This window comes from Esox lucius, chromosome 11 (genome assembly GCF_011004845.1).
Source record: "Esox lucius isolate fEsoLuc1 chromosome 11, fEsoLuc1.pri, whole genome shotgun sequence".
NCBI classification, from domain to species: Eukaryota; Metazoa; Chordata; class Actinopteri; order Esociformes; family Esocidae; genus Esox; species Esox lucius.
The window spans coordinates 41,956,385-42,078,280 of record NC_047579.1 but is presented as its reverse complement, the minus strand read 5'-3'; the positions used below and the strand labels follow the sequence as shown (position 1 = coordinate 42,078,280).

The 121,896-nt window shown below is 44.9% G+C and overlaps 9 protein-coding genes across 14 annotated transcripts; 6 read left to right on the top strand and 3 right to left on the bottom strand.

Annotated features, from left to right (window-relative positions):
- The first annotated feature begins 476 nt into the window (after positions 1 to 476).
- cnp (2',3'-cyclic nucleotide 3' phosphodiesterase) lies at positions 477 to 5,611 on the top strand. 2 transcript variants are annotated; one of them, XM_010874797.4, is made up of 4 exons: positions 477 to 597; positions 2,069 to 3,669; positions 3,781 to 3,908; positions 4,094 to 5,611. In XM_010874797.4, the coding sequence occupies exons 2-4, from the start codon at positions 2,088 to 2,090 to the stop codon at positions 4,553 to 4,555; spliced, it is 2,172 nt and encodes a 723-aa protein (XP_010873099.2). In that variant the 5' UTR covers positions 477 to 597; positions 2,069 to 2,087; the 3' UTR covers positions 4,556 to 5,611. The 2 variants fall into 2 exon arrangements, with proteins under 2 accessions (XP_010873099.2, XP_010873098.2); XM_010874796.4 differs by having other exon boundaries at positions 477 to 602.
- Positions 5,612 to 6,691: 1,080 nt separating this feature from the next.
- Positions 6,692 to 28,762, top strand: aclya (ATP citrate lyase a). Of its 2 annotated transcripts, XM_029123292.2 has the most exons (28): positions 6,692 to 6,884; positions 9,211 to 9,390; positions 10,568 to 10,690; positions 13,230 to 13,292; positions 13,496 to 13,686; positions 17,392 to 17,471; positions 18,197 to 18,327; positions 19,428 to 19,546; positions 20,104 to 20,302; positions 20,410 to 20,527; positions 20,680 to 20,834; positions 21,858 to 21,951; positions 22,842 to 22,871; positions 23,348 to 23,489; positions 23,641 to 23,809; positions 23,887 to 23,991; positions 24,091 to 24,287; positions 24,367 to 24,448; positions 24,660 to 24,770; positions 24,941 to 25,068; positions 25,145 to 25,238; positions 25,441 to 25,595; positions 25,744 to 25,894; positions 26,567 to 26,710; positions 26,790 to 26,903; positions 26,996 to 27,078; positions 27,364 to 27,440; positions 27,530 to 28,762. In XM_029123292.2, exons 2-28 carry the CDS (start codon positions 9,232 to 9,234, stop codon positions 27,622 to 27,624), a joined length of 3,309 nt encoding a protein of 1,102 aa, XP_028979125.2. In that variant the 5' UTR covers positions 6,692 to 6,884; positions 9,211 to 9,231; the 3' UTR covers positions 27,625 to 28,762. The 2 variants fall into 2 exon arrangements, with proteins under 2 accessions (XP_028979125.2, XP_012991519.2); XM_013136065.3 differs by lacking the exon at positions 22,842 to 22,871.
- Positions 28,763 to 29,150: 388 nt separating this feature from the next.
- Positions 29,151 to 34,402, top strand: LOC105013337 (kelch-like protein 11). Its single transcript, XM_010874792.5, has 2 exons — positions 29,151 to 29,706; positions 29,902 to 34,402. Exons 1-2 carry the CDS (start codon positions 29,249 to 29,251, stop codon positions 31,484 to 31,486), a joined length of 2,043 nt encoding a protein of 680 aa, XP_010873094.1. The 5' UTR covers positions 29,151 to 29,248; the 3' UTR covers positions 31,487 to 34,402.
- A 3,663-nt stretch (positions 34,403 to 38,065) lies between these two features.
- LOC105013367 (kelch-like protein 10) lies at positions 38,066 to 40,869 on the bottom strand. Its single transcript, XM_010874845.3, has 5 exons — positions 40,659 to 40,869; positions 39,699 to 40,188; positions 38,975 to 39,592; positions 38,687 to 38,836; positions 38,066 to 38,557 (listed from the first exon to the last, which is right to left on the bottom strand). Exons 1-5 carry the CDS (start codon positions 40,853 to 40,855, stop codon positions 38,189 to 38,191), a joined length of 1,824 nt encoding a protein of 607 aa, XP_010873147.2. The 5' UTR covers positions 40,856 to 40,869; the 3' UTR covers positions 38,066 to 38,188.
- A 919-nt stretch (positions 40,870 to 41,788) lies between these two features.
- LOC105013335 (7-methylguanosine phosphate-specific 5'-nucleotidase) lies at positions 41,789 to 47,290 on the top strand. Of its 2 annotated transcripts, none has more exons than XM_010874790.3 (9): positions 41,789 to 41,978; positions 42,666 to 42,764; positions 42,900 to 42,969; positions 43,100 to 43,146; positions 43,321 to 43,406; positions 44,110 to 44,199; positions 45,489 to 45,651; positions 45,958 to 46,158; positions 46,346 to 47,290. In XM_010874790.3, the coding sequence occupies exons 1-9, from the start codon at positions 41,976 to 41,978 to the stop codon at positions 46,454 to 46,456; spliced, it is 870 nt and encodes a 289-aa protein (XP_010873092.2). In that variant the 5' UTR covers positions 41,789 to 41,975; the 3' UTR covers positions 46,457 to 47,290. The 2 variants fall into 2 exon arrangements, with proteins under 2 accessions (XP_010873092.2, XP_010873093.2); XM_010874791.3 differs by lacking the exon at positions 41,789 to 41,978 and adding an exon at positions 42,094 to 42,208.
- A 977-nt stretch (positions 47,291 to 48,267) lies between these two features.
- Positions 48,268 to 54,058, bottom strand: fkbp10a (FKBP prolyl isomerase 10a). Its single transcript, XM_010874789.4, has 10 exons — positions 53,744 to 54,058; positions 51,824 to 51,969; positions 51,502 to 51,691; positions 50,597 to 50,742; positions 50,172 to 50,361; positions 49,911 to 50,056; positions 49,570 to 49,759; positions 49,117 to 49,259; positions 48,798 to 48,961; positions 48,268 to 48,644 (listed from the first exon to the last, which is right to left on the bottom strand). The coding sequence occupies exons 1-10, from the start codon at positions 53,935 to 53,937 to the stop codon at positions 48,456 to 48,458; spliced, it is 1,698 nt and encodes a 565-aa protein (XP_010873091.1). The 5' UTR covers positions 53,938 to 54,058; the 3' UTR covers positions 48,268 to 48,455.
- Positions 54,059 to 54,918: 860 nt separating this feature from the next.
- On the top strand, positions 54,919 to 60,980 carry p3h4 (prolyl 3-hydroxylase family member 4 (inactive)). Its single transcript, XM_010874788.4, has 7 exons — positions 54,919 to 55,563; positions 56,752 to 56,901; positions 57,230 to 57,401; positions 57,531 to 57,659; positions 57,789 to 57,934; positions 59,004 to 59,087; positions 60,122 to 60,980. The coding sequence occupies exons 1-7, from the start codon at positions 55,096 to 55,098 to the stop codon at positions 60,269 to 60,271; spliced, it is 1,299 nt and encodes a 432-aa protein (XP_010873090.1). The 5' UTR covers positions 54,919 to 55,095; the 3' UTR covers positions 60,272 to 60,980.
- Positions 60,981 to 65,430: 4,450 nt separating this feature from the next.
- LOC105013332 (disintegrin and metalloproteinase domain-containing protein 11) lies at positions 65,431 to 87,228 on the bottom strand. Of its 3 annotated transcripts, XM_020051294.3 has the most exons (26): positions 86,747 to 87,228; positions 86,113 to 86,330; positions 83,106 to 83,182; positions 80,965 to 81,031; positions 79,105 to 79,187; positions 78,941 to 79,004; positions 78,730 to 78,790; positions 78,391 to 78,560; positions 78,198 to 78,269; positions 77,847 to 78,013; positions 77,035 to 77,119; positions 76,720 to 76,810; positions 73,035 to 73,086; positions 72,726 to 72,825; positions 72,216 to 72,287; positions 71,942 to 72,034; positions 71,385 to 71,465; positions 71,252 to 71,302; positions 70,980 to 71,043; positions 70,681 to 70,786; positions 70,474 to 70,593; positions 70,091 to 70,259; positions 69,056 to 69,167; positions 68,072 to 68,162; positions 66,316 to 66,333; positions 65,431 to 65,950 (listed from the first exon to the last, which is right to left on the bottom strand). In XM_020051294.3, the coding sequence occupies exons 1-26, from the start codon at positions 86,802 to 86,804 to the stop codon at positions 65,935 to 65,937; spliced, it is 2,358 nt and encodes a 785-aa protein (XP_019906853.2). In that variant the 5' UTR covers positions 86,805 to 87,228; the 3' UTR covers positions 65,431 to 65,934. The 3 variants fall into 3 exon arrangements, with proteins under 3 accessions (XP_019906853.2, XP_028979635.1, XP_028979634.1); XM_029123802.2 differs by lacking the exon at positions 66,316 to 66,333 and having other exon boundaries at positions 65,431 to 65,566; XM_029123801.2 differs by lacking the exon at positions 65,431 to 65,950 and having other exon boundaries at positions 65,960 to 66,333.
- Positions 87,229 to 94,465: 7,237 nt separating this feature from the next.
- si:dkey-208k4.2 (C2H2-type zinc finger protein) lies at positions 94,466 to 97,741 on the top strand. Its single transcript, XM_013136015.3, has 9 exons — positions 94,466 to 94,665; positions 94,908 to 95,008; positions 95,096 to 95,192; positions 95,395 to 95,483; positions 95,584 to 95,657; positions 95,742 to 95,822; positions 96,092 to 96,321; positions 96,666 to 96,719; positions 96,865 to 97,741. Exons 1-9 carry the CDS (start codon positions 94,534 to 94,536, stop codon positions 97,120 to 97,122), a joined length of 1,116 nt encoding a protein of 371 aa, XP_012991469.2. The 5' UTR covers positions 94,466 to 94,533; the 3' UTR covers positions 97,123 to 97,741.
- The last annotated feature ends 24,155 nt before the right edge of the window (positions 97,742 to 121,896 follow it).

Genomic DNA, 121,896 nt, shown 5'->3' with positions numbered 1-121,896 from the left:
TGGTTGAACTCTGTGCTTGCCAACCTTCAACATATGTTCAACAACATGTGCTTTTCTATATCTCCAGCTACACAACTCCTAAGCACCTTACCCAATTGTATTCATGTCAACTCATATGGTGAGCAACGTTTACACCAGAGGCCTTTTGTGTTGTTAAGTATTACCTGATCCAGTGATCTGTGAACCTTTTGTAAATATATTAGACATAATTCACTGCAGCTTATTGACCACATGATTATTCATTGTACATAATGTATTTTTATTTTTTTTTCTCATGGGCATGTGTAAATGTGTGCTTTGTCTTCTTACTATGCCTTTGGCCCGGTCGTCACTGTAAATGAGAAGTGGTTCCCAGTCGGCTTGCCAGGTTAAATGAAGGTGAAATACAAATGTGAAAAAACGGGACTTTTATGTTGAAGGATTCTAGAACGCTGTAATCCGGAAGTCCTAACTTAATCTTGCCTACCTCACGGTAGTGATTTCATTTTATGAGTGTGCTGTGAACACGGAGATTGTCTGCTGGTCCGCTTTGAAAACGCCTCAATTGCAGAATCAGCAGCATAACTGTATGCGCTCCTGAATCGACTACAGCAAAAGGCACGGTAAGTCTCTTTTGCATTCTTTTAACATTAGTTCGTCTTAAATAATTTGCTTCCTGTACTTCAGCTCATCTGTCATGTACGATATGGAAATTTTACTTAAAGATTAAAAAATCTATTTTGATTAATGCAATTTATTTAGATTTTGAATGAGCTATTATTGTTGCATTGACGTGACATCTGCTCTCCGAGAGCCTTGCCACGCTGATTTGTTTTGTCAGTAGCGTGGTGGTTGAACTGCAGCCACTCCCCGTTTCAGCGTTTCATTGTTACATTGTTAGCTTAAATTGTTGTCTCAGTAGCCACGTTTTGCATTTGTACTAAAACCGTTACTTAAATCTGACATAGTGAACAGCACTTTCAAAAGAAATTGGATTTTGACGTGCGTTTTTGAATGTCGTGTGTCATTTGGTGAACTTGTCTAGGCTGCTGCGGGATGACCATGCTTTTTTTGTCATTTCGTTTAACAAACCTTTAGACTGTCGTGCCATTAACGTCATGCTCATTATACAATCATTTCTACATACTTGTATTGCGTTACTTGTGATTTTATTGAACTGCTTTTTAAAGTGGATACGTGCCCTTGCGCACACAAAAGGCTGATCTTCCAGTTCCAGGTGTTAATTTCTCACCCTGGCCTAGTCGTTGGAGCACGCCTTTACTTCATCTGCCTTTTCGGATATTACGGTTCAGAATCACGGTGTACAATTAGACAAAAGTTTGAGTCAATCCAGCTCAGTGCCATATTTAAATGGGTGGTGCATTTAAAAATATATATTTTCATGGAAGAATGAGCAGCAGGCTTTGCTGAGTCTTTTCTCTTTTAGTTATATTTTTCCCCCACCTACATTTAGAATACATGAAATAGCCTGGATAATTTGAGAATGTGTTATATTTGAGTAATTTAGCTGACAATCTCACCCAGAGCAACGTACAGTACTGACTGCATACGCTTTTGTATGTATTTGTTCCTGGCCTGTTGATGGCCTGGCTAACATCCATTCTCCTCCTCACCCACCAATCAAAGGATACCAGCTGTGGTTTAACTGTATCAGAAGCTCTTGGTAATCCGGTGGATCAGGCCCACCGCCCCATGTTTTTATCGATTTGACGAATTAGTCTGAACAGATCTGATATCAGCAGAAGGGGTTGGTCCAGGCATGCTGCAAATCGGTGGAGGACGTGGCCACTTAAGAGCTCTTAGGGTGGGCTGTACATGTAGAGGGGTGACACAGAAACCCCTGCACTACAGTAATGACATGGGTCTGCTGCCCCCTATTTTCCTTTTTATAAGATGTCCCAAAAGACATCATTTGAATCTCTCAGATGACGATGGTCGATTTGTCCTCCATCTTTGCCCAAGGGTAGACCCCACCCCTGCATTTGTGAGCTACATCTGTGACTACATCATGCTGTATGTATTTTAAGAATTCAAATGAGGTTGGTTCTTGTGTGTTTTTGCTTTTAAGGTCAAAGAAGAAGCCAAATATGGATCCTGAGCAGAACCAGGAGGTGTTGGACCACACCGCAGAGTCTCAAGAGCATCAGGGCGCAGACTCCCCAATGGAGTCTAAAGAGACTGAAGAATCACCAATCAATGGGCAAGAAACAAATACTGAAGAGCATTCACCAAAGATAATACCTGAACCTTTGGAATCTCCTCAGAAGATTCCAGAGACATCTACAGAAGTTGTGCCTATACCAGAGAATTCTCCAGTAAAACAACCAGAACCAGAGAGCACAACAGTGAAGGTCTCGGAGCCAGCTGCAGCATGGCATGCAGAACCAGAAAACATCCAGAACCCAGAGCCTGAAAAGCAGCCAATGCCGGAGAAAACACCAGAGCCTCTGACTTTACAGGACCCTCTGGCAGAGAAAAACATTGAAACTGAGCCAGAGAAAATGGCAGTACTAGTCCCAGAGGCTGTTCATTTGTCTGAGCAGGCAGAGTCAGAGCCTGTCAAACAGCTGGAGTCTGAGGGAGTGAAACTCTTCGAACAACAAGAGAAAAAGCCTGAAGCGCCTGAGATGCAGACAGAATCAGAAATTTTGGAGGAGGCGCCAAAGATGCAAGAAGAGCCTCAACCCATAAAAGTGGAGGCAGAAAAACAGGCCAAAGCTGAAACTGTACAAGAACCAGAGTCCGAAAAACCAGTTACAGCTGTGGGGGAAGTGGAACAAGAGAAACCAGTTGAAGTTGAGATTGTGAAGGTTGATGCAGAGAAACCAGCTGAAGCTGACATTGTGAAGAAGGTTGATGCAGAGAAACCAGCTGAAGCTGACATTGTGAAGAAGGTTGATGCAGAAGTGGAAACTCTAAAAGAACAAAAGCCAGAGATAATGGATGTTGAAGCTGTGCTGGAAAAGAAACTGGTAGATGCAGAAACTGTAAAGGAGGTAGAATCAAAGAAACATGCAGAAGAGGTGAAGCAACAGGAGAAGGCAGAAGATGTCAAGCCGGAGGAACAGGTTCCCGTTCCTGGCACCATGGCTTTCGCCATACTGGAGCATGAGCAAACCAAAGCCACCCTTCGAAACGCTCGCACTCTCGTCATCCTCCGAGGTCTTCCAGGCAGCGGCAAGAGCCTTTTGGCACGTACTATTGCAGATCACTACCAGGATATTTGCACTGTCTGCTGTGCTGATGACCATGGTGTGAAACCGGAGTGCTCCGGTGCATCTGCAGAAGGTTACAAGGCCTTTGATGACGCTCTGGTTGCCTGCTGCAGCGTTGGAACGTCTCAACTGATTGTCGTGGATGACACCAATCACACACACGATCGGCTGGCCCTCTTGGCGGACGTCGCAGAGCAGCACCGGCTGGTAGCCATGTTCCTAGAGCCCCGAACTGAGTGGAGCAGGGACTTGTCACAGCTGGCCAAGAAAACTCAGCGCGGTCTAGAGGAAGCCCAGATCCAAGCCATGAAAGTTCCACTTGAAGAAACATCAATTCCCCTTTTCTTTGGTTGGTTCCTTCTCTCCGGAGTCCAGGACAAGGTCAGGTGCACGTCCATGGATTTCCTGAAGACACTGGACACACTCGAGGCCTTCAAGAAACACTTGACTGACTGTGAGTACAGTACAATTGAACTACTCGAATTATACAATTCCAGAAGCACTGGTGTCTGTAAGGGGTTATTCTTACAGCTTGACTGTAAGACATGCGCTTTTTGTTTTCCAGTCACTGGTGAGGCTGAGAAGGAGGTGGACCTGGAGCAGTATTTCTCAGCCAACAGTGCTCTTCATTGTACGACCAAATACTGCGACTATGGCAAGGCTGAGGGAGCCAAGGAATACGCAGAACATGCAGTGCGTCTGAAAATATATTGGTTATACGTGTTTGATCTCAAATACAACTTCGCCCTATTAACACTGCAGTTGCTACACATCCCATCGTGTGTCTCATACCTTTTTTGAAATCTGATGGGCATCGTTTAACATATTTTCCTTGTATTCTGCCCATTAAAGTAATCCCTCTCCCTTTTCCACTCCAGGCTGTTAAAGAGCTGTACGGCTCTGTGTTCGAGCTGTCCCTCAGTGCCCTCTTCGTCACACCTCGCACTGTGGGTGCTCGTGTGTCACTCACTGAGGACCAGCTGACCCTGTGGCCTTCCGACGCTGAGAAAGAGGCCGAGTCTGTGGTCCCGGCAGCCGCCACCCTGCCCCCTGGCAGCCGCGCCCATGTGACCCTGGGCTGTGCTGACGGTGTTGAGATGGTGCAGACGGGCTTTGACCTGCTGGAGATCCTAGCCCTGAAGCAAGAGGGTCAGGAGGGAGAGTTGGTGGAGGAGATGGAGCTGGGTTCCCTGGCCTACTACGGTAAGGGGAGGTGGCTGCTCAGTCTGAGGGAGCCCATCTCTGCCCAAGCCTGCTTCTCTAGCCTCTACGGGCCCAAGAAGGTGGATGCCAAGAAAGATGGAGACAAGAAGAAGAAGCCAAAGTGTACCATTCTCTAAAGGAGATGTGGGGGATGGTGGTGTTTGTCTCTGGAGTAGTGGCATACTAGTGTTCTTATTTTTCTGTGGGGAGGTTTGTGTGTTTGTGCTACTTTTGGGGTTTGGAAGGTGTCTTGAATTTCTCACCCTGAAAATCCACAAACTGTGTGCCTTTCTCTATTGCTTTGCTGCACAACCCAAGAGGCCTTTAAACCACAGTTAGGTCAAGCTTAGCGTTTTGTTCAGTGTTTCAGGCATTTCGGTGTCATCGCTGCAACTAGATAGGTTTTTCCCTATAGACAGGGCCTGATGTCATGGCTTAGTTGCAGTTTAGACAAAGGTAGTACTGCTTTTCCCCATTTATGACCACTAATTTCCCTACTCAGTTCATTTCTAACACTATATACACAACCTGTCCATCATATGTCAGTGTTCTTGAGCATTTAGCTTAAGTATTCATTTCTTCATTCAGTGTGAGTGGCTCATAGTGTTTTCATTGCATGCAAGACTTAGTCATTAACATCTGCAAAATACAAAAAAAAAAACAGTTGCATATGTAGTTGTGATTTCTTGTGACACTGATCATTTCCTTAGTTACTGGTTGTTAACCAGCTATGTCGTGTTTGATCATCTGTCTGTGTGTGTATTCGGGACAAGATGTCAATGGGGGGGGGGATTATGTAGCTCATGGGCCAAAAAGTGTGTCTTTATGCTTGATTCGATGTTTGACTGTGAATGTCCTTTATGGAGGTCCTTCCTGGTGAACTCTTTTTGCAGTGCTGCAGAAATCAAAGGGAGAATGCTGATGAATGTGCAATTTGTTTCATTAGCTGGCACTTACTTGGTACTTATGAAATGCTGTGAAACCAAGGCCACAAATTTGCAATCTTCTGTAGTCTGAGAGACTGCAGCCTGGAACCTGGGATATCCTTTTTTCTGTCTCAAGCGCACGTAGTTTTTACATGTCAACTTGTATTCACTGTCATGACTGATGTGTAGATGTCTTAGGGCAGTGCCATACTCACTATTTTTGCACTTGTTTTGTACACTTATTAAATGAATTTGCTTCGCTCAAAATATTGACTTCTGCAATTATTTGTTTCAACCTGAAGACGCTCCCTTCTCGTCTTAATGTTGTGGTGAGATGGAGGAAGTGATAGCAGAGTTGAGGGAACTGTTGTTTCGTTTGTAGTGTAGGCATATTACCAGAAGATGGCAGTCAACTTCATGATGTAGTATTAGTACAATTGTTTGAAGGGAATGTGATCAAACGTTAATATTTTGCCTCAAGCCAGTCAGTGTTTGTCCAAATCTCCTAAAGCTTAAGTCTTGCAGCCTACGGGTTCTACACACTTTTGATGTTGACTGTATGTTTGGCCTCCCACCCAGAACAACAATGACACAATCCCACCTTTGCAATATTTAATACTAGAGTGGCTCCGAGTTCAATTACCCTTTTGTCTGACACCGCTAAAGCAACCATCGTTGCATCACAACTGCAAGATCAGGATAATTCGCACACGGGCGGTATGCAACACTTAACACAGTCTGTTTTCCAGATGCCTTATACAGCACACACAGGGCCTTAAGCATGCATTCACTCTGGCCGAGCAGTTCTAATAGTGTTTTCGTTAAATGTGCTTGACCAATCAAATCGTCTCTGAAAGTTGCTGAAACGATCTGATTGGTCACAAAACCAGTTTGTGGTGTAAATATCCGGGTTGTCTGGGTATATGCTGCTCTGGCTTGTCCCATCTATTGTGTGGAAGACGAATTCTAGTTTACATTTAAGACAGAAATAGTCTGAGATTTACTCGAACGAAAAAAATGCGGATCTGGGGTATAATACAAAACCTCAGTTTACTGCATTTTGTTTATTTGAAGGCCACAAATGTTAGTCATCTGCACGTATATTTTTCTTACGGTGAAGGCCAATCGGACTAACTGAAAAATATATACATTTTGATTAACTTGCCAGAATTCATATTATTAATTTCTAGTTAAAAAAAAAAAAAGTCAACGAACGTCCTGTGGGTGATCATATGATTCCATTGTGATTGGCTAAAATGTCGCACAAGAAAATGCCAGCCAATCAGTGTCCTTATAGTTGGGCGTGAGCATTATGATGCAACATGAGGTCTGGTGAGCCAATCAGAGACCAATATATCTGCTAAAGCTATCCACAGATTAGCTGAGTGAAGAAACTCAGGAGATAATACTGAATTGTATTCATTGGTCCACTCCGACAGCAAACCCGTCCCATACTCTAACTACCGGCTGAATATCGTTTCGCAGCTATCCAAACGATCCGACTCTTCACGCAGTATTTTGTCTTCTACTAGTTATCGAGGTAGGCCGAATGTATCATCTTCCTTTTTGTATTTGTTTTATAGTCATTTGAAAACCGAGTTAAAGTTTCATAAAGCCTAACGCAGTAAATAAAAGGAAAAAGGCATCATCTTTGTGTGTATGTATGTATGTATGTATGTATGTGTGTGTGTGTGAGCGAGTGAAAGAGATCCTGTTTTAACTAGAGCCGGAACGGGTTGAACTGGTCAGTCAGTTGTACCGGTCATGAATTCATTATGCATAGTGGCATGAATGAGTCACTGTTACCACGCTTACTATAGTTTATTTGTGTCAACATATTTACCGTGGCTGGTCTAAAGACATAAAAGCAAGTTGACTTTATTGGCCTGCTATCAATATGACCGGTGATGTGGTTGAAATCAGAATGAATGAATCATGCTATCTTTGACCAGGCTTGCTCTCCAGTCAGATTATTTTGTGATTATCATGCGTTTTATGAAACTTGGGATCTGACTGAGTTTATGTTTATTGACACACACTGTGCATTATCAGTCAGCTCTTTAAACCACTTTGTATACTCAAACCTTTTAGTCCCAAAATCTATTTTCTCTGGCAGTCAGGTGTTTCCTTTCATGTGAAGCACTGATGAATTTAAAGCACCCCCCAGGATGTTATATTTAGAACACGGCCATGTAAATTGCATTTTGACTTCAATGCCTTAAGATATAGTAAAGAGTGCTTTGCACTGTGGATCTCATACATACCTGACTGATCAGCTGTTGTGATAAAGAGAAGCCAGTGTTTCCTGTGTTTTTGCTAGGTCTGTGTGGTTTCCACTTTATCTGGTGCATCTCCATTAGTGTGTTGGTGGACCTCAAATAGTAGTTCACAGAATCTGGTGCCTCATCACTCTAGATTAAGTTTCATGTTGAATCTTTTGTGTTCGCAAATATGGTGTCTATTTCCAGTTTGACAAGCAGAGCAGAGAGGAAATAAAGTATAATTCATAGTTGCGAGTCCTGTTTTATACCGACTCCGGACCAGGGCTGTCGTGAGTCCTGTTTTATACTGACTCCGGACCAGGGCTGTCGTGAGTCCTGTTTTATACTGACTCCGGACCAGGGCTGTTGTGACTCTACTGTTGATGCCCCAACAACACCCCCATCCATTTATCTATTCACACACTGGCAGGGAAGCAGCTCAGAGCGACTCTTCTCCAAGACATCCCAGGATCCTTAGTATATGAAGCACATATAGAGAGCCAGTTCGTTGCCTGCACCATTATGGCAGGCTTACGCAGGAACCGTGCGTGTGTAATATTACAGACACTAGTCTCTGACTGGGTCCGTAGCAGCTCTAATAGGACGCATTTTTCATCAGCATTGATTTCCGTCTGGTCTTGTAAATGCCCCAGTGATTGAAACAGGAAACCAAGGACAGATCAATAACACAACCATTCCAACATGGTGTCTGATGAGGGACAGAGGGAGGCAGGCAGGTGGAGGTTGGAGCGTGGGGATTGGGAAAGTTTTGAACCGTAACAAATAATTTGTACATTAGATTTTTCATAAATAATGGGCACATCTAAAGGTGATGGAGGGTAATGGGTCACCCCGGAGTTACCCAACAGTCCGTTTGCCCAGGTTGCTTCTCACTTTTTACAGGTTGTGATGACATCATGGTAGTATGTTAATCAGACCACCCGGCTTATCTTCTTTGTGCGAGACTACACCTTAAATGGCGTAGGTCAGTCTAGAGTCCTCTCATTTAGGAACGATGTCCGCTGTGTATTATATATTATATCCTGGCTTTAGAGACAGTGGCAGGATGTTTTATCCATCTTTACAAGGTGAGTAGGCGGTTGACCTGGGAAGGGCACCGTTCATTTGTGTTCCTGTTTGAGAAATCAGTGCAACGGTCTCTGGAGGTTGTTTTGTGTTGGTGTGCATTGCTGTGTGTGTTGTCCTCCATGCCCTGATTGGATTTGTCTCTCAGGGCTCCATCTGATTGGACAGTTGTGTGTGTCTCTCAGGGCTCCGTCTGATTGGACAGTTGCGTGTGTTTCTCAGGGTCTGTCCGATTGGACAGGTGTCTGTCTGTCTCGGGGCTCTGTCTGGCCCAGGCAGGTTAGAGAGGGAGGCAGAATCTGTAGGTTAACACAATTTCTGATGAATGCCTGATAAATAGAACTGAAATGTTATAATAAATCACTTGGGAGCATGATGCGCAGTGTTCGGTTTTAACCATGTTGGTGTCAAATCTACTTCACCTGATCATTCTCCATCTCAGCTCTATCACTTTCTGTCTTGTCCCTCCATCTCTGACTCCATCTCTCTTTCTTGTCTCTCTTCTCTCCCCTCTACAAGGCCACTGTTTTCTTATCAGCCATGTCGGCCAAAGCCATTTCCGAGCAGACGGGAAAGGAGTTCCTCTATAAGTACATCTGTACTTCTGCAGCTGTCCAGAACCGTTTCCGCTATGCCAATGTGACAGCGGAGACGGACTTTGAGCGGCTGGCACAGGATCATCCCTGGCTCCTCACCGAGGTAAAGATCCTCCGACCCGACCAACCTGTAAGGTCCTCTGGCCTGGGGCAGTCCAGCAGGAGGGAAGGAACAATGACCCATGTTACAGATGTGCCTTTACAGGCATTCGCTATTTCTTCATAATGATTGCCAATGGCCACAAGCATACATGCCTTTGCTCTGAGGATTAGAGGATCAAGGATTGCATCTGAGATCCGGGAATTTTCTGTAAATCTAGCTTCCTAACCCATCACATTAGTCAACTTCTCCACCTGCAGCCTGTGTGGTGTAATCTCCATGTTGCGGATGCAAACACTTAGAGTGGCCTCCTGGCACTCGTTTGCATTTTCCCTCCCGCACACTCTCATGGCTGTGAAACAGATATGAAGCAAAGTCAATTTGGACGAGAATGAATGGCCGATTTCACCCCCCCCCCCCCCGCCCAATGCATCATGGGGAATAAAAGCTGACATCCACCGTGAATGGGAGCTTACTTTCTTAACGAGCAGATATAATTAACGAGCAGTCATAATTGCATCTTGTAGATGGTTTTGGGGGGGGGGCTGGTCAGGGACAGAGAAAGGTTTAATAAAATTACACTATGACTCATCTCTTAGTGCAAAGCCTTTCTGTTTCTCTCCCTCGGTCGCTCTCCCTCGATCGCGCTCCCTCTCTGTCTCTCCCTCTCTTGTTAAGTGCTACTAGGCAGTCTGGTGCAGTGAGGTATCAGCATGGAGGATGAAGAGGTTAGAGGAGGGCAGATGTGGGTCCAGATGCACGTGAAGCCATGTGACACAATTGATTAGTAAATTACATTAACATTCACCCTGGGTCTGCTCTGCCTGGTCACTCCAGATAATGGCTCCAGTCTCACAAGTCATTTCTCCCCCATCTTTGATTCACCTCTGAAAGGTAGCAGCGTGGGGGGGGTTGGGTTGGCGGGGGCAAAGACTGTGGTGGAAGTGAACCATGACACTAAAGCCTCCTGGATTTTCAGTTACCCAGATCCCAGACTTCAGGATAGGCTTAAAAAGCTGAGGGAAAAAAAGCCTGTAATCTTGCCTGAAGTGAGTGGCAGATTGTGCATGCCCATGACCTTCGAGATTAACTTTGTATGTCTTAGAAATAACACAAAAAAGAAACAATTTAGCAAGATATTCTTCATGTTGACGGTTGTGCCGTGTTGTCTGTTCCCCAGCGGCTGGTTGTGAAGCCTGATCAGCTGATCAAGCGGAGGGGGAAGCTGGGACTGGTGGGCGTGAACCTGGACCTCCCGGGAGTCCAGCAGTGGCTGAAGACCCGCCTCATGAGGGAGACTATGGTAAGTAATGGACCCACGCACTAACCCATCCTGTAGCTTATCTGCCATTATCAGCTGGCTGGTTTAAGACATGAATGCTGATTGCTCTTCAATGCTGATTTTTGTGTCTCAGAACAGCCCATATCTGTGGTATGTTGGCCATGTACCACACCGCTCTATTGCTGTAATACAGAGTACCGCATAAATATACAGTTCAGTTCAGGTCCATACCAGACCCCCCCCCCCCCCCCCCCCCGCTCTGTCATCTCTCCTCTTACTATATTTATCCCAGGTCTCTCTGGCCCACCAGTACCATCCATTCAAGTTAATTGAGTTTGTTCAGACATACGTTTTGTCTCTGCCTTCGGTCCAGAGCACACAGATTGTATATGAGCCTTGTCAGGTGTTGCTCTTCCGGACCTGTCTGTTGAACCAGTCCTGCTGGTGACTAGTGAGTGAACGGGTTTCATTGCCAGCCCTGATTGGAGCGTGGATTCATCACTCTGTGAGCCGCTGGGACGTATGCAGGCTTCATAAACCCCGGGCTCAGAGAATAAATGAGGTAGACTGTTAGCAGCTGTGTGTTACGGGACATATCACTAGCAAGATGTTTGAGATGGAGAATGGCAGACATCGGTGGAGACCATAAATAAGATTAAATGAATTCACTGCGCTAATGGTGTCTTTGTTCCTTTACATGATTACATATCTCAGTTTCCACTGTTAGTTGTTCAGCATAATCCACACACATTTGTTATTGGATTGAGTACACTGGCCCATTAGTGAGACATACTAATGGCAGTGGATGGACTCAATAAAAAGCTGTCTTTGTGGGATTGACACGTCAATATCCCAGAACTTGTCTGTTTCCGCTATTACAAGTATAAACATGAAGAACTCCAAAAAAATTGAACTAACTAAAAACAATGTAAAGGTAACTAGAAGTGTTCCCCCCACCCCCCAACACACACACACACACGCGCGCACGCGCAACACTGGTTAATTGTGTGTTGTTCTAAGAGACTGGTGGTGTCTGGAGACATGGGGGTTTTGCCAGAGGTCAGTCACCGTGAACAATTGAGTCTGTCAGCTGGGCTTGTTCTTCTCGCTGTGCTCCCACATCTCTCGCCACTCGGCTCCTCTCCTATTGTCTTTCACTCTAATTCTTGCCGACTTACTCACCCGCATATCTCAGTCAGGTTTTCTGAGTCCAGGGCTCACCACATCATTTTTCCCTAGAGGTTAAACTGACTCCGTTCTGCCTTTGTCGCTCGTTTCGTCCCTCGGAAATGTCAACTCCACGGCTCTTTCTGTCTGGCGCGATGCTCTCCGGCATCTCTGGTTGTTTTATGCCTGCTGGCTTCTGAGCACAGGCCAAATTAGCTGGCTGGATGTTGGAGTGGGACGTCGCCTGCAGTGGTACTCAGACAGCGTTCTTCCCCCATTAGTTTTCTTCATAACTGAGTTCCATTAGGTCCCCGCTTGCTTCTTACCAATGCCTTGGGATTTGGTCAGATTAAAATCTTTTAAAAACGTGGCAGTGAGTTGGCCGAATTGGTTTATTTTATTGGAATAAATCATGTCTGTATCATCAGCATAGATGAGATGTTGTGCAAGTGACTTATGTCACTACTAGATTATGGTGATATATATGCTTCAGCTTCTGTACTCAAATATCTGTATGTAATCTAGATATTTTATCTCTGGTGCAAACTCATCACTGTATGTTATATGCTTCAGCTGGCTGGGATTCACTGACATCTATAAGGGCCAGACATAGGTTGATGTTTATTTTTAATTTTTTGTAAGGCAGTTGTGAAAAACCTCCTGACTATCTAACAGCTGTCAAGTATTGGAGAAACCCACACTCAAGGAATGCCATTCTTAAGTATATCTTAAGTTAAATATTTCAATGCATATAGCACATTTTACATTTCTTATAAAAATGTATTTTAGTCAATTGTGATTGACTGTTTTTCTTAATGTATGTTTTATTTCCATTTTGTAAGTGTTTTATTGCTCTAACACATGGCTCAGCTGTAAAAGAGACATTGATTTCTCTCTATAAATAAAGGTAAATACATTTTCATTTTGAAGTCACCTAGATTGGACACCTGCTCTGTCTGCAGTTTTGGTTGGAGCACAACATCCCCTGTCAATTTGGTGTTTCGAGAATGACAATGCAGTTTCAACCTCAGACTATCTCCCCTATACATCATTCTCTGCCTGATGATTTAGTGTGTCTGTTTGGGGCCACATTCTCCACACGTTGTGTCCTTAAGAAGGGTGTTCATTCATTTGTTCTTTGATTTAAGCATTCTCCCTTCTCCCCGCTCAGTCAGTCGGAGCATACCTGTAAACAAGGGCATTGTTGCGTTTAGATGAATCCCCCAGACTCTCCACAGCTGGCTCAACTACTCTGATAAAGATTCAGTACATAATCTCCCCATGGGAATGCTAAGTTAAATATTGCCTCTTTGCTTCATGAGTTCTCTGTTTCCAACACAATGTGTTTGAGTTTCTCACTAAGAGGCTGTTTATTTATTTTCTTCTTTCTGAGGTGGGAAAAGCAAAGGGCATACTGAAGAACTTCCTCATCGAGCCATTCGTAGCCCACAAGCAGGTAAATCGTTTATGTAATGCTGTTTTTCTAGTTCAGGTAGTGCATCACAGAGTACTGCGAAACAACAGGTTTTTCCAACTCGCTTTAAGTGGAACCATGACCTGTTCAACCCCAGTGGCAAATGGATTACATTAATAACATTAATTAGCAGGAAAACTCTCTAGAATGAAACTCTGACTTGCGTCTGTCTCCCTGTCCCTCAGGAAGAGGAGTTCTATGTGTGTATCTACGCCACCCGGGAAGGAGACTACGTGTTGTTCCACCACGAAGGAGGGGTGGATGTTGGGGACGTGGATGCGAAGGCCAGTAAGCTGCTGGTAGGAGTGGATGAGAAGCTGACCGAAGAAGCGGTGAAGAAACAGCTCCTGACACACGTCACTGCAGACAAAACAGCGTGAGTGGCAGGAGACGTTCGTCCTCATCTGAGAACCCGTCTCTTCTGTCTCGGGGGCCATTTATGTGCTGACAGGATGAAGGATGGTGACAGATATTTTTGAAAGGGGTCATTTATTCACAGACACGTTTGACATGTAAGTCAGTTCCACGGTGACTTGAATCAGCGAGTTCCCTACATTCTCATACGTTTCCATATGGGCCCCTGTGGGATTTAAACCGACAACCCTGGGCTTGCAAGCGTGTGCCCCGCTACCTGAGGGACACAGGAGCTACAGAATAATGTTGTTTTGCAAAGCTAAATCTTACTGGCAAGCAAGGGCAGCATGACACATAAGTGGAAGAGATAATGCAGCAAACTGGAGGAGGAAAGGAAGGGGGGGAGGATGGGGGAGTTCCATTAGATAAATGACAAACTTCCCCCCGCTAGCTGGCCCTCATTCACCCCAACCCCCCCTCTCCCCAGCCTCAAATTCTGAGCACGTTCCTGGAGACTGCCAGTTATTTTGATGGGTCTGATACAGTCCTCTTTCACTGTGATGCCAACAAGCGGCTGGCCAGTCTTACTACTGTCTTGGCTGACATTGACGATGACGGTTTGGCGCCGCCCAACCCCCCCCCCCCCCGCCCCCGTCCCCCCGTCCCGTCCTCTGGAGCGGAGCAGCTCGGTCCGCCCTGGCCCTGTCAGAATCTGCCAGCAGGAGAGAAGCTGAGTCACTGTGTGTGTTTGGCCGTGATGGGACCTGGTCTGCTCCGCTCCCCGAGGCCAGCCAGAGTCGGCCAGCTGACAGGCAGGAGAACAAGGTGTTCATGACAGTGCATGTACAGCTGACAGACAGACTAACAGACAGGAATGAGAAAATACTCCGGTTTGTAATGGATATTGGGCTTGGCGAGGTCTGCACTGTCCCTTAGGTGTACTAAACAAATGCACTGCACTTGTATAAATGAAATCCATGTAACAACCCTGGAAATACAAGTCATGTAATACTATGGAGGTTTACAAAAAAGTCATGTAAAATCAGAACATGCCTGACATACCACTTTGGAGGATAACATACAGTGGATAAAAAAAGTCTACACACCCCTGTTAAAATGCCATGTTCTTGTGATGTAAAAGAATTAGACAAAGATAAATCATGTCAGAACTTTTTATGTGACCTATAATGTGAACAATTAAATTGAAAAACAAACTGAAATCTTCACACACAAAAAAATATATATACTTAAACTAATACTTTGTTGTAGCTCCTTTTATTACAGCACTCAGTCTTTTTGGGTAGGAGTCTATTAGCATGGCACATCTTGACGTGGCAATATTTGCCCACTCTTCTTTGAAAAAGCACTCCAAATCTGTCAGATTGGGAGGATGTCTCCTGTGCACAGCCCTCTTCAGATCACCCCACAGATGTTCAATTGGATTCAGGTCTGGGCTCTGCCTGGGCCATTCCAAAACGATAATCTTCTGGTGAAGCCATGATTTTGTGGATTTGGATGTGTGCTTTGGGTTGTTGTCGTGCTGAAAGGTGAACTTCATCTTCATCTTTCTAACGGACGTCTGAAGGTTTTGTGTAAAAATTGCCTGGTATTTGGAACTGTTCATAATTCCCTCCACCCTGACTAAGGCCCCGGTTCCAGCTGAAGAAAAACAGCCCCAAAGCATGATGCTGCCACCACCATGCTTCACTATGGGTATGGTGTTGTTTTTGCGCCAAACATACCTTTTGGAATTATGGCCAAAAGGTTCAACCTTGGTTTCATCAGAACATAATACATTTTCCCATGTGCTTTTGGGGGACTTGATGTTTGTTTTTGCAAACTTCAGCTGGGCTTGGATGTTTTTCTGTGTTAGAGAAGGCTTCCGTCTTGCCACCCTACCCCATTCATATGAAGAATATGGGAGATTGCTGTCACATGTTGCACCCAGCCAGTACTTGCCAGAAATGCCTGCAGTTCCTTTAATGTTGCTGTAGGCCTCTTGGAAGCCTCCCTGGCCAGTTTTCTTGACTATTCATCAATTTTGGAGGGACGTCCAGTTCTTGGTAATGTCTCTGTTGTGCCATATTTTCATCACTTGATGATGACTGTCTTCACTGTGTTCCATGGTATATCTAATGCTGTGGAAATCAGGTTGTACCCTTCTCCTGACTCATATCTTTCAACAATGAGATCCCTCTGATGCTTTGAAAGCTCTCTGTGGACCATGGCTTTTGCTCTGAGATGCAACTAAGAAAATGTAAGGAAAATCCTACTAGACCAGCTGAACTTTATTTTTGATTAATCAGAGTCACTTTAAATGATGGCATGCGTGTAATGACTTCTATTTAACATGAGTTTGAATGTGATTGGTTAATTCTGAACACAGCCACATCCCCAGTTATAAGAGGGGGTGCACACTTATGCAACCAGGTTATTGTAAGGTTTTTGTTTAATTTTTCCCCCTTGAAGATTTCAGTTTGTTTTTCAATTGAATTGTTCACATTATACGTCACATTAAAGGTGGAAAAAAGTTTTGACATGATTTATCTTGGTCTCGTTCTTTTATATAAAAAAAAAAACCTGTCCTTTTAACAGGGGTGTGTAGACTTCTTATAACCACTGTACATCAGGTACCCGGTTTTGGAACAGTTACATACGTGTGAGAAATTGTGTATGTCATTACGACAAAATGTACACTGCTCAGTGTATGGCGGTTGTGACCGTTTAACCCAGAGACCTACAGACCACACACCGGATCACAAACCGTTACAGGCTACAGAAAAATAAAAACCAGTCAAAGTGAAACGATCAAAGTAAACACAAAGACAGCAGCAGATTGTTAGGTTCACACAGAGTTTATTTCCCCATATAGCACAGAACCTGCAATACCCAAAGCAGGTACAAGCAACACAAAAACTAAAATCCTCCAATAAATGTTTAAAATTGGCAAGGGGGACACAAGTCCCCAGTTAAGTTTGGTCTGCAGATTATTCCATAAGCAAGAAGCAAAAACCGAAAAGGCAGTCATACCCAATTGTGTGGAGATTGCAGAGGTCTCCGGTTTAATCCAGGCTTGAGGTCTGGTTTTATGAGTTACATTTCTAATGTTGATAAGTGATGATAAATAAGAGGGTTGTTTATTTTGAATTGCTATATAAACAAACACGAGAGCATGTGGTTTTCGTCTCAAGGACAGGGAAGTCCAGCCCTGATATAAACTAGAGTGGCGTGTTCTGTAGCTTGCGCAATGCTAAGTCGTATCCAGTGGTTTAAGTGTGGATGCCATAGCATGCATGTAGATAATATCCCCATAATCTATAATTGACATAAAACTAGCTTGCACAATTTTTCTGTTTGGGTAGGACAAACATGTTCGGTTTATATAGAGGAAGCCTAGCTTGATCTTTTAGCCTTTTACAGAGTTCATCAACATGCATTATAAGACAGGGATTGACTAGATGATAAACTAAGTATTTATATGCAGAGACTTGATTAATTCAAGAGCCATCTAAGCATGTGAGAGCAAGTGTATTTACACCCAGCTTTTTGGACTGGTTGAGAAGTGCTGTCACACAGGGATATTCAGCGTGTCGTCAACTGACTCTTCTTTTTCCGAGCCACATTTATGTTCTTGCTCATAATGATGAGAGAATTCCTCGGTGGATTACAGGTGACATTTACTTGTTTTTAACTCTTAACAGTCTAACTTGGCTGTTTCATCCCACAGTGTCCTGGCCAGCTTCATCGTTGGACTCTTCAACCTGTACGAAGACCTGTACTTTACCTACCTGGAGATCAACCCCCTGGGTAGGACCTGTCAATCAATAACCACTTACCAAGGGCAGTCATGTTGTCATCATCAAAGTTATGAGGAAATCAAAGATCAAAAGAAAGTGATCGAAATCTGTTTTGCGGTTAAACATGCCCAGAAGCAGAAGTTGATCACAACATTTTTTATTCTGAAGGGGGAACCGGTTCAATAATTAATGTTCTGACTGTTTGAAGACGGTGGTGTGTTTAATGATGGGGCAACAGGCACTATGCCCAGTGGCAGCTGTTCCTCTGGAAGGGCGGGGTGGGGGCTGGGACCTCCCCTCCTGCTTTGAAGTCCCCCCTTCTTCGTCTGCAGTTGCAGTCTCCTCCTCCCACAGGCAGTGGAGAGGTTAGGACGCCCCCTGGTGGCTGACATGGTCCTCACTTTCCCTGGTGTTGTATTTCAGAGATCACTCCGGCCGTGGCACTGCTGGGACAAGCCAGTTTCTTTGGCAGCTACATGAATACACAAGCGTAGTACAAACAACCATACCTGGCCCTTGGAACAAATCCAATTAAGCAGGATAGCAGTGAACCACAGACAGGGAGCAGTCCACTTATTTTAATGACAGTGGAAGAAGCCAAGTGAATATCAATAAGTGGATGATTGCCGTCTGTATTTAATCTCTACGGGTTCCCAGGCTTACATGCTTCTGTTAGCCCTTAATGTTAGCCCTTAATGTTGTCTTTGTCCCTCTCTGTCTCCCTCTTTCTCCCAGTGGTTACAAAGGATGGTGTGTTTGTTTTGGACATGGCGGCTAAGATCGATGCCACGGCTGACTACCTCTGTAAGGCCAAGTGGGGTGACGTGGAGTTCCCTCCGCCCTTCGGCAGAGAGGCCTACCCAGAGGTGAGTCACGTGACTGAAGTCAGAGATGAATGGGATCAGATTTCCTTGTGTCAACACAAAGCCTGCTCCGTGGCACTGGAAGGATGACTGTACTTACCAGGAAGTCATAATAAATGATGGTATAGCTTTATAAGTCCCACACCCTTAGATACCTTCACTAGGTCAGTCACTCTTTCTTCACACAGCTTCTTCCCTATACGTATGTTGAAATGGGTTCATCTTCTACCTGCATAAATAGATGATAATGGTGTCACTTTCCTCCGGTTAATTCCTGACACTGTTATTTTGGTCTCTGGGCCATATGTCCTGGGGGGTCGTGATCAGGATAGAGTAACCTGGACAGAGATGACCCATACTGATTTAGAACCTGGTCTCCATGACGACCTATAGTTCCCCTTGGTAACAGCAATGGTCAATGTGGACAGCAACCGGTACGTGGGGGATGTGTTCATATTGTATAATCCATGTGGCTCTTTCCAGATTTAATGTATTTTTTAATTCTATTGATTTGATTGGCTTGTGTTTGGGTTTTCTGGTCTTTTCTGGACTTAAAGGTTCAGTGAGCATTCGTATCTCTGGCTGGGTTAAGCTGTTTCCAGACAGAGGCTGGGTGCTGTATAAGCCAGATGGGGCTATGTAATTGGGTGGCTGTCACTATAGGGTGGAGCTACTGAACCTGTGGGGGGCCTTTGATTGGGTGTGTCGCCAGCTGTGTCCCTCACTGTCACAAACTAAGTCATATGCGTCATGCTGTTTTTCCACTGCCTGGACATTTTGTCTGATTGTCACCACAGTACCAGAAATCAATGTTTGCCACCAGTAGAACGTGCACAAAAAACAACATTCCACAGAGAATTACTGATTATTTGGGAAGACCTCAAATCCTGCTCCTAATGAGGTATCTGGTATTTTAATGCCTGTTTATCTTCTGTTACTGAACGTGGACCAGATTAGTTACAACAGGACCAACGGGGCAGATCACTAGAGACTAATGAAGTGGTGCTCATTATAATATGTATTTCCCCTGATTACAACTGGGTTCAGGAAGCCCCGCCCCCCGTTACTGTGACCGCCCCCTAACCTTACCTCATGTCTTGCAGGAGGCCTATATTGCAGACCTGGATGCCAAGAGCGGAGCCAGTCTTAAACTAACACTGCTCAACCCCCGAGGCAGGATCTGGACCATGGTGGCAGGAGGCGGGGCCTCGGTCGTCTACAGGTAGTCACCGTCACCCAGTCCTCACCGTGCCTGGGTCCACATGACCCGTGATAGTATGCCAAAGCAGATTCCCCTTATTCTTCTATTGTGACATTGCTTCCGGCTTTATGTTGCCCAGACCAGGCTGCATGGTAAGGCTGGCATGTATATGCCAAATCACTAAAGTAGTTATTGGGTTGAACTTTAGGAGAGTTCACCAGCGATTCAGTCAGACTGATGTCGGCACTGCCGCCAAGCCCAGACCAGATTCTGCTGCTCTAATTGGATCCTCTAACGATGCCAATCTTAACGAGAGTCTGGAGTCTCTCCCTCTGTCAGGAGCATTTGGCATAAAACACATGCACACCCACACAGACCTGCTATGACTAATTAATGAAGGCTATGGACTGGAACAGTTCTTGACTCCCAGGTGCTGGAGAAGAGCCTGATGGGGCATACCTTCCGGATGAACACGAAACCTTCACAATGGCAACACACTGCCAGGGTGAAGGAACAGAGAGGTAGATTGATGCAATGTCATCTGTGCGAGTTTAACCAATGGGATCCCTCCTCCGCAGTGACACCATCTGTGACCTGGGCGGGGTGGACGAGCTGGCCAATTACGGGGAGTATTCCGGCGCGCCTAGCGAACAGCAGACCTATGACTACGCCAAGACCATCCTGTCCCTGATGACCCGTGAGAAACACCCGGAAGGGAAGGTCCTCATCATTGGAGGAAGCATTGCCAACTTCACTAATGTCGCAGCCACGTTTAAGGTAGGCGTCTGCAGACATGCACGCATAATTATGAAAACGTCAACATCAGGTGCTTTTAACTCAAATGCTTAACTCAAATGTTTTACATATTCATTGTTCTGTTCCAGGGAATTGTCAGGGCCATCAGAGACTATCAGGGCCCCATAAAGGAACATGAGATCACCATCTTTGTCCGCCGTGGAGGCCCCAACTACCAGGAGGGCCTCCGGGTGATGGGAGAAGTGGGTCAGTAGCTCCGCGATAGATACAATAGTGTTTTGCTAGAGACAAATATATATCTCCTCATTTTGTACTTAGTTAAAGGTCAAGCCAATGTTATTTTGGGCTTTAATTGACATGTCTGACCTTCAGGAAACGTGTGTGTGATGTCTCTACAGGAAAGACCACTGGCATTCCAATCCATGTCTTCGGCACGGAGACCCACATGACTGCAATTGTGGGCATGGCACTAGGCCACCGACCAATCCCCAAAGAGCCTCCTGCAGCCGCCCACACCGCCAACTTCCTGCTCAACTCCAATGCCGGTTCATTGGTAGGTTACCCTGGGCCTGAAGTCAGAACTCCAGGGTCGGTTCGTTGGTAGGTTACCCTGGGCCTGAAGTCAGAACTCCAGTGTCGGTTCGTTGGTAGGTTACCCTGGGCCTGAAGTCAGAACTCCAGTGTCGGTTCGTTGGTAGGTTACCCTGGGCCTGAAGTCAGAACTCCAGTGTCGGTTCGTTGGTAGGTTACCCTGGGCCTGAAGTCAGAACTCCAGTGCCGGTTCGTTGGTAGGTTACCCTGGGCCTGAAGTCAGAACTCCAGGGTCGGTTCGTTGGTAGGTTACCCTGGGCCTGAATTCAGAACTCCAGTGCCGGTTAGTTGGTAGGTTACCCTGGGCCTGAAGTCAGAACTCCAGTGTCGGTTCGTTGGTAGGTTACCCTGGGCCTGAATTCAGAACTCCAGTGCCGGTTAGTTGGTAGGTTACCCTGGGCCTGAATTCAGAACTCCAGTGCCGGTTAGTTGGTAGGTTACCCTGGGCCTGAAGTCAGAACTCCAATGTGGTAAACTGGGAAGACTCACCTCATCTGAATATGATCCCATATACACAGTCGTTGTGTGGTTCTGTAATTGGTGTGGATGGTTTGTTGACCTGACAACGTCTGCGTGTCGTTGTGATCTGTGTCTAGCCAGGCTTGTATATGGAGGTTATGAGCCCTGGTTGATTGTGTAGCAGCTTTGTGTGCTGTTCTTTTATTGCAGACTGCCCAGGACACAATACAGCAGATCTCTGTAGCAGCCTGGAGGGGCCTTTTAAAAATGTGCTGCGTTATGGCTTTCACAGCTGTGTGTGTGTGTGAGAGAATACTGCTCCACTGTACAACAACTGAATGTTGTTTTATAAATGTGAATATATTTGAATTAATTGAGTTTTCACAGGTCAGATATTGAATCATTTTCAAGCAAGTAATTGCAATCAAAGCTATTCTATCAAGGTCTGCATTTATCAGAGCTGGAGTTCACATGATTAACTGTTGATCAGAACATAACTTCCTAATCTCTCCTGTGTCCTCCACAGACCCCCGCCTCCAGCAGGACAGCATCCTTCTCTGAGAACAAGGCAGGCCAGGAAGTGTCTCCAGCCAAGAAGGCCAAGTCAGGGATCCCTCCAGGTGAGTTCTCTGATGACCCCCTGGGCCACTGCCTACAGGAATGTATGGTACCTAAAGGACTACAGAAACCACAAACAGTAAAAAAAAAAAAAAAAAAAAAAAAGAGAGTTGTGTAAGAGCCTTGCCATGTTTGCTGTAATGCAGTTTAGCGAGAGAGATCAGCTCCCATGTGGATACGGTACGGGTGTAATGTTACGCAGAGGTCACGGTTCGGTACGTACCGAAATATTTAAGTCACTGTTTGGTATGATTTCAGTACAGTGGAAAAAGACGTGCAAAAAATCACCTTATAATTTATTACGATATTACAAACTTTGGCAATTGCCATTGTAGTTAAAGCAGGCACTTTTTCTGATCAGCTGTTGCCCATCGCCGGCAAGCGAAGTTACATGTTCTAGGCTACTTCCGTTGCTAAGTTACGGCTCCAAGATCCGTCTCCGAGGAGAATGTCGTTGATAATTTAGTTTGTTTTGCCCACAAAAAAAGTAACGTGTGATTAAAACTAGACTATATTTATTCGGATCACAACGCGTACCGAACCGAATGTCCTGTACCGGTACGGTACGACTTACGGATACCTTTACGGTTACATCCCTAGTAGACGGTGTAGCTCTCATAGATTTGTGTCACAGCTCCTCCTGCTGGCCTTTAGGGTTCTCCCATCTCAAGCCAATCCATCCATGTGTATCCAGCAGATATCGATTTATAATCTCTTCAAGGTTGAGGAACGGCATAAAATCAGAATCAGACAGTAAACCAAGAAAGTAGTGTGCTTCTGAAGAATCTCCATGCTTTACTGCACAATGTGTCTGAATCCAAATCCTGAGAATTTAATTACATTTTATTCTTGTTGTTTTTTGTTGTTGTTTGTTATTGTTGTGGTGCCACAGGCCAACAGGCATCATCAGACAGTCCAGGAGGTAGGACCCCCCCCCCCCCCCCCCCCCCAGGCAGATCAGCCTGAGACATGACTGTCCTCCCCCCTGTCAAGGCCTCTGGCTGGCCCATTTGCTTCTGTCCTTCCCTCTCAAGTCCTCTCATAGGGGTGGCTTTTGTTGCTATGGTGTTCTAACAGTGTAGCGGTTGGGAACAGCTGTAACAGGGTGGATGTATATCCAGGCACATTTCCGATCACATACTTGGGGTCCTTTGGTGGGCGAGTACTAACATGTTGCTGTGGGTGGTTGATGTATGGGTTAAGCGTGTGTCATGGCTGCCCCTGCCATGCGTCTCTGTTCCGTGTTTCCTGGTCTGTTAGCTCTCCATTTAGGGAGTTCGAAGCCCCTTCCCTGCCGGTGCGACACATTAGGAGCTCTGCACTTGTCTGTCTCTGTATGTGCGTGCCAAACATCTCCTGTCGCCCCCACCCCCCCTTCTCTCCTGTGTGTCCCTGTAGTCAAGGCGACCACCCTCTTCACCAAGCAAACCAAGTCCATAGTGTGGGGCATGCAGACGCGGGCAGTGCAGGGCATGCTGGACTTTGACTACGTGTGCTCCAGGGATGAGCCCTCTGTGGCTGCCATGGTCTACCCATTCACGTAGGTGTCTCCACTTCCTGGTTTTAGGTCAACAAACAAATGGCATCACGCACTCAAAATGATCACATCGCTGTCTGTGGGAGGCGGTCACTTTTCGATATCTTTCGGGGGGGCGTTTCTTAAGAGTGCCTTCTCTGACTGCGTGTTTCAGCGGGGACCACAAGCAGAAGTTTTACTGGGGACATAAGGAGATCCTGCTGCCGGTTTATAAGAACATGTCGGACGCCATGAAGAAGCACCCGGATGTGGACGTGCTCATCAGCTTCGCCTCGCTCCGCTCCGCCTTCGACAGCACCATGGAGACCATGCAGTACCCTCAGGTTGGCAGCACCACCGTAATGTGGCGGGGGCAGAACAGGATGATGTGACTGACCGTACCTCTTCATGTCCCCTTCAGATCCACACCGTCGCCATCATTGCTGAGGGCATCCCTGAAGCCCAGACCAGGAAGATCATCAAGAGGGCGGATGAGAAAGGCGTCACGATCATCGGCCCGGCAACCGTAGGCCCCTCCTACATCTACATCTCTCACTCGTTTTACTGAACTTGTAGAGAAGTGTGCGATTTTTAAGTGTGTGCGTGCGTGGTTGTTTTCGGCCAGGTTGGAGGGATCAAGCCTGGTTGTTTTAAGATTGGGAACACAGGGGGCATGTTGGATAACATCCTGGCCTCCAAGCTGTACCGTCCAGGGAGTGTGGCCTATGTCTCCCGATCTGGAGGAATGTCCAACGAGCTCAACAACATCATCTCCCGCACCACAGATGGCGTCTACGAGGGAGTGGCCATTGGGGGGGATAGGTGTGTGTGTGCGCGTACAGTATGTCTAATGTGATGTTGTGTGACTGTATGGCGTTATTGCTGATTTTGGTCCTTTTAGATACCCAGGGTCAATCTACACAGACCATGTGCTGAGGTACCAGGACACTCCTGGGGTCCAGATGATCGTAATGCTGGGAGAGGTGAGGGTTCGACAAACGCATCAATCACAGTGTCTCCACGACTGTTAATAGGACCCTCGGTCGAGCTAACCAACCATAGAACAAAATGGTGTATCCAAACGTAGCTAATTGACAACGACATTTTGTGCTGAAAGTCCATGCCTAGATGCCCTCCTCGGCAAGTGGGTCCATGTGGACTTAGTATTTAAACCACGGTTGGTTTCCCTTCTAGATTGGCGGCACGGAGGAGTATAAGATCTGTCAGGCCATTAAGTCGGGCAGGATCACCAAGCCCATGGTAGCTTGGTGCATAGGGACCTGTGCCACCATGTTCTCCTCAGAGGTGAGTGTGAACGACCACGGGGCAGGGGGGGCGGGCACGAGGACAACCTCTTGGACAGCGGTTGGCTTGGTGTCACCGAGACCTTCAAAAAGGTCTGGTTTGGGATGGTGTGATTTTGGTGATTGAATGCCTAATTTTTTGACGCACCCGGTGAATTCCCCCCCTCCCAGGTCCAGTTCGGCCATGCTGGAGCTTGTGCCAACCAGGCCTCGGAGACCGCCGTGGCCAAGAACCAGGCCCTGAAGGAGGCAGGAGCCTTCGTACCCAAGAGCTTTGACGAGCTTGGAGACGTCATCGGGTCAGTGCAGATACTCTACATTAAACCCACCAGTTTACAAGAAAGCATTTTCATTACTTTTCATCGTCCTTTGTAGGTCAGTGTATGATGACCTTGTTGGCAAGGGAATCATTGTTCCAGCTAAGGAGGTCCCCCCTCCCACGGTCCCAATGGACTACTCCTGGGCCCGGGTGAGTACTGCCAAACACTCATGCCAGTGCCACGCTGGCAAACACCCGCATGACCTGAATCAGGATCTCGTGTTGGCGCCAGGCAATGTTATTGGATTTCATATAAGGAAGTGGATCAGACGGTGTTAAACAAAAACAGACGGGGGGAGCAATCGGAGGGTGTGGTAACAGTCCTCTCTCTTCTCCTCCATCCATGATGTAGGAGCTTGGTCTGATCCGTAAACCGGCTTCCTTCATGACCAGTATCTGTGATGAGAGGGGCCAGGAGCTGATCTACGCTGGTATGCCCATTACTGAGGTGTTTAAGTCTGAGATGGGCCTGGGAGGAACCCTGGGGCTACTCTGGTTCCAGAGAAGGTATGCTTCCATTGTCACATGATGAAACTGTCAAACATAAATACTGCCATACAGGCGTTCTTCCCACAAAACCTACACAGAATCGTAATTGGATTCCGTTAAATAACAGGGTTCATGCCAAGTCTGTGTTTGCCCCTGCTTGCCTCAGGCTTCCCAGTTATGCTGCCAAGTTCATTGAGATGTGCCTGATGGTGACTGCCGACCACGGCCCTGCCGTCTCTGGTGCCCACAACACCATCGTCTGTGCCCGCGCTGGCAAGGACCTCATCTCCAGCCTCACCTCTGGCCTCCTCACCATTGTAAGACCCTAGTCTTCCTGGGGGGGGGGCTCAGTCACAGCCTTGCATTACACCTGCATCCTCACAGACAGGAGCTAAATGCTTTCATCAAGGAATGATTACTTAGCATGTTGAAGTGAAATAAAGTGCATTTCAAATTTCCCTTCATATCATCGTATTTGATTTTACGGTGAAATGGAAGAAAATGGCGATCACAACATTTATTCACCAGAAGTCAGACGCGTACAAAAGCACATAGTAAAAAGACGGAATTTCTGTTGGTGAACAGACCAGACTGGCTTCTGTTTTAGAGTGGAAAAGCTGTAACATTTCCATCTGCATACAAGACGGCAATGTCTCACCTCAAGCCTGTAGACAAACAATGGCAAACGGGGGATAGCAAAATCCCTCATCTGTAACATTCTACACTGGTCACTCAACTTCTCTTCAAGCATTGAGTTGAGGGCAAATTACTTAGCCAAATAATTTGCTTTAACATTTTATTTATTTTATTTTTTAGACAAAGACATACTGTTTTTACAGCTTTTATAAGCTGGTCAACCAAAAGTGAAACTTTCTAGCTCTAGTGCCATAGAAGGGTACAGTTTGAATGCTAACTGTAATTCATCTTAATTCCACAAGGTGGGAGCAAATTAGGAACATCTCTCGTGTCTTTCTGTTTGTGTTTTGTAGGGGGACCGTTTCGGAGGGGCACTGGACGCTGCCGCCAAGCAGTTCAGCAAGGCGTTTGACAGCGGCATGCTGCCCATGGAGTTTGTCAACAAGATGAAGAAAGAGGGCAACCTGATCATGGGCATCGGTCACAGGGTCAAATCGGTGAGCATGGTTCGCCGGAGCTTTCTGGGTGCTTCAGGTGTGTCACTGTGCCACTACTAATGCATCTGTTTTCATTCAGATCAACAACCCAGACATGCGTGTGCAGATCCTCAAGGACTTTGTGAAGAAGAACTTCCCCTCCACCCAGCTGTTGGACTACGCCATGGATGTGGAGAAGATCACCACCGCCAAGGTAGCTTGCCGACCCACGCTCTTCCGCTCCAGTGTCTACTACACTGCCTGGATCCTGTGTTCTAAATCAGGTCTTCTCTGGCACTGTTTCAGAAACCCAACCTGATCCTGAACGTGGACGGATTCATTGGCGTTGCCTTCGTGGATCTGCTCAGGACCTGTGGTGGATTTACACGGTAGGCTGGCTACCTAATGCGATTTCCCTTCAGTCAGTGGCCCTCTAATGCAGCTGTTATATCTGGGTCATCTGGCCTTCCCATCCAAACAAGTCTTGGTGGTCCTACATTTATTCATGCTATTCACATGTATATTATTTGTATTTTCTTTTCCTGCTAGCATGGACCTTTTCTAATGGCTACAGTACTTAACTGAGTAGTGTAAACTCACTGCTAAAGAGTTGTGTGGTTGGCACCAAAAAATTATAAACCAAACTCAACATTGCCCCCTGTTGTCCCACCCAGGGATGAGGCCGATGAGTTTGTGGAGATCGGAGCACTGAACGGGATCTTTGTCCTGGGGCGGAGCATGGGCTTCATTGGTAAGTGTGGGGTTATGATCACTGGACCATGTTGGAGCTGAGGTTGTGGAGGATGGCATTGTTAAGCAGTGTCTCTCCTCTACCCCCAGGACATTACTTGGATCAGAAGAGACTGAAGCAGGGCCTGTACCGACACCCGTGGGATGACATCTCCTACGTTCTCCCGGAACACATGTCCATGTAACCATGGAAACCAGGCCACGGACACCCCCTCCATTTCCCACCACACCCCGACCTCCGGCCCCCAACCCACCTCTACTGTGTTCAGTCAGCGGAGAATTAAAAACAGGAGGGGATATCGTAATAGATGTGACTTTTCAACAATAATTAGGAAGCCTTTTCAAATTGAATCCAGGTTCAGTAAAAAAAAAAAAAATATTCTAAACAAAGTTTGCCAATCAGATGTGCTGCAACCTCGTTAACGTTTGGAAGACCTGCAAAACTGTGACGCCACACTCAGACATGTTGCTTGTGTCTGACACGGCTGCAGAGTAAAAGCAAGATGGCAGAGAAAGCGAAAGGCTCATTCATTAGTTAACCCTGCAGTGTTGGAAGACCTGTGCGGTCTTCTGGCCGTGAGTATCTGGGTTACAGATTGACTGGCCTTCTATTTACTGCGAACGCCTCTGCTATTACTGACTACTACTACTTGTGTCCTACTGTCATGACCGTGGTGAAGTGATTTGACGCTGTGTCTCAGAGTCTCATCTCACTGCAATCCAAGCATGTGTCAATTGATCAGACTGTTCCCGAGTGTCTCTGTGCGGTTATCTTTCTTGAATGTTTCAGTGCCATATTGAATTGATGCGCTTGCTATCAGGGGTGAGTTGTAGTGCAATAATACTAGCTATTGCTTTACTGATACATAGATTATAGCTTTATTTATTACTGTATGTATTAACAGGCAGAGTAAATCAGTGTGATGAGAATGTATTAGATAGTAATCGGCATTCTGGTGTACTGTTAATAACCATGAAATGGCTGTGTTGTCCAATGGAGATGTTGACGGAGAGACAAACTGACCAAGCACCTTAGTCTGCAGGAGGCTGCAGTTTAATGCTCTCCTTGGGTCCAAAACCGCACCCAGGGCAGCAAAGGGATTATACTCGTTATTATTTTTCTGATGTTACTAATCATTAGGTAATCTCTATTGTCACCTGCACTTGTTATGTGAGATTTACTGTGTAAGATTTGTCTGTTATACTTGTGTAGTTGGTATTTTTTAAACTTTGTTCAAATGTTATGTGAATTGAATGTGCCTCTGTAGAAATAATACGTATTTTTAGAACTATGTAACTCAGTATATTAAATACATCCTATTACTGAACAATATTGTCGTTTTGTTCCGGGTTTTGCAAATCATAGGAACATCCTCACGTAATAAGCATTTCATCGCTGAATGATTGTTTTTCTCCAGACGTAGGTCTCGAAAAAGATTATGATACCAGAGGCCGGTTTCGAGGATACAGATTGAGCCTAGATGTGTAAGAAAATGTTTGAACATTCATGGCAAAAAGTAAAAGGGAATAGAGTAGTTCGATTACCTGAAAATACTTTATAAGACGTCTACTCAAAGAATATTCCGTCAAAGAAAGGCTGCCTAGAAATAAATACGGAAGGCATTTTCTTTCAGTCACCGTTGTGGGGGGGGGGCTTTATGTCACGCATACGCACATGAAGCAGTAACGCCTTACATCGATTGCGCATGTCAGTAACTCCGTTTATGTTTTGAGTTTGTATGTGCGTTTGCGTGTGTACTTTCCCACACGAGTTTACTGCAATTCTGAATAGTCTCAGCCACCGTCAGAATGGCAGCTGCGGCCCCGAACTCAGACGATTCAAGCCGGGGTAGTAGCGGTAGCAGCACACCCAGCGTCCTTGCCGGGGACGGGGACACGGAAGAGGCCGAGGATTTCACCTCATCCTCCCACTGCTCAGAGCTGTCTAGGAGGCAGAACGAACAGAGGAAGCAAGGATTGTTTTGCGACGTGACGCTGGCCTTCAGCTGTGGGGCGGCAACCGTTAATGTTCAGAGCTTTGAGTTTTCCGCTCACCGTTCCGTGCTGGCTGCGGCTACGGATTATTTTACCCCATTACTAGGTGGTCAGTTCTCCGAGTCACAGTCAGGTCGGGTTGAGATGAAGGAATGGAGTTCTGCGTTGGGACCAGACCCCGAGACGGTGGAGAGTATTATTCAGTACATGTACACGGGAGAAATACGTGTGAGCACATGCAATGTGCATGAAGTACTGGAGCTTGCTGACAGGTTTGATTGTGTTACTGTTTATTCTGTTTCTTGTTCATGCTGACATGTTTTGTCACCCTAGTGTAGGCCCCTATGTGGCATTGTTGTCTAAATCCTGTTACCTGTCAAACCTGAACTTGAGTGTGTTCATGGGTGTGGTAAATGACCTCAGCACTGTTATTTTCTTCTGTTATTGGTTTTCTGTTTTGGCTGCAGGTTTCTCCTGCTGCAGCTTAAAGAGTTCTGTGGAGAGTTCCTGAAGAAGAAGCTGAACCTGGCCAATTGTGTGGCGGTGCACAGCCTGGCCCACATGTACACACTGGACCAGCTGGCACTGCGGGCCGCTGACATGATCAGACGCAACTTCCACAAGGTCATCCAGGACGAGGAGTTCTACGCGCTCCCGTTACACCTGGTGAGGGACTGGCTGTCGGACGCCGAGATCACGGTGGACGCGGAGGAAGTGCTGTTTGAGGCGGTGGTGAAGTGGGTCCAGAGGAATGCAGAAGAGCGGGGGAGGTACTTTGAGGAGTTGTTCCAACTCATCCGGCTGCCCCAGATTAAGCCCACCTACCTGACCCGAGTTGTGAAGACTGAGGCACTGGTGGCGGCCAATGAGGCCTGTCTTCGCCTGGTGTCCGATGCGGTTGAAGGCCACGCCATCCGCTGCGAGAACCTCAAGTCGGCTGACCTGGAGTTCTGGTCGTCCTACATGGCCTCCTTTCAGCCGCGCTTCGGCCAGAACATGGATGTGATCATGGTGGTGGGCGGGGTGTCAGAAGGGGGAGACTACCTGAGCGAATGTGTGGGCTACTTCATCTATGAGGACCGCTGGGTCAACCTGCCCCACATCCACAACCACCTGGACGGCCACGCCATCGCCACCACCGACACCCACGTCTACGTCGCAGGCTCCATGGAACCGGGCTTCGCCAAGACCGTGGAGCGCTACAACCCCAACCGCAACACCTGGGAGCAGGTGAGCAACCTGACCACGCGGAAGCACTCCTTCGGCCTCACCTGCATCAAGGACATCCTGTACAGCATCGGTGGCCACGGCAACTTCAGCCCGGGCTTCAAGGACGTGAGCGTGTACGAGCCGGAGCAGGACAAGTGGCACAACCTGGAGTCGGCGCCCAAGATCCTGCGCGACGTGAAGGCGGTGAGCGTGGAGGACCGCTACGTGTACGTGACGGCGCGGACGCCCGTGGACACGGACAACGAGGACGGGCTGAAGACGGTGACCACGCGCTACGACACGGAGAGCCGCCTGTGGCAGGACGTGGAATCCCTCCCCCTCGTTGACAACTACTGCCTGTTCCAGATGGCCGTGGCCTCCACCAACTTCTACCACACGGCGTCCTGCTGCCCCAAGAGCTACGCCGTCCGGGACGAGGCGGCCCGGCTGAAGATCAGCGCCCGGGTCCCCGACGACATCCTGGAGAGCCTGCCGCCGGAGGTGACCAGCGTGGAGGGCGCCGCCGTGTGCCACTTCGACGATGACGTCTTCGTGATCGGCGGCTGGAAGAACAGCGACGACGTGGACAAGCAGTACCGCAAGGAGGCCTACCGCTACTGCGCCGAGCGGAAGCGCTGGATGCTCCTGCCGCCCATGCCCCAGCCGCGCTGCCGCGCCACCGCGTGCCACGTGCGCATCCCCTACCGCTTCCTGTACGGCTGCCAGCGCTACCCCATGCCCCAGAACCTGGCCCGCCAGAGGGACCGCATGCAGCAGATGCAGCAGCTGCACCGCCGCACGCTAACCCTGCGCAGGCAGCTGCAGTCCCAGATCGAGTGCTGATCCGACCCGCAGTGTCCGACACATGCAGGCCTGCGCGGGAGGTGGGGGCTGCCCGGACCCCCCCGCCCCCCCCCCCCACGCCACGTCCATAACCTGCTGCTCACTCACTCTTTCGTTGCTCTCAAGTCAGTTGTTTTCCCTGGCGAGATCCGTGCCGGGTCATCGTGCCGGGTCATCGTGGTGTCCAGACGGGGGTTTGTGGCGAGTTGTACTGTGATCAGGACAGGGACCGGTTAAGGAGGTGCTGGCTGTGTGTGTGTGTGTGTGGACCAGGCTGGATGTGTCCATGTGTCAGTGGTGCTGGACTGTGACCAAGAGCCTAGTACTGGATATGTACAGGTGACATTTATCTTTTTGTACATGCATGTAGTATATAACTGTATATGTATACATATTATATATAGATATATTTTATTTCCTCATTCTATGCTTATTTTGCTAGTCAGAATCTACATTCCTCGTCACTAGATTTCTAAGACATTCCATCAGAACACTGTGACAATCACTCCATCCATTACCAAGGCCTGACTGGCTCGGTCGGGAACAGCTCTGCTTGTCTCTATTAGCACTTTGATACAGGAGCTTAACATGAATTCGTGGAAAAAGGTCTCATTTGTCTTTATCATGTCTGTGGTTCAATGGAGGACCACTTTGTATGTGGGGACTTACAATCACGGTCTGCTATGTGGACTAGCTTTTCCCGCTGATGATTTAATGGAGCGTGTTCTCTCTTCCGCGGTTCCTCCTAACAAGTTCTGTCTTCTTACTGACTCTCGATAGAGAATTTCATGCAGCAGTGCCCACAGTGAGGGGAGATGAGAGGAACTGCCTGTGGAGTTGCTTGGATAGGCGCATAGAGATGATAGGAGTTTAAGACAAATAGGCGGTTTATTAATTCATCACAAACCCTTTGTTTGGCCTTGAAAAAATAATGTTGGTCTATTCTTATGCACCTCCCATCTTTCTGTGAAAGTCATAATTCAGCTAATTAATTCTGTCATGTGGGAAATCCTGATTTTTCAGGGATTTTTTGACATGCGTCCTTATTAGTCTTAACGCTCTAACATTTCATGGAAATTAAGTCAACCATTCTATTTGAATAGTCTTCAGTTTTCAGAGGCTGCTTTTTCCTAAAGTTATCTTCTATGTTTTTGCCTATCCGATAGACTTAAATACAGAGAAATAGAGTGGATGAATCATTGGCATGATTAAAGGATAGAACTATTTTAGTCATTAGTTTCAGGTCCATTGAAAGTGGTACTTTCAATTCAACCCTTGACTGGAGATGTGTAGGGTGCTGACGTACTGTGAGACCATGGAGAAATCTTAACAAATTCTGGAGCTCAAGGACACAGTTACAGATTTATCCTTTAGCTGTAGAATTTGTGAGACTTTTTGCCAGGTGTACAATTTAATTCGTCAGGTGCAATATATATATTTTTTAACCTAATTTTGGCCGGTTTCTTTTTTGGCCTCCTTCATAGAACTGTGGTAATGCTAACATTTGAAGGGTTTACTCCTCAAAAGATTAGGACCAAATTCCAGATTCTCATGGACACTTTTATGTATCCCTTACAACAAAGCAAACATGAGTGGGTACTAAGTACTACATTGGAAAAGTTTCTTTATTACACTGTAACTGTCTAATGATCTTCATGTTATTCTGAACTTCTCAGTACATTTTTGATGCATATCAATATCTTTTGTTCTTTTAAAAATCAGCCTTTTTTCACTGACAGCGCCAATTAAAAAGTAAACCTGGTTTATCAATTACCTCTTTTTAATTGTATTATTGTGTGGTTGGGCTGTAAAATCACAATGAATTCTGCGACAATTTCAGAATTCATATTATAACAAATAAAACAAGATGTAATTGTTTAAAATAATAAATGTATTTTTATTTTGAAATGCAATTTAATTTAATGTCTTAATTTCCAATATATTTTGGCGCCCTGATAATCCTCTTTGTCAAAAATATTTTCTGTATGTAGTCCCCCAAATAGGGAATCTCGTTCTATTCTTTCTTTGTCTATATTTTTTTCTGTCCTCTTCAATGCACATGTTCCAGGTGGTTAACTTCAAAATAATGGCCCATGCTCATTACAGTCAATAGGAACATTGTGTTCCACAGCACAATGCAATTGTTATTATCCTGCTTATTTTTTGTACGGCAGGATCTCTGGTGGGGTTTTCTTGATTTGTTTGAAGAACGTGGTACAGATTGAGGACTCCAGCTTGTGCACGGTCAACTATTGACGTGCATGTGTGCCTGTATGCCTATGTGAATGGTGAAACATGCTTGGCAAATCTGGAAAAGGCACTTTTCTACCTTTAATCAAATCTAACTCCATAGCTTGAGTTCTGGACGCATTTAAGTCTGATTAGATTCCACTGATTTCTTCAGAGGCCATTATGTATACTTTTTTTTTTACCAATGTATTAAATACCTCAACCAATATTCCCTGTTGTTCCCATTCCAAAAGATTTACACTACAGTTATTTGTTGTAGTTTTTTTGTTACAAAATGAATGTGTTGTAAATGTGCGACAGACTTTTTGCTACACACCAGTCTTATTTGTATTCTGAGAGATCCCTTCCCAGATTGCTGTGTGGGTCTCCTCAATCCAGTGAGATGTATCGAGGGTTTCCTCATGAACGTGTTGCAGTGCAGTTATAGAGTTCATCTACTGTTATAAGCTCTATCCCCGTAGCTTACCTTTAACTAAAAGCACTATGATTCTGAGAATGCATTGAAAGTGTATTTTCTTAGCCTTGCATAGACATTGAAATGTTCACCTGTAACCTATACAGTATATTTTGCTTTGCATGTGGCAGGCTGACATTGGTTCAGTATATTAGAGGTGAAACAAATGCCAATGCTATCACTCACAATAAAAATGTTTTTTCATCTATCAATCAATTTGTATTTATAAAGCCCTTTTTACATCAACAGTTGTCACAAAGTGCTTTTACAAGACACCAGGCCTTAAACCCCAAGGAGCAAACAACAGTAGTGTTGAATTTTAGTGGCTAGGAAAAATTCCTTAAGAAGGCTGAAATTTAGGAAGAAACCTAGAGAGGACCCAGGCTCAGAGGGGTGGCCAGTCCTCTTCTACCTGTGCCGGTTGAACATATTAAGAGTACAAATTGTAATAATTAATAAATGCATGTGGGCTGAGTCCAGAGTCTGTTTAAACTTAGTCCAGGTCGAGAGCATGACCAGATGGACAAGGAAAGGGACAACACGGGGGAGGGGAGAGGTGTCAGCACAGTGGCAGCTGAAATCGTCAAGTATCGTCTTGATCTGCAACACAACCAGGAGGACTTTGGACAGGGACAGCAACGGGTCTTTCAAGCCTGGTACTCCTGAGGTGTGGGCCAAGACCTCATGTCCTCCTAAGTTTAAAACGGCAGGAAACAGGGAGAACTGACCGTACTCCCCTAGGTCTATAGGAATTTACAGTGGAGAAGGAGAACTGACCCTACTCCCCTAGCACAATAATATAGCTGCGTAAGACCTTGGGGCTGAGACAGGGGGTCCAGTGACACTGTGACCCTCTCCGGAAGAGGCCCTGGAGAGGGCCCAAAAGGCAGGAAATCAAAGGAACCCCCACTAACCGCAACCACCTTGAAAGAGGGCCGAGTATTGCCAGCGGAGTACAGCCCAATTGCACAAGTGCGCAACAGAGTGAGAACAACAAGCCATTGACTCGGCCCCCGAATGGCATTAGAGGGAGGGCATCCCAGTGGCGATGAGAGCTCACCTGGCAAGACAGCAAGGGTGGACAGTATCAAGCCTTTCTGGTCACCCTCACGCCCCTGGGCCAGACTACACTTAATCATAGACCATGCTGTAGAGATGAGTCTTAAGTTGACACTTGAAAGTTTGCACTGAGTTTGCATTTCTAACCTTAATTGGCAAATCATTCCACAGTAGTGGAGCTCTATTTGAGAAGGCCCTGCCTCCAGCTGTTTAGAAATTCTAGGTACAATTAAAAGGCCTGCATCTTGCGATCTAAGGTTACATGTAGGTATGTATGGCTGGATCATTTCAGCAAGGTAAGTATGAGCAAGTCCATGTATTGATTTATAGGTTAACAATAAAACAAGCATATATAGTGAGAACAATAATGGGCCCAGAACCAAGCCTTGAGGAACACCGAAACATACCTTTGATTTGTCAGAGGATATGCCATCCACACATACGAACTGATATCTTTCAGATAAATAAGATTTAAACCAGGCTAGAACATGTCCACGTAGCCCAATATGGGTTTCCAGTCTGTCTAAGAGAAGGGAGTGATCAATAGTGTCAAAACAGCACTAAGGCCATTAGAAGGTCATTTGTTACCTTCACAATTGCAGTCTCAGTACTATAATGGGGTCTGGACTGGAGCATTTCATAAATGTTATTTGTCTTCAGGAACAATTTAAGGAGGAGTCAGTTATTTGTTTTCTAATGGTGATGATCTTTTCATCAAAGTAGTTCATATACACTTACCTAAAGGATTATTAGGAACACCTTACTAATACTGTGTTTGACCCCCTTTTGCCTTCAGAACTGCCTTAATTTTACATTGCATTGATTCAACAAGGTGCTGAAAGCATTCTTTAGAAATGTTGGCCCATATTGATAGGATAGCATCTTGCAGTTGTTGGAGATATGTGGGATGCACATCCAGGGCACGAAGCTCCCGTTCCACCACATCCCAAATATGCTCTATTGGGTTGAGATCTGGTGACTGTGGGGGCCATTTCAGTACAGTGAACTCATTGTCATGTTCAAGAAACCAATTTGAAATGATTCGAGCTTTGTGACATGGTGCATTATCCTGCTGGAAGTAGCCATCAGAGGATGGGTACATGGTGGTCATAAAGGGATGGACATGGTCAGAAACAATGCTCAGGTAGGCCGTGGCATTTAAACGATGCCCAATTGGCACTAAGGGGCCTAAAGTGTGCCAAGAAAACACCCCCCACACCATTACACCACCACCACCAGCCTGCACAGTGGTAACAAGGCATGATGGATCCATGTTCTCATTCTGTTTACGCCAAATTCTGACTCTAAATGTCTCAACAGAAATCGAGGCTCATTAGACCAGGCAACATTCTTCCAGTCTTCAACTGTCCAATTTTGGTGAGCTCGTGCAAATGGTAGCCTCTTTTTCCTATTTGTAGTGGAGATGAGTGGTACCCGATGGGGTCTTCTGCTGTTGTAGCCCATCCACCTCAAGGTTGTGCGTGTTGTGGCTTCACAAATGCTTTGCTGCATACCTCGGTTGTAACAAGTGGTTATTTCAGTCAAAGTTGCTCTTCTATCAGCTTGAATCAGTCGGCCCATTCTCCTCTGACCTCTAGCATCAACAAGGCATTTTTGCCCACAGGACTGCCGCATACTGGATGTTTTTCCCTTTTCACACCATTCTTTGTAAACCCTAGAAATGGTTGTGCATGAAAATCCCAGTAACTGAGCAGATTGTGAAATACTCAGACCGGCCCGTCTGGCACCAACAACCATGCCACGCTCAAAATTGCTTAAATCACCTTTCTTTCCCATTCTGAGATTATCTTGACCAGGACCACACCCCTAAATGCATTGAAGCAACTGCCATGTGATTGGTTGATTAGATAATTGCATTAATGAGAAATTGAACAGGTGTTCCTAATAATCCTTTAGGTGAGTGTAGGCCTATTCATTACAGCTGCTTTTTTAACTTTGCAACTGTATGAAAGAGAAATGTTGGATTGATTTTGTTCACCTCAATCAGGTTGGAGAAATTAGCTGATCGAGCTGATGTGAGTGCTTTTCTGTATTGTAGTGTACAGTCTATCCTGTTTAGTCTGAATACTTCCAACTTTGTGGAGCGCCACTTTCGCTCCAGTTTTCTGGAGGCGTGCTTGAGTGCTCTAGTATTGTGGGTGTACCAAGGGAGCAAGTTTCCTGTTGCGTATTTCTTTTGTTTTTAGTGGTGCAACTATATCTTAAGTATTTTGCAGTGTTGAGTTCAGATCCTCGATTTGATCTTTTGCGAATTTATGTACTCTGTCGTTGATCAGCGAACTTTTATAGTACGGCTTTTGAAACTGATTGTTTGCGGAGCAAGTGGATTTCTTGTTTTAATGGTAAATGTAATAAGACAGTGATCCGATAATCCAGGATTTTGCGGGAAATTATTAGATTTTCAATCTATTCCATTTCTCGTGACAGGACTAAATCTAAGGTATGATTCTGGCTGTGCGTTGGACCTGAGATATGTTGGATAAAACCCCTTGAATCAATGATGGCTTCAAGGGCTTTTTAAAGAGGGTCATTGAACTTTTCCATATGAATATTGAAATCGCCAAATACTTGAATAATATCTTATATCTTGTCAGTGTTCTCAACATTTGTTTTTGTTTGTTAAAATAATATTAGTGGGCATTTCTCTAGAATATCTCTGAGCAACTCTCTGAATTATTCCGTACATGCGCACCTCAAGCAGAAGAGCAGTAGTACGTACCAGCTACATTAAGAAATACAGACATTCATATCAACCATATGAAGTTTTCTCTCTGAGCAGAGTAGTGGATTTATTTGTGTTCAGTGAATGGTTTTTCCTAACTGGAATACAGTGTTCAAGGTAATTTCAGGTGCCACGGAGGGGATGGTGGCAAGGGGGGAGGAATGGGGGGGTTTGGATGTAATTGGGACAGGCAGAGTTATGTGTGGAGGATGCTGTTGGAGGTGGAGAGCTTCAGCTCTTCGCGGGGGTTCTGCAGAGAGTCGCGGGGCGCAGCATACTGGGTGACGTTTGGCAGGCCGTGCACCACACAGCAGCTGAGGGCACTCCGGAAGATGCCCATGTCGTGTGCGTCGTACCACTCGTCGGTCTTCTCGTCGTAGCACTCCGCGTTGAAGGTAGTCGTGAAGCCGTTGAAGCCGCCCACCACGAAGAGGAGGTCGTCCACCACCTCGATACCGAAGTTGCTGCGCGGGTTGAACATGGTGGGCACTGTGTGCCACGAGTTGGTCAGCGGGTTGTAGGCCTCTCCGTTGCGAAGGCGGTTGGCCCCGTCGAAGCCTCCCACCTGGGCGAGGACAGGGGCAACACGAGTCAGTCATTCCTGGCCTTTCTGCTCGTTTGCTATTTGTTTCCGTTAAGATGTCGAAGGCGCTTAGTGGCCGAATTATTGTGTGAGTCGGCATGTTCTGCTCACCGCATAGACTTTCTCTGCGTATGTGATGACACCGACCCCACTGCGCCTGCTCCTCATCGGGGCGATCAGTGTCCACTGGTTGGTCTGGGGGCTGTAGGTCTCCGCCGTGAACAGACACTCGTTCCCGTTGAAGCCCCCGCAGATGTACACCTAGAGTGAAAACGCCACATCAGCACTGTCAGCGAAATGCCCGATAGTCATTGTCCGTTATGATAGTGAACCACCATTATCCATCGCGATAATGACGCGCAGGCCTGTCCTGTCAGGCCTGACCGCCGCTCGACTCACCTGGCCGTGTAATGTGGTGGCACTCGCGTCACTCCTCTGCTCGTGCATGGTTGCAATCAGGGTCCACTGGTTAGTTTCGGGCTTGTAGCGCTCGGCCGTGTTCAGGCGGAGGTACCCATCAAAGCCGCCCATGGCGTAGATGCAGCCGTCCAGCACCGCCACACTGACGTAGCAGCGCCGCGAGTGCATGGGGGCCACCTGGTGCCAGGTGCGCGTGACGGGGTCAAACTTGCGCACGCTGTTGAAGTAGTCGATGCTGTCGAAGCCACCCACGCAGTAGACAAAGCCGCTGAGGTAAGCGGCTCCGTGATAGGCTCGCGGGCTCTCCTCCTCACGGGTCACGTTCACCCACCGGTCAGCCCGCACGTCGTACGCCTCAATGGCATTGGTGGGGCTGCCTCCACTCCAGCCGCCGATGGCCAACAGGATGGCATAGGGCAAGCGGGGGCGGGTCAGGTGGTTGCGAAAGTCCGAGTTGGAGGGCCCGTTCATGTTCAGGTCGTACATGGCCTTCAGGGCTTTGATTATGATGGATTTGCAGTCGTCATTCTCTTTCACCAGGGGATTGTTCTTCACATTGTTCATGAAGTAGTCGGCTGTCATCAAAGCCAGGCGTACCTGAGTGGACAGAAAGGCAGGCAGATGAACACTGGCACACCCACATTTCCAAATGTCATCTGATCATAAAAAATGGCTGACACTTATGTCCATGTCCGGGTCTTACCTTGGGTAGCAGCACAGCGACGTGGGCCTTGCGGTCGTGGGGTGAGTGGTTGATCCAGCGGAGGATTGCCTCAAACACGACGTCCTCCTGCTTCACGTTCAGGTCGTCCTTCTCAATGATGTCACAGAACTGTGCCAGGGAGAGCTCCATGAACTCCTCTGAGGAACGCACCATCTCCTCGAAATGGTGTAGTATGAAGAGGTAGGCCCGGCGCCGCAGTTCAGGGCAGAAGTAGAAGTCGGCGAACTTGCAGATGCCGATGCAGTTCTGCAGACAGAGCTGGCCATCCAGGTAGTCACAGCAGGCTCTCACTATTCCTAGAACGCAGAACTGGTCGGCAGCGGCTAGCAGAGCCTCCACGTTTTCCGTACTGACCGGCACAGTGCGCGTATAGGCGTACTCAATGATCAGACGCATCATGTCAGGACTCACTCCTGGGATGGTGTAGATGCGTTTCTCAACGTTGTTCCAGCCACTTGTGAATAGAGCTCTGTCAACGGTTGCAGTAATAAAGGGATAGCATAGAAACATATTGAAAGACTCATATTGAAAGACCAAGATAGAGAATCAAACAACGTTCACTGAATCTTATTCAAAATGATGCCGGAATGGGGAAGCTCCCCAGCCTCCACACATCAACCTAACTCAACATCATGAAACCCCCCAGCCTCCACACATTAACCTAACAATAGGATGAAACCCCCAGGCCTCCACACATCAATCTAACTCAACACGGTGAACCCCCAGCCTCCACACATCAACCTAACTCAACACCGTGAACCTCCCAGCCTCCACACATTAACTCAACATCTCAACATGTTTTTTAAAAAACGGTTCCCCACACATCAGTCTATCTCAACATTATGAAATACCCCAGGCTCCAAACATCAACCTAACTCAACAAGGTGAACCCCCTGGCCTCAAAAGGTTGATTTATCTCAACAAGGTGAAGCCACTCACCGGAAGTATGAGCTGCATCCACAGAGGATGTTCTTATGGGCGTTGAACTCGATGCCATCAACTCTGATGACAACATCACAGAGTTTTCCCTCCAAGCGTAACTCATTAAATATTGTACAAGTCATGGCACTCATCTTCCTCTCCATGTGGCATCTTTGAGATTTGCTGGAGGTGGCCATCTCTTCTGATTCATTCATCTTTGTGTTTTGTGTAAGTAATCAATGCTAGAGCCTATTTAATCTGTTTGCTTTAGCCTAAATATTAAGATAGTTAGTACTACACTAACAGTGTTTTCTGAGGATTGTGGTTGTTGCATATGTTCCACAATGTTATGTTCCAGGATTCCTTACTGTGACATCACAGTGAGGAGCAAATAGAATCTTAACATCAGCCTTCTCTTGTCATGAAACGTTTGTAGTACATTCTCTGAATGTTGGCCTAATGTGTCTTGATGGGTTAGGCCATGTGTAACAGCTATTAAACACATATTTGATAGTACATAATAAATGTCCACATTTTAATAAATCCAGAATCACCATGTCACCTTTTATTACTAGGATTACATGTACACATAATTGCACTTGGTGTAATGGTACAGCTCGAAAACATGAAGGTACTGAATACACTCAATCAACATGGTTTCAATGTATTTATAGAATTGCTGGTGAGCATATAAGATAACACTATATGAGTGTTGGGTTTATAATTTTTTCCTAGCCACTGAAATTCAACACTACTGTCGTTTACTCCTTGGGGTTTAAGGCCGGGTGTCTCTGTAAAGCAGTTTGTGACAACTGCTTTTATAAAAAGGGCTTTATAAATAAATTTGATTTATTGATTGATAATATTTATGGTTGATACGCATAATTACAGTATGCACAGGACCAGCAAAGAAATTGCTTTTGAATGCAGTATTGCTTTTTAGTTTGCAGTTAGGTGGTGGCAAAATGTGGTGAGCATCTTATTAGTCTCTTTGGGACAGATGGTCATTTTCAGTTAGAGGAAAATATGAATTAATAATATATATAATCGGTAGCTAGCTGTACTATCTTTGGTAATACTTGTTTGATAAAAAAAAAAAAATATGATATAGGAACATACTACTGCAGTAAATTTGTGGTATTGGGGAAGGTGTTTACACGCACACACGTTCGTTCTCAGTGGATGCAAGCGGTTTGCCTATAGTGTAGCCTTGTGTCTGCAGGATCGTTAATTAAGCTACATGACGGCAGAAGTTATTGATTGCATTTTCAGCTAACTAAAGCCATAGTTCGGATCGTTGACCTATTCTAAAATTAAACTCGCACTTTGTATAAAATGGTAAGTTTGTTATTTAAATTTTTTGCCATTGCATGAATGACATTTCCATCCTTTTTTGGGGGTTGACAGCCGGAGGGAAACCCTATCCGGTCTAAAGCGGGGGGACATAAAATACAGTAACGTCGTTACTGCCCTGAGTTCTGGCCTGGTTTTTTAAATGGAACACACAACGTTGCTGGAGAGACAGCAGTTACGTTGTAAATGTTTGGTGTTGATGGTCCTGGCTAAAGGTTAGCAAGTTAGTGCTAGTTGACAAATATCTGTACTTTCTTTAATGTGAGACCTAACCTACACCTACATTAACTATGAAACATAGGCTTACAATCTAGTCGCCCAATTTCTTAGCAGAAATTTAGGCTGGACCTATTGTGTTAGTCTATAGCCTAATCTTAGATGGATAGTATTTTTCAATTTTTGTAATGGGTGCAATTGTGGTATTACCTAGTTTAAACATACATTTAAGTCCAATGACATTAGCTGCAACTGAGATGGCGTGCATAGATATGTGAAGAAGATGCAAACAACTCAGTACAATATTATAATCATGAATCATCTAGATGTATTGGCTGTTATCAACAGGACTGCTGTGATACCACTCTATATGGTTGCTAACACATCAGAGAAGTGGTCTTGTCTGCTTTTCATCTCATCTGTGTATCTCTTACTCACTTTACTCCTTCTCACCAGATCCCAGAGTTGTCCAACCCGTCAGTATGTATGAGAGATCCTCAAGGGGTGGAGGATATAATTAAGGCTATGCACAAGGCTGGCCCCAACACTATTCAGGTAGCCCTAAGGAGATATTCAGACATTAGGATATTGATAGAAGTACCACACCAGAGTGTTTTGTGCTATTGTACAGTAGTTACATATTGAAAGGTTTTGCTTGGTGTGAAGCTGACGTTGTCTCTTGCTTTTCAGGTCATTTCAGACTTTGACATGACCCTCACGCGTTTCGCCTACAACGGGAAACGGTGCCCCACCAGCCACAGTAAGTACAAATGCTAGGATAGGTTGTACTGTTTCGATACTAATGTGTATGCAGGGTTAAGGTGCTCTATCTTGTGGATCATCATTAGCCTGTTTAACTTGATTATATGCTTGTAAATATGTTTTTTCAGATATCCTGGACAATAGCAAGCTTATTAGCGATGACTGCAAACATCAGGTACAATTTAAATCTCACCGCAACTGGGACAGGAGCACAGCACACCAGGCTACTTCCTCTGATCTGTCAGTTAAGATTATAGAGTTTGCAGACACCGTGATGTAAGATTTACTCCTTAACTGCGTGAAATGTAAGTGTGTGTCTCTCTGTGTCGTCCATTGTCCCTCCTTTTAGCTAAAGGACCTGCTTGACGAATACTACCCCATAGAGATAGATTCCAATCGGACAGTGGAGGAGAAGCTGCCTCTCATGGTGGAGTGGTAAGTCGTGAAAATATTGACATAATAATAATAATAAAACATAAACCAAAGTTGTTGCTTAGGTTTTTGTTTAGGCAACCCCTAAATAGTTAATATTTCCAATTTGCCATAACCAACCACGTCATGACTTGCATGCACTCTCTCCGTGTGAAATGATAGGACTGCTAAGCCATCTGCTAAGCCATGATCCGCAGCACCTGACAGCACATTAAGAATATTGGACAATACCTGTGGGGTTGAATATTTATCCCTGTGGGGTTGAATATTTATGCAACCTGCTATAGTTTACACTTGGTGATAGTGATTGCATAAGAATGGGCTGCCTCCTGGTTGTGAGCTGGGTAACTGGATGTGAGCTGGGTAACTGGATGTGAGCTGGGTAACTGGATGTGAGCTGGGTAACCTGTTCTAGTTGCTGGCAAAATCGGTTCAAAACAAAAGGGGCTGAGCATGTGGAGTAATGAGAAAGATTCTGTATTCAAATGCGAAAGTTACTGCTTTTTGATCAAGATGCTTTTTTTGTTTTCCTAATGAAAACGAGTTAGAAAATGTTTATGTATGTTTTAAATGGGTGTGTACATTTTTATTTTATTTGACAAAGCAGTATATTTTTGTGTATGTTTCAGCAGCCACAGCATGGTACAGCCTGGGTCATCTGAATGGTCATTAACCAATCTCCTGGGCTCTCTCTTGCCTCCTACAGGTGGACTAAAGCCCATACACTTCTTGTGCAGCAGCGCATCAGGAAGGACCTGCTACAGGTTGTAGTAAAAGAGTCTGATGCTATGCTCAGGTGAGGAGACCCTGTTACTCTAGCATTAACCTGTACAGTATGGCACCAGATGAACAAAACTTTTTTTGACACAAATTATTTTGGACATAACATGGTTTCACATTTTCAAACCATATCAGCCTAAATTCACAGAACTAAATTATAAACGCAACACGTGTTTTTGCCCCCATTTATCATGAGCTGAACTCAAAGATCTAATACTTTCTCTATGTACACATAAGGCCTATTTCTCTCAAATATTGTTCACAAATCTGTCTAAATCTGTGTTAGTGAGCACTTCTCCTTTGCCGAGATAATCCATCCACCTCACAGGTGTGGCATATCAAGATGCTGATTAGACAGCATGATTATTGCACAGGTGTGCCTTAGGCTGACCAAATAAAAGGCCACTCTAAAATTGGCACTGTATTGATGCGGTCTGGGGGGGGGGTCTGAAAACCAGTGAGTATCTGGTGTGACCACCATTTGCATCATGCAGTGCAACACATCTCCTTCGCATAGAGTTGATCAGGTTGTTGATTGTGGGCTGTGGAATGTTGGTCCACTCCTCTTCAATGGCTGAGCGAACTTGCTGGATATTGACAGGACCTGGAACACGCTGTCATATACACCGATCCAGAGCATCCCAAACATGCTCAATGGGTGACATGTCCGGTGAGTATGCTGGCCATGCAAGAACTGGGAGGTTTTCAGCTTCCAGGAATTGTGTACAGATCCTTGCAACATGGGCCTGTGCATTATCATGCTGCAACGTGAGGTGATGGTCGTGGATGAATGGCACAACAATGGGCCTCAGGATCTCGCCACGTTATCCCTGTGCATTCAAAATGCCATCAATAAAATGCACCTTTGTTCGTTGTCCATAACACACGCGTGCCCATACCATAACCCCTCCGCCACCATGGGCCACTCGATCCACAATGTTGACAGCAAACCGCTCACCCACACGACGCCATACGTCTGCGATACCTGTGCGATAATCCTGCTGCCTAATCAGCATCTTGATATGCCACATCTGTGAGGTGGATGGATTATCTCTGCAAAGGAGCGGTGCTCACTAACACAGATTTAGACAGATTTGTGAACAATATTTCAGAGAAATGGGCCTTTTGTGTACATAGAGAAAGTCTTAGAGCTTTTAGTTCAGCACATGATAAATGGGGGCAAAAACAAAAGTGTTGCGTTTCTAATTTTGTTCAGTGTATTAATGATGATGGTGGTGGTGGTTGTGGTGATGATGATGAAACGTGATGATTGCCGGATTGGTGACCTTGGTGTTGTTCTCTAAGGGGGAACTACCAGCTGTTCTTTGACCACCTGCAGGAGCACCACATCCCACTGCTCATCTTCTCTGCCGGGATAGGAGACGTACTGGAGGAGGTGCTCCGCCAGGCCGAGGTCTTCCTCCCCAACATCAAGGTCTTCTCCAACTACATGGACTTTGACGAGGCTGTGAGTTTTCCCCCGGGGACAGACACTGGTTCACAGTAAACACACCTCCACTGACCACTGAAACTCCGGGAGGAGGGGGGTTTGTTTCCTTGGTCCAAATGTACAGGGTATGCACGTGTGTCTGTGAGTCACGCTGGATGCAGCCGTATGGGACCGGTGTGACTGACACAGCCAGAGTGTGGGCGGGGCCAGGTTTCCTGCTGTTTAACTGCAGATGGTCCGCCCTATGCAACCACAAGGTTTACCATTATTTATTATTTTACCATTAGACTGAGAATTGAACTGGCCAGTGTCCTTCATTACCAGGGTGTACTGAAGGCATTCAAAGGAGAGCTCATTCACACCTACAATAAGAGGGAGGGAGCTCTGCTCAACGCAGGCCACTTCGAGGAGATCAAGTTCCGCCACAACATCCTGCTTCTTGGTGACTCTCTGGGTGACCTGACCATGGCAGATGGCGTGCACAACCTGGAGAACATCCTCAGGATCGGCTTTCTCAACGACAAGGTGGGGCTACTACGGTGTGCTGGGTCCCAGGCAGCTCAACTGGTAGAGCGTGGAGGTTGTGGGTTCAATTCCCATGGGGGATTGGATGCACTCACTACTGTATTGCCCGGGTCAGCTTGTTGAAACACTGCTGATGTGGACATGTGTCCCGTGGTAACCGCCGGACCTCTGCTTTGGTCTCCCTCAGGTGGAGGAGAGGAAGCCTTCCTACCTGAAGGCCTACGACATCGTTCTGGTGGAGGATGAGACCATGGATGTGCCGAATGCCATACTGCGTTACCTCACCAGCACCAAGTAACCTGACCATGAAACTCATCGGCCAATCAGCGCAGAGGGATCTGACGCTGCATGAAAAATGTCGTCCTGGTTCATAATGCTGTAGCTAAGGAAGTAGACAGATATATTGCGATGAGATAATTCACAATAGTATTTTATTTTATTTGTATTTTACTAAAACTCCAACGTGTGTGTGTGTTCTGTTGACTCACAACGAGATCGAGGGCAGCTACTACTTCAGAGTCACACTATCATCATGTCTCAACAACACATCACATTCCCAGTTGTGTTTACAAGCCAACGATGTTCCAGCTGAACAGCGGAGAACTAGGGCACCTCCGCGTCTGGGAGATGTTTGGGGTTTATGGGTTCAAATGTTTCTGGTTATATGTGTCCTGTCTACATACTGTATTACGAATGTGCTCTGTGGATGGATGTGGTTTCTGAATGTGTGGATCTCTGTGTTTCTGTAATCTGAAGGTATGGAAGCTGAAGTAGAAACGGTTGGTTTGTTATTCTTATATCTTTCTACATTTTAACAATGTTTTACAAAGGGATACAATTATGTTATAGATTGAAGGGCAACTTAACTTTAAAAGTCGGTGTTTTCAATACTGTATGCCATCCTTGTTTTGCTTAACTTTGTCATTTTTCTTAATTTGTTAGGATTATTACATTCAATTATTTCCAGATTAGGTTCTTTTTCAATTTTATTTTCAGCTTTTAAGAATTGCTTCTCTTATCTTGGATATAATTTAGCATGAAACTTGATGACATGTCACAGACAATTTCAATGATGTAGAGCCAGACTGATTACCACTGTAAATAAAAATAATTCAAGTTCAGGAGAGATCCAGATGTTTTTCGAGTTGGTTATGTGCTTGGAGTGTCACACTGCCACCACGTGGTAAGTTATGGCAATGTGACTGTCACTCCACTGCAACGATCAAGTCATGTTAAGCCTTTGGAACACTGAACTTTGAGAAAAGTAATCACATTTTGGATATTTGGCATGTTTGTTCCTCTATAATTACTTATTTTTAAATAATTACAATTAAAACAAAAGTTATTTGTAAGACAAATTACTTAAATCCGGACAGTTAACATTTTCAGGCTATGGTGAAGAACATATACATAAATATTTTGTAATTCAGCCAAGGTGTCTGATTCCAATATTTTTTATATGTAACCCAGTTAAAGATTTAAAATGAACATATCTTTTTCAAAGATGTTACATGTACTGTATGCAAAAATCAGGTCCTATGTTATATTGTGAGTAGTTCGACTTAGATGTTTTCTAAAACGTGATTCTAATTAAGAGTGACTGCTATAAATTGAACTGTGCCCATTGAACCGTTATGTTACACCATCAAAGTCTGTTTCCTTTTTGTGAAACTGACAACATTGTTTAAGCACATCGTGTGTGATTTTCAAGCGGAATCTGTAATACTGTTTTTCAAGTCTACAGAATCCACAGACAACAGATTTGGACAATGCATTTTTTTTTTTTAAAGGTTTTTATTATAAAAACAGATGTTGTTTATTCTGTGATGTATGTTCCACAATGCAAGGCACTTTAAAAAAAATCTTGTATTGCACAAAATAGCCACTCTTAAAATATACAACCTATTGTCTTTACATAATTTTCATGTCAAGGTACAAGTGGGAGGAATGAAAGAAAATGTATTACCACCAGCCATTTTGAAGCCACTTGCAGTGCATCCTGGGAGACAGGACTAACCCAAATGGCAGACAATATTTCCATGGAAGCGCTTCCACTTTAAAAAAAAAAAAACATTGATGGAAGACTGCAGGAAGTTATTTATAAAAAAAAAAAAAAAAGAAATCAGATCACATTTTCTTAAAACAAAAAAAAGGCAATTTACAACAAGGTAGACCTAGTTCTGTCTTTAAATAAGTATGCTTATTTTCTACATAATGAAACCAATTTATAGGAGCTAGTTGGAAAAACCCCTGATTGCATAGATGCCTGTCCTTCTCCCGGGTCCCGCCCTGACCCCTCACAGCTCCTCGTGCCTGGCCTTATCAAAGTCCTCCTCCACCTTCAGCTTGAGCTCCTCAGGCACTATCTTGCCATCCCTGTTGCGGTCTTGGTTATTAAACATGTCCTTGATGATGCCATCAGCATCCATACCGGGCCTCAACCGACCAGTGCCCTCTGCCACCTGGAGGTGAATGAAGGCTGTGAACTAGAGAGAAAAAGGAAAGATGAGGGAGTTAATCTTTGAAGAGCTACTTAATGTCCTCTACTTCAGTTTGGCATCCTGACGTACGCAAAGATCTCACCAACATCAATAAACACCATAACAATAGCTGATTAAATCCATTGTAGGTTATTTTACTTCTTCCAGAGGCACGGCTAGATCTTTGTTGAGGTCCATTGCAGGGAACAGGGGCTCTGGGCTGTCTCCCAGCCACACAAACATGTAGCCATCGGGAACTCCCTTCTGCAGGTCCAACAGCTCCAGCTCGAAGTGCAGCACGGCACTGCTGGGAACGCCCTTGGCTGTGAGGACAGGAAGAGAACGGGGGAACGTTGAGACAGTGTAATCTAAATAGTGTAACCCACGTGACACATCCACTCTCAAGGCTTTGACCTGACGCGAGGTTTCCGTTCAGGGTTCGTAGATGCAAGCTGCACCGACTGGCTAACTCACTCACCGCCGTTTTCGCCGTGTCCGAGGTGGGGCGGGACGATGACCACCCTCCTCTCTCCCACACACATGCCCCTCAGGCCCTCGTCCAGCCCCTCAATCACTTTATTGGCTCCAAGAGTGGTGATGGGGGCTTTCTCATAGTGGTCACTGGAAGAGAAGAGCAGGAGGCCATGGTTGGTCGAAGGTACATTTGTCGCTTCAGCCAGCGGGCAGCATGAAGCCTTACACGTTCTAGGTTGTACGATGCGTAATATGCAAGACATGCCTCTCTCCTTATCTCGGGTTATATTTTGTCTCACAGCTTTTAATTCACACACACACACAGCAGCCAAGCCGTCCTATCTGTGGCTGTTCAGGCCTCTATCAAGAGTCAGTGGTGACTAGATTACATGACTGAACGGGCCGCTGAGGTGCCATTGTCGCTGTGCGGAGAACGGGTCGCGGCGCTCCTACTCACGAGGAGTAGAGCAGGGTGCCGTCCATGAGTGAGCAGTTGTAGCGGTACTGGATCAGGTCGTCCACCTCGCTGGTCAGGTTGCACTCCTTCGGCTTGTGGGTCACCTGGACCTCAATAGGGTCCTTGGGGTTGTGGAAGTCGATGACTTGGATGTCAAAGACCAGCACGGCGGAGCCAGGGATGATCCCTCCTGCAGCAGGGCGAAAAAGGGAGAAGACGGGGTTCATCAGGAGTGGGACCACTCAGGTTAAATTTGCCACCTTAAGCGGAGACTTTTCCAATCATTCCAATTCCATGTCAGCCGTTAGACGGTCAGGCCGAAGCCGCACAGCCAAACGCACCGGTTCCCTTTTCCCCGTAAGCCATGTGAGGAGGGAGGACGACCCGTCTCTTCTCCCCGATACAAACGCCCTGCAGGGCCTTGTCCATCCCCGCGATAACGTAGCCCATGCCGATGTAGGTGTTGTATGTGCTGTTGCGCTGGTAGCTGCGGGAAGAGGAGGGATTGTCAGTGCAAACGGGAGGAGGTTTGGGGCGTACAACAGCTCCCACACAACCGCCAGGCACGTAGCAGTCGGTAAACACAGCCACATTTGACCCACCTGGTGTCGAAGATGGAGCCGTCCTGGAAGGTGCCGTTGTAGTGGTATCGGATGTAGTCCCCCACCACTGTCTTACGGGTGCAGGTCTCAGGCACCTCCTTGACATCCACAACAATGTCATCCTTGGGATTGAACAGGTCAACCAGTAAGACCTCAAACACCAGAGTGGCTTGAGAGGGGATCACAGTGCCTGGGGAACAGGGAGGAAGTTTATAACGTCTGCTGTGTTTCCTGAATAACCTCCGTCCTACGGAGTGGTCTTTTTCAAATCTGTAACGTGACTTGATCAACTGTTTGCATATTGTGGAGTGACACTTTAATAAACAGTTCAAAACTAAACAGGATATAGCCTGCAACACACTTCCTCTGTTTATCAACAGCTAGGGGCCCAGTAAAAAGCATAAACAGCCATTGCTAGTAGTTACCATATCCCTTCTCCTCATAGGCCAGGAAGGGTGGAATAATGATGGTGCGTGTCTCTCCCACACACATGCCTATCAGGCCCTCGTCCATTCCCTTTATGAGGTAACCCATGCCCACGTAGGTGTCATAGGTGCCGTTCCTAGAGTGGCTGAACGAGACAAGGACAGGAGTAGTTAATGAAGGCACAAACGCGCACGCACGCACGCACGCACGCACGCACGCACGCACGCACGCACGCACGCACGCACGCACGCACGCACGCACGCACGCACGCACGCACGCACGCACGCACGCACGCACGCACGCACGCACGCACGCACGCACGCACGCACGCACTCACGCACGCACGCACGCACGCACGCACGCACGCACGCACGCACGCACGCACGCACGCACGCACGCACGCACGCACGCACGCACGCACGCACGCACGCACGCACGCACGCACGCACGCACGCACGCACGCACGCACGCACGCACGCACGCACGCACGCACGCACGCACGCACGCACGCACGCACGCACGCACACACACACACACACACACACACACACACACACACACACACACACACACACACACACACACACACACACACACACACACACACACACACACACACACACACACACACACACACACACACACACACACACACACACACACACACACACACACACACACACACACACACACACACACACACACACACACACACACACACACACACACACACACACACACACACACACACACACACACACACACACACACACACACACACACACACACACACACACACACACACACACACACACACACCACACACACACACACACACACACACACACCCAAAGACACCCCAAACACACTCTGGGTGTTTTGTCTATGTAGATGAGGACCTCACCTGGAGTCGAACGGCACGCCGTTCAGCAGCGTGCCGTTGTAGTGATAGCGGACAAAGTCGGTGGCTTCGACAAAACGCTTGCAGGTCTCGGGCTTGCTAAGAGTGCGGGTCTGGACCTTGTCTTCGGAGTTCCAGATGTCAAGCAGAACCACGTCAAACACCAACACGGTGTCAGGAGGGATAACATCACCTGGTGGGCAAAGGGGGAGCCAGGCGGTTGGGGGGACGTAAAGGATAACCAACCAAATGTTTGTACAGTGCCAACTATCTGGTGGCAGAGGGCACGTTAACTAGAGGTCAGGGGGGGAATGACATTAGTTACCTGCTCCTACGCTGCCATAGGCAAGGTGTGGGGGGACTGTAACCTTTCTGCGCTCATTGACGCACATTCCTTGGACACCCCTGTCCAGACCAGTGATGAGACGGCCCAGTCCGACCTGACCACTGAAGGGTGCTCCACGTTCATGACTGGAGGGGTGCACAATTTGACAATGCATAAGAGATTACAAATACTTTTTGAACAGGTTTAACCCTTCTTAACCTACATTTTTACCAGGCAAGCATGCTGAAAACCAGGGGGAACTTAGCTTGATTGGGACAGAACAACATTTTCTTTTTCACATATGTATTTCCAGGCACTGAATATACATAAAGAGAATACATTTATTTTATTATCATGTATAATTGTTCTAATCCTTGTGCTTATTTTTGAGTCTTTTGTTATTAGTATATAGCAAGATAACTTTTGTATGACTGAATTTGCATTTGTTGAAATTAGAAGCATCATCAGACACTACATTTCTATGCTTCTCCTATGTCAGGGCACACAGGTATGAACATGAGAAAACATCAGCTGATTGTGTTAAATAGAAAATGCCCAGGACCATAACAAAAACAAGTGAACAGGAAACCTGTTGTCCCCCATTTACAATTGACCACCCCCAGGTCATGTGACTGCCCATTTATAAATACTGGGCCCCTGCAACAGGATGCATAATTCCCTAAGGTTTTTGAGAAATCTAGCAAGTGGATTCTGAGATACTATGTGGGTTGGCAAGACTTGACACGGAGTATGTGTGCCAAATGGCATTACAGAGTTACACAAATCAATAAACATTTGCACATTAGAGCGCTACCATTTGTTCACTACAAACTTGTATTTGCTGAGACTTGACAGTGGTTGAAAAATACATACATTTTGTTGATGTAGAAATACCCATGAATGATTTAGGTGCATTTGTGTGCCAGACAACATCTATACCTAACACCACCTACAAAAAGGTTTATTGGTCAATACTATTTTTTTTTATTAGTAATTGTGTTGAGCTAGCTGGTCAATATTTTTTAAATATTGTGTTGAGTGTTCTTTTTCCATGGGTGTTGAAAATCAAGTTCGGTGCCAGAAAGTGTTCAGTTTTTCTTCAGGTTTTTTGAAAAAGTGTTACAAAAATAAATAATAATAATGGTTGAAAATCGATCACGGCTGTCCTTACGGTTTTTGAGGCAAAGTGTGTTCATTGTTATGGGGAGCTACGCACTAAATTAGATGACTTCAGGTCAAACGGGTTAAGGGATGCTACCCTGCAAAAAAAAGTTTTCACTATTAATCAATTGATATGGCGCCACCGTCAGGCCAATCGTGTAAATGTGCTAAAATAGGTCTCTATAACAACAAGCACGATTAAACCAAATTTTGTCAAAATCTGATCAATGGTGTCCGAGGGAGAACGATCCAAAGTCGAATAACTTATTCCAATGTGGATGAAGGACAATGAGTACATGTATCATGACGCACTACATATAAAATGACAAGGATCAGCTAATCTACCATCACAGCGTCTTCGCTTTGAGTGTGCGTGGCATGTTGCAGTTGACAACAGGATTGAACTGTACCGTGCAGAGCGCCACACATAGGCCTAGTTTGGGTGTGCACAGGATACGCACCAACGCTTATAATGTATCTGCAGAAAATAAATGGTCAGGAGCAAACATATAATATGTGAACCGAGAGGTGGTCGACAAAGTTTCAAAATGGTTGCTACCGGGGGCAGCAATGTCGAGCCTGGACACGTCTGCAACAGGCCAACTGCGTGTCAAAAGAAAAAAAAACTAAGATGTCCTCCATTTTTGTGTTAAAATCTCTACTGCTCATTCGGATTGTTTGCACAGGAGTCAGATATGCTCGGGTTAGATGCTCCTCGATCAACAGACCATTTCAAGTCGTGCCTTTGTCGTTACTTACCTCGAATCAAACTTCTTTCCGTCGGTGAAGGTACCGTTGTAATGATACCGGACAAAATCTCCCGTTTGCACTTCCCTGGGACAAACTCTTGGAACGTCATACCGATCAATAACCACGTCTTCTAACGGTCCAGGGCTGCAGATTACATATGTTACCGTTACACAAAGAAACAATAACGCAAATACCGAGTCCATGATTAAACTATTCTTTGGTGCCTTGTTCAAGCATGTGAAACTGCGGGATGATTTCGCCGATGACTTCTCCGTTGGTAACAGCCTAGTGAGAGAGAGAACTCTGGACGTAGCTCCTGCTCATTCAGTAGGGGGGAGGTGTGGCATCCCTTCACCCCCTCCTTTTTTTAGGAATTCTGTAAACGTGTAAAGTAGCCCTGAGCCATTATAGGCCTATCTGAATTCAGGCAAGGGGACTTTTACAATACACCACCAGCAATGAAGCCTTAGTTACTTAGAAGAAAGTGGGTGCAATCGGTTTTGAGAAAAACGCATTTAGATACCTATCAAATTCAGACGTTGAGTTGAACTTACGTGCATTGTGGGACAAACCTATCCCATCCTTTACTATAGGGAATCAAATTAAACGCGAGGGCGCACATCTGGCAGCGTGGAAAAAAAGATCCAGCACTTTATTTACGTTCTCTCAAGGTCCTAAATTCCATCATTTTGATTACCTCTCTTCCTAAACTGCTACTTCGCATACACTAGTAAACCTTGGCTTTTTGTACTATATTTTCGGTTAAAACCACGTCCCTCTCCATGGGCATTTCTTGTTCCAACATGCCTGCTGGAATGTTTATAGACCCCACGCAAAAAAAAAGAAAAAAAGAAAACAATAATAAGATTTGTCAAATATTTTTTTTATGTATTTACTTTGGAATTCAGACGTTTGAATATACAGTAAAATTGCATATTCCATATCATACAATCCCCACACATCTACATACATGTAGGTAGGCTATATTTTGTTACGCATGGTTTTGAGCGTTTTTCCTTCCATATATATGGATATATATATATATATATTAAATGTGCGCCCTATCAGCCATCCAAATACAAAATGAATAAACGTTTAATCGTTTTACCCCTTGCAACATGGTCAGTTGATAGATTTAGGGCATTATGACCCAGCGAAAAACCTAACGCCAAAATTACTGCCTTGTGAAACTCCTGCAGAGGAAAGACTTTTCCGTCCCCTCCTCTCCGTCTCTCCTAGCCGGGCCAAGGCATCTGTACGTGCAGAGAGGCATGACCGTCCACTGATAGAGATACCTTGAGAAATTATACAGAAATCGTTTTTGGCTTGACAACCGGAGGGCATAACAGAAAATAAGTATAATGGCCCCTACAGGCGTTAAAGAAACCTGGCTTTCATTTTGTTTCTGTATAGTTTTCTTCGCTCCGGTTCTGGTCGAAGCTCAGTATGAGAAATATAGCTTTCGGAGTTTTCCAAAGAACGACTTAATGCCACTTGAGTCTGCATACGGACACGCTTTGGAGCAGTATGGAGCGCAGAATTGGGGGGACAGCATCAAATACTTGGAATTAAGTTTGCGTCTTCACCGGCTCCTAAAAGACAGCGAAGCGTTTTGCAGCCAGAACTGTAGCACAGTCAGTCGGGACAATGACACCCTCTTTGCGGACAGCAGTCTCCGCATAATGCGACATTTCTTACTCCGTGCTTCGTGTCTAAGAAAGTGCAAGACGCAATTTCCAGTGTTTACAGTAGCTTATCCAAAAAGAGATGTTCTGGAAGCTTTCGAGAAAAGAGTACCCTACCGGTACATACAATATGCGTACTACCAGGTGAGATCAAAGGGTTATTCTGATGTAGGGGAGAACATTAATGGTTTTTGGTACACTATCCAAATAACTGTTTAAACAAGTTTAAATGTCTATAATAGGCTACTGATGTTCACAGTGGGTGTTTAACTTTCACAATCGATAAGCCTATTTCTGCAAATCTTTGGATACGTAGAACACATGCTACCTAGGCTACTGGTCCTGGGATACCTATTATATTGCAGTTATGTATAAGACACGGATGTCTAACCAACATAAGCTACTGTCTACAGTGTCCTACAACTAGGCATCTTGGGATCAGCTAGACTGTTACGGCGTGATACACGTCTTACACCTTTACTCAACAAGAATAACGTTTTTCTAGACGTATCTCAGCCTTCAAGTCTCCCGCTGTGATTGCCGCAAACTCAGCAGTTGAACTTTGTGCCACGTGTCTCAAACAGCACCCCATTAGACAGTAGTCCCCAGTTAGAACAATTGCCTTATTATTTTCTACGAAAACAAACGCCAAAAGTAGGCCTAGGGGGTAGAACGCCAGGGAGGGAAAGCAACACATTTTCCCTTGTTTAAAGTTAGGTGTACTCATCGAAGTTAAAGATATCTAAAATGTTTGCCATGGGAATGTGGTTAATTGGCACATTTATAAAACAATTTCAGGGCCTGTGTGCAAATGTGAATGTTATAATAGGATTAGGAATGTTTCCTTGGGCAAACCCACTCCACCATTGAAGAGCATCTCCTCAGGTCACCACCTCTGGATCAGGAAGCATCTGTCCCTCTTAACATCCAGACATTCCCATAGGTGTTCCAAGCTGCCAAACCAGTCTGATGATCCCATGTCTCTGTTTAGAGCATCTGTTTCTTAACCAGATTCACAGTGATATAAAACCCTACCTGACAAGACAGAGCAAGGCCACTGTCTGAATTCACACAGCATTGAATTCCTGACATTTGCCAGGGTTCTTGGCAGTCGATAATTTCAACACATGCCTTGAAGCCCAGCTCTGGTTATAGTTAATGTTATCAGAAGTAGTAAATGGGGCTGCATGTAGAGAACTCCCTGCATTTGTTATGATGAGATATAGCATTTACAGAAGTCCTCCCAGGATGACAGCAACCAGAGAGCCAGGGCCAACCAGCCGGACTACTAGACCTGCCAAAAAAGAATCCACTGTGTCCCTTCTCTTCCAGTTGAACAACATAGAGAGGGCAGTGTCAGCGGCCCACACGTTCCTGCAGAAGAACCCAGAAGATCCCTACATCTCCAAGAACATGAACTACTACAAGACCCTGTTCGAGTTGGACGAGTACCTCATCGACCACGAGGAGCGGCCCTACGAGGTCAGTGTGAGGTCAGCTCACAATTAGGTCTGATGGCCAGCTAGCTCAGATATCTCCTGACACATTACTGGAAATATAGTGAAAATCAGCGCCGTTTAATAGGTCATATACAGAGCGTACTGCAAGTAATATTTCACACCGCTCTTTTCACAGAGGTCTCTTAATAGAATGAACAGAATTTTACTCAAACGATGTGGTCCGTCCTGCAACAGTGTTACATGTGTCCGTTAAAGGGTGTGTTTCCCCGTGTGTCCTCCTGCTCTGCATGTCCTTTCTGGGCTCTGATGCTTCACCCCATGTCTGAGGTCTCTGACGCTGGTTCCCTCAGCTGCTGTTCCTGAAGGCTGTGAAGCTGTATAACTCGGGGGATTTCAGCGCCAGTGCTCGGGACATGGAGCAAGCTGCCACGGAATACTTCAAAATCTACGACCTCTGCTTGGCCGGTTGTGAAGGGTCATACGAGGTGACGGAGTACAAAGACTTTTACCCCACGCTAGCAGGTGAAGGTTTCAAACTCGCCCTTCTCTGATGGTCCGTAGTGAGAGAGCAGAAGTGGTGGCGACGACATGGTCGTATCAGCCTCTTTCTATCAGTAACAGTCTCTCTCTCTCTCTCTCTCTCTCTCTCAGAACTTTACACAGAAGTGCTGAAGTGCACGGTTAAATGTGAGGAGAACCTGATGCCCAATGTCGGAGGTTTCTTTGTGGAGAAGTTTGTGGCCACCATGTACCACTACCTTCAGTTTGCCTACTACAAACGTAAGTAAAACGAAGGTTTCCCTCTGTCAGAAGAGACACATGCATTTCACCATCAACACTGGCGTGATTCCTCGCCGCTAGAACTTCGATGTGGAACGCAGTCGGTGACACCACGCTCTCTCCGTTCAGTGAATGATGTGCGGAACGCGGCTCCCTGTGCGGCCAGCTACATGCTGTTCGACGCCAACGACCAGGTGATGCAGCAGAACATGGTGTACTACCGCTTCTACCGAGAGCAATGGGGCCTGGAGGAGATGCATTTCGAGCCTCGCCCGGTGAGTAACCACACCGCCTTGTGAACGTCACACCCAGCTCAGTGCGCTAATTGGTGGCATTGCGGGGGCTAAGAAGGTAAATACAACTGATCTGTTTTTGATTTTGCTAGATGGTTTACTCACCACATGCAGTAAAATGCTTTGGAGGTATGCGTTTTCTTTTGGAGGTATGCGTTTTTTCCATCTAGACCAGTGGTCTGATTTTAACCCTTATTTTTTTTTAACATTGCTCTGTTAGTGCTGTACATATGCCGCAACCAGACCCACCAGTTGATGTATTTATAGTCTAACCATTTAAAGAACTTGTATGAATACAGACCAGAATCTTCTTTGATCACACAGTGCCTTCTTGAGAAAGACAAAATGTTGGGTATTTGTGCTGGCTAAATAATGAATAAATGGAAATACTAAGCATATACCTCTGATCCTTCCCTGATCAATGCCTGTCAAGACCCAACATGCTCTGTTTGTTAATAACCAAATAATGCAATAATGCTAATACAGTTACCAGACCAACTGTATTAGCAACTGTATTAGCATTTACCAGCTTAATTCTTGGCTGTGTAGTAGTTTCTGATTTGGGGTAATGGTTTGTAGACCATCTGGGCTGGGTGGTTTCTTCACTAAAACATGCTATGGAGTACTGCAGCTGTGCAAAAATAAAAACAAGAAATGGAACGCAGTAGAAGTTACGGTAGCTACTTTTTGAACAGCAACAGCTTACATGGCAATTAAAATCTTCCACTCAAGTTAAAAACGAGCAAACCCTATTATTCATCAATCCTATAATACCATTCCGCCTCAGAGCAACCTCATTAAATGAAAACAACAAAGCTCCCTGAAACACACACACCTCTTTGAAATCATGACCATTTCGAACAGAGTTAGCGGTGCAGTAAATACTTTATGGTATGCTATCTGGAGGGCAACCGAACAGTATAACAAAGGGAAACATCACAGGCTGTTTCTGTAGAGAAGCGCCATTAACAAATGATGACTGAAGCTTTGTTTTCTCCCCGGCCATTTTGAGTCAACTTAATGATACTGAGGTGTTACATTTGTTTTGCAGGAGGCACTGAGGTACTATAACCAAACAACCAAGCAGAAGGAGATGCTGGAGTTTGCACTGAACTACCTACAGACAGATGATGAGGTAAGGACAGCCTGCTAATGGGGGAGATGGAAATATAGAGGAAGCCAATTTTATGACCGGGACATATTCTAGATTGACGCACCAACCTCGGAACTAAACAAACTGTGATTGCCTGTTTCACTTCAAATCCAGTAGCATGGCAAGAATTTAGCTCAAAGTTCACAACAATGTTTGGGAACTGTACCTAGTGGGCCACCTAATCTGGTGGGAGTTCACTGCAAAACGGTCAGAAAAATATTTGAATCAACTAAACTGTACAGTGGCGGAAGGGACCACTTAATCACAGTATCCAGTCAGGAGCAAACGGATACATGACAACCGAGGAACTGTAATGGCGGAGACTGCTGTGAGGCTGAGAAGAAGAGGGGGGAAAGGGGGAGATTGACGGTGATAGGGTGAGGGAGGGGGGGAGAGGGAGGTGGATGGTGATAGGGTGAGGGAGGGGGGGAGAGGGAGGTGGATGGTGATAGGGTGAGGGAGGGGGGGGGGTGGATGGTGATAGGGTGAGGGAGGGGGGGGGGGTGGATGGTGATAGGGTGAGGGAGGGGGGTTGTGTGTTCAGCCAGCAGAGTGTGGAATGTGGCTGGGAGGTGTCAGCCTCAGAGGCCACGCCACATGTGCCTAAACTCTGGTCAGCCCCTCCCAACTAACCATACACCCTCAGCCTGGACCTGACAGAGAAGGAGAGGGGAGGAGAGGGAGAGAGCTGGGGGGAAGAAATTACTGGTAGTGAGAGATTTAATGTTTGCTTTGAATTTAGGATTCTTTTAGTGTAGTTTTTCACTTCATTTAATGCCTTGCTTGTTTTTCCTTTCGCTTTATAGCAATGAAAACACACGTTGCCTATGCAAATAAAGCCTTTAAAATCACATGGAAATACATGAAAGTTATAATTAATAGAGGAATCCAACATGAGCGATGAGAAAAGCGTCTAGACAGTGAGAGTGTGTTCTAGAATTCTACCCCTAAGATGTCTGCCAAGGGAACACAAGCATCTGTGTGGATCTCTAATGTACCGCTGTGTTGTCTGACAGGGTGAGGTTAGTCCTGAGGAAATGGCTGACGCTCCCACGACACTCTCTGACAGTGAGTTTGAGGGGATTGGGGACTACGAAGAGTCCTTCATTGCAGACTGGTGGCAGGAACCCAAAACCAAGGGAGACACTGGAGAACCAATAGTCTGACCCCCACACCCCACCCCAAAAAAACAAAATCACTCCTCCCCCAAACAGAACACTTGTCTTGAGGAAAAACGAACCAAAGAAAATGGACAACTCTACACAGCCACAGACCATCCCCATCCAGAAAGGCCAGAACACCTGATACATCTGAAGTCATCCCATACAGCATAATTCAGCAATAAGGCTCGAACAGGTGTTACATGGACATTATTTGACAGCTAAGTTTGTTCTTTGGCTATTATAAACTAGTTTACAATGTAATTACAACAGTTACATTTTGTTTTTGTCCTGGTATATGATCTGATATACCACAGCCTTTAATCAATCAGCGTTCAGGGCTCAAACTACATGGTTTATAACTACAAACACGTAGAGAAACACACTCAGGAGGTAGAATTAGCAATGCCGCTTGAAAAGTTTCACTTTTTACTAAATTACACAAACACATGTTGGTGGACATATAGTTGAGATCAGAACTGTCCAAATCTTGACACAAGATAGTATTCAGGACTCAGTTGTTGTCACATTCCTTATTCAATTGCATTTGTGCCTTTTAGTCCTGGTAGATAGTATGGGAATGATCTATCTATGCCTTCTGTCAATATGTAGGCTGTTTGCCAATTAATGGTCACCTATTTTTGTGTCCAGTGGAGAGAATAAAATCCACATGAAAATATTTCTGCAAGAATGTGGAATAAAGTTTTAGTACGTCTGTTTTTGTCTCTTCCCTACTTATATGGTCGTTTTCCAACAACAGAATTAAAAAGTAGAATAGAAAGGCAGTCTAGGTCAGTTCTTGGCTGTCTGGGTGTGCCGTCAGTAGGGATTACCTTGTCTCATCCAGCGAGTCCCTCGAGGGTCTGTCAGCACGTGACTCCCTCGGGCAGCTTGGGGGTCTGTTCAGCTGACTAAGGTTGGCAGGGGAGTGAGCGAGCATGCTCTCACTGCCAATATCGGCTATGAAGTGGCCTTGTCACACACTACTAACCTGCGTTATAACTGGAACATAATTCTAGCACCCGTAGAGATCTAAGTGCTGCTTCAGGCATCCACTGCTGACAAGCAGCATGAATAGAAGGGTATGGAGCAATCCCACTCCACATTTCCATTCAAGATAGATCATCCAATATAATGAGCTGAAATCAAGTCTGACACCAAGAAGTCTACTGACAAAGGAAAATGTGTCAAGAATGCTGAGGTACAATTCTAGGCAAAGGTCTATAACATCGGGTCTAACCGTGAGGAGGAAAATTATACTTTTTTAGTTATAAAAAACATGGCACATACCAACGAACAAGATGACATAAGCTAGCAAATAGAATCAGAAGTAGTAAAAAAAAAAATCCTAAAATATATATGTGTATAAAATATAGAAAAGACCCTGACTTTGAATTCCACTGTTCTTAACAGCAAGCACTTTAAATAAACATGTATTAGACTCAAGTAAAGACACTTCATAGCATCACAGATATATTCACACGATGGAACCAGAGGAAAAATCTTTTTCACTTTTATATTTTATTTCCCCTTAATTTTGATTAAACTACAGGGTTTATTTAATTTATTTCAATCATCTATTTAAAAAGATAGTGTTTAAAAATATGGAATATGACGCTTTCTTTTTTTTCTCTGCTTCCTTTCAAAATGCTAGCAATCTGACCATCATCTAAAGATTGTATTTCATACTAACTCTGTACATATTGTACAGCAGTATAGTGCATCTGCCACAATACAAAACTCAGCAGAATAAAACACGTAATTTACCACTCTGACCTCACCTTACAGCTAGTATAACCACCCTGACCCCGCCTTACAGCTAGTATACCACCCTTATTTCTCCATACAGCTAATATACCCAACAAACGTCTCCTTACAGCTAATATACAGTGAGGGAAAAAATTATTTGATCCGCTGCTGATTTTGTACGTTTGCCCACTGACAAAGAAATGATCAGTCTACAATTTTAATGATAGGTTTATTTGAACAGTGAGAGACAGAAAACAAGAAAAACATCCAGAAAAACACATGTCAAAATTGTTATAGATTGATTTGCATTTTAATGAGTGAAATAAGTATTTGACTGGTTCAAGAAGAAGCACATTAAGGTCCTGGAGTGGCCTAGCCAGTCTCCAGACCATAATCCCATAGAATATCTGTGGAGGGAGCTGAAGGTTCGAGTTGCCAAACATCAACCTCAAAACCTTAATGACTTGGAGAAGAGCTGCAAAGAGCAGTTGGACAAAATCCCCCCTGAGATGTGTGCAAACCTGGTGGCCAACTACAAGGAATGTCTGACCTCTGTGATTGCCAACAAGGGTTTTGCCACCAAGTACTAAGTCATGTTTTGCAGAGGGGTCGAATACTTATTTCACTCATTAAAATGCAAATCAATTTCTAAAAATTTTAACAAGCTTATTTCTGGATTTTTTTTTTTATTCTGTCTCTCACTCTTCAAATAAACCTGCCATTAAAATTATAGACTGATCATTTGTCAGTGGGCAAATTTACTAAATCAAATATTTGATCAAATATTTTTATCCTTCACTGTACCAGACTGACTTCCCCCTACAATGAGTATACCAGACTGACCTCTCCATACAGCTAATACACCAGACTGACTTCCCCCTACAGTGAATATACCAGACTGACCTCTCCATACAGCTAATACACCAGGCTGACTTCCCCCTACAGTGAATATACCAGACTGACTTCCCCCTACAGTTAATACACCAGACTGACCTCTCCATACAGCTAATACACCAGACTGACCTCTCCATACAGCTAATACACCAGACTGACCTCTCCATACAGCTAATACACCAGACTGACCTCTCCATACAGCTAATACACCAGACTGACTTCCCCCTACAGTGAATATGCCAGACTGACTTCCCCCTACAGTTAATACACCAGACTGACCTCTCCATACAGCTAATACACCAGACTGACCTCTCCATACAGCTAATACACCAGACTGACCTCTCCATACAGCTAATACACCAGACGGACCTCTCCATACAGCTAATACACCAGACTGACTTCCCCCTACAGTGAATATACCAGACTGACTTCCCCCTACAGTTAATACACCAGACTGACCTCTCCATACAGCTAATACACAAGACTGACCTCTCCATACAGCTAATATACCAGACTGACCTCTCCATACAGCTAATACACCAGACTGACCTCTCCATACAGCTAATACACCAGACTGACCTCTCCATACAGCTAATATACCAGACTGACCTCTCCATACAGCTAATAAACCAGACTGACCTCTCCATACAGCTAATACACCAGACTGACCTCTCCATACATTTAATACACCAGACTGACCTCTCCATACAGCTAATATACCAGACTGACCTCTCCATACAGCTAATACACCAGACTGACCTCTCCATACAGCTAATACACCAGACTGACCTCTCCATACAGCTAATATACCAGACTGACCTCTCCATACAGCTAATAAACCAGACTGACCTCTCCATACAGCTAATACACCAGACTGACCTCTCCATACATTTAATACACCAGACTGACCTCTCCATACAGCTAATATACCAGACTGACCTCTCCATACAGCTAATACACCAGACTGACCTCTCCATACAGCTAATACACCAGACTGACCTCTCCATACATTTAATACACCAGACTGACCTCGCCATACAGTTAATACACCAGACTGACTTCTCCATGGGGGTGGGGGGGTGGGGGGTCCTGGGGTCATTACCTTCTGTCCTGAGGTTATAACATTCTGACCTGAGGTCATAACATTCTGTCCTGGGGTCATTACCTTCTGCCCTGGGGTCATTACATTCTGACCTGGGGTCATAACATTCTGACCTGAGGTCATAACATTCTGTCCTGGGGTCATTACATCCATTCCTGAAGTCATTACATTCAGTCCTGGGGTCAGAGCCTACCAACAAATGTACATTATTTAGCTTTTGACAGCTGGAATACAGATAGATGGCCAGGTTGCTAGATAAATAGGCAGTATGACTGCCAGATAGACAGACAGACAGAAAGCTAGAAATGGCTTAAAGGAGACATGTACAGTTGAATGGCAGGAGACAGATATACATAGTTGAAACATATTAAATGTATCAATATTAACACTGCATTTTTAAACAACCATTTCCCCCTAACAGTGTATTCAACATTCCTTATTATCTTTTTGCACATATATATATATACAAATAGGTGTGCATGTGTATGTGCTCTCACATACTACAGAATAGTGCATGTCTAGCTGTTACATAAACATGGTTTGGTAGGTGTGCTGCCATTGGCTCCAGAGCTCAGAGATCAGTAACAGGAAGCAAACTATGTCTAAAAACGGTCTAGCAGTGTTGTTGGCAGGAGTGTCACGGTGTACAAGGGCACAACTGTCCCAAACGTAACAAATACACTTTCATGTTCACCTCGCTTTCTCTAAAAATCTTTCACTCTCACTCACTCTCTCTCTCTCTCACACCCACTCACACACGCTTAAACAGTTTTAACCTCCAGTTTTACCATAGAAACTTTGGGCCTTTTAAGAAGGTGGTGAAGAAACCCAGAGACGGACTGACAGGCTCTGTTAACTAACACTACATGGAATGTTATGTTGGTAGATCTAAGGTTGAAAACACTGAGTTACGGTCTCTGCTGCTTTTTTAAAATATGATCCCAAAACCAAAGGGTCTTTGTCGCCCTCATACATCTTAACACTGCTCGAAAACAGACAAGAATTAAAAATTGACAATCAACTTAAACCCTCTCAAACTGTACAGGGACTTTTGAATTGTTGTCTCACAGTCATTCTCATTAGGTTGTTCTTCTTTCTTTGGAAATGGCCTGTAAACAAGTGAAATGCAGGATTCCTCTTGGATCACATCCTGGTTTTTGTTGCTGGGTTGTGTCTAAACCCGGGTTCATATCCTGGTTGTTGTAGCTGGGTAGTGTCTCAACCTGGGTTCACATCCTGGTTGTTGTAGCTGGGTAGTGTCTCAACCCGGTTTCACATCCTGGTTGTTGTAGCTGGGTAGTGTCTCAACCTGGGTTTTCATTCTATCACTTGACAAGGCCTTTCAGACACGGCAGTTCAGCTGATTCAACGTCCCTTCAAGAGTCATCTTAAAGTTTTTATATTCATGATCTATGATTTCAATAGTTTGACAGATGGCGAGCCTGGGCCAGTCCAGCATTCTCAGACGATGGCCAGAAGTTTGTTTCCAGGCAAGCATGGGAAAGACATCTCATACAGAGTTGGTCGACCATTGATATGTTCTTCATTGGACTGTCCTAGGCGGAAGGAAAGGGAACTATGCAGTCACTTAAGCACATACAACGTTTAGGTCATTGGACAGGAGGAAACAACCTGACACCCCACCCGTGGCCATGGCAAAGACTATCCTGTTTGGCTGGCTGTTAGCAACCACACAGGAATATGATTGGCTGGTATGCAATGTGGGAGGTGCTCCACAGGCAGACAGACAGGAAGTGGACAAACAGGAAGTGGACAGGACAAGACAGGAGATGCTATCGGAAGAGGGTTGAAGAGGCTCAGGACAGGAGTGGAAGACTTGTAATTTTTCCCTCTTCTCCGATGTGGGAACGATACACAGTGAGGAAGACAGGAGAATACAGACACACACAGACGGACAGACTTCCTATCCTCCACCAGATCTGAAAAAGGAGAGAGCAAAAGGTGTAAGGTTTTGAAAAAGCAGCTGAATGAAAGTGGATGGTGGGATGAGAGAATCTGCATTAGGCTACATTAAAGGCAAACCATACATGAAGTGGAACTGAAAGTTAAATATTTTCTAGATGGAACAGGAGGGGACGCCAAAGGCGGAGACAACCACTAGGGTTTTTTCTGTAAGATATGGGATGGGGTCAGCAGAGGAATGAGGCTAAAGGCCAAAGGTTTGTGGGATGATGTCAGAGGTCAGTCGTGAGATGGAGCCATATGTCAGGTTAGGGGTGACGTTCAGGTCCGTGCTTTAACAGGCTGGGTGGGGGAAGAGGAGGGGGGATGAAGGAGGTAGTACCTTCCTCTGCGGATATTCCTTGAACCAGGAAGAAGGAGGAGCATCACATTGGGAGACACGAGGAGAAGAGATACATCAGTAACGGGAACAGACAGAAGATGGCCCCACAACAGTACAGCACGAGATGACTGAAGCACTTTAATACCACGGCATGAAGCCCATTCAAACACATATATAACACTGCTTACGCCGAAACTACCACAAGTCCACATTTATAACACATCCACCCGGACTGTTATTGATTATGTCATAATCAGTGATTCTTCTTATTGGTTCACGGGTGTAAAGCCTGACAAAATAAACAGAACTAATTGACGAAGAAGAGGAAGCAGTACTAATATCAATCAGCATGCTTCAGTGGAGATAGGGCTTTACACACAAACACCAGATGTTAAGCCACTGAAGCAACATCTGAAACACAGCTCTGGAAAGAAATGAGAGAAAAATTAAGAGACAACTGCTCCTTCTTTCCTTTCCAAAAAAAGTTGGAGAGGAAGGTTTTGAGTGAGCAACAGAAGGGTTAAAATTAAGAGACCACCGCAAATGAAATGCTTCTGTTACTCACTCAAAACTTTCCATTTCAACTTTTTTTGGAAAGGAAAGAAGAAGGAGCAGTTGTCTCTTAATTTTTTCCGGAGCTATATTTTCTGTTTGAATATTTTCCTTTGGCTTTTATTTAAAAGAAAATATCCGGTAGTATTTGTTCTTATGCCACATGTTTTCATGCCACCATACAATGCAAGTAGAGGTAGCAAGTTGAAGAAAACCGTGTGAAATGAATCAAACATTATCTGCAGCATTAACTGACATAATCACCAGCACTGTTTGGAAAGTAGTGGTTGACGATGTCATGACAACCAGCTTTGTATTTAGTACACTGGTCTAAACACTGCTTCATGGCACCGATCAACGGAAGCAGGTCGGCACTAAATGGAACCAACTACTGTATCTCTCCTATTGCCGTAACATACAGAGGGTCTTCCCTGGGCGCAGATGTCGTTGCTCTACCCAGGCAGGAAATCTGGGTAGGCCCATCAGATGCCACTGGGTCACAGCTCATGCACACACAAACAGTTGCCCCTGACCTCAGGATTATCGACCTTCCCGGGAAGCAGCGACTGTTTGGGAAAATGTTTCAAGCAAATTCCTTTTGATAAAACAATTGAAGTGAAATAAGACATGTGACAGGCATTGGATAATAGTGGATGTGAGGACGGGGAAGGGGTGTAATCCCTTTGGGTCAGAGGCTCACGGAGAGGACGAGCGGTCAGCAGGCCAGGCATGCATACGGCTGGGGCCCTGCGGAGAGAAAAGCCCCCGCGGCACGGCCACTTTGTCCACCAACGACTGAGTGAAGATGCTTCTGACGAAGAGACCAACTGAGGAGAGGCCAGTCAGGGTGAACGTTACACCTGAGGCTGGGAATGTCTACAGATGTCTGGAAGACTACAAGGAGGACGCTCTACTCCTGTCCCCGGGTCAGAAGGACGGGAGGGGGATGAACCAGAGCGGGAGGCACACTGGGGGGAGTTAAAGTCTACAAGATCCTAATAAGTGGAAGCCCGCTGATCAACCTGAATACCCAAAACATGTTTAAAAGATACTCTGTAATCAAACTTGACCCCCCCCCCCCACCCCACTTTTGAGGTGATGACTTGCTATGTAGATGTCTTTTATTGTTTGAAAGTGTGTGACGGGGCAGGGGGCCTTTGGAGAACAAGCAGACAGGTACACAGAAGCATGCCAGAACTCTTACTTAAATCCCCATCCTGTTCCCCCTAGGACTATAGCTGCCAGGAGAATAGCACCTGCGATGGAGCCTATAATGATATTGGTTCCACTGGGACCTGCACAGAGGAAGGAGGAGTGGGTGGGTGGGTGGGGGGGGGGGACAAAATAACACCACCAAAAACACATCAGAGGACTGCATCAGCACTGTACATCAACAACAACTACACTCGCAAAGACAGAGCGACACAGAGAGACCGAAAGAGATGAAGGAAAGACCTGAAGAAAGATGATGGAAAAGAGATAATTGGGGAGGGGGGGTGTACAGCGTGTTGGGTAAGGGCATTAGAATGGGGAGGGAGTGAAGGGGGTCAGGGAGACAACAGTTAAAAAATAGCCTAGTTACTTCTAACTCAGTACTGGCTTTCTCTTTAACATGGACACCGACTTAAGGTATGTTGAGTTTTTGGCCCCATGAGAGCTCTATGACAGGCCCATGAGAGCTCTATGACAGGCCCATGAGAGCTCTATGACAGGCCCATGAGAGCTCTATGACAGGCCCATGAGAGCTCTATGACAGGCCCATGAGAGCTCTATGACAGGCCCATGAGAGCTCAATGACAGGCCCATGAGACACTAGAATATAGCAGCCAGGTGCCTGCAACTGCTAAAAACAAACAAGACTATGCAGAATATGCAGCAATGTGCATAGACATTCAGCATCCACATTTACACCTTCACTCAGAACACAGGAAAACACAAATACACATACCAAAACCAGTACCATCTGTAAAGCACTTTGTGACAACTGCTGTTGTAAAAAGGGCTTTATAAATACATTTGACTGATTGATTGAATCCTGTTTTGAGGTCTAAAAGTTGAACTAGAGATATTTAACAGTCCTAGTACACAGAAAGACGGGATGGTAAAAAGACAATGAGAGGGATGGGGGGCCGACAGAGGCCGACAGTGAAGGACTGACAGAGACGGATGGACAATCAGAGTTCTAGACCTTTCTTCTCGGTACCGACAGGCGGTGTGGGATCGGGGATTGGGTCAAACACACTGCAGTCCTTCCCTGTGTAGTCCCTGTCACATATACAGTTCACTTCATTACTGCAGGTCTGAGGAAATGAGAGAGAGACCGAGGGAGACAGAGAAGACCGAGAGAGTGAAAGAGAGAATGATTAAAACAAAGGAGAAAAGTAAGTGGTAACCTATCCACGATAACATTACTAGCACTGCATTTCGATAACATTATTAGCACTGCAGTTCGACAACATTACTGGCACTGCAGTTCGACAACATTACTGGCACTGCAGTTCGACAACATTACTGGCACTGCAGTTCGACAACATTACTGGCACTGCAGTTCGACAACATTACTGGCACTGCAGTTCGACATCATTACTGGCACTGCAGTTCGACAACATTACTGGCACTGCAGTTCGACAACATTACTTGCACTGCTGTTCGACAACATTACTGGCACTGCAGTTCGACAACATTACTGGCACTGCAGTTCGACAACATTACTGGCACTGCAGTTCGACATCATTACTGGCACTGCAGTTCGACAACATTACTGGCACTGCAGTTCGACAACATTACTTGCACTGCTGTTCGACAACATTACTGGCACTGCAGTTCGACAACATTACTGGCACTGCAGTTCGATAACATTACTGGCACTGCAGTTCGACAACATTACTGGCACTGCAGTTCGATAACATTACTGGCACTGCAGTTCGACAACATTACTGGCACTGCAGTTTGATAATATTACTGGCACTGCAGTTCGATAACATTACTGGCACTGCAGTTCGATAACATTACTAGTACTGCAGTTTGGCCCACATATATTCTCGGAACTTGCAAAGAGCTTTTCTTTCCAGTTCAGGAAATTAAGCATCAGACCAGCCTGACATTTCGACCTGACAGTTCCGGGTTAACCAAGATGACTCCGCGCTAGCAGTCAAAACCAAAACCCAGGGCGCCAATAGGCCGGAAACTCCGTGTTGACGCAGCCGTGGTCGTGGCTACTCACCCCGTGGTCGGAGCAGGTGTGTACCGGCGTGGAGCCAGGACAGGTGCTGAGGTTGAAAGCTGCCACGGGAAGACAGCGGCGTTCTAGACACATCATGTTCGGGCCACAAGGTGTACCGTCCTCAACGTAGCCCAGGTCAGACCCGTCCTCCAGCAGGGCGTGGCCTCCTCTGGATACACACACACACACAAGCACCCACCCCCCACACACAAACACCCCCACACACACACAAAAGCACCCAGACACACACAAAAGCACCCACACGCACACAAAAGCACCCACAAACGCCATAGATGGGAGAGGAAAAGACATGAATGATGTTCATTGATTTTGTTCAATGCATCAGATTATGCTGAGGATCACCATTGGTGGTATACACTCACCGGCAGTCCAGGTACTTGTTCTGGTGGTAGATAGTAAGGCTGGTCACCTCCCCCTGCAGATCGCCAAACTTTGGCTTTACCGTCATATTGGCACAGAACAGGAACCCACACAACACGTCCCTGGTGGGAGAAGACCATGGTGGAAATGAAGACCTCCCCCTTGTGTCATGGGTGTTGGCTTAGAAAAATGAAAGTGTTCAAGCTTACGGCTTGTTGCACTGCAGCCATCCCTTGCCCTCAGAACCATGACCGCAGTTTCCCTTCTCTGTGCCCTCTGCATTCAGCTTCTCATAGCAGAACCTGTCCGCCGCATCTGACACACACACACACGCACACACACAGTGACCATCTGTGTCTCAGATGCACTTCCATATATGCCCAGAAGATGGCAGGGGATTGCTATGGGAAGAGCAGCAGTTACGGTGAGAGTGACCGTTGACGACGTCAGACATTTGGGGGTGTACCGTGAAAGACAGCCAAGATACAACTGTATCAGAAATGCTTACTGTAGCCCCAAAGGGCTTTACACTGGGCATCGAGATTCCGGCACCGTCCGCTATAACAACGACCCTGAGAGACAGAGAGAGGGAGGGAGAGAGACAGAGAGAGGGAGGGAGAGGGAAGGAGAGAGGGAGGGAGAGAGAGGGAGGGAGAGACAGAGAGAGAGATGGAGAGAGAGACAAAGAGGGCATGCGAGGGATAAGGTCAGCACAGTCATATCTCAACAAGACACTAATTGCACAGCAAAACCTCATTCAAAGCAAAGTTGTCACTTTACCTGACTACTGTCACACATGTATCCATCCAGCTTGTGAACATTATGAGGACACTGCAACATAACACATGGTCAGTTTTACTTTCGACAGACTGTTTCCCAGCATGCAGCGGGGCAACATGGCAGCGTGCAGTACCTGGCTGGAGTCCCCAGTGCAGGTCTCCGGGATGTCACAGTCATTCACGGCCTCTCTGCACACGGCTCCTCTCAGCTCGTACTTCAACAAGAATGGCAGTCATTAGACCCACATGGCACGCCTTCACCACAAGGGATGTTGACCGCATAGTAGCCGCCCAGAAGTACAACGAGTAGAACAGCCATTCCCGCTCAAGTCGGTGTTGGCGACACAAGTGTCGTAGTTTTGACAGGTCAAAGGTTCCAGCCCAGTTCTATTCTTTCTATTTCTATGACAGTACAGCCCATTGTGATGGCTGCTAGCCCACCTCTGACACACTACCAATGGAGGTACTGCCTCTGTAGGGCGTCACAGCAGTGCCTGTCTGCTATGGAGAGCGTTCACGTCTTATGAGCGCTTTCCTGCTAAACTAAATCAATCTCATTCTGGGACGATTAAAGGTTAATCATGAATTTCAATAGCATTCTGACGATTGAAGGATGAAAAAAGACTGGACGATTCTAATATCAAATCTATGTGAATTTCCAATGTAGTAGAACAGAACCGGAAGGACTCACCTTGCAGCCACGGCAGCACAGTCCGTTACTGCACATAGCATCATGGGTCAACGTACACTTCTTACAGCACGCCCCTCCGCTACGGACACATTCCTAAAACCACACATACACACACACACACACACACACAGTATGGCATTTTCTTTTACTAGAAATGTGAGGGACTACGATTAAGTCCCTTTAGATTTTTAATAGAATCTCTGGCCTCAGTTCAACTGTTTGAGAGGAACATGGAGTTTGTGTTTCATCGTCTGGTCCTTTCAAAGACACTCACCACCTGGGACCCACAGTCACACTCCTCCCCCATCTCCACAAAGCCGTTACCACAATCAGGAGGGTCCAGCAGCTGAAACGGAGGGAGGGACAGAAGGAGAGAAAGAGAGAGAGAGATAGGGAAAGAGAAGGTGAGACCGACGGAGAGAATGAGGGACAGATGGAGAAAGAGATGGACGGACAGAAGGAGAGAGAAAGATGGAGGGACAGAATGAGAAAGATGGAGGGACAGAATGAGAGAGAAAGATGGAGGGACAGAATGAGAGCAAGGAACAGAAGGAAGATGGAAGGAATAAAGGAGTGAGAGAAAAGATAAAAGGTCATAACGAAGGGAAAAATAGATAATTGATGGGAAGAAGCTGTATGTAAATAGCTAATATAGAGAAATTAGGACATCGGGATAATTAATTAAGCTATATATATCAACACTCCAGGGGCCTTCAGCTTACTCTCCACTCCCCACTAGCCCACCAGGCCTCTGCACACATCCCCACACCCACACCGGCCTCACCTTGTTGGGCTTGTTGAAGAGACAGCTCCCTCCCCCCTGGAGCAAGAACTGAGTGTACTCATCAACACTGCAGCGAGAGAACTTCCTGGGCAGGTAATATCTATAGCAGCAGAACAAGTACACACACACACACACACACACACACACACACACACACAAACAGAGATACACACAGGGAGACAGACAGAAACGAGAGGGACAAGAGAGAGAAAGAAAAGCCACAGTACGAGATGGCATTGAAGAAGCTGAAGCCAAAGCACTCAAATAAATGCTTGTGTTTTTCAGAGAGTTTGTACTGCATGTCTTTACCCAGTGTCTTCCATGATACAACCAAGCCAAGCGTCGGGGCATCTGCAGTCTCCTGAGACAGCCGGAGACATGGTGAAATGTGGGTATTACCAGAGAGCTTCCATTAATGTTATTATCACCATACCTACATGCCATTGTGATTTTTACAATTTCATATTATGACTCAATACTGTGATTTCATTTCTGTTCAGTGTTCCTAACTAGGGCTGTCACGATTATGACATTCTTGTTGACAATGAATTGTCACCCGAGCAATAGCGATTAAGGATTTCATAATTGTCTATGTTGTTGATTTAACGCCAGCATTATAGTTTAAGGCTAATCATATTGTAATTATACACCTGGTGATTGGGAGATGGTTCTTCAGATTGGTGGTGCTTTTGATCTCCACCTCTCTGGAGCAAATCCGACACTTCGGCTCCAAATAATTGCTTCATTTGGCTGAGAACCAAAATGCGCCCAGAGCGGTGTAGTTGTGTTCAGCTTTGGAACTACCACTAAATCCACGTTGTTAACGATCGCTCTGGCAGAGTCTAGTGGCCTTAGGACCCACATTCCAATACTGGAACACAAAAGCGTGCACGCACCCGTGCACACACCCACACGCAGTGTAGTTGTATTCAGCTTTGGAACTACCACTAAATCCATGTTGTTAACGATTGCTCTACACAAAATGCCACCACAAAGGAATGACAGTAACATTTTCCTGCACATCATGACATTCCACCTCTCGCTCTGCTCCGCTGCACATATTATTATAGGGTAGTTCTTTGAAATAGCTCCTTCTGAAACCGTTATACAGTGGGGAGAACAATTAGGTAATGCACATTAAAATGCATATCTGCTGTCCCATTGCATATTTAGGCCTACATTTGAAAATAAAAGGAACTGTCCTTGTATGCTACATCTTTAACTGAATTAATCAACAGAGAATTCACACACATTTTGCTACGTTAGGGCCTATACAGTGGGGAGAACAAGTATTTGATACACTGCCGATTTTGCAGGTTTTCCCACTTAGAAAGCATGTAGAGGTCTGTAATTTTTATCATAGGTACTCTTCAACTGTGAGTGGCGGAATCTAAAACAATAATCCAGAAAATCACATTGTATGATTTTTAAATAATTAATTTGCATTTTATTGCATGACATAAGTATTTGAGCACCTACCAACCAGTAAGAATTCCGTCTCTCACAGACCTGTTAGTTTTTCTTTAAGAAGCCCTCCTGTTCTCCACTCATTACCTGTATTAACCCGCACCTGTTTGAACTCGTTACCTGTATAAAAGACTGACTTGGTGAGAAGGCAACAACTGTGGGTGCAATTATTAGAAAATGGAAGAAGTTCAAGATGACGGTCAATCTCCCTCGGTCTGAGGCTCCATGCAAGATCTCACCTCGTGGGGCATCAATGATCATGAGGAAGGTGAGGGATCAGCCCAGAACTACACGGCAGGACCTGGTCAATGACCTGAAGAGAGCTGAGACAACAGTCTCAAAGAAAACCAATAGTTACACACTACGCCGTCATGGATTAAAATCCTGCAGCACAAGCAAGGTCCCCCTGCTCAAGCCAGCGCATGTCCAGGTCTGTCTGAAGTTTGCCAATGACCATCTGGATGATCCAGAGGAGGAATGGGAGAAGGTCATGTGGTCTGATGAGACAAAAATAGAGCTTTTTGGTCTAAACTCCACTCGCCATGTTTGGAGGAAGAAGAAGGATGAGTACAACCCCAAGAACACCATCCCAACCGTGAAGCATGGAGGTGGAAACATCATTCTTTGGGGATGCTTTTCTGCAAAGGGGACAGGACGACTGCACCGTATTGAGGGCAGGATGGATGGGCCCATGTATTGCGAGATCTTGGCCAACAACCTCCTTCCCTCAGTAAGCACTGAAGATGGGTCGTGGCTGGGTCTTCCAGAATGACAACGACCTGAAACACACAGCTAGGGCAACTAAGGAGTGGCTCTGTAAGAAGCATCTCAAGGTCCTGGAGTGGCCTATCCAGTCTCCAGACCTGAACCAAATAGAAAATCTTTGGAGGGACCTGAAAGTCCGTATTGCCCAACGACAGCCCCGAAACCTGAAGGATCTGGAGAAGGTCTGTATGGAGGAGTGGGCCAAAATCCCTGCTGCAGTGTGTGCAAACCTGGTCAAGAACTACAGGAAAGGTATGATCTCTGTAATTGCAAACAAAGGTTTCTGTACCAAATATTAAGTTCTGCTTTTCTGATGTATCAAATACTTGTGTCATGAAATAAAATGCAAATTAATTACTTAAAAATCATACAATGTGATTTTCTGGATTATTGTTTTAGATTCCGTCACTCACAGTTGAAGTGTTCCTATGATAAAAATTACAGACTTTTACATGCTTTCTAAGTGGGAAAACCTGCAAAATCGGCAGTGTATCAAATACTTGTTCTCCCCACTGTATAGGCCCTAACGTAGCAAAATGTGTGTGAATTCTCTGTTGATTAATTCAGTTAAAGATGTAGCATACAAGGACAGTTCCTTTTATTTTCAAATGTAGGCCTAAATATGCAATGGGACAGCAGATATGCATTTTAATGTGCATTACCTAATTGGAAAATATGAATGGAAATGACAAAATTCTAAATTAAAAAACACTTGAAAAATATTTTACACACGATTGTGTGTGGTTTTCTTTTGCCGATCAGAGTTAAACGACAAATGGGCGACTGACACGTTTTTCAATTATCTAATAAAGTTGCGTAATTATATAACATTGCATTGTAAAACAACTCTAAACTGTGTTTAAACACACTGAATTATCTGTGACTACAACTTTCCACAGAGATGTCAAACACCACAGCACCCCTGGGCTAGACGTCCTAACGGATTATAATGGACATAATTCGCATGGTATTTGTAGAGACGTTTCTAACATTGTTGTAAAAGTCCCTTATTCAGAACATATGATTTTGGAATCTAAATACTGTGCAAAAAGATCTTGCCATTAAATAATTGCGATCTGGCTCAAATAATCGCGACAGCCCTATTCCTGACATTTTGCTCACATTTTTGCCTCCACCTCCTTGTAACAGCCCCCACCTTCCTACACCAGCAACACCCTCAACCACCTCCCTGTAACAGCCCCCACCTTCCTACACCAGCAATACCCTCAACCACCTCCCTGTAACAGCCCCCACCTTCCTACACCAGCAACACCCTCAACCACCTCCCTGTAACAGCCCCCACCTTCCTACACCAGCAACACCCTCAACCACCTCCCTGTAACAGCCCCCACCTTCCTACACCAGCAACACCCTCAAACACCTCCCTGTAACAGCCCCCACCTTCCTACACCAGCAACACCCTCAACCACCTCCCTGTAACAGCCCCCACCTTCCTACACCAGCAACACCCTCAACCACCTCCCTGTAACAGCCCCCACCTTCCTACACCAGCAACACCCTCAACCACCTCCCTGTAACAGCCCCCACCTTCCTACACCAGCAACACCTTGCTTTCTATCCACTGGCTGCTGCCACTCATCCTCCAAACTTCTACATCCTTCTAACATCACACCCTCAGTCACTCCCTCAGTCAATCCAATCACCTCCCTCCTTTCAATACCTGCCCAGGCTGTCCGGTGTAAACCTCTAACTTAACTGCACACTCCTTCATCCCTCCTTCTACTGTGTTCATCCTTCTCACCTGCAGAGTTGCGTATGTTGTTCCACTTCATCCCGATGTTCTGACCCAAGCTCTGGCAGAGTGTAATGGCCATTGGACCCACATTCCCATACTGGAACACACACACACACATGCACACGCACATGCACATACACACACACACAGTATCAACGGTTTTCCCTTTGACTAACATTACACAGACAGAAATGAAACATGAGTCATTCTTAAATGCAGTAAGTGTGTTGCTAAACCTTGAGCCGCCTTCAGTGAAAGCCAGCTGTAGTGAGTCACAGACCTTTGAAGCTCGGTGGAAAACACAGACTAGGTCAACCTTACCTCATTGATGCCCCCTCCTCTGGTGGGAGAACACACCCCTGCAGTGTAGGCTGTCCCACTGCGACTGCTCTGAAACGTACGACCCCTGGAGGACACAGAGGACAACCGGGGACATGCCTGTATTACAAACCTGATGATGCTCCTCAACAACACTGTCAGTGTGCCAAATGGAGCCCTATCCCTTTTATAGCACACCAACAACAAGAGACCTTTGGTCAAAAGTAGAGCGCTTTAAAGCGAAAAGTTTGTGATTTGAGAGGCAACCACTCTATTGCCCCAGGCTGGACACAACAGAAGACGGCACTATATTGGGGACTCAACTCCCATGTGGCATTGCAGTGTAGCTGCACCTTTCCAACCCAGATTAGTGTCCCGGTTGCGGCATCCCGACTGTGACCAGGTGACAAGCAAGTGGTGAAAACAGGCCAATCACCGCTCACTTTGGTTGGAGGGATGTCGAACAGAGTTGCCTTGTCACATTGCACTTTAGCAACTCCTTTTTGCGGGTTAGCCACCTTCTAGCTCAAGCGTGATCTTTTCTGCCCCAGAAGCCCTCTCCTCCAAGCGGTTACATTCAGGGTTACTTCCTCATTAGGCGAGCATTGTGAAAAGAAGCAAGACAACATGGCACAAGGACACGTCTTGATCTTCAACTCTCCCGAATTCACTTGGAGTTGCTGTGACAAGGGCATGATCACAAATTGAACACCACAAAATTGGGAGGAAAATGAAAACAGAAGAAATAAAAATAGAGAAGATAAATGATACAATGACGACCTCTCCTTGTAAGGACAGAAACAGGAAGGGCTCACGAGAAAAGGTGCACCACATCACTTCTCTCCTTGATGCTCTCCTTCCGGTACTTCATGAAGTTCTGCAGCGTCGTCAACGGGTCGGCCACCACGGTAACCATGTTGGTGGATGACCAGGTCTCCATGGCGACCAGCACAATGCGTGTGTTCAGCTGTTCCTTATAAATCTGTAGGCCACAACACAATATATCGACGGTTGGGGCGCGTGTTGGATTCAAAGCAATACCCAAATTCCATCTTAAAGTTTGGCCCAATATATAAAGATAATGATAATAATTGTTCTTACAGGGTACAATGTCACCATGATAAATTGTTATGGATATCAGTATGGAGTGATAACAAAGCTCTTACTGCGTCTGCCATATTGACCACCGCCTTGGCAAAGTTCCTAGTCTGGCTGGTGGAGCGGCGCAGCTGCACAAACTGCAGACAGACAACATACAAAATCAGAGAAATGCACACACACACACACACGCACACACACACACACGCATGCGCACAAGCACGCAAACATGCGCACACACATAGCGAAAGGCTAACTCACCATTTCATAGTCATTGACCACCATCAGCTCGATGTATTTGGTCTCTGACTGCACCGTGGGCCTGCGAGGCAGCTGCCTCTTAGAGCGCCTCAGCCCCTCCCCGATCCTGTTACCCTCCTCCTGCTCCGCCTCAACCCCGCCTCCGGCGGCCCCATTGCTCCCCGTGCAGCCTGGAGACACAGCAAAGCAGACAGGCTTGACAAATTCGATCCAAAATGCATTGGACCCGCCAATATCAATGTTACCCTGTAGGGAGGTACTAACGGTCAGTCGTGGGCGGAGCCTGGCTCCAGTAATACAGGTGAGGAGGGACAAGAGATGCGATTGAGATGACCATACCTGGACAGTCTGGTGACAGTTTGATGTCGGGCGTCCTACGAACCAGATGGCCTCCCTCCGTCTGGACAGTAGCAACGGGAAGGACACGAGACACCAGCAATAATTATTACAATGGCCGGTATCCATAATCAACATGGCAATATTCACCCCCCCACACACACCCAGCGAGGTTGCCTTCACACTGAGCTCTAAGCCCCACACGTGTGCAAACCTGATTGGTCCCGTCCGGAAGAGGCTCGATCCCGTACGAGAACATCCCGTCAGAAAACATCCCACTGAGGAGCGAGAGAGAGAGGAAGAGAGCTCAGTAAGACTGTGTGCCGGCGACGCCCAATTGTGCGGTGTGTCGGTAAGTCTGGGATGAGGTGATCTTACCAGAGGCCATGGCAGGTGGACAGAGCAGCCCAGGAGTCCGGTCGGCCCCTCAACCGGCCCTGGTAGTAGCAGTGTTCCCCACCCTGTGAACACAAACACCAGGCCAGGTCAACGGACGGCGTCAGGCTCATGACGGTGGCCTGCGGCGTGGCGCGGCACAGTTTCAAGGTTTCCACAAAAGTGAGGACCCTGAAGCTTGTTTCTCGGCACCCTGTGTGTGAGTGAGTGTGTGTGTGTGTGTGTGTATGTATGTGTTTTTTATTTTAGCAATAGCCCACCATAATCCACGGCAACTAATTTCCAATGACCAGGCCAGTCAGATGTGCAAGTTAAGGGCTCCAACAAAACATCCGGGGGTCTAGGGGTCCCAGAGGAAAGGTTTGAGAAGCGGCGCGCTAAACAAGCTGTGGCGGAGTCCTTCAAAAAGCTTCCACCTTAATTATTTCCACTCTGTTCTCCCTCTCTATATGCACCCCAAGTCAGCCTCCAGCTGTATGTACTAAGTGACCTACTTGTCCTGCACTCGCCTCCATTCCACTCGGCTAACAACGGCGCTCTGACCACACCGGAGCCTTCTGCAAAGGGAGACCGGAAATAAACGAGGGCTCTTGTTGTCCAACAGTGCAAACAGTGTGGAAGGAAGAAGGTGGAGTGAGAATGAATTAGGCTGGCTAAGAATAAAACCTCCTACTAGAGCTGTGTATAATAGTAGTAGTAGTAGTAGTAGTAGTAGCATAGCATCCCAGTGCTGGTTCGTCGGTGAGGTTAAGCAGAGTCGGGTTGTTTGGCCTGTTCTAGTTTGTTTTGGTCTGGCCAGGCCTGGTTTGGCCTAGTCTGTTTTGTTTTGGCCTGGTTTGGCATGGTCTGCCACGTTTTGGCATGGACTGGCCCAGTTTGGCAAGGACTGGCCTGGTTTAGCAAGGACTGGCCTGGTTTGGCATGGACCTGGCAGTGTGAGTATCTGGCTCCATTCCTGTTCTGTACATCCTCCTACCCACACTGACCTCTGCAACTACACGCACACAAACATGCGCACAAACAAAGACACACAATTACTCTCTGATACCATCACCAATCCTGCCTTTGTATTTACTGTCATTTTAAGCAAATATATTCAACTTTCTTCCTGTCTCTCTCTGCCCCCCTCAGTTCCTTTCTTTTTCTTTGTACATCCATCTCTGTCTTTTCTTCCGTCTCTCTCCGTATCTCTGTCTGTCATATTTCAGTTGTCTTTCATTCTCTTTTCTGCCAAGAACTTAATGACACTGCAGAGCTGACTCGTTTCCATGGGAACAGGCTCCTGAATGGCTGGTGAGGGCAGGGGTAGAGTTGGGAAAGAGTGTGTGTGTGGCGGGGGGGGTTTAGGAGGGAGTAATGTGGGAGGGAGGCTCTTGTTGAGGCTGTGGGACGCTGAGCAGAGTGTCACGTGTGGTAGTACAATGAACCAAAGAAGAGGACTTTTCCCTAATGGCTTTCTGGAGGAACTGACATTTCTGCAGCAGTCTACCTTTCACTGACTCACACAATGCATTCCTGATACTCTGGCATTCATTCACTTTCACTTGTTGACACATTCCAATCTAATAATGGTCATGGTCAGAGTACATCAAAAAACATACGCTTTAAAAACATACATCTTTTAAAACTAGGGCCTTGGTTTTTGCGCAATCATGCAACATAGCAATACCAACACAATCTGTATTTTAAGACTCCCACCCCAAATATGGAAGCAATTTTCTGGTAATGGTGCCGGGCTACATTACATGAAATGGTGACAGTTTGATTAACATTCGGGAAAACATTACATGACTTCACAAAACAGAAGGCCCTAAACATAACACACTCACTCAGCCATCTTACCACAGACTGCGAGGGTTTGCCACCTTGGTGAAAGTGTCGCTCCACATAGTCTGAAGATAAGAGATGGCTGCAAAGAGAACACAGATGCACCTGTCATTAAAATACACTGAAACAATCAGCTATAACTCCACCTTAAGGCAAACGTTTAACACTATAGCAGTTCTAAAGAAACATATCTGTTCTGCATAGCGAGAAACGGAAGTCAACTGTCATTTTTAAAGAATGTTTTCAAACATAAAACAGACATTATGGACTAAGCTTGCTGGAAGTTCTGCAGCGTACTTGGGGTCTGGAAAACAAAGCATTCTCCGGACCATACCTTTTCATGGATTTTCTTCCCCGGTATTCATTGTGGGTTTTGTATAACTGGGGAAAGGACGGCAGCTCAGCTTTTCGTACACATGTAAATACACAATTTTCATGAAATTTGGGTGAATGTTGTAAAGACTCACCTGGGTTTTTAGCTCAGCACATAAATGCATACACATAACAGTCAAAGTTATTGGCGCTGTGTACAAACAAATGCCCATAATCATATTGTTTATACCTTAAACTGTTTTACTAAGATTGATAAAATGCAGGATGTCACCTTGACCAAGAACATTGTCATTAATTTCCATTGATTTCTTCAGGCGAATAGAGAATCTGATCTCAGTGTCAACAGAGCGGGGGTATCAAACCTCACACTCCATTCTAAGCCAGCTGGAAGAATCAGGAGGGTTACCTAGCCAAGACATTACCGTACAGAGGATGGCAGCCCAAAACTAAAAATATTACATTTAGGAGAGACAGTTCTCCGTGAATCTTGAACTTACCTAGTTGCTAATTACCTTTTCCGGGTTTAAGAATCCCAGATGAATGGGTTGATATTTGAGTCCAGTTGCTTGTGGGATTTATTAAATCACTGAGTGGCCTAGTGCATCATTTAATGTTGGACATGCAATTTAGTTTGGAAACATCTTCATGACATTTCATTTACCAAAACATTACAACAAAGTGCCTGAAACTAGTTGGCTGTCAATTTACACCAGCAACACCAAGCTTCGTTGATGATGCAATTTCCAGAAACCAGGCCTGCTCACCAGCACAAGTATGGTTTAAATGGAAGAGATTTTAATTGCTCTGTGTTCATCCATATCAGACAGTATGGTCTGGAAAATGTTCTCAGATATTCAGCCTTGAGAGAACGGGAAAATTAAGAATGCAAGTGCTCCTTTTGAGTTCTCCAGCTTGTTTCGAAGACAAGAGGGCATAATGTCAATGGTCAAGTCAACTGCACCGAATAACATGCGTCCTTCTGAACAATGACATTCTTGTGACATGGCACACGACATCTATGTAGTAATTAAGAAATATATAAAGTAGTAATTAAGAAATACGGTTGCCGACATCAGTGTTAGTGAGTGATGTACAGTACGTACAGCATCGGCCCGTGCTCAACGTGAACATCCATTTCAGTGCGGGTGAATGAGGGCGTGTTTCCATGGCTGTAGGGTAAGTGAGGTGGTTCATCGCGTTATGCTAGCCAGGAGTCACCCGGGGAACAGAGTCGGTTTACATCGGAGTCATTTCAGGCCGGCTGTTCTGTAAAAGCACTTTGTGACAACTGCCGATGTAAAAAGGGCTTCATAAATACATTTGATTGATTGATTGATTGATTTAGCAGGCATATCCAGAGTGACTCCTCCGAACCCTCAACCATGGCGTTGTAAGCTCCATGGCGCTGTAAGCTTTACCAACCGACCAACAGTACACATATAAGTGAAGTAGTATTGACTGTACTTTTGGATTGTGACCAAGCTCTGAAAACATAAATGATAATGATTATCCAGGCCATTCTCTCTCTCTACAACCCTCCCTCTCTCCCACTTCTCCCCCTCTCTCTCCCTTTTTCTCCCTCTATCTGTCTTTCTATCTTTCTCTAAGGTGTTTGGCTATACTGGTCACGCGCTTGGTGAGCTCCATACAACATTTTATTGTGTAATTAAAGAGAAAACAATGTGTCTATAGGTAGCGCTTATAGAAATGCCAGAGTTGATAACTGTGATAATTAAGAAAACATGGACTTTAAGGAAAGGGTTATGACAAACACACTGATCAAGATGATGAATCAAAATTGTGCAGAACTCAAATCTACTCACTGGTTTAACTCTAGGTCCAAGGTAAAGGTGTTTCCAAAGGCTTCCACCTGGAAACTACTCTGGGCCAAATGGACTGGCTAAATGGGGGGAAATTGAGACCGATTAAAATGAGTGGAAGAAAGTCAGAAAAAGTCATCATAGACAGAAGCATTGTGAAATAAACCACTCCAATAGTTCACCATTTGCTTATTCACAGTGTTGGACATCATTCTGAAACCGTCAGATTGATAAAGAGTTTTTTTGATTCACTGATTCGCAGGAACTGAATCCATTCCAACAGACAACACTAAAGCCATCCAGGAAGTACATTTTATATCTGGGATGGAGATGAATAGACAGATGGTTGAAAGGAAAAAAGAAAGCTCAAATCATCTATGTATATTAAGTTGGTACAAAGCCAATGTGTCCACAACAGCCAACTGCAAATAAATTGAGAGGTCAGAAGAAATCAAGGAAGAATTTTACTGGCTGCTATTGATATATAGCAGTCAAACCACGGTCTCGCCAAATGCACAAACAGTGCCAGATTCCAGCCCACAGTAATTCAGTCTGTAGGATACAGGCTGCAGTGAATCACTGGCCTTTTACTGAAACTACACTCCCATTTGGAAATAATTCCCTCCAGTGATTCCACACAAAACACTTACAGCTGAAGTGGACAATCTGCTGAATTGCCCATACCCAAAAAAAAAATATTGGAATATATTTAAATAAAACTGAAACATATTTAGATATATTTGCTTAATATATTTATAAAATACTTAAAGTCCATTTAACTATATTTGGGAAGAATATGTGTAAAACACACCCCATAACGTTCTATGTGGTTCAAATTTAATATTTCGATATATTTTCATATATTCAAACGTATGTACTTAAGTATATATTCTGATATCGCATCGCATCGCATCGCATCATCTTCCGCTTAATCCGGGGCCGGGTCGCGCCATATTCTGATATCTGTAATTTAAATAGATATAAATACACACACATTTTGTAAAGATATTTTCCAATATATAATTTTTGCATATGGACCAGGGGATTTGTAAAGTTTTAAACGGAAAAAGACTGTTTAATTTGGTAATTAAATAGATTTCTTTAGTCCATTAGTATTTATCAGCCCTGAATCCCAAAATGTAGAATATGTTGGTGACAACCAGAAACACCTCAGTCTATAAAACTGTTTCAAGGCTGTTGTAACCCATGTCAGCTATCAGGGATCCCAGTGAAAGGAGGTTCAAAAACAACCAATGAGTGTACAAAAAAAACATCATAATAATTAAACTTGATGTAGGAACAGTTTCATCGAATTCCATCAACGAGGAAAGGTTACACAACTGTGATTCAAAGTAAACATATTTGACTGGAATATGTAGATGGGAATATTCAACCTGACGTATGGAGAAATCTCTGTAAAAAAAAAATATGAGTACGGAAACAACAAGGAAATAAATCACCTGGATTTTTGCAACAATTCTTTTACTAAACTTCTTCTTTACATGGTCTCTCAAACTAATCACTAATTATTGCCTGATATTCCTTGAGTCATATCTTAATGTAATTACAAATTGTTGCTTACATTTTTTTACATGCTGGGGTCCCAAATATGTTCACATCCAAATGGGACCACATGCCAAAACATTCTTGGGACCCCTTCTCTATACCAATTATACCAAATAAAAAATATATAATTCATTGAGGCGGTCCCCAGAAACTCAGCTGGAAATAAATGGAGTCCCCACAGAGAAAGTTTGAATGCCACCAAGGTAGGGTGCACGACTGAGAGAAAGAGTAGCCAGAGCCCAAGTCAGAGACAGAGGTGGAGACTGGCCCATGCACTACTTCTAACACAGGCCCGTTGAATCATTGATGGGGACATACATCAACCCACTGCTGAATAATTGATGGGGGGAAGATAGAGGAGCTCTTCTGAACAGAGCAGCACGATAACACCATAATGGTAGAGCTAAATATTTCAACACAGGAGCTTTTATCATGAGGAGATAAGGCCAAGCTGCAAAAAAAAAAATCACATTCACACAAAACAGTCTTCAGGTCTTCTTTCTCCGCTGGGGGGGGGGGGGGGCACCGCTGGTGACCAGAGAAGGGCTGAAGGTTCTGGGTGTCCTAGATATTGTGACCCAAACAGAGGGCATAAAGCCTGCAATGGTCATAGTGAAATGGCATCAACATATTTTAACGACCAGAGTGTACATACACATGTACACATACATAAACACACACACACAGCTACTATTATTCTGTGTGATGTACTAGTGTTATGGTGTGAGTGGAAAATGTGTTTTTGGGCTCTTGGATTCGAACTAGCAAACCTTTGGTTACTAGTCCCAATATTTCCCCTGCCACCCCAGCTCTTTGCTGTATCGCCATGTGGGTGGTACTCTGTTGTTATTCTACGAAGCTGGTCAGAAAACGGGACATTTAATACGATTTTGACCGTTAAGATAACTAACGCCCTTTGTGATCATCCACAAAAACTGAGCATGCAGCAGAAATAACTGCACTGGTCTTGACCAACTGGCACAAAGCAGGGAAGAGCCAGTGGCTCCTGCAGTACTCAGTCACACCCAACCCAGGTTTCTGGATTAGAAAGACTTCGTCCCTCAGAGAATGAGAAGCCGGAGTTCTCTTTTCAACTGCAGGCGACAACTAGCTGAGGACGCTGCGAGGAAACGAGGCCCGGAGTTTCAGGATAAGAACAGCACATCTGTCAGTGACAGGGTGAAAGTTGGGGCAATGGGATGATGATAAGCTTTGGATGGTTCTCATGATAGTGAAGTGACAACGAAAAACACAAAGACACATGGCTTAGAAAGAAATAATTCCCAAGCCACATGTCTAAAGAAATAAACTTAAATAATTGATTTAATAATTAATTTAGTTTCAACAATGTTGAATACAGTGGTTGGGGAGAATGTAAACGGGGAAGGAAAAATATTAAACCACCACTTCTCTGTAATGAAGTATATTACAGTGGGTCGCTTACCGAGGCGGCTTCCAATGTGTTCTGTACTCGCGTATCCAAATAACTGTGGGCTATTTCTTCCTCCGACTCCATCTGCTGCAACAGCCGCTTTGGATAGGTGACTTCGGCCGCATTCTCGCTGCCGTCGCCCCTCTCCTTCGGCGAGAACCAGTCCCACACACTAGCATCCCGCGCCAAAGACTTGCCCCCGCCTGCAACGCGGGAGACGCCTGAGATGCCTAAAAATACGTAGTTTATTGAGTCGACCCATGTGATAACTTTAAACAACACATGGACATATAGCGCACTTTTCTGTTTTTGAAATTATACTTGAAATAAGTAGGCTAACAGGCGCTGGTTCTTAGCCCTGGATGTAGCCTATTGCGCTGCGGTGAAAATGTGTTGATGCAGCAAATTTACCGCATCGGCAGCCTCGAACTGAAGGGAGGGAGCTTACAACACTACTGTCTTGGCTCAGAGGCAACTATTCACAGCTGTGAGTTACCTCCACAATACTATTGAACATGCTACAGGAGGAAAAAGTGATTGCAGCTGCAAAAATTGGGGATGGCCTATTTAGGGCAGAAGTAGTCTAAACTTGGGGATGAAAAGGTGCCTACCCCCTCTCCAACCACCTCCCCGTCCTCCCTCTTACCTGAAACCGCAAGCCTCTCGCCCACTGCAGCAAAGACCAAGCACCACACAGCCAGCATGTTGTTCACATATTCCCCCGAATTAACATTGAGTGCTTTACAATGTAGGCGCAGATAAAACGAAAACCGACGCTCAAACGATTACGGACAGAAAGAAACGCCGACTGACTCTGGTTGACAGCTGACGCTCGTCCTCTCATCTCCCCATTCAGCTCTGTAACCTACAGTCTTATCGATATAAGCTAATAATGGAATTAAGCTAAATAGCCTGTAACTAATTGAAGAAAAAAGACAATAGACTATGCCAGAGCGGATCAATATTGAAATCGACAAATTAGCCAAGATAATGTGCAGAATAGGTCAAATGGGGAGACTTCAGTACACGTATGCATATTTCCTACAGGATTGTGCGTGTGTAGGGTGTATATGCGTGAGAGTAGGCGAGTATGCGGTATGCGGAAACGGTAGATACAAAATGAACAGTATTTCGTTGGGTCTGCGGTGATGAGGGCACGTGGGACTAGAGCACCCTCCCCATTCTATCTCAAAGCATCCTCCCCGTTGCCATGCAGTTCTCTCTGCACAAGACGCTGCGAGGATGCGACAGACTAGGTAGGTGGTTACCAAGGTGCAAATTGGGGGAAACTGGGCAGGGTCCCCCGTGTCTCTGAGTTCCTTCATTTCCTACCAGGGAGTAAGGAGGTAAGGAATATTCTGAGATGACAAATAATAATTAAAAAAATCCCCTACCTGCATTGTCCTAGATAGAAATTCTTATTACATGTAGCCTAATGTATGGTCGTGCAGTCAAACTAAGTCATATAATATGTAACGAACAAAACCGACACATTGAAAGGTAGCATCCGACGTGGACACGGTGTTCCAGAGATCTGTGTGTAATGGTCGACTCAAGAGTCCTCTCCACCCACCACAATAGGGACAGCAGCTGAAGGTGTGGGCTACACGTGGAGATGGCATGCTGAAAGGTGGAGCTGTTGAACTGCTATTGTTGGATGTTGGAGTGGGATGGACGAGTGGAATACGGTGCCTCTCAAAAGTATTCACCTACTCTTGGACTTTTTCCACATTTTATTGTGTTACACCATGAAACCAAAATGGATCAGAACTTTTTGCAAAAATAGAATCAGCTATTTTCTCTAAATGAATTACAAAAATAAAACAGGAATCAACTGATTGCATATATATTCACCCCCTACACTAGGACAGAAACTGAACAAGCTGTGGTGCAACCAATTATCTTCAGGAGTCACATAATTATTTGAATGGCATCCACCTATTTGCAATTAAGGTGTTTCACATGATTCCAGGTTAAATACACCTGTCTCTGGGAGGTCCCACAGTTGGTTAGTACCATTCCATAAACTACACCATTAAGATGAAAGGACATTCAAAGCATACAAAACCTAAATAAGGTTCCTGAAAAGCAACAGTCTGGGTTAGGATATAAAACCATTTCCCAGGCATTGAATACCCCCTGGAGCCCAGTGAAGTCTATTATTAAGAAATGGAGAATATATGAATCTGTCTGACCTCAAATACTGACAAAAAATTTATAAAAGTATCCAGTTGAGAGGGGAACTAGTTATGAAGGACACCAAGAGGCTGATGGGAACTCTAAAGGAGTATTTTTTATGATGCATTAATTCTTGTAAGGTGACACTGGATTTATATCGGGAAATATTTGTAAGGAAAAACTGAAATATATTGCTTACAAAAATAAATATGCTCACACGCTCCCATTACTTCCAAACACTGTGTTTATAGCTACCAGTACATCAAGTTATGATTGTTTTAAAGAAACCTATACCACTGATTATAGTTTGGCTTGGCCCAAAGATGTATTTTGGGGCAAGTAACCAACTAACATCAAGTAGAAAATAGTTTAATTCTCCTTTAAGTAGCTAACAATAAAAGAATGGCATCCACAAACTTAGCTAAGCCACAACAATGTTTGATTATAGAGAAAAAATATGTTAGATTTATTAATTTTGTATAACAAAACGTTGTAGTTGCTACATTTAGTCAAACCGAACAAAACGGAGACAGCTTCCTGAAATTGTCTGATAGAAATTCTGTTTCTAAGTTAAGAAATTGCTTGTATCATTAGCCCAGATTTCTCTGGTCTCAGTAGTGACTCCCTCAGGCTGCTTGGGTGCCAGCTTTGTGGTATGGTATGCCATCTTTTTATTGTTAGCTACTTAAAGGAGAAAGCAGAATGGCCTGGCACAGAGGCCTAAGGGGTATGGATTACAAACACAACTGGATATGAAACAGTAAGTGGAGGGAGATAAAGGCGTAAAAAAAGAAAATTGTTGTCATTAAACAGACTCATGCCCAAAGCATAACTCACAGGAGCAATTAAGGTTAAGTGCACATTGGTCGATGTTCCCCCTTGCCGGCTTAAGGATTCAAAACAGTGACCTTTCACCCTCTCGAACCAAAAACCTACCTGCTGACCAGTCGGGAAGTGTGGGCCTGTCATCTGCTTTCTTTGCTATCTATAGCCTCTAGGAAGAGGATGCAGTCGGGCAAGATGCAGGCAGTGGCACATCCCACTAATGGACCAGACACATTATGTTCATTCTGGAATACTGAATCCACTGAATATTTTATCCTTCTTTCCGTAAGGAACAGGGATGAAGAGGAAACAGCATGTCTCTTAAAATGTTACAGACCAGATAAAGAACGACAGACCAGAGAGACAGAGACAAATGGTCCAGAGACAGACCAAAGACAGACCGGATACAGACAGACAGATTAGATACAGACAGACAGACAGAAAGAGGGTGGGAATGGATGAATATTGTGTACTGTACCAGCAGTGAGTGTCCAACGCCCAAGAAACAAGATCACTGTTTGACAAATATATAAACAACCATCTAATTGAAATTTTACAGTCCAAATTTCCAATCCATTGTTAATCACAAAAACGACGTATTTATAAACAATGTACCTAGTGCAACCTATGTCCTGCTCCGGTGTCCTGTTCCTGTGTCCTGTTCCTTTGTACTGTTCCTGTGTCCTATATCCTGTGTCCTATATCCTGTTCATGTGTCCTATGTCCTGTTCCTGTGTCCTATGTCCTGTTCCTGTGTCCTGTACGTTTGTCCTGTTCCTGTGTCCTATATCCTGTTCCTGTGTCCTGTACGTTTGTCCTGTTCCTGTGTCCTGTACGTTTGTCCTGTTCCTGTGTCCTATATCCTGTTCCTGTGGCCTGTTCCTTTGTCCCTGTCAGTCTAGTCTTCAGCACCTGAAGAAACAACTGGCTTCTATGATGAGGGGTTTACAGCAGGATGTCATCATCATCATTGGGAAGTCAGTGTTGATTGGCCACAGAGAGCCGTCAACTATGTCACCTCTAATCAATGAACCCACACTGCTACAATTAATGAATAATTAACCGGTTGCACAGTAGGTCACAGAGTTCTTTAAAACAACTTGTGTGGAAAACATAATACATTTTATACATAGGTCAGAATTATCTCTAGAATGATGCATGAAAAAGAGATTGACAGTGGTCCCAGGCAGTGAAGTGGAATAACACTGCATCACAGGGTTGCTGTGACCCAGGTTCTGATCTGGTCGCGGCACACTGGCCGTGCCTCAGAGTCCTGCAGGGGGGAGTGGTAATTGTCTGAGGATTGACGGGAAGTGCCATTTCCAGTGGTATCTCTTCACTTAGCTTGGGCCCTTTTGGGCCAAACACTGCCTTCTGCAATTGGATGCTGGAGTTCCTGATGTGTCACGAGGCAGGTGTTGAGTGTTGGCAACAGTACATCGGACACACTCACCCTCCACGCAGAAGACCCTGGGGATTTGCGTGCCAGTGTTAATTTAGGCAGAGTTTTTTATTTAGGCTAGTTATACTCATTTTGACAAAAAAATATCTCAGTTTATATATATCATTTGCAAAATGTAATTAGCCAGTGGAAAATGTGTACGTGGAAAACGCTTTTGTTCCTCACTCTGAAAAAGGTGCATTGGTCTCTTAATTTCTTCCGGAGCTGTGTATTGGGACGATGCGCATTCAGATGTCTTTTGATGACATCTGAAAGCGCGTCACGAAACCAGAAAAGGTACTAGGCAAGCCTTGTTCTGCCTTGTCCGCCATTAGAAGGGATGAATGTTGTTGTGTCTTTATCCCCTACGCTGTTTAAACAGTGTGGGTGCACGTGATACGTGTGTAGAGATGTGGTGTTTGTTTATTTGCATTGTCAAACCAATTGGTTCAAACTCCACGGTTCCCTACATTAGACAACATCCAGACCAACAACAGGTATCACAGGATCACTACACTACATTCAACACATAAAATTAGAAAGAGATTACTGTAGGTGGTTTGCTAATAGCTTTACAGTACCTATAATGAAAACAATGACTTGAATAACTCCATGGCTGGTTCCTTTCTTGGACAGTTGAATAGCTAACCACCATGCCATTTGAACTAAGCTATGTAAATTGAAAACAAGAGCAATAGGAACAAATACTAATTTGTTTGGTCCGTGGCGAGGATCAAACCCTGGTGGTGTCTCTAACCACTATGCTATGTTGGGAATGGCTAGCTAATAGGTCTACAGTACCTATAATGAAATATAATATACATACAATTTCTTATATTTCATAAATAGGCAGTTGAATAGCTAACCGCCATATGAACTACACAATGTAAATCGGAAACCAGAGCAATATGTTCGTCGCCGGTGCGGTTCCTCCATCCCAATATAACGCACATGTCTAGTCTATTCTGAACAAAACCTAATACCTTTATTTGGTCCATGGCGAGGATGGAACCCCTTTCGTCTGCGTGACAGTCCGCATCTCTAACCATTACGCTATCTAACGGCAGGCAGGCAGGCAGGCAAAAAAAGGGAAGCTCTCTTTCCAAAATCCTCCTATTCAGCTATAGTAGTCACATAACAAAGAGAGATTTTCCAGAAAAGAGTTCTGGAGTAGTTTTAGAACTTTTTTGATTTCTAAACCAGTAGATGGTTGACAAAAATTATACACATTTATATCATAGACACCATAATGGGATATAGGCATCATCTATATATCTCTGTGTCCCTCTGCTGCTAGAGTACAGTATTGCATGACATCGAGTTGACATTATTTAGAAAATAACAGGGCGGATGGTGTCCTGGGGACCTCCTCCCTGACCTGGATCAGGGCATCAGTGAGCTCCTGGACAGTCTGTGGTGCTACTTGGCTTCACCAGATGCACCGATGCATAATGTCCCAGAGGTTCTCAATTGGATTCGGGGCTGAGGAACGTGAGGGCCAGTCAATGGCATCAATGCCTTCATCATCCAGGAACTGCCTACACATTCTGGCCACATGAAGCCGGGCATTGTTCGACACCAGGAGGAACCCAGGGCCCACTGCACCAGCATAAGGTCTTACAATGGGTCTGAGGATTTCATCCCAGTTACTAACAGCAGTCAGGGTACCGTTGGCTAGCACGTGGAGGTCTGTGCGACCATCTAAGGATACGCCTCCCCAGACCATCAATGACCCACTACCAAACTGGTCATGCTGGATGATGTTGCAGGTGGCATAAACGTACACCACGGCATCTCCAGACCTTTTCACGTCTGTCACATGTGCTCAGTGTGAACCTGCAAAGAGAACCTGTGAAAAGAACGGGATTCCAATGGCTCCTGCCTATTCTGGTGTTCTCTGGCGAATGCCAATCGAGCGGCATGGTGCTGGGCTGTGAGCACAGTTTGGGATTTATCTGTTAACTCTTGTGTAACCCATGAATGGATGAGAGACAATATAGATTTCATATAGAAATGAAATGACATTTAGGCTGTCGTTTGTGCTTGTATTTACGAAGGGGTGGGGAAGCGCGGCAAACCATGGACTCAGTGGTGACTAGTGGTACTGCAACCAGCTTTCCGAGCCCAAAAAGTCAATTCCAGTACAACCTTCTGTAGAGCAGTCCATTCTTTTTAATTCCCAAAGAGATTTTGTGTAACTCATCCTGTAAAAAATTTTTCCCATGAATTCTCCTTAAAGTACATTTCTTTCAACACTCACAGACAAGTTAGTATTCAGCAGAAGAGAAAGCAAATTTTAAAAGCTTAAGATGCCAGACTGTGTTGCTGTCAACTGCACCAATCATTTGAACTTGCAGCAGCCGAGGAATCAGGGTTTTATGGGTTTGTAGTTTTGATTTTGTGTATGATGTATGATTTTTTCAAGATGCAGGTCAATCGAGAAACTGTTGTAACGGAAGCTATTTTACAGTACCGTAACGACATCAGCTAGCTTGAATGTCTAAATAAAGATCTGTCTGCCTTTTGCTTTGCTTATTTGCTATGATGTATATTGTATAGTCATAATTATAGCTAAAATCTTAGGTAAATTGATTTGGAGCCCCCCCCCCACATCCTCTCAACTTCATGGCCACTCTTGGCCTCTACCTTGACACAGCGAGTGGGCTACTAACCAAGACAGGCCTTTCTTTGGTCATTTCTTCATAATACTCGAACAACCACCTATGTGTGTGTGTTTTTGCCCATCATATCTAACCCTGCTCTTTCACAGCTTAGTGTATGCATCCAGGTGTGACTGGAACATTGAGTGTGTATTTAACCATACATTATCCTCTAGTGTGAATGTTATGTGCAACTAGATGTGCCATGTTTTGATAACGTTTCTTATATTCAGGTGAAAAGAGTGACTATTCTCCCCCATACCTCTCTGGTGTTGCATCTATAGTTGTTTGTTAGGTCCTCCAGTGTGTTCATCCCTCGCATGTTCTGAGCAGAAACGATGAGAAGCTCGACAAACTGTAATAGTATAGTCAGCATATTATTAGTTACATTTGGTCTCTACATTTAGGTATTTAACCTCTTTGAGGCTGCGGCCAAGGCCGAGTCAAGAGATCTTCCGATGCTCAGGGTTATTCTTGCTTGCTGTGCCTTTCATACACGCTTTTCTGGAAGCTACTGGGATGTTTTTACAACCCTGTTTCCAAAAATGTTGGGATGCTGTGTAAAATAAAAATAAAAACAGAATGCAATGATGTGAAAATAATTTAAACCCTATATTTAATAGAAAATAGTACAAAAAAAAAAACATATCAAATGTTGAAACTGAGACATTATTTAGTTTTGGGGAAAATATATGCCCATTTAGAATTTTATGCCAGCAACGGGTTTGAAAAAATTTGGGCATGTTCACATGTTTATAGAAAGCGTACCCACTTCAATGCATTATGTATAATGGTAACATTTTACTCTAAATGCTTTTCATACTGTACATAATAATTACAGCTCTGTGTATTTCCCTACCCAGCTGTTTCTAGAAACACTGTCCTGGAGCTCGGGGCTAATGACAAACGTAAATATTGTATGTATTGCAAAAAGGTGTTTTACACAGGCAATGCATACAAAACAAACAAAAACGATGGCCTACGTAACAGCTTTGATGTCACTAGGCCTTGTTTGCATTGTTTAGTTTACTAAACCTTACAAGCAACTATCACGAAGAAGGAAAATTGGACGTGTAATATTGGTTTGGTTGTCAGTCCTAAGATGTTTCATTTATGTAATCGCCAATCAACTACATGACAAATGCAACGTCAAGGCGACCTGAATGCTCCCCTGAAAGCAATTTATTTGGACCAGGTGTCACCTCTTAAATTAACATACTGGGCACTCTCAGGGGCTATATGAGTAGCAGAAATACAACAGCGCTTCCTTTGAGTAGAAACAGCGAACAGCAGAGTCTCGAAGTCATATGCGACTATTTACAGGAGACAATGAACGGGGTAGACCACGTAACGTGCTCGGTTCCTCGACAACAGCTCTTCAACTGCAGCCACGGTGATTGCGGGGCGACGTTCACACGCGAGTGGCGTTTGAAAGAGCATGCCACCGTGCACACAGGAGCGGTAAATATGAAGTATACGGCTAATATATTAGTAATTGTTGTACGTACGCTTCTTTCCACCAATCACCTGACCCATTTGCCTAAGCGTTACTTAATTTGGAATTTGCTAAGAGAAAGACTTGTTAATTTATCTTCGTCCGGACCAAAACCTAATGTGGATAGTGCACAAACCTAAGATTAACCTCGGACTCATTAAGATTGTAAACTATAACCCAGTTGGTTCTTGACTTTGTTTCCCCCCAGCGACCTCATCAATGCAAAGTGGCAGATTGTGGTCGTCGTTTCACACGGAAATCTCACTTGAGCCGACACACACTTGGACACACTGGGTTTAAGAAATTCATGTAATGAGAATTTTACCAATACGTCTATTGCATGGCCATAGTTTATATTTAAGTAAACTCACTGCCGTCTGAATTTCCTTCCAAAAGATGCACTTTTGTGAGTTGTAAGAAGAGTTTCTTCAACCCGGACAATTTGAAGAGGCACGTCCATTACGCTCACGGAGAGAAAGACAAATACTTCAAGGTTAGTCCACTAGATGGCGCCATATACCTACTTTGCAATTTATGATGGCTAATATTGCCTTTTAGTGGCCGTTTCACAGCCCTTGCCATTTTGTTAAATGAAATTGCTTTTTGCTATTAATATCGAACAATTTCCCTTGTCCATCCACTCAATGTGCTAAATGTTAATCAAAATTGATTGGTTCAATTACCCCGATTTGCAGTGCAATTTCGCAAATTGTTTATTGACATTCAAGAAACGACGGATGTATAAATTACATTTGAAGGAGCACGGAGCATCGTCTAACTTCAAGTAAGTCATTGTTTGACAGTCAAGAGGCCTTAAGCCACACTCCATGTATGAGATGCATGTCACAGACTAATGCTTCAGTTGTCCTTGATTTCCTCTTCAGGTGTTCAAGGACGGGGTGTTCCCAAATGTTTGACACCCATGTCGCTCGCAAAGCCCACGAGAAAAAACATGCAGGTCTTAGCCGGTTTCATATTGCTGTAATGTTTTTAGTCTAAAGCCACCAAAAGGTACTTCCTGTGACTGTATTTCATTCTGCAGGATACCGATGCCCAAAGCCTGATTGTAAGTATTTTGCCCACACCTGGGGGAAGATGTGCAAGCACATGGCTACACATCCAGGTAAGCAGCCCCACCCCAAACCATGTAGTTGGCTCTATTGCTCAGTACCACAGTAACACTAAGTCCACCTGGCACTAATCGCAAAAGGCTGGAACCTCAGTGTAGTTTCACTTGAGTTGTTGCTGAAAGCTGTTGGTAGCCTATAGAATTTAAGGTTTGCTGATCCTAATGTTTAGCTCCAAGATGCCCTCCTTGTCGGTGTGTGTGTGTGTGTGTGTGGGGGGAGGTGGCGATTCAAGTGATGTTTGCCCTCCCCTTTGTCCCTTCAGCCACATTTACCTGTAAGCTGTGCCAGAAAGAGTTCAAGCGTGTGGACTTGCTGCGTCGGCACAAGCGAACACACGCCCTGCAGAAGCCTGTCCTGCTGTGCCCCAACACCGACTGCCAGGCCTACTTCTCCACCACCTTCAACCTGCAGCACCACATCCGCAAGGCCCACCTGCAGCTCCTCAAGTACAGCTGCTACTTCCCCGGCTGCCCCCGGTCCTTCGCCATGCGGGTACGTGCAGCGCCTGGCGTCCCATTCCTGGGCCAAACCCTGTACGTTGTGATTGAGTTGCCCTCACACCAGCGCATCTGATCTGGTTTGTCAAGCCTGGGGATGTACCCCGGGTATAGATGTCAGACCCCCCCCAGTCCGATGTGTTGATCCTGATAAGTGATAGGAATATTCCAACATTCCAGAGGGTGTTGACTAGACCCTGGCCACAAACCCCTCATGTCCTTTATCCTGGGTGCCGGTGCAGCCCGTTAAGCTTGTTTGCTGGCCTTTCTGGCTGTTTTGGAATGATAGTGGTTCAGTGTTGGTTCTATCATCATGACGCGCATTTCTTTTGGTCACAGGAGAGCCTAAGCAGACATCTTATTGGCCACGATCCAGATGCCCGAACCAAGAAGGTAACCCCCCCCCCCCCCCTAGTGGGCCTTGGCATGAATTCCTGTCTCGCTGGCTTGTTCATAATTACATCTATAAACAATGGTGAACAGCGCCACTAAACATTGAACACTTCAGCTGAACTTTCCCTGCATTCTGTTTGTCTAGTCGAAGCGCCGTCGGTCCAAGAAGAGCTGGCAGAAGCGTCTAGAACGCAACCACAAGCTCCCTCTGGTGGAGGAGGATCTTCGGCGCCTCTTCGCCCTGCGCATGAGGGTGTCTCGCCGTGCCAAGGTTGAGGCCAACCTCTCTGGCCTCTTCAACGAGCGCAAGATCCCACACTTTGTGGACGCAGAGGTCAACTTGCGTGACCTCTTCAGCATCAAACCCCCTCAAGAACCGGCGCAGTGTCCTGTTGCGGTGTAGCTGGGGGTCATCGTGGTCAAAGGTTGTAAGGTCAAATCACGGAGCTTGTAGTACAATGTTGAACCATGTGGAAGTATAATTCTAAATACCAGAAGTCTCTAGGTTGTAATTTTGTTGATCTTTGAGTCATTAATGCATTTCATTATGTTTATTTTCTTTATTCATCACAAGGTACTTGTGTGCGTGCGTACGCTATTGTCCAGATGCCTGGCTTTGCATGGCGTTGTCCCCTTTTCAAAGCTGTTATCTTGGTTGTCAATGGCTAACCAGCCCTCTACACTGGCCACATTCCAAGCCCACAATTGCTCTGCCATTTTTGTTGGTCTTTTCTGTTTAATGCTATTGAGTTAACAATGTCGTCAATGGTACTGAAGATAATTGGGTCTTATTCTTTTCCTGTATAAAAGTGCTTAAGTTTATCCTCTGCCTAACCAGAGCTGACCCAATAATAAATTGATATCACCTCAAGAAGTTGCCTTAATGTATAGGGCTGGGGGATATGATTGTGCTACTTACAATACTCTAGTTAATCACTAGTGATCTGTTGGTGTGAGCTCCAACCCGGTTTCAGTCAGCATAGAATTAGACTACAGCACTTCAATAAAGCCGTATAACCCTGTTGGTCTTGCACATTTTTGGAACTGTACAATCCCCTTGTGTGTAGGTGCTTCTGTTATATAGATTCCGTTTCCCCACAGTCAGTGTCTTTCAAAATGTAGGCTCAGTGGTTCTCTCCAGGTGTCTGATGTCAAATGGAGCAGATTTAGGTATGTCATGGATGTTGTGACTTATTGTTCACCATAACACCAATTTAGATGTGACCTAGGTGTAAGCTGTCTACCTGGTCTTGCTGTCACCAGGTGGGCATGGCTGACTAGGGGTGGGTGGGTGGAGCTAAAGTGAAACCAATGCAGATTTTTCTGAAGGGACCTGCGTCTTGCAGTTTTATTTTACTATGGTCCACATTTGCTATTGCAGGTACAGAAGCTACTGGTCCTTGGCTCCACAAAACTAGATGCTACTGATTATTACTTTGAGTTTATTGAACTACAAGTGTTTAATCTACAATACGCTTGGAGTATCTTAATGTGATTAAACATTTGACAATACAACACAGACATTTGTTTCAGTTTAAAAGGTGCAGACGTTCAAGAAATCCCACCCGCCTATATAACCCGATTGTGGAAAGACTCCAGGCACTCTGGTCCTTACTGAACCACGCCATATGTTTCCACATGAACTTTTCCAATAACACTTTCAGTTTTTATTTTTTCTCAGGTTTTCTATTTCATGCCCACTGAACAATTTAACAGATTGTGTTTACCCTATCAACTTCAGTTCAGGATGGTGGAGCCTGTTGTATATGTGCATAACTGGATTCAATGCGCTATCTGCTGGCGTAGGTGTGCTGTAGCTTTGTATTCCAAGTAGGTCCATTTATAACTGTCAGTCTAAATGCATGACTGATTCCAAGGTGTTTCTTTGTCTAAATCCTGTGTTGTGGCTCTAATGGAGCCAGGGCCAGTCTGACAGTTCAAAGCCAATGCTAAACCCTGTACCAGGCTGGGGAGCTCTCTGTCATGACTTTTGATGTTTTCTGTTCTTGCCGTGGTAATTCTCCTAGGTTGCCCCTGTAGCCCCAGGCAATCACATCTCCATATCCTCCACATGAACTGCTGCTCAATCTTCTCTTTGTTTCTCTTTATTTGTCTGTCCTGGTCGGTCTGTCTTTTGGTCTCTGTCTAGCTCCGCATTGTATTTACAGTATGTTGTGGTTTGGTCCTTTTTTGTGCTGAAGTGAATTTACTTCAGATTATTCACCAGGTGGTTCTACCCCTGAATGCTGATGTGACGTGACATATATGTCAGGCATGACTATTCCAGTAAAAAAAAATTAACAGATCTGAGACACCTCAGGAGTTGGTGGTCAATATACCACGGCTAAAGGCTATATCCAGGATGTCAGTGGTAAGAATGGTTCATTAGTGTACAGGTTGGTTTAGCGGTGTTCAGGTTGGTTTACCAGTGTTCATTTTGGTTCACCGGTGTTCAGTTGCATGTTCAGAAAAAAATGTATTCCACCAAGGATAAAAACACTGAAGGCCTTTCTGAAAATCTTACACGACAACTCACTGAGAGAACCAGACTATATTATAACACGTCTTCCCAGATATCTGTTCATCAACACTCATGAATAACCTTCAAACCACTGGTTTTCAATGCGGTTTGAATCATGGCTTTTAGAGATGTTTTGGTATTGTTAAAATAATATTTTTGAGCAAAGTGTTAGTATAATATACACTGCTCAAAAACATTAAGGGAGCACCTAAATCATTCATCGAGTCTTGATGAACAAAATATATTAAAGATCAAAATCTTTACTGTACATTGTGTAATTCATTGAGAACAAAATGATATATCTGTCAATCAAAACCAAAATCACCTACCGATTGAGGCTGGTTTCAAACTCACACCAAAAATCTAAGTAAACACTTGAAATCACAGTCTGTTCCAACTTGCTCCTGATGAGATGGCAGATGGTGTCCTGGAAGATCTCTTGCCAGACCTGGATCAGGGCATCACTGTGCTCCTGGACAGTCTGTGGCGCTACTTGGCAGCGTCGGATGCACCGATACATAATGTCCCAGAGGTTCTCTGTTTGGATTCTGGTATGGAGAACATGAGGGCCAGTCAATGGTATCAATGCCTTTGTTATTCAGGAACTGCCTACATACTCTGGCCACATGTGGCCAGGCATTACCCTGCACCAGGAGGAACCCAGGGCCCACTGCACCAGCGTAAGGTCTGATGATGGGTCTAGATTTCATCCGGTTCCCAACAGCAGTCAGGGTATAGTTGGCTAGCATGTGGAGGTCTGTGCGACCTTCAAAGGATATGCCTCCCCAGACCATCACTGACCCACCGTCAAAATGGTCATGCTGGATGGTGTTGCAGGCAGCATAACGTTCGTCATGGCGCCTCCAGACCCTTTCACATGTGCTCAGTGTGAACCTGCGAAGAAAAACTGTGATGAGAACGGGGCGCCAATGGCGGACCTGCCAATTCTGGTGTTCTCTGGAAAATGCCAATTGAGCAGCACAGTGCTGGGTTGTGAGCATAGGTCCCACTAGAGGACATCGGGCACTCATGCAACCCTCATGGAGTCTGTTTCTGACATTTTGGAAAGAAACATGCACACCAGTAGGGCTCTGACACGGCAAACCTTCTTGCGACAGCATGTATGAATGTGCCCAGTGGTGTCGGACCGGGGGAAAAGGGGTACTAAGTACATAGGGCCCTAATGTGTAGAGGGTCCGTTGAAAATGTTTGAATCTTGAATAAGGAGGGGAGGGGCCCTCAGAGACCGCCTATGTATATAATTTTGTTCTACACCCCTGGATGTTTCATCCTGGAGGAGCTGGACTACCTGTTGAACCTGAATGGGCTGCAGGTACCGCCTCATGCTACCAGTAGTTACAAGGACACTATCAAACGCCAAGCTAGAGAAGAATCAGTCAGGAAGGATAAGGAGAGAGCAATTGTCTGTGGCTGCCACCTGCAAAACCATTCCCTTTTTGGGGGTTGTCTTGATGTTGCCTCTCCAGTGCACCTGTTGTCACTTTCCTTTGCACCAAAACAGGAGACACTGATTCACAATCGCTTATGCTTCCTAACTGGACAATTGATATCCCTGAAGTTTAATTGACTTGGTGTTATACTGTGACTGCATGTTCCCTTATGTCCAATACATTTTAGTATTCACACTAACAATGTTATTATCTTAATTGTTTTTCTTATACAATCGTTTTGGACATGTTGGACTGTATATCTTTTAGTTTCTCTCTGTTGCCCGAGGCTACAGCACATGCTGCTTTCTGCTGACCTCCATCTTTTGCAACCCCAGCTGCTCCTCCCATGTGGTGTGGATTAGCCGGGCTTGGTTTCAGCGCAGGACACGGCTGGATGGCTTGACCTGCACATTTTGTGATGGTTGTACCACTGACGGGAGCAACAGGATGGCTCGGAATCACAAACGCTGTTAATCACAGCCAGACCTTCTTTCCTCAGACCAGGTGGAAATGTCACCCTAATCATCTTGTCGTGACCTTTGAAATAACACTCTGTCTTCACTACTCAGAGGGCGTGATGCAGGCGAAGAGCTGTAAGCAGGGGCCAATATAGGACGTTGGAATCGGGGGCAGCTCGTTGGCTCAATTCATTATAGGATGCCTGTTGGATTTTTGCCAATTCATAGATTGAAATTAATTTCATTGAACAGCTAAGTGGTGGAGTGCAGGTTAAAACAATTGAAATGCTGGACTCGCACATGGGGATGCATAAGAAGTGCTGAATTAACGAGACGGACACAGTTGATCGAAAGAGCTGAAGGCGGATTTGTGGTCAACTCAATACGATGCAATTATTGCTGCTGGCTTGTTGTAATGCTTATCCCTTACTTACAACACTGGTTTTCTTTGTAGAGCTTTCCCAAGAGGCATGGCAGCTGTCCTTACACTCGACGAGTGTCTGTCTTGCCTTACGGAATGGTTAAGTTGGATGGAAGATTTCGGTTTTTAACGTGACGGTTTGATCCCCGGGCGAATACATCGTACATTCATTCCCTGGAAATCTGATTGATGTGACAGACCAAAGGGTTGTTCTAGGTTAGCCCTCTAACTGAATACTCAAGCCTGTGCTGGTCAACTTTACAGACATATTTACATCGGTGGTTCCTTACTCCGGTCCTTGTCTCCTTGAATTGCAGGTGTTTTTTAATTGTAGCCCTGGATGACCTGGAGGCCCTAAATGAGTAGTTAGACACGTTGGTTCAGGGGCCACAGCAATACATTCTTCTTTTGGGGACCCAGTGATATACATTATGGAACAAGACCAGAGAACCACCTGATTACTACAGGGGGAGAGGCTGCACCACCTATGATATGACATGAAGATTAAACAACTTGCTTGTATCAATTATTCTCAGATTTTCTCATTCACAGAACACAGAGGTTGAGGAGAAACAGGACATTTGAAGAGGGACAGTGACTATGGCTAAGGTGAGAGTTACATTGAAGAACCCTAAAAGCGTGAGTTTTAGTGAAGTAGGTTAGTCGTCAAGCCTCCACACCCTGATTTAGCCCTCGTACCTCCAGAATAGCTGACCCAAAAACTGTAGGACCTCTTTTCCCCCTCCCCCTTTCCCTGTATCCCTGGCCCCGTTTGCTAATGGAGCAGCTTTACTAGCAGCTTTAAGTAGAAACAGCTGCCTCCTACTGCTATCACTATCACTACTATGACTACTATCACTACTTCCACTACTTTTACTACCATCACTACTATAAATACTATCACTACCACCCACTATTACTACCACCCACTACTATTACTACCACCACTACTATTACTACCACCACTACTATTACTACTATCACCACTACAACTATTACTACCACCACTACTATTACTACCACCATTACTATTACTACTATCACCACTACTCACTATTACTACCTACACTACTATTTTACTACCACCATTACTATTACTACAATCACCACTACTACTATTACTATCACCACTACTATTACTATTTATCACCACTACTACTATTACTAACCACCACTGTCTGTTACTACACCACTTAATATTACTGACCACCACTACTATTAACTACTAACACACCACCACCACTATTAATATCAATCCACTACTACCAACCACTACTATCATTACACCACCACGCACTTCCATTACTAATATCAATACCACTACTACCATCACTACTATCATTACACCACCACCACTTACACTACTATATATCAATACCACTACTACCATCAACTACTATCATTACACCACCACCACTTCCAGAACTAATATCAATACCACTACTACCCATCACTACTATACACTACACCACCACCACCACTTCCACTACTAATATCAATACCACTACTACCATCATACTATCACTACACCACCACCACTTCCAGAACTAATATCAATACCACTACTACCATCACTACTATCACTACACTACCACCACTTCCAGAACTAATATCAATACCACTACTACCATCACTACTATCACTACACTACCACCACTTCCACTTCTAATATCAATACCACTACTACCATCACTACTATCACTACACTACCACCACTTCCACTTCTAATATCAATACCACTACTACCATCACTACTATCATTACACCACCACCCACTTTCCACTACTAATATCAATACCACTACTACCATCACTACTATCACTACACCACCACCACCCACTTCCACTACTAATATCAATACCACTACTACCATCACTACTATCACTACTACCTCTACTTCTCCAAGATCCTGGCAAGCTTTGCTCATATGCTATTCCAAAATATTTTCCAGACTTTTCCAGCTAGGAATTCATGTGGGTCAACGCGTGTGAGGCCATACTCGCTCGCCTGTTAGCTTTGCAGGTGCCCGGGCTGTCTGGTGGAGTTGTTAGAGCATGACGAGACCAGGAAGCTCCTGCTGACAAGCCTCCCCACACACTGGAGGCTCTCATTTTTCTTTTCACATATTTCTTTCTTTAAATTGAGCAGCAGATGCACGTTAGCATGTTTCTTGGTTTACAAAAGCACCAGAGGGCTGCACACTTTAACCAAAAATAAAATATGACTGCTGATAGCTACACAGGCAAGTGATGAGGATCAGGAAATATTTGGAGGATGAGGTGTGGGTGGAATGGGATTAGCATTTCTTTTTAATTATCAGTGATTGGAACAAAGTTGGCTAATTTCACCTGCCAGGACACAGCTCTCTGTTCCAACAGTGTGACGTGTTCTTCCCTCTAAACAACGCTATTAGCAAGTTGTGTTCCCTTTCTGTAGCTAGTGGGGGAGGCCGAGAGAGCTAGCTGTATTAATCTAACTGCCTTAGGAGCAATTTTCCACTTTATTTACTCTGCCCCGATAAAAGAGAATCATAAATAATAGACTAGTAAACCCTTAGACCCATGAAAAGCTAGAGAGCTGTAGGCTATTGCGGACTAGTCTGCGTTTGTTTGAGACTTACTGCATTTGTACAACCTTATATTAATAATAAAATATTTTGTATCGAATAACAACTATATACATTCTATGAATGAACACAGCTTTTCACCCTTTATATGTTTTTACAAATAATCTTACAGAAATTACACTGTCAATGTTATGAACGTACAATAGTGATGATAATCTGAATGATATTTTGAACCACTAGGCGCATTTATTTCACTGTAATGGAGAGAATTCCTTCCACTAACAAGGCCCAGGTTCAGCTTGTGTCCATATCAAACAAAACACTCTGACGCTGTCAAGTCCTACGGAGATTAGTACAGGTTCTGGGTTCCTCCTAACCAGACTTAAAACCTAAATGGTACCGTATTGCAGTTCACTTACAGAACTCAAGTTGCACTTTCTTGTCTGCTATTCATTAGGTAAGGTGGGCCTCCTTTTACAGGTTTGAGTGGTTCTCCCAGGTGTGTTAGGAGGAAAGTGCAACTTTAATTTAACAGCAGTATAATGCTCAACATTGAAGTGCAACAGTGTGCTTTAAGCAACCGTATGCAACACTTTCACGTCAGACCGATTTTTTTTAACTGAGGACAGCTACAACGTATGTTTGTCAGCTTGATGCATCATACCGGGATTTTTAAAGTGGCGCTGCCAACCCCAAACTGGTCCCTGAAAATGGTATACTATCTGGTGTATGTATCCCATGATGTATGTGTCCCATGATGTATGTATCCCATGATGTCTGTGTCCCATGGTGTCTGTGTCCCATGATGTATGTATCCCATGATGTCTGTGTCCCATGATGTATGTGTCCCATGATGTCTGTGTCCCATGGTGTCTGTGTCCCATGATGTATGTATCCCATGATGTCTGTGTCCCATGATGTATGTGTCCCATGATGTCTGTGTCCCATGGTGTCTGTGTCCCATGATGTATGTATCCCATGATGTCTGTGTCCCATGATGTATGTGTCCCATGATGTCTGTGTCCCATGGTGTCTGTGTCCCATGATGTATGTATCCCATGATGTCTGTGTCCCATGATGTATGTGTCCCATGATGTCTGTGTCCCATGGTGTCTGTGTCCCATGATGTATGTGTCCCATGATGTATGTGTCCCATGATGTCTGTATCCCATGATGTCTGTGTCCCATGATGTCTGTGTCCCATGATGTCTGTGTCCCATGATGTCTGTGTCCCATGGTGTTTGTGTCCCATGATGTCTGTGTCCCATGGTGTTTGTGTCCCATGATGTCTGTGTCCCATGATGTATGTATCCCATGATGTCTGTGTCCCATGATGTCTGTGTCCCATGATGTATGTGTCCCATGATGTCTGTGTCCCATGGTGTATTTCAAGGGGAGAAAGGCAAGGAATAGGGTGAAATGATAGGTGAACAGACGTGCAGCTGTGCAGAGTGCCACATATGCAAACTAATAACCATAATTAAAAAAGTCGCTGAATTTGTCACTGAACTCTTTCACCAATTTAAATACCCCGAGGGGTCTTGGAAAGTGCTTAATTGGTATGCAACGACACCATTGGCTTTACACCCTGTTCACCCATGTCTGACTGGCTCTGCATGACAACAACTCCATTACAAAGTTTGCCCATAACACAGCGAATGTGTGCTTGATCACCAACAACCATGAGTAATTGACATTGTGGTGCCGGCACAGCCTGTCCGTCAAACTGACCATATTTTATTCATTTATTATTTTACGATAATACATTGTTTCCAGTCGCTTATTTTCATTTTTAAAAAACCCACATATTTCAAATTAGTGGTTGCGTATTTTCCAAATACCCTGTTCTTCCCCCATCTGATTTAATGGTTTGTTTAACTGTATACAGATTAATCACATCCTCTTAGGGTTGATTACCTTGAACGTTTTGGTTGGCGGTTACTCAAATCAAATGATTTTCTGGGACAACATGTTACTTAGACGTTGATTTGTCATCCGCTAAAGATATGAGATGCTTGAACCACTAGGTTACCATGTCACCCTTATGAGTCTCAGTCCTGACAATAATCCCTCATGTTCACAGACTACAAAAGACAACGATGTAAACCAGCAGAGAGTCAGACTATTAGACATTCACCTGGCACTCAGTGTCAATATAAACCCTACTTCCTTCCTGTTTATGAGATTGGCTAAGATGATTGGATGACTGGAGGCAGAACAGCTGGGTTCCTAGGAAACAGGAGCAATCAACACAGCGGTGGTCGTGAAATTGAAAGCTACAAAAATAAAAACAGGTAACATTTGATTTATTGAAAAACAGACAATCGTTTCATTTCGTTAAAAAATATGTACTTGAAAGAAGATTGGAATGTGTTTTATGACTGATGATTTTTGTGGTTGAATTATTATTTGGTATTAGATTTTTTTTTATTCGATTTTTTTCTTTTTTTTATATTTGATTGTGTACAAATAAACAAACCAACAAAGCCTCTCTTTGGATCTGCCTGGCTGTCTGCTTGTCTATCACTGTCTCTCTGTCTCAGATTCCTCATTAATTCCCCCAAGGTCAGAGTAAGCACAGTATCTTGTCAATCTCCTCTTCCATCATTATTCCAGGGTCAGAGCTTCACACTACTTTATCCGTCTGCATCCATTTTACTGGTTGTCCTCTGTGCCTCCTCCTCAAATTCAACTCTACTCATATTTTTGATTCTTTATTCGCTGTGGGTTTGTTCCATATTTGACTATTATATATGTTCAGTATTTGTGTTTGCCATCTCTTTGCTATCTCTTTCAACTCTGTTGGAAAAGTAGGGAGGAATTTCAGTGCACCTGTTGTTTACGAAGTGTGCGGCAAATCATATTTGATTTCTTTTGATTTAAATATATAAATATTTGATTTAAACTCTTCCCAACCCTCCCAATGACCCACATGTTCCAAGGTTTCATGAATATGTGAAAAGGGCACCATATATCTCAGTTTCCCATCGCTCTCGTCTTTTTCTCTCTCCAGTTTTATTTTTTCCTGAGAGATTGTTGAACCAGTGAAGAGACTCTGAGGATGTATTCATTTTATATTGTCTGGTGAATCGTCTAGTGTTTCCTATTGAGGTCACAGTAACGGTCAGAATATCACAAATATCATAGCAATCCAATCCCTGATTACATTGTGAAACCCCAGCAATGAGTTCTGACGTCTTCATAATACAACCTCCTTGTGGCCTGCGATTTGCATAAAAATAGTCATGAATGTGAAACTACATTTTGGGAAAAGGAAAAGTCGCTTGTTCTCAGCAGTGTACTGGATTCATTTATGTCAGATTAGATGTGAGTTTTTCTGCTATGGATGACTGTTTCCTATGCATCAACTGACATATTTCTTCAATTAAAGAGTGGAAGGCAGATTGGCTTTATCACATTTATTACATTATTACATTATTACATGTATTACATGATTAAATTTATTACAAGGTGGATTTGGTCACAGTCTTTCGCTCCGTTGAAGTCAACCATTTAGAAATGACAACACATCTTGCCACACATTTTGACTCCCCATGTTAAGGTGCCAAACCTTTTTCGACAGGTTAACATTATTTACAATACAGTAGTCATGTTCATTATTTTATTGCAGATCCTTCAATAATTGCCTGAAGTTTGGGACACAAAAACCCGACACCATGCCAAGTGTCTTCCCTGGTGATGCTGTGTTGTCATTTCTACACGGTTGATCTGAAATGGATGAAAATAGCCCTAGAGTTAAAGCTGACTTTCTCCATGTCAACCTGTGTCACTTAGAGTTGTCTGTATCATCTACCACACTTTCTTCATCTCCTCTCTTCTTCCTCCTCTCTTCATCCTCTCATTCCATCCTCTCTTCATTTTCCTCTCTTCTTCAGCACATTCTTTTTCTCACCCCACCCATTTTTCTCCACGACTCAGCTTCCTTTCCCTTTTTCCTCCTCTTCTCTTCCCGGTCGGACCACCAAAGTGAGGGCAATGATGGCAGACAGGTGTGCGCCCGCCTGTTAATCTGGACCTGGCCATTACCTTGACAGAAATGTTGCGGTGATAGGTGAGGAGTGGGGCCGCCCAGCTCCGCTGACAAGCCGCATGTCGTCTCATGTGAACGCGTTACTGTGTTTATTCGGCAGTAGCATCACATCCCTGCGGCATTCCGTCACTCTGTCATTGAGATTCGTTCCGTGGAAGAGAAAGAAAAATAGCAGCGAGACCAGTGTCGTGTTGGCTGAGGTCGTCTGAAACGAGTGGGGAAGCAGAGGGCCCCTGAGATTGGGTCGAAACGGTCTGAGTGAAATAGAAGAATAGAAAACGGCCTGAGTAAACAGAAGAATAGACATGGTCTCGGAGCATGGGATGTGTATTCAGCAGGGAGAGTGGGTGAGAAGCAGAGACACTGTTGGTCTGGACATTCAAGAGCCAGCTGACAGTTTATTAGTGGAGAGCAGAGAAAGGTCATGTACAGAGAAACCTAAAAGGGATTGATGTGTGTTGTTCATCCAGCCAGTATAGCAGTTCTGTGTGTGTGTGTGTGTGTCTGTGACAGGAGCAGTGGGGGCGCAGGAGAGACAGGCTGTACAGGACAGAGCTGCTCTTCCTCCCTGGGGAAAGATTGTCTGCTCCAACACCTCTCCATCATGCTTGACAGCTCCACCATGTCCCCCTCACAGAGTGCGAAGAACCTTGGCGTGACCCTGGAAAACACTGTGACATCCTTCGCAAACATCGTAAGGACGTTACGTGCGCCATGAAGATGTGTGGAGCACCACCTTGCCTAATACAGAAAGCCATGCAGGTGGTTGGGGCTCCCTGCTAGTGACAACAACCCTTGCAACTAATCCAGATTGCCTGAGCCTGCCTGGTTTTCAACCTTCCTGAGGTATCCCATGTCACCCTGCTTCTGGGCACACTCCACTGGCTTGCAATTGAAACTTACATCCATCACAAGACCTGTGGTGCTTGCCAACAGAGCATTAGGAGGAACTGTAAGAGGAAATTCTACATCCCTACCCAAGCTATTTGTTCTGCCACCGTCGGTCTCTTGGTTGCCTCACCCTGACAGGAGGGCAGCTCCCACTAAACCCAGGTGAAGCTTCCCCTTGAAGCTAAGGGAGCAGGAAGAATATGTAAAATAATAAGCCCCTGACCCTCAAAACAAAACATAAAAAGTAACTCGGTTTCCTTAAGGAAACTAATGCTTAACTTGGAATGTTTTGTTGTCTTCCTTTCCCCCTTCTGTGTTGAATTCCTTTACACTGACTCAGCAGATTTCTACTGGACTGAGTAATATGTACTGCTGAGTTGGCCCATCCAGCCCATCTACTGCTGTAGAAGAACTTGTGCTAAGTGGTTAAGATGTGAATGCTGAAAGTGCCCTACACCACAGCCCCATGCGGAGGTGGATACGAAGGCTTGTGTATCATTAATGCAGCACAGCATGCATGGAGAAAAGAGGCCAGATCACCTTAATTGAATTAGCGAGGAGCCATGTAAAATAAATGCTACGCATCGTAACGATGAAGGACCTCAGACTCCCAACTGTGAACACTGTCCCTGACACCACCACCACAGCTCTTAGTCCAGTTTGTATCTGATACACAAAACTGAACACTGCCCCCCGACAACACTACGGCAGATCCTGCCCCGGTTTGGGTCACGCCTGAACACCGTTCCTGACACCACCGTTATGAACCTTGACTCAGTGAGTTGGCTTGTTATTGGAAGGCAAACAGACCAGTCCGAATGTCTGTTGGCAGGGAATTTAACGCTCAGTTGTTTGTTGACGGTGCGGTGACCATTTGCCAGTGGAGACGACTCAGCCGAGTACCTGCAAAGACTATTTCTCTGCATCAATATTGTAGAATCTTCAGACCCAGTCATTAGAGTTAAGGCCATTCAGAGTGCACGAGTGTTGAGTCGAAAGGACCGCCAATAAGAATAAAAAGAATCTAGTTTTGCAGGCAATATCCACTGACATCCACAGATTAGACAGTAACTGGCTATGGGATGGTAGCTGGCTAGCTTCACAGACAAAGAGCACACAACACTAAATACGTCCTCCACAGCCAGCTATCTGGACACTTACACTTGACATACATCACAATAGATCTGTTTTCTTGAAGCTGCTGCCTGTTAGCTACTGATAATGCAGTGAGTGTATTTAGCAAGCTAGTATATTAGCTGCAATACATTTTATGGTTCAGTTGGTCATTTGGTGTGTCTAAACCCAACGTGCCAGTTGATGTTATTCAATGTAAAAGAAAGAGAAGTACAACTGTGAACATAACGGGAAGATGGAACACCAAATGTAATCTAGATTAATTAAGTTTTCTTTAAAAAGCTATGTCCAATATTCAGCCACAAATCAGGAACACCTTTACTCTGGAAACATATATTCTTGTCTGTAGTTATTTGTTGGTCAGTGAATTAATTCGGTGGGTAGATTGATTTAATCACAACAGACAAATAAGGCAGCTGGCATCCTCAAAACACTTTCAAATACAGAGAAAAGTCACATCCATTTAGGATGAGCACTGAGCACTGATACTGGTCACATCTAATCAGGATGTCTGTTGAACACTGATACTGGTCACATCAGGATGTCTGTTGAGCACTGATACTGGTCATATCAGGATATATGTTGACATCATCTCAATATGATGTGATGTGACCAGTATCAGTGTTCAGTGGTGTCGTTAGCCCCCCCCCCCCCCCCCCCGGTTTTGAATGTACATGAAAAAAATATTGATGTACATGCTAGCGGCCTACACATCTACATTGTCATAATGTGTGATCGGGATTATAGATGAACAGATCAGGGGCATGAATTTTTTTTGGGGGGGGTGGTTTGAGATCCAGGGCTATTCATAAAAGATCTGGAGTTATCGTCCTGGACGCCCGGGCCTAACGACACCACTGAACACTGATACTGGTCACATCTAATCAGGATGTGTGTTGAACACTGATACTTGTGTCCAACCAGTGTGACTTCCCCACTGGGTACTGACCTTGGTGCGACCCCTGCTATTCACGGAGTGTTAGGGAGTTAGGGAGTGTTAGTCAAAGGGGCTGTCCATCTGCCTGCCTGTCTGTCTGTCCATCTGCCTGTCTGTCTCTCCATCTGTCCATCTGCGTGTCTATCTGACCATCTGCCTATCTGTCTTTCCATCTGCCTGCCTGTCCATTTGCCTGTCTGTCCAACTGTCTGCCTGTCTGTCTGCCTGTCTATCCATCTCTATGCCTGTCTTTGTCTAACCACCTGTCTGTCTCTGTCTGTCTGTTTGTCTGTCTTTTTGTCTGTCTACTTGTCTTTTGTCCGTCCGTCCATCTGTCTGTCGGACAAAACACCACTGAGATACTGTATAAACAAGATGTTCGACTGCTAAATATAATGTTTCTATTCATAGGACATCATACTTATATTGCACTGTGATATTGTACTCTCATATTGTACTCTCACATTGTACTATTACATTGTAGTCTCACATTGTAGTCTCACATTGTACTCTCACATTGTACTCTCACATTGTACTCTCACATTGCACTCTCATATTGCACTCTCCTATTGCCCTCTCATGTACCATGGTCTGTTTGGTCATACAGTTTCAGTGTTGCCGTAGAGCTGAGGTGAACCTGTCCCTGAATGTAACACATAAAAATTGATCCCTGGGGCGTGTGCTCGCAAGTCTGGTGTCATGGCCATTCCCTTTGTCCCCGGCGGTATGGCTCTGCGGCATCGGCTGTGCCCTATAAAGACAACATGTCGTTGATCAGAACTAGAACTCTGCCAGGGCCAGAGGAAAGGAGAGCCAGAACAATAATCAAACGATGGAACAATCCCTTCCACTGACTGAGATCTCATTACTTTCACTGACAGATTCACTTATTGGAGAATTAAATTATGGTAAACTGTGTGTACGAGTGTGTGTGTGTGTGTGTGTGTGTGTGTGTGAGAGAGAGATATGCAGAATACCCAGCGTGTTGCATGAGAGAAGGGCATGACATGTGTTCTGTATGGTAATGGGGACCTGGAGGCTTTGAGGAGGTCCAGACATGACCTACAGAAGGCTATTAGAGATGCAAAAAGAGACTACAGAGATAAGTTGGAGTCTAACTACCACAGCTTTGACCCCAGACGCATGTAGTGTGGACTGCGGAACATCACAGACGACCAAGGGAGAAACAGCAGCGATGCTCGGCCCGCTGCTCAACACCTTCTGCACGGTTTGAGGCGACCAACCCCATTCCTACTGTAGGTTTAGCCAAGGACCAGGACGACTGCACTCTGTCCTTAACCACGGCTGACGTGAGGAGAGCTTTTCAAAGAGTGAACCCACGGAAGTCACCAGGGCCAGATGGCATTCCAGGCCGTGTCCTCAGGGTGTGTGCCGACCAGCTAGTGGATGTTTTCACCTCCCCATATTCAACCTCTCCCTGAATCAATCTGCAGTCCCCACCTGCTTCAAACAGACCACCATTGTCCCCGTACCAAAGAAACCTTCCATTATCTGCCTGAATGACTACCACCCTGTATCACTGACCTCCATTGTTATGAAGGGCTTTGAGCGGCTGGTCTGAAACCACATCTGCTCCACCCTCCCTGAGACCTTGGAGCCCTTTCAATTTGCATCCAATAGCTCTACGGATGATGCCATCGCCCTGACGACACACACCGCCCTCTCTCCCACCTGAAATAAAGGCAACACAGACGTGAGGATGCTGTTCACGGACTACAGCTCTGCATTCAACACTATTGTGCCTGCTAAGCTCGTTCCTAAGCTCAGAACCCTGGGACCCTGGGACTCAACACCTCGCATACGAATTGATGGACTCCAACTTCAGGTTCCTGGGTGTGTTCATCAAAGACGGTAAAAAACTGCCCCAAAGCGACTATTCTTCCTGAGGAGACTCAAAATGTTTGGCATGTCTACAAAAACTCTCACCAACTTTTACAGGTGCACCATTTTGAGCATCCTCTCAGGCTCCATGACTGCAGCACAGTAGCAGCAACTCCGCTGCTGATCACAAGTCCCACCAGAGGGTGGTAAAGTCTGCGGAGCGAATCATTGGCTGCCATCTCCCCTCCATGCAAGGCATCTACCATACACGATGCCTTAGTAAAGTATTAAACATCATCAAAGATCTCAGCCACCCAGGCTATGGTCTGTTCACACTGCTGCTGTCTGGTAGGCGCTCCCGGAGCATCAGGGCACGCACTTCCAGGCTCACAAACAGTTTTTCCCTGTTGCTGGTTGGCTTCATATTGATCACATGGACCCTTCATATGCTCTGGTCACTTTCTACATGCATTCAGTGTATATTAGCACATTTTGATGTATCCATTTATAGGCACTACTACACTGATATTTATCATATGTAAGATTTCTATACATTTTGTCCATATTCCTATTTCTACATTCTCTGGAATACGCTTGATTATTTTTGCTTCATATTTCTTTCTTAATGCCTACTGCATAGATGTGGCGCGCCTTATCACAAGGATTTCACTGTTCAGAATGAAGCATGTTATTCAGTGCCTCACATGAATAGTTATGGAGACATTTCCCCTGTCTATTCAAGGAAATAGTCTGTTTTCAGGTTATGGGTTTAGGTTTACAGTAACATTTACAATGGGAGTTATGGTTTGAATTTGGGATAGGGATTTGGATAATATGTTATGATAATAGTGAGGAATAATACAATTTGGAAGGGGAATCATTGTTTTTGTCCCCACCGGAACAGTAGAACCTTCACACAAACCCATTTGTGTGTGTGTGTGTGCATGTCTATGAGACCATGTGGTTGTGTTTGTGCAGTGTAATCTGTGATTAACTTCTATGTTTAGAAAATAAACTCATTTAATCAGTGTTCATTGGGTGTGCATTGTGTCACTGAGAATTTGCTGTTTGTATTGTCAATTGACTGGGTCGCCTCCTTTTAAAAGATTGGAAGGAGAGGACATTGCAGCAAGCATTATTAACAGCCCCGTAGAGGGCAGTTTTTGCACAGGGCTTTGGGGGAGGAGTGAAGATTGTGAGTGGGGATCTGTGTTTATTTGATTGGAAGTGGTATTGAATCGTAAGCCACATTCAGACTTCGGACACTGCCAATTTAATGACAGCAATTCCTTTTCACCCAGAGACAGCAGTGAGAGAGAGAGGGAGAGAGAGAGAGAGAGAGAGAGAGGGGGAGAGAGAGAAAGGGGGATATAAAGGGAGAGGGAGAGTGAAAAAGGGTGGTTTTGCTTTCTAATCACTTACTTTAATGAACTAGAGATAAGCAAAGAGGGAAGGTACTTAAGCGCCAGATAATAAAGATGGGGAAAGTGGGCTTTGGTTTGATGACACAAGCAGGAAGCCCAACCAACAGTGAGTTCAAGTAGTCCGGACGTGAGACGGCAAGTGTCTCAATTAATGCCTAAGCTGCCCCCTGTGTCCGGTCAAGTCGTACTCTGAATACGCTTGTAGAGCATGAACCCGAGGGAGTGAATCACCATATTGATTTTTGCAGAGAACGACTCAGTCTTGTCCAGGGTCATGGAAATGCTCTTTGACCTCTGGAAGGGGGGACAGCACAAAGTTGACCTCCAGGAGATGTCTGCCAGGTGTGCATAAAAGCATGGGTGTCAGAAGGGCAAGGAAGAGAAATACATTGCGTGTCATCCACATAGTAACGTTAGTAACACCTTGGGAGGACTTGACAGGGCCCAGGAACTACGTGTACAGAGAGAGGAGAGGGCCAGTAGTGAGTGCAGACCAAACATGATCCTCTCCACGACACCTAGCAGGTAGGATGCAACCCGAGAATATACAGGAATGCCAAGCCCAGAGAAGGTGGAGGATTTAGCGGAGAGGGTAGCGAAGGGTTTCCCGGGGTTTGGAGAACCTTGATGTTTTCAGTAATAGCGTTTCTAATCAGCAGATAGAGAAAAACAGAAGGTAGCAGAAATGAAACAGAAGTGATAGGATGAAAAATCAACCAGATGTTTAGTTTTCCACCATGATATGGGCTGAGGGGGTATGGGGTGAGGGGGTTATGGGGTGAGGGGGTTATGGGGTGAGGGGTATGGGGTGAGGGGGTTATGGGGTGAGGGGTATGGGGTGAGGGGGTTATGGGGTGAGGGGGTTATGGGGTGAGGGGGTATGGGGTGAGGGGTATGGGCTGAAGGCAGAAGGATAGAGGGGGTGAGAAAGGGAGATGGTTTGCGGGTTTGAAGTGAGATTTGTCGACAAACATCATTTAATATAGATCAGACATCGGGGGGTTGTGCAATATGAGCAGTGAGCCACGGTCAGGAAATAAACGTATCACGCTGTACAGCTCATGGAGTAATCTCTGAGGGCACTTGGCGGACGGCAGGCGAAACAATGACGGCCTTTAAAGGACAAGTGACATTGGCGGCGTGAAATTAAAAAGGGAACGTGAAGAAAAAAACATGTCCTCTTTGGAGAAGGCAATGTGCCCTGGGTCACTGGCACCACCATGACCATACGCTCTGGTACAGTGGGAAAACACTGACCGAAGAGAGAGCAGCCTTCCTGGGGTATTGACTCTTATCTTGTTCAATATTCGATGCTTGATTCATAAAGTTGTGTGCCTCCTCCATCCCGTTGAGCTTCCTTCCCTCCATGTATTCCTCAACCTGTTGGATGGTGTTTGATCTGCTCTCCCCCGGTGCCATTTCCACAGCCCCAATCTTTGCTGACGAAAGGATTCTTCTCCTGAATGCAGATCCCTCGGATCAAGTCTATGTCCGTAAGTCCTTTATTTTCGACCTCAATGCACACTGGCACACACACACACGGACACACACACGCACGTTATGAGGCATCAAGCAGAGCAGAGGCTGATCAAAGAATTGGAAAGTTGTAAAGGTGAACAGAGTGCATAAAGGCAAACAGTACATCACAAGAGATGATGCTCTCCATGCCAAAGTACCCATGTTCTCCAGCATCTGAGACAGGAGTGGGTCGAAGGATACACTTCCACACAACCACCCACACCCACACACACACACACACACACACACACACCAACAAGTTCATCGTCTGTCTTTTGCTGCTTTTCAGGCGGTGCCAGGCAGACAATGATGACAGTAACTGGATGAGAGCTTTTGAATAATGATTGTAGACATTTATTCAGGGGACCACAAACGACGTGCGCCACCCTAAGGGCCGTGACTATCCGCCGGTTCTGACACCCCCCCCTGCAACGTCTCAGACAACCAGATTCATAAAGCCTCGTAATTGCCCCCCGCTGTCTGTTTAGTACCTCTGGGGTCACACATTAACTCAGCAGAGCCTGAACAGTGGCAGGAGATGAGCCATTATTAATGTGTAATTTCACATTCAGTGCCCTCGCCAGTCTCTTCTCGCCCCCCCCCCCTCCCCCCAAGTCTCCCACCACCACTCCTTTCTCCTCGCTCTTCACAGACGCAGGCTCAAAGGAGACCACCTTACAACAACTCAGATCACACATCCAATCAGGAGAAGGAACGGTGAGAATGAATGAGCTATGGATTTGCACACCGTGGTGATTCATACAGAAAAGGGAGGGCATAGTGAAGGATGCTGCTGACGTGAAGGAAAGACAGTGGCGAGTGGAGAAAGAGACCGTGTGGTACAGGGAAGGGCGAGGTGTGTGTGAGAGGGATTGATAGAAAGCAGTGCGTCACAGGCGGACAGACCAAGAGAGAGACAGACAGACAGGGAGACGAAGAGAGAGGAGGAATTGTCTCCCATCATCCACCACCGCGGAGCAGAGTCAGTTTCAGATGGAATAGCAGGCATCACAGTGAATTGCTAATGGGAGCTGCTGAGTCAATAATGATGAATAACTAATGTGGTGGCTCTTCTGCATCATTCCGGATAGAGACGTTCGCTTTCATTTCATCCTGGCAAGAGCCATAAAATCCACTACAGAAAAACACATCAACATGTGTTTTCATCTGAAAGAAGGGCATTTGTAATGCAAGGTTTAACGAGACAGAGAGCTTTATCTTGTCGTTTTCTAGTGAACTTATGTTTCCTGGTTAATGATGTCAGGTGCTCCCCTTATTTATTCCACAGATATTACAACAACATTGCTGTTTCACCTCGCAAGGCCTGTTAGTACTTATGCTGACCTGGAAGCATCAATGACCAAGTGAAAACATCATGACATGGCCCTGCTTGCATTGATTCTTCACTGATTCATGGCACTGAATATGAGGAACGTTTTTCTACAACAAAAAAAAGCTCTTGTACCTTAGAACTGCTCTCATTACCACTTTTATTAGAGACAACTTAACTATCCACTTTTATTTACGTCTGGATTTGTTGCAGTTAGCAGTCAGTGTTTTGCATGACTTAAATGCTGCTATTACTTGTTGTCAGGTGAGTCGTGGCAATGATTAAACAAGCTGACGAAGGCTTCCAAGCCAGGTTTGCATTCAGACCATTCTTTTCTTGTTATGCTGCTTCGCCTGTTGTTTTTTCTCCTATTGCTGTCGAGACTCGCAGCCTGGCAGTTAGTTGGAAGTTGGCTGGGGCTGGAGTGGGTAAATAGGTGGTCTGGTTCCTCGTTGCCTTGGAGGACCGCGGGGGTGTCTTGGCGCGTCCTTTGGGTAACCTGCCCCACACTACAGTTGTCAGTGTTTCCGCTTGTCTGGCTCCAGCCGTGATGATATTACCCAGGCAAATGTGTGACTTTCGAATATTTCTATAACCCTGGTTCCCTGAAGGAGATAACAGGGTTGGATACAATGCTGGCTCCATGCTTCAGTGATGGAGGAGTGGACCTGAATCAGTGTGGCCTGGGCGGGGTTCTGCCGTAATGTTAACACCTGGAAAGTGAGGCTTCTATGTTGACTTCTTGGCCTGGAAAGGCATGACTGAATCTGGTGTAAATTTGGTTTACGTAATATCCCTTACAGGGCAGTGTATTTGTTTTGTTGTTTAAACTCTCTACTACAGCATGTCGAATTTGAAATGATACAACCATGACAGGACTAGAATTTAAAGATATTTTCATCCATAATAGGATATACCATTTAGAAACAACACAACACATATTACACATAGTTCCCTTATTAAAGAGTTTTTGCTTCACAGCTAACTCCAAAACATGAAGCAACTGTCTGATACATTACAATGACACAACCTGCGAGACCAAGAAAGGACTTTGCAGTGGATGACAAAAAATGCCGCAAAAAAATGTACGAAAATACAACAAAGAACAGTCCGGCATATCAGGAACACTGCAGGAGGTGGGAGTGGATGTGCCTGCCACTACCATTTACTGAAGACATCACCTGCCAACCTGCAGAGTAAGAAAAAGACTAGTTTACCTTGAAAACTGGATGTCCTAAAAAAAACTAAAGAGCCTGCACAGTTCTGGAAAAAGGTACTGTGGAAAGATGAGACACATATTATCATGTACCATAGTGATAACAGGAGAAAAGGTGGAGAAAAAGAACTGGCATACCAACTTATCTGTGAAATGAAGTGGAGGGGGTGTTATGTTTTGCATTTACTGCATGTCGTTCACTGTGCCAAATACCCCTGTTTCGTAGTCCTAGTTATCTTGACACCTCTTATGAATGTTGACAATTCCAGGCCAGGTGTGAGAACTGCGGGCTTTAATTACCCAACACTCCAAAGCCGGTTTATGTCTCGACTTTTCACGAAGAGGAATTACAAAGGAACTATCAACAGTCAAGAGCAGTTAGAATCCTGACTGGCAACAGCTCCAGCATGGGACATGCTGGGGACATACTCTTCCCTTACTTTTAAGGAAACCCCAACACTGGGCATAAGGAAATATCGCGACCCACAAACCTCACCATTGTTAAACCCCGCCCCCTGCTGTGAGGTATTTAACATATCAGTGGAGGACAGATTGTGTCTGGAAATTATTCCAGACCTTGACTTTTGACGAGTGTCCACCAGTAAAGACATTAGGATATTTCACAACTTTTAGCCCGTAACCACCACCCTTTTCAACCCCCTCCTTATCTCCCTTTTTCCTACACCCTCATGTTTATTCAGCCACAGCGTATAACAGTAAAATGTTTTTAATATTTTAAATGCAAAAAAGAAAGTATTTCACAATGAATGTGTACAAATAAACAGATGTACAATTGTCAAAGTAGTGTAAACAAGTTCAACAAGAAAATGTTTGTATGTACCCTTACAGCGATGCAGCAACAGAACATTCTTTAAAGCATACAAACAATTTCACAGGGTTACAAAGAAAGATGTTATATTAATTCAAATCAAATAAATATTGGGACACTTTACCAAAAAACATGTAATTAAAGATACTTAAATTAATAAGTTACATTTAAAGTGTCAGTGCTTGCTTGCAGGTTCCCACACAGCAATAGAATAATAGAAAGTTCTCAAAAAGGACACTGGCGCACAAACGTTTGGAATAATGTACAAATTTTGAGGAGTTACAATAGAAAATAAATTGTCAATGTGAATAAACCCTTTATGCAATACTAACCTCACAGCAATGCACCAATAGAAATGCTAAAAACAAATAGCAAAAATATATGGACAACAAAATAACTACACCCTAATAAAGATACTAAAAACTATATAGTGTCTGGTAGCAGCAATTGAGACGTGTGTGTGTATGTAAGTAAATCAGTCCAGTTCAAGTGACCTTTGCTGATAAGCTAATTTGAACAGGAAAACAAAATCCAGTTTTCACACCAGACATCATGTCCTCAGTTGCCCGGTAAACCACAGCTTCTCTTCTCTTTAAATGTTCTGAGCAAACAGGTGACAGGGTAGGGCTGTGGTGGTCATTTTGACAATGCCTCTTCTCCCCATATGAGCAGTTGGCTCTCCTTCATTCATCAGTTGATTTGATCAGGTACTCAAACTCAGCAGAGTGCAAGCTAGGAGATGAAACCCAAAATCCACTGGGGTCAGTCTCCATATCAGACATCATGTCCTCAGTTACAACTTCTATAAAATATTTTTAAAAAATGCATACTTGTAACCAACTTGATATTAATCATTAATAACACTTGCAAACGTAAAACACAGACACTCAGAGTTTTGTCACTAAAATCATCACAATGGAAAGTTTTACTAATTTAGCTATTAAGTCTAATAGCTAAATTACTCAAATGTAAATCTAGCGACTATCAAGGAATGTACATGGCTACTTAATGTTTTGCCTTTAACATAGATATGTATTTACCATGAGAATAAAACACTTGTGTTCCAGAATCTACTCAGATTGGTTAAAACATGAAAACGTGACGGACTCACCATGCACTCAGTTCATTGGTCAGAAAACGCTATGCAGTGGCGATCAGTGTCCCCATGGATATATCCGCTTGTAACCGCTGCGAAACATACCACTGCCGACTGTGATTTACAAATACAAATCATTTTGTCACAGTTCCAGTGAAATATTAGTAACAAAACTCGGAGTGTCCGTATTTTACGTTGGCAAGTGTTATTAACGAGTAGCAAAATTCCAAAAAATCTAGTTAGTTACACTATGCAAATGTTTTATACAACAATGAAAATAATTCCAAGTTTGCAAGCCTTTTTTACAAATAAACTTTTGTCACTGTTTTACCTTCATATAAAAATGGATATACACCCATTTTAGATGTGGCCTTATTCGATTTATTTTGTAAGATAAATTAGTCATCACTTTCAATCAAATATAAAACAAACATTCTCAAAACATGTTTGTCTTTCTACATTTGTATACAAACCTGTCATGTGCCGTGTCCGCTGCTTAGTGTCCCTCTTTGCTGCTTTGTCCAGGTTGTCTAACAAACAATGTTTCTCCCTTCGTGTCCAGTATTGGCTTGCAGCTGCATCTGAGAAGTCATGTGTGGTGTTTTAGCAATTATAATATGCTTTATAATCCTTAATTCAATGTTAGAGTTTGCAGTCAGGCTATTTTTTACCTTCAAAGTGAGTCCAGCTCCATTCTTCATCAATACATTTTAGACTAATCTGATTTACCACTAGTCCCAGCACACCAGTAGGTCCCCGACTGCGAGCTATGAAAATTGGTTAAATCCTGACAATTAGCAAATGATAAAAATTCTAATAAAATTACAAAGTGCACAAATCTTACATATTAGTAGGTCCTGTAGTTAAACGTTCAACTTACAGATAACACATTTCGCGCAAGAAGACCCGGGCCTTCCATTGGCCTTATTCACCGCGCCTCCATCTTGAAATCCAAAACGAGGCTAGGGGGTACACTCTAAACCGGAAGTTCATTGACAGAGCGCAGCAGCGGGCGTCTGTCATCATGGCGATACCTGTGTGGATATCAAATCTTTCATGTCTTCCCGAAATAACAATGGACTATGTCGAAAAAATGGGCCAATAAGGACTGCATGATTCTCCGGGCTGTTTTTCTGAAAGGATACAGCAAATGGATCGAGGGATAAGTGCACAACGTGGAAGGTAATGCACGGACGATCACTGCTTTTTTTCTGAAATCAACATTAGTTAACATTATTTTTAAAGTTAGCTAGATAAAACAACAGGACGTGACAACATTACAAGCTGATGCTAAGCATTGTTGAGATATATTAACCACACCAGACTGACTGTTATTTTGAGAGTTAACAATAAATTATTTTAGCGACAGTCAAGAGGAGCGAGACAGTCAGTGTGAGAGCTAAGTCTTTTCGCTCAATGCGAAAAAACGAGGCACCTTACAACATTCAGGTATCATGACTGTGGATAAACTGCTCAGTTTGAGGAGTGGTGC

What these genes read in the sequence shown, in the direction of transcription:
- cnp (XM_010874797.4), top strand. Translation starts at nt 2,088, where the DNA reads ATGGATCCTGAGCAGAACCAGGAGGTGTTGGACCACACCGCAGAGTCT. An exon ending in CAAGAAACACTTGACTGACT is followed by an intron (nt 3,670 to 3,780) that starts GTGAGTACAGTA and finishes TTTGTTTTCCAG; the next exon opens with TCACTGGTGAGGCTGAGAAG. An exon ending in AGGAATACGCAGAACATGCA is followed by an intron (nt 3,909 to 4,093) that starts GTGCGTCTGAAA and finishes TTTCCACTCCAG; the next exon opens with GCTGTTAAAGAGCTGTACGG.
- aclya (XM_029123292.2), top strand. Translation starts at nt 9,232, where the DNA reads ATGTCGGCCAAAGCCATTTCCGAGCAGACGGGAAAGGAGTTCCTCTAT. An exon ending in GGGGCCTCGGTCGTCTACAG is followed by an intron (nt 19,547 to 20,103) that starts GTAGTCACCGTC and finishes CCTCCTCCGCAG; the next exon opens with TGACACCATCTGTGACCTGG. An exon ending in CAAGTCAGGGATCCCTCCAG is followed by an intron (nt 21,952 to 22,841) that starts GTGAGTTCTCTG and finishes GTGGTGCCACAG; the next exon opens with GCCAACAGGCATCATCAGAC.
- LOC105013337 (XM_010874792.5), top strand. Translation starts at nt 29,249, where the DNA reads ATGGCAGCTGCGGCCCCGAACTCAGACGATTCAAGCCGGGGTAGTAGC. An exon ending in GTACTGGAGCTTGCTGACAG is followed by an intron (nt 29,707 to 29,901) that starts GTTTGATTGTGT and finishes TTTTGGCTGCAG; the next exon opens with GTTTCTCCTGCTGCAGCTTA.
- LOC105013367 (XM_010874845.3), bottom strand. Translation starts at nt 40,855, where the DNA reads ATGAATGAATCAGAAGAGATGGCCACCTCCAGCAAATCTCAAAGATGC. An exon ending in GGATGCAGCTCATACTTCCG is followed by an intron (nt 40,189 to 40,658) that starts GTGAGTGGCTTC and finishes AACCGTTGACAG; the next exon opens with AGCTCTATTCACAAGTGGCT. An exon ending in CCACCACATTACACGGCCAG is followed by an intron (nt 38,837 to 38,974) that starts GTGAGTCGAGCG and finishes TTTTCACTCTAG; the next exon opens with GTGTACATCTGCGGGGGCTT.
- LOC105013335 (XM_010874790.3), top strand. An exon ending in GCGATGACTGCAAACATCAG is followed by an intron (nt 43,147 to 43,320) that starts GTACAATTTAAA and finishes CCCTCCTTTTAG; the next exon opens with CTAAAGGACCTGCTTGACGA. An exon ending in TCGGCTTTCTCAACGACAAG is followed by an intron (nt 46,159 to 46,345) that starts GTGGGGCTACTA and finishes GGTCTCCCTCAG; the next exon opens with GTGGAGGAGAGGAAGCCTTC.
- fkbp10a (XM_010874789.4), bottom strand. Translation starts at nt 53,937, where the DNA reads ATGGACTCGGTATTTGCGTTATTGTTTCTTTGTGTAACGGTAACATAT. An exon ending in GGCGTGCCGTTCGACTCCAG is followed by an intron (nt 50,743 to 51,501) that starts GTGAGGTCCTCA and finishes TGTCTCGTTCAG; the next exon opens with CCACTCTAGGAACGGCACCT. An exon ending in GGCTCCATCTTCGACACCAG is followed by an intron (nt 50,057 to 50,171) that starts GTGGGTCAAATG and finishes CTCTTCCCGCAG; the next exon opens with CTACCAGCGCAACAGCACAT.
- p3h4 (XM_010874788.4), top strand. Translation starts at nt 55,096, where the DNA reads ATGGCCCCTACAGGCGTTAAAGAAACCTGGCTTTCATTTTGTTTCTGT. An exon ending in TGCATTTCGAGCCTCGCCCG is followed by an intron (nt 57,935 to 59,003) that starts GTGAGTAACCAC and finishes TTTGTTTTGCAG; the next exon opens with GAGGCACTGAGGTACTATAA. An exon ending in ACCTACAGACAGATGATGAG is followed by an intron (nt 59,088 to 60,121) that starts GTAAGGACAGCC and finishes GTTGTCTGACAG; the next exon opens with GGTGAGGTTAGTCCTGAGGA.
- LOC105013332 (XM_029123801.2), bottom strand. Translation starts at nt 86,804, where the DNA reads ATGCTGGCTGTGTGGTGCTTGGTCTTTGCTGCAGTGGGCGAGAGGCTT. An exon ending in ACTGTCACCAGACTGTCCAG is followed by an intron (nt 78,561 to 78,729) that starts GTATGGTCATCT and finishes CTGTGTCTCCAG; the next exon opens with GCTGCACGGGGAGCAATGGG. An exon ending in CAACATACGCAACTCTGCAG is followed by an intron (nt 73,087 to 76,719) that starts GTGAGAAGGATG and finishes CGGCTGTCTCAG; the next exon opens with GAGACTGCAGATGCCCCGAC.
- si:dkey-208k4.2 (XM_013136015.3), top strand. Translation starts at nt 94,534, where the DNA reads ATGAACGGGGTAGACCACGTAACGTGCTCGGTTCCTCGACAACAGCTC. An exon ending in GGAGCATCGTCTAACTTCAA is followed by an intron (nt 95,484 to 95,583) that starts GTAAGTCATTGT and finishes TTTCCTCTTCAG; the next exon opens with GTGTTCAAGGACGGGGTGTT. An exon ending in CCCGGTCCTTCGCCATGCGG is followed by an intron (nt 96,322 to 96,665) that starts GTACGTGCAGCG and finishes TTTTGGTCACAG; the next exon opens with GAGAGCCTAAGCAGACATCT.